This window comes from Adiantum capillus-veneris, chromosome 27, assembly GCF_014529385.1.
Source record: "Adiantum capillus-veneris isolate H3 chromosome 27, ASM1452938v2, whole genome shotgun sequence".
Lineage (NCBI taxonomy): Eukaryota > Viridiplantae > Streptophyta > Polypodiopsida > Polypodiales > Pteridaceae > Adiantum > Adiantum capillus-veneris.
In genome coordinates, this window is record NC_140957.1 from 13,676,915 (window position 1) to 13,821,093 (window position 144,179).

Below are 144,179 nucleotides of genomic sequence, written 5' to 3' on the forward strand. Positions count from 1 at the left end.
CTAGAGTAGAGACTTTTCGAAGGCAGAACCAGTGTTTGGGAACATTCATTTTTCCAAACATACAAAATTCCTTTGATTGCATTTTTCAAGGGAAATTTTTATAAAATTAAGCCTATTTTTGGGTTTTTACATTATTTTTCTCTATTTTGGGGTGGAATTTCTCCTTTTCCCCTTGCCCTCAACTTTTGAAATTGAAAACAAAATGATACTAGGTTGAGACACAATTTTTTTGAACATTCGGCAAAACCAGTCAGGTGTGGAGCTCCCTTTGATCGAGAATATTGTACCTTGGAATTCATTAATTGTGGCATATGCCCAAGAGGGAAGTTGTGGGTTGTTCTTAGTGAATCTGGAGCAAGCAGATGCAGTCACCTCCCCTTGCAAGCATGTGGAATTACGGAAGATACTAAAAGAATTTCGGAAGATCCTAAAAGACATGCTTGGGAATGACTTGGTCGACATGTAAGAAGTAAGTGGTGTACTTAGGAGCCTTACATCCAGAATGTCCTCTCCTAAATTGCGTTGATTGCAGCATAAGCACAAGAGGGGAAAGACGAGGAGGCTTTGGATTGTCTTTAGCATATACAAAGTGAGGGCATCCCTCCAGATGCAATCACCTTAACCTATGCTTGAGAACTCCCTATCCGGAGCATTGCCCCTTGGAACGCATTGATTGTGGCATTTTCCAAGAGGGTAGGGTGAGGAAGCTATGAGTTGTTTCTAGAGATGTGGAGTGAGGGCATCCCTCGATATGCAATTACCTTGGAACGCATTGATTGTGGCATATGTCCAAGAGGGTCTTGGTTGACATGTAAGCAAAATTGTTGTACTTAGGAGGAGCCTTCAGTATGGAACCTTCAAGATACTCCTAAAATTTTCTCCTCTTCTATGAGAGAGAGAGAGAGAGAGAGAGAGAGAGGATATGAGAGAGACAAAGCATTCTATGCAAATGGTGATGGAGAGAGAGAGTATGGAGAAGAGAGAGGCAGGGAGGGAGGGAGATAGGGACAAAGTGAGAGAATTAGAGAGATAGGGCTAGATTGGAGAAGAAAGAAAGAAAGAAAGACTATATTAATATTAGCCTGTGAAAGGCCAAAATCGGTCTATGGGACAAATCTGTGCATAAATGAGTAGTGAACTTGAAAAAGCAAGAAAACTTTTAACTACTAGCTAAGGGAGCTAGAAGCTGACTGTGAGAGGTGGTACAATCCATGATTTACAATGGTACAACTATAACAAAGGGATGGTGGGGAAATGAGGCAGGATGGAGCCTGATCACTAGAAGTAATGCATCAGTACATGCATCGGGTATGTACAAGAAAGATATGCAACTATCTTCATTGTGTATCAATGGGGGTTAAAGTGAAGTTGGGGTGAAGAATTCCCTAAAGACTCTATCAAGGTCCACTCAAAGTTGGGTGATCCTTGCCTCCATCTCTCGGTGGTATCGATGTCTGATCTCTACCACTTCTCTATGGTGGAGTTTGGCTCTTGAAAACCAGTGTAATTTCTTTCTCTGGCTATCTCTTAGGCTCTTGGCTCTTTCCACTGTGACCTGTGTTGTGTTGTATTAAGTGGCGGGGTGAAGATCTAAAAGAAATCCATTATCTATCTTAGTTGTAATCTCCTCTGTGTGGTCAAGTCCTATAGTGCCCTCTCTCTATGTCTCTCGATCTACAAACAAAACACTCCCAGCCCATGATATTATGACGGAGTAGAGAGAAAAAGAGAGAGAGGGAGAGAGAGAAAGAGAGAGACTATAGGCTTTTTTTATGATAAGAACCCTGCCATCAGAGAGAGTGTAGGTCACAAGCTCCTCTATGCACTAGAGCCCTACATTTCATTGCGTAGTTTCTTAGAATAACTAAGGTCACACATGGTTGCGAATTTGTGATGGCCTCTCTCTCTCTCTCTCTCTCTCTCTCTCTCTCTCTCTCACACACACACACACACACACACACACACACACATTTTGTGTGCACTCTTGAGAGACACCTTCATGCTTCAAATAACGTCTACTAGATGCTAGAAGTTGGCGATTCGCACTTAAATTGTAGGTACCACAAAACATACGATCTATGTCTCTCGATCTACAAACAAAACACTCCCAGCCCATGATATTATGACGGAGTAGAGAGAAAAAGAGAGAGAGGGAGAGAGAGAAAGAGAGAGACTATAGGCTTTTTTTATGATAAGAACCCTGCCATCAGAGAGAGTGTAGGTCACAAGCTCCTCTATGCACTAGAGCCCTACATTTCATTGCGTAGTTTCTTAGAATAACTAAGGTCACACATGGTTGCGAATTTGTGATGGCCTCTCTCTCTCTCTCTCTCTCTCTCTCTCTCTCTCTCACACACACACACACACACACACACACACACACACACACATTTTGTGTGCACTCTTGAGAGACACCTTCATGCTTCAAATAACGTCTACTAGATGCTAGAAGTTGGCGATTCGCACTTAAATTGTAGGTACCACAAAACATACGATGTGACGTAAATAGTTGTAGGCTTCTTGCAACTGAGGGGCTAATTGAGGAACAATGCACGCACGCACGTGCGCGCGCGCGCGCGCGCGCACACACACACACACACACACACACACACACACACACACACACACACACACACACACACACACACACACACACACACACACACACACACACACACACACACACACACACAGATTTGAGGGTAAGAGGGGCCATGTCGTCGTCGCTGGAGACAACGCCGTTTTACTAGTGTCAATAAAGTGGCACCAAGTGATTTTTCCTTCAAGGGTGAAGGTAAGCCTAGCTTTAGTCCAAAGGTACAAAAGTCCTTTTTTTTCCTTTTAACTTCAAAAGGTTCAAAACTCTAAAAGCTCAAAGCTTCCAATGCATGACAAGTGGAGCCCCTCTCCTTGTCAAAAAATTTAAGCTGCATTATATATAGTATAAAAGTAAAGAATTCTCTCTCTTTCTCTCTTTCTCTCTCTCTCTCTTACACACACACAAACATGGCGTATGCGTGACGCTTCTCTCTCTCTCTCTCTCTCTCTCTCTCTCTCTCTCTCTCATGTGCACTCGCCGGCCTCAGAAGAATTCGCCAACCTCAAGAGTTGAAACCTGTGCGATTTTGCACATTGCATTCAAAAATTTTCTCCCTTTAAGGACAAGTCAACGATATTGAGGTACATATTTGATGTGCATTAACTTTTTTTGACTTCAAATGTTGAAGATTGGAGAGAAAAGATGGTTGATGTCAATGATGTGGCAATTTGCATTCAAGTGATATTTGGCCTGCTAAAGGCCTTAGTATAACGAAGGTCGCGTGTCCTCTCAAATGCTATTTTCCGAAGCTCCCTCCATTTGTTTGGAAATTGGTGTGCTGAAAAAGAAAAAAATTTAGTAGACAAAAGATTAAAGAGTGTATTTATAGGAGTTTGATTCATGATGTGAAGTATTGATTCCATAAATTTTACTAATGTTTTGATTTGTAAAGGGTCTTCTCATTTAAGGACTTTAAAAAAGATTCATTTCATTAAAAAAAAATTATTTTTAAAATATTATTATTATTTTTTAAACGAAAGCATTAACTTTAAATATACCTTTTTTGGACTACATAAGTAGTCCTTAGTAAAGGGTAGATTTTTGGGTGCAAATTTGGACCATTGAAGAAAGCTTAGCGAGTAATGCACATGGTAAGTTAATGATAATAAAATTTATTTTAAATTATTTCTTTTAAGCACTTGTGAGAGAGTGTTGATATTTGTGTACCTCTTTAAAGAAAGGCATTGAGTTTTGTGTCAACATTATTTTTTATGCTTTTGTAATTGTAAACTAAATAGTTGACTGTTGTCACACTTTTTTTGGCTTTCTAAAAGAAACCCTTAGTGTTGGACTGGGTTAGGGAGACTTCATAGTTTTGAGTGCATGATGGAGACTTACCTTTCATTTCACATCCTGTCTTTACTTTTCTTGCATTCTATTGTTTTAGAATGCTAGAGTGAAGTTTTACTTCACATAATTTTAATAAATTTTACACACACACACAACATATATGTTTTTTGGCCTGCTAAAGAAAGGCCCTAGTATTGGGTCAGCTTAGGCGTCCTCCAAGCGATGCCGTCCACGTAGACGGGTATTTTTTTGTTTAAGTCTTTCGCTGCAGGTGAACTCGCGAGCTCAGTTTTGTTCGTACAGTACTGCATTCAACAGACAAGACTGGTGCGAAGCTTCGCCCACCATTCCACCTTACCTCCAGCATACCTCCAACAGAGCGCCCAACCATGCGCTGTTTCTCTCGCCTCCCAGGTCGTACATGACGTTGTCGAGCAAGGTGATCCAGTTGGCCAAGCTCTAGCGATTCTGCCACCGATGCGATTTGAACCCATGGATAGCTGAAAAAAACTGGTAGCATTGCTCAAGCTTAGATCAGGGGACGTAGCTTGAAAACTCGAAAGTTGATTTTCGTCCAGGTTTAGTATCTGTAGGTTCTTTAAGTTCATGATCTTAGTTGGAAGAGAACCGCTCAACTGATTGTAGGCGAGGCCAAGTGTGATAAGCTCTGTGCAATTGCCAAAGGATTCGGGGATGATTCCATGAAGGTGGTTTTGCCAAAGTCTCAAACACTGAAGATGAGCCAACTGGCCTAGCTTTCTAGGGATGGAACCTGAGAGCTCATTTGATTCAAGTTCAATTTCTGCAATGCTTTTGCAATTGCCCACACTAGCTGGAATAGCTCCAACTAGCGTGTTTTCTCCAAGGAATAGCTTTGAAGCTTTCTCAAGAACCTGATCTTATTTGGGATGTGGCCTGCGAGCTGGTTTGTGTTGATCAACAAGGCTGGTGCTGATGCAGCAATAGAGTTGTAAGGCTGTTTAAATTTCCCAGCTCTTTCGGGATTGCACCTGTTAGCTGGTCTGCATACAAGCCTAGCTGTATGAGGTTCTTGCACATGCCCAAACTAGTTGGAATAGCTCCTACAAGCATGTTTTCGTCTAGCAATAGGTTGTGAAGCTTTCCCAAAAAGCCGATCACAACGGGGACGTGGCCTGAGAGCTGGTTTGTGTCGAGGTCCAGATCAACAAGGCTCGTACAATTACCCAAGCTGCGAGGGATGATGCCTGTGACGTTGTTCTCCCACAAAAGCAGTTTTTGTAGTCTAGGAAGATGATGCCCAGCTTGAGATGAGTTGAGAAGAGAGGGACATGAGCTAGCTAAGTGCATCACTTTCAGTAAGGTGAGTGTGCGGGCTATGAGAGTAGCGGAAAACAAATTTTGTGAGGAAAGAGGGAAAGCTTTGGACGCTCTCAAAGCAATTGACGTCCTTTATAGAGCTCTATATCAATTACAGAAGCATTTGATAAATTGATCGTCAAGGGGATTTCTAGAAATGTATCTTCTTTTCATTACTGGGTGTCTGAGTGGAGCGTGGGAAAAGTGTTGCTCACAAGCTGTTTAGGCTAATTGAACTGGTCAGCATTAGCTGGGTGTGACAATTGCATGTGCCAGATTGACAAAAATTGGTGCATGGGTATCTTGTGAGCAGGCGGATCAACATCAAAAGCTGCATGGCACGTCTGCATCTTTGTGGAAGTAGAGAAGATTTGCAGCAACGTAATGGACCCCTCGGTGCCCCATTAGGTGTTGTGCATTGACGCATTGTTATGGTAAGTCGACTCTGCTCGAAAACAGACACAACTTCTATTCTTTAATCTAGCTTTCAGTCACATAATGTAGATGTAGCTCTCTTTCTGCTGCAGGTGGATGAGTGCCTTCCAGATTGCTGTCTTTTGGCAGTTTGTCCTGCTTAATGTACTTGATATATGTGCTCCACAACATGCGCTAGCCATTGTCCCCTTCATCTTACCCATCGTCTATGCTCCAACAAGCAAACTTCAACTTGCATGCAAGTATGTTGTGGTGAGCACATCATCCCCTCGATTATTGAATTGAGGTTGTATCTCCTTGTCACTTGTTTTGTCACGTGGGTTACTGGTGTGTATACTTTTCCTAAAATTGAATCTAAACAGAGTAAGTGTCCCATTGTTATCGAGTGATGTGATAGGTACCTCATGTGTTGGAGTCATTGTGATTCCCTTGCAGGAAATTCTGTTGTTGCAAGGACGTCCATCGATTTAATGCGAGCTAACTTGAGTACCGAAGGTTATGCTCCCATTGTTTCTATGTGGTTAAAGGAGGTATATGACATTTTTTTACTCATTTCTCACATGCATAGAATATCATTGGTTTTTATTTCTTTACATTGTATGCATGTGAGCTTGAATATGCAGAGGTGGCTTCGATGCGATCTGATGTTGCGTATTGGCATTGTGTTTATGCAAGTTGTTACATCAATTTCATTGTCAACTTATGATTTTTTAGCCAAATTATGAGATTATACAAGTGTTCGGCTAAAGTTGTGTGATCGGCAAGCGACATTCAGAGCTTGTGAAATTGTGGACTTGCATGCATTTCTCTTCATTTATCATTATAATTTTGAGTTTGTGTTTACCTTCATTGAGATTCTTTTGGTGTTTGGAGAATAGAAATGAATTTCTTTTATGGACAATTGATAGAGATGAATTTCTCTTATTGACAATCAATTTGACATCTTGTAAACAAGATATATGGTTATTGTCAAGCTCTAAGCGATTTTCTGTTTGCATTTGTCATGTAAGTATAATATCATTCTTATGATTCTTATGGTGATTTTAGAGATTGTATCCAATAGAACTAATTTTTATAATTTTGTTTCAAGATTACATGACGTCAAGTTTTTGCAGTCATGTGCGAGTTTCTTTGAGGCTCAACCATTTCCTTTTTTGCCCAAACATGTGACTTCTACATAGACAAACATTAACTAAATGGTTTTGTCTTCACATCTTAATTTGGATACACATGTTGCTATGTGTGGCCATGTTCCTATGGACTAATGAACATCTTCTAAAGCATCAAATTGCTTTTCTAAGAACGAATATCTTGGATGGAGTAGACTATATGTATGTGGGGATTGTGGTCTTCTCCAATAATTGTATAAAACATCTACCTCAGCTTACATTGGGTGTTTTTCTTTAGTGTAGTGTTTGTTGGTCATTGTGCAATCGATATTAGCACGTAAGATTTGAAGCTTGATGGGACATACGGTTTTGTTGGTATGTAGCTTAGGAATGAGGTGAGAAGTTGCGTTTGTTGTGCGACAATGTACTTGCTCTTTTTTTAGTTCGATTGTGTTAGATGGAGTGTGAAAGTGACTCATGTGCATTAGTTTTCCTTTAAGCTATTTGCAATCATATGAATATTTGTGAGGCCTATTTTGTTATAGGCTTCCCTTGCAATGATATTCATCACTTATAATGAATACATCATGCCTTGTTGTCAATGCAAGGACTCTTAAGATAGACATGAAGTTACTCTCTCCCTTTTTGGGAGAAAGGCTATTGTCCTTGTCATAACTTCAATGAGTTTTGTATTTTCTTGCTAGGATTGCACCAAAAATTGAGTCTTTGCCATCTTCACCAAGAGCATGAATGGGGAATATGTGATTTTTATACCCTTGAATTTGCAAGCCTTATAATTAAAATGGTGTGGATTTGGACACTATATCCCATTTCATTTTATCTAGCAAAATACCTAAATTTTGTAGCAACATGTTGCATAATGTTCTATATATTTAGGCTGGTGGCGCACATGTTGTTGGCCATGGGTGAATTGGGATGACCTAGGTAAGTGGCCTTGTGGAAAAATTGTTGCACATTCACAACTGCAAAGGTTACGTCACACGCAAGCAGTGTCTAAGCTACTCTTTGCAAAGCAAAAAGCAGATAGCATTTCGCAAGAGAGTAATTAGTGAGCAGTGGTTACCTATGGACGAGGAGTGGGCAGCATGGGAGGGTTGTCTATTTGCAAGGCAAGCTCATGACATGGCTTCCACATTATATTTTGCTTGTAATGTCCTCCATTCATGTGACATGTTGAGAAGAAAAGTGTTGTTTTCTAATGGTTCAGCCACTCAAAAGTACTTTTGATTGCTTGTGTGTGACATGGCCATAGTGTCTTGGAATGTAAAATATGATCTTGTATGCTATAATTGTTTGCAACGTCGATCAAAAGACCCACTAGCTCATTTTCCAACTCTTGAGCTTTCTTTATTTTGGCCTTGATCTCCATAGACTCTTGGTATTTGGATCATCGTGTTTTGATGGTTCAAGTGCTTGCACCTTGGCAGCAGCTCCTTGCACATGGCATTTTCTCTTCATGTGTTCTATAACCATCTTGTTTATGTAGACGCCTGCCCTTGCTATAGTATCTGCGAAGTCACTTGCAGCTATCTACAGGCTTGTGGCATATGCGTGCTCAATATCTCTGTTGACTAAGGGGGAGGACATCTGGGCTTTTGATTTTGTACTAGTCCAGATCCTTGATTATCTCTTGATTGGGGTGTAGCACTTCTAGGCTTTTGACTTGGTACTAGTCTAGATCCTTGATTATCTCTTAACAAGGCCGTCAGGTGAAGACGGAGGCACTGCCTGTAATTTTGTTTTGAAAGAAAGCTCAAGTGTAAAATTGATTGTCAGTATTAATTGTCAAAGTCCATTCTTGGTAGCACCGGTTCCTTTTGCAGAATATTGTGATAGCTTGATTGTTACGAGCATCCATGGTTGTGCTGCCTTCATGATTGTTAGTTGTAGTTGAGTCCTAATAATATGAACTATTAGTTTTTGAATGAAACTATTAATGTTTATTGATATTTCTAACATATGTGAACATTGTACATGTCAACACAACAGACACACAAACACACAAAATGTCTTATATAGATCATTTTTTATGTGTAAATGGAATTATATGAATATGTGTGTTGAGATGAGAGAGAGAGAGAGAGGAGGGAGAGGGGGGGGGGAGGGGAAGTGTATCACATAACAAATCTTGAAATTGTATGCGTGTGCGTTGGGAGGAAGGGGGGGGGGGTATCACAAAACAAATAGGGAGGGACAAAGGGAGGGGTATCAAATACATGATTTTCATGTATATGTATGTGCATGTATTTACAAATCGTGTGAATGCATGTGTTTCCATGTGTGGTGACATATTTTTCAAGTATATATGTATGTGTATGTATTTATGAATCGTGTGCATGCATGTCTTTCCATGTGTGTATATGCATATTTCTCAATTGTATATGTACTCATGTACATTGAATGAATTCGACTACCACTGCTTTCTCCTACATACCCATCTGGCATAACTTTAAAGAAAACCCAATATTTTTCAAGATTCCCTCATGAGATTCTCTCTTCCCCACCCCCCTTGCGTCGACTATGCAACTGCCACCTTTGCCCTCAACCGTCTGCTGCTCATCAGAATAGCAACCTTGCCTGGCAACCTCATTTTACAGCATCGTCCTCATAGCAGGCACCCGCTAACTCGTAGCCTTCACGCCCTTTAAACTCTATCAGGCCTTGCCACACACGACTGAGCTCCCTGAGATGAGACTCATGGGGGGGGAGAGAGAGAGAGAGAGAGAGAGAGAGAGAGAGAGAGAGAGACCCGTCGTCTGCACCCTTTAGTTCCTTCGTGTCCCCCTCCACCGTTGCTTGCATCCTTCTCTTGGTGCGTGTCCCTACAGGAGCTTGAGCAAGATAACAGATGAGCACAAGTATATAGAAAGGGAGAGATCGGCAAGCGGCCGCCCACCGCCTTCACACAACTTGAGAGAGAGAGAGAGAGAGAGAGAGAGAGAGAGAGAGAGAAAGAGAGCAAGCCACATGCCCAAAACCTCTACCTCTTCGCTTCGCCGCCACCTACCACCCCCTATGACCTCCTGAGTACGACCACCTTCAATCACCTTTGGATTTTTCCGAAGCATCGCTTACTCATTCTGTCATTTTATTAATATATTCAATTTCTTTATTATTCTCTATACTCATTAAATCTATCTTTTCAAGTGAAAACATTTTTTATTATATATGTATCATGGATAATATAATTTTATATTAACACACAATAAAAATTTCATGTGATTGTAGGCACTCATTTAAATTTACTTTCGATAAATCTCATTCCTCCCTTAAGATAGTAGGCCTTCGTGCATCTTCACCTTGTTTTGCATTCTATTGTTTTAAAATGCTAAAGTGAAGCTTCACCTTGCATAATTCTAATAAATTCCAGACACACACATATATTAATTAGTTCTTTTTATTTCATCTTACATTTCACAACTTCACATGGCTTTATATTTTTTGCACTTTATAGCTTGATTCCAATTAGTGTTAACATTTAAGAAAGTCTCTTTTATTTTGCGGTTCTGATAGAGTTTTCTCCTCACAAAGAAAAACACTGGAAATACTAGCAAAAATTTTGAGATTTGTAAAATGTTTGAACGACTTTTTCACATATTTCATCCGTTTTTTCGTTTACCATGGTTTGCAGCTAGCTAGTCTCGATTTTCAATCGGTTCAAGACTAAGCTAATGCAATCCTTTCCCAAACACTGATACTAGTTTAAACAATTTTATCACTTTCTTATTGTTTTTGAAAGCCATCGTAACCCTTTCACTTGTTTCAAAAGAATATAATCTTTTATTGTGATACGACATGTTTTCATATACTCGTGTCACTTTCTATTATTTTCTCTCACAAAGAAAACTTTATTATGAAACTCTTCTCACTAGCCTTATGTAGGTCATAGTGAATTTTCACCTTTTTTTTTGTGCAAAAGTCACAATTGTGAGTGGATTATATTAACATAACCACAAATATTTATGTCATGCTTGTGACGAGCCATGGCAACTACAGAGGGTATAAATACAACAATTGTCAAGAGAGACACTCCTAAAATAGGGAAGATCCCACACTTTTATCCAAGCAAGTCCACCATTTCGACGCCCAAGGCCTTGTTCCACTCAACATAGTTCATCTGTTTCTCAACGGCTATGATTGCCGCCTTGCTTTCTTGCTTTCTTTTGTTTTTGTTTTTTTATATTTATTTTATTTATTTTGATTTGTTTTGTTTTCAAATAATAGTGTAATGTGTACCTTTCACTTTATTATTTAAGTGAAACCTTTTATAATATATAGAAACCATTTGTGATTATGTATGTATAATGAATAATATGATTTATGTTTTTATTTTATTTTGATTTCAAATGATAATGTGTAATGTGTACTTTTCACGGTATCATTTAAGTAGAACCTTTCTTAATATATAAACCATTTATGATTATGTATAATATATACTATAATATTATATAAAAACACATTAAAGATTCCAAGTGATTGTAGGCACTAAATTAAACTTACTTCCATAAATAACCCATATGTGATTATGTATGTATAATTAGATAATATAGTTTTATATTAAAACATAATACGAATCACATTGATTCTCTCCCCTCTTGTTTTCCATTGGATGTAAGGGCCATAAGTGGTCTTTGTACAGTCTAAATTGCCCCTAAGGGACATGATGTAGTGCCAAACACGATGCAAGTTGACGTGCAATCTCAACCGTCCCTGAGATACAAAGGAGTTTGAGGTTGTTTGTGTGTGTGCGTACATCCCCCCCCCCCCCCCCCCCCTCTTCTTCCCTTTCTCTCTCTCTCTCTCTCTCTCTCACACACACACACACACACACACACACAATTTCGAATCTTGATGATCGATCTTTTTAGGAGTCTTGAGTCTCCCTAGAGCCTCACTAGAGGTAACCTACATACGAGAAATAGTTGACATAAATTAACTAAATTTGAATGTTTTTACAATAAATTACCCTACATTTCTCTATTTTTGTAGGTTTTCTCACCAACAAATTTAAAATTTAGAAAATTTTAAAATTACACTAACGTAGGTTTTTGTTTGGAGTCTAGTCCTTTTAAAGGTCCTTTTCAGACTCGAATCTCGATGCGTGAGTGTGTGAGAGAGAGAAGTTGGGTGTTGGTGGGTTGACTGGCTCGCCCACGACTCCATGCACATTGCACACACAGTCAGTCTCTCTCTCTCTCTCTCTCTCTCTCAGTCTGAGTAAGAGCTAAAATGGAGACGAAGATCTCAAGAGAGGAAACAGCGATGGTGGAAGGGGAGGCAAGAGAGGCATCGCCGTCTCCCTCGCTTGCTCGCTTGCTTCGAGTTGTCTATCGCGTCAAGAACTTGGATCAGTCTGTTCGGTGAGAATATATCTCTCTCTCTCTCTCTCTCTCTCTCTCTCTCTCACACACACACACACACACATATGCACAGTACACTCACATGGTACAGATCGGTCATCAAACGGCCGGAGGTTCCTGCACACGTGTTCCAGCCAGCTGATATTGTCGCTCATGGGGTACTCCATGCTGCTTGGCTGGCAGGTCTGCAGGCCCGTAAAGCTGCGTTGCAGATGCAAAAAGCAGCAAGAAACAGACTCCAAATTAAAACACTTGTTCATTGGCGCCATGGCGATCGACTCATTTTGAACGCGAGGGGGGGTGGGGGGGCCTGGCCTATATCTCACACGGGCATGGGAAGAGATGGGATCTACGGTGGGATGATTGAGGATCGTAGATCTCAGGCTTCCGTGGACAATGTAAACTCGAGAAAAATGTAAATTTGGGTACAATGTAAACTCGGGTACCCGAGTTTACTTCGTCCCTCCCCCCGACCCCCCGGTTGAACCCATAACCTAGGGTTTGAGGGCCATGTGGCCTATCCACCACACCTCCGCACGTCACTGTGGAATGTACACGTTTCCATGGATTTTTGACGTGCAAAAGTATCGGGGCGAGCAAAAGTATTTTTGTAAACTCGGGTACCCATATCCGAGTTTACAAAAATATTTTTGTGACAAGATCTACGGTGCGCGCCTAATGTCGGGGCCCAAAAGTGATGGGAGCCTTTGATCCCATCTCCCATGTCCGTGTTAGATATAGCTGAGGGTCGGGGAGGGGGGCTTTCGGGGGAAGGCAATCGAGACTCTCTCTCTCTCTCTCTCTCTCTCTCTCTCTCTCTCTCTCTCTCTGTGACACACACACACAGACACGCATCGTGACGCACACACAGACGTCTAATTTTCATTAAAACCTCCGCTACATTTGGCCTTAACATCTAGTAACCAACGGCCTTTTCCTGTAAATATGTGTGAATTTCCATTGTCATTGCTTGCTTCACACTGTATAGTTTTGTGTGAAAGCACTTCTTCCATGTGGGCTTCCTTTCGTTTTGCAGTAATTAAAGATCTCCCATGACACCATCTAACACGACCCTAAGGTGGTGGGATCGATGGCTCCACTTTTTTGGTGCAATTTTGAGGAGGACAAACGGTTGAAAAAAAGTCAGCATGTTGATCCCTCGTCAAAGACTTTCAAACCCATGATCTCACGCTTGGCAGCCCGACGCTCTAACCACGTGCTTGCGCGGGATTGCTTGTCCCCAAAGCCATTCCACTTCATGATAAAGTGAACTCAGACAAAGGGAAAAGTAAATACGCACAAAGAACGTAAACACGAACAAAAAAGTAAACACAAACAAATCAGACGGCCTTCAAGGTTTTGCAGAAAACACGCTTCACTCTAACATCGTCGATTCCACCGCCTGCACTTCATTTAAGATCCCGTGTCAAATAGTACTGAGGATAATCTCCCTCTAGTATGCCATCCTCGATGTTATACACCATGCTTAGTAGACCTTGTACACAATATACAAGGTCTTAATTGTCTTCTCTCATTTTCTTCTAGATTTTATGGTGCATGATAAAAAAGGGTAATCTAGAGGGAGGGTTCACGATGCTGAGGGCTCACACGACTGAGGTGTAGTTGTTGAAGTCATTGAAGCTGGGCTAACGTAGTCTCAGTTGTTTGCGAAGAAGAAATCGGGTGTGTGGGGAGCCGGAGGTTTAGAGGCTTAAAGGGGAGCCACGATCTGCATTTGTTGGTCCCACAAAGCATTAGGGGGCATATTCCCTCCTTGTGCAAGGTTGGGAGTGGAAAGTCAGTGTGTTAGAAGAACTCAAGTCTGCAGCTTGCTTTGTTACTTTTTGCACTTATTATCTCATAGTTATCGTGCTTAGTATCGCCCTCGAATAACACGCTTCTTTTCTTCTTAATAAGCACGATTTTCTCCCTTCAACTCACATTCATCATCCTTAGCACTCTTATTTTCTATTTCAAGTATCTTATTAATCACGCTTACTTACTGTAACACTCCTTAGTGTTGGCCTTAGAGGATATTCCCACCGGGCTTTACCACCAGGGGTCTTTGGGCCTTGAAGCTCTCTGCTTGGGGTTCGTTGGGCCAATGGAGAACTCTCCCAAACTCTCCTAATCTAAGGCGGTGATGGGGAGTCAAGCGCCGATAGAGGACCAACATGCCGGTCTAAGTGGAGTAGGTTTGGATGTAGGTGGAGAATAAGCAAGCAATACTGTTGGAAAAGGATGTGGGCAAAATGTCTTGGTCGGGTTAAGCAAAGACAAACTAAAAAGACATAAAGAGTAGATTGAAAAGGAACTTGTGAAGATCTTAGCTGCTCTTTGACTGAACAAAAGATTGTTGGAGGATGTAGAAAAGCCTGCCGGTCTCCAAGATGTTGTCAAGGGGGACATGTTCTTTGAAGCCCTCAGGAAAACACTCCTACAAAGAGTAGAGATTGAAGATGCGGTCACTGTTGGAGTCCCACCAATCCTGATGAAGAGATAGCTTGCAAAGCTAGCAAACACGACACTGGTGTTTGGCTTTATGGACAGGACTCCTGCCAAAGCCGAATTGATCAACTAGCTGTATAGCACCAATGCCTCAATCATGGTGGATCGGTGATGATGGTGCCATACCTGGCCAAAGGATTCTTCTCGGTGCATTTCAATGATGAGGCTTTAGTATCCAAAATCCTAGCCAGGAGCTCACTCTTCTTTAACAGGGCGTCAATGTGTGTGCTTCCATGGGATCCCACGTTTGAATCCGTTGATGCTTTCGATGACATGTGCTCGGTGTGGGTTGAGTTTGTAAACCTCATGTTGTGGTTGAAGAACAATTTGAGAGATCTAGCAGCATCCCTTGGTACCCCTCTTCTTGTGCCAGCTGCAAGAGTCAGTGGGAAGACTGCAAGTAAGGTATGCATTTGGTGGGATCTTAAAAAGGCCCAACCCAAGAACTTAGTGGTGAATGTGGGGGATGAAAGTTATTCCTTCGAACTTTGACACTTTTTTTTGGTGTGTGCTTCAAGTGCAACAATTTTGGACACTTTGTGAGGGCTTGTCCCTTGGCCTTGACAGTGACTGCAGATCCGAAAGAAGGGGAAAAAGGAGTAATATCAGACTTGCAAGAAGTGGTTGTCATAGATTCTCCACCACAGATGGATGTTGAAGCTATAGGGAAAGAGCAACAAGCTAAGGAGATCCCAGCTACCAAGGAGAACATTGTGAAGCCCTCCCAAGTCAAGAATAGAAACAGAAAGGCCACTCAAAGGTACCGTCTCTTGTCCACAGCCAAGCCAAAATCATCAACTCTTGTGGTACAAAAGATTGTATTAGCATCCTCATTGAGTAAGAAAGAAGGTGGTTGGCAACAGGTATCCACCAACATATCCGGTTTGAATCTCAAGTCAGAGTGTCAACAAGACAATTTCTCAAGCTGAATCCAACCTCCTTGAGAAGGCCTTTTTAGAAGATGAGTGCTCGCTTGCGTTGCAAGCTCTAGGCAAGGAGAAGTCTTTTGATTGGGAGGGACTGACTACAGAGTCCTTTAGAGAATTATGGGATGATCTCAAGGTTCCTATCACAAGTATGGCTAACCAAGCCTTGCTAGAAGGGTCTTTGGATTCCAATGTTAAGAGAGGGCTCATAAAACCTATCATGAAGATTTTATGCTGCTCTCAATTGAAGCACTACCGCCCCATCTCTATGATGCCTGTGGAATATAAGATCATTGCCAAAGTTGTCGCCCTTGGATCTCCCCACTACTTAATGAAGCCATCTCCCCGGATCATCATGGATTTATAAAAGGCAAGTCTATCTATGATAATATTTTGATAGCAATGGTTGGAATTGAGTATCCTTCCTTCACTAAGCAAGAGTGTGATTTACTACAGTTGGGCTTGGACAAGGCCTATGATGGAATTATGTGGTCATTCATAGAAGATGTCATGAAATCTTTGGGTTTTGTTCTCGACTATGTCGACTACTCCATACTCTAGGAGATCGTAGTCACTCTGAGCTTCTATTTGATGATAGGATTGTGGACACTTTTGAAGTCAAAAGATCTATCAAACAGGGGTGCCCTCTTGCCCCCTTGTTATTCGCCATCGACTCACACCCGCTAATCACTATGCTAGAAGATTGTGCTGCAAGGGGGGAGATACAAGGGTTGGCCCTACCCAGCAACAACTAGCTCCGGGAAAATTTATTTGTAGATGATTCACTCGTCTTTTTAAAAGACTGCCCCTAGGTAATCTAAAAGGCTCTTGAGATTGTGCATACATTTTTTGTTGCCTCAGGGCAGCAATATCTAAAAGTCAAGGTTGATCTCTCTTTCACAGGACGACTCATTCAGCCCATCTTTTTGGACAGAAGAGATTGTCTCAAAAGGTAAGTTTTTTTGGCATCTAGGAACCCCCTTGGGGGTGGGCTTAATGCATAGAAAAAGGTTCTAGTGGGTCTTAGAAATGGTCAGGAGCAAGATGAGAAGGTGGAAGTATGTGCTTAAGGTGATCAACTCCTTCATGATCCCTTACATTGCTTTTACTAGCTTGCTCCTAAAAATAGCCAAATGTGATTGGAAAGAGTTTTTGAAACCGATTAAAAGGTTTTTATGGAAAAATCACACCAAAGCCTTGACACCTTGGAAGTAGGCAAAAGGGGACGTAGTCACGAGACTAGTGGAGCAAGGTGTTGTTGGGATCCTCAATCCTTCCGTTCATGCGAAGTCCCTTTGTGCCAAGTTTGTGGTTTTGATAGCAAAACAAGACCAGGCATGGACTATTATGACTTACCATATGATAGACTAGGCGAAGCTCTACTCTGAAGGGGGGTGGTGGAAAGGGATCGAGGTTCATGACAAATTGCTTGCTCCTCAATGGGCCAGATTGAGAATGAGTAGCATAATGGGTGAGTTGGTGTGAAAGTGCAACAGAGCTACGAAGGCTTTGGAGTGGGGGGAGTTTACCAAATACTTCGAGAACTCTATAACAGTCTGGTCCCTATGGCTAGCCAGAGCTGTTGGTATACTTTCGGATCCATATTGGAGAGATATTGATAGAATGGTGAATAACAAGGGACTCCAACGTCTGACCAACTTGTGGGATGAAATCGCCCTGAATTGGAAAGAGGCTGACTTTGTGGCCTCCCAATTTCACCTTAAAGGTATAGAGAGGGTGTTGATTAATAGAGCTTTTGAAAGTCTAGGCAACCTCTTAATGCCCTTTAGTATACTCAACTTTGAGTGGAAAGCCTGGAGATGGCCATAAAGTAGCCACTTCCTCAAACCACAAACCAAGGCCATATAACTAGCTCTTATACACAAGGCGGATTGGTTCGCCCCCCTGAACAAATGGTGGGGCAAGCAATGACTAGAGACTCGGTGGTTGGCATCTACAAAGAACATATGGGATCCTCAATTACCCTTGTCAATGAAGAGTTTTCTAAGGAATGTGTTATGGGAGGCCTTGCCAACAGGTGACAAGATCTTAGCTTGAGGAATAGGCTTTGATACAACAGGTGACAAGATCTTAGCTTGAGGAATAGGCTTTGATACAACAGGTGACAAGATCTTAGCTTGAGGAATAGGCTTCGATAAGTGTTCGGGCTACAGAACTGCTAGGGAGGATTTGTCCCATTTATATCTAGAGTGCACGGGGGTAAGAGGCCTGGCGGATAAGGTGTGCAAATGGATCCAAAGGACTTGGAAGATTGGGTTTTCCAAGAATGATCTACTCCTTGGACGGAAAGGGATGATAAGTCAACCGTTTTTGTTATGTACCCAAGGCGTTAGATTTTGCTTCTTTCGTCAAGTTTGGAAGGCCAAGAATGGTCAAGCATTCGTCTAGGAGCTTTCGATAGCCAACTATATAGAGATTATCCACGATAGCAAGGAGACTATTATTGGGATTGGAAAAAACAAGACTTACCACCAAGTCTATGTCAATGTGATGTTTGCGAGGATGGAGCTCCTTTCTGAATGTAAGTGGCCATGGATCGAATTGAGCATGGTGCTGATGAAATGGTTTTCTCCTATTAATATAACCTCACATATTGTGAAATTTGCAATAAAACAAGACGAAAAAAGTGATAAAATCACGAGGCCTGAAATAAATATTGAAATTGCACACCATCTCATTTGTCATAGAAATCTATATACAAGCCCTGATTGTGTAAGTGGCTTAGAACCCTTCATCTGAATTGTATCAACAGCTTTACTCCAGTGTAGAGAAGACAAAGTGGACCTTTTCTCCCCACCAAGATGCCATGCATCACCTCCCATAGCCCTGAACTGAGAATATTGATGCCATTAAGGCCACTATTTTTGGACCTTTCGAAGTCGGCATAATAGAAAATACAGTTTGAATGCTAGCTTTGAGTAGCTTGACAAACTTTACAAATATCATAAGTCATGATGTAGCTGCACACCAATGGCAGACCATAATGCAGAACCTTATAATCTTGATACATTTAGTAAACAGACACAGACATGCGAACACATTCTGCTTCCTTGAGCTCCTGATGACTACAAAACTCATGAATTATCATGATTCAACATATTTATCAAAAAGACTCCAGATCAGCTCAAAATGAGGTTTGTGCTAGCTATCCTTGTTGTATATTGTTGCAAGCGTTGTTGCTGCTGCTGCAGAGCATGGACTCCTAGCAGAGGTTTGGCTTGACACCTCTGGCCACTATGCGGCCCAGCTCCACATCAGCACTCCCCCTCAGCCCAAGCTGCTCTTGCTTGACATAGCCCAGAATTCCATATGGGTCCAATGCAATGAAGCCCCCAACTCTGACGCCGCTCGGCCCTTCGTTCCCCCAATCTCAACCACTTTTCACGCCGTCATTTGAGGCGGATCTCCGGTCTTTGTCGACTTTCCTATCGCCAAACAAATGCAGCTGGTGGCAGATAGCTTCACCCTCAATGCCACTGATGGCATAAACCCAGGACAACATGATGTGGAAGTGAAGGGCATGAAATTCTTCTGTGCATCGCCATCACCACAACAACCAACCGGCATCGCAGGCTTGGGGCGAGGTAAGCTTACTCTACCCTCCGCATTGGCGATCCATCAAAAGCTTCCACACCGATTCACCTACTGCTTGTCAGGATCTGCTCAGACTCGGACTCCCCTATTTCTAGCCTCAAGCAATTACACCTTCTTGCCAGGGCTGCAGTTGAGCAACTTGCAGCACACCCTCTTTTGAAGCCCACAAAGAAGAGGACTGGCTACAGGGCAGGCTTGCTTTCAATGAAAGTGGAGGACACAACTCTTTCCATACATCCAAAGGTATTTAGGGGAGGGTTAGAGGTAAGCACAACATAGCCTTACACAGAGGCCAGCATATGTGGCGTTGGTGGATGCATTCCGGCGAGCGGGATAAGGCGAGGGTGCCCTTTGAGACATGCTACAACGAAAGGGGTGGGGCTGACGAGGGTGGGGCCGCCTGTGAATGTGATAAGCTTTGTGTTTGGAGATGAGAAGGGCACAGCAGCTGAGTGGCCCATGTATGGGGCTAGCTCCACGGTGTTTGTGAGTGAGGATGTCATGTGCTTGGGCTTCTTTGATGCAGGGCCTCTGCCGGCGGCTCACTCTGTTCTGGATACGTTACCAAAAACAACAGCAGCTGCCCATTTTGTGTTACCCCCTCAAAACTTTAGTTACCTCCAAGGAAATTTCTCTTTCACATTTGCACGTTAAAATGAAGGAAAGGAAGACACGGCAAGTGAGATAGAGTGAAAGAAAAATGCTCTCAAAAGATGTGCATACTAAGCTTTGACTAGTAAAAGAAGATTTTTCATACAAGAAAGATCTTGATTCCTAACTCCCATTTTATTCTTTCAAGGCCAATTCTGGAATCCCAAAGCACATGATTATTTGTTACCCTCTTCCTTGAGGCTAAATGCACATGCCTGAGGTGCAATTGCTCTACCTCTGTCAGAGTCACTTGTGAGTGTGAAGAGAGGGGGTAAAACTTCTTTGAATAATAGCTTACCCCCCTCCATGTGGGGGTCAGCTTAGTGGCCTACTTATTACATAGGTGTGGGGGGCACCTTAGTGACCTACTTAATCCATAGCTCTAAAAGCCTCTATGAACATCCTTGTAATTAATGCTTGTATCATACTGTTATATTTTTTTTTTTCTCATATTAACTCTTAAAATACTCATCTCTTATGTTCATGATGTTATGCACAGGTTCTACACTGAATGTTTTGACATGAAAATAAAAGGAACTTTTGAGTGTCCTTTGAAGCAATATGCGGCCGCTCTCATGGGTTACGGGTCTTCAAGCACACATTTCATTTTGGAGCTTAGATTTTGTAAGTTTTCAACATCCTACAATCTTTCATACGTTGCCAATGAATTTGAAGCTACAATGAACATGCTCAAAACCTAGTTGAAAGCATATAAACACTCAGAGGATTATTGACATTTGTGAACACCATCTCGATGTGAATGCTACTTTCTCTGCCTTGAAACCAAAAAATGTGACTCTTTGCATTTTAAATAGTACTTATGAATGAAACATCTTATGTGATTCCTCTTTTTCTTATGTTATTGATTTTACCACTTTCATTGAGTGGAACATTTACCATGATCCGTCCTATCTTTCATTGAGTGGAACATTTACCGTGATCCGTCCTATCTTTCCAATGATGTCGATATTATCAAAGTGCAATGAAAGGTGTGGTAACATGAAGGACGAGAGAGAGAGAGAGAGAGAGAGAGAGAGAGAGGAGGAGGAGGAGGCGGAGGAGGAGGAGGAGGAGAAGAGAGATGGACAAGAAGAGGACAGAGAAAGAGTGCTTAAGTTTTGTAGTCCAAAGATAGTACAAGGTACTCACAATTTTCCAATGTGGGGATGATCTATTGTAACCTACAATAGATGCATCGCTGTTTTCGAAGCGTAAACACTTGCTAGCTGTACCCTTCAAGTATCTGAAGATTTTATTCATTGCTTCCCAATGCTTCTTGCCACGGTTTTTCATGTATATACTAACCACTCCCACTGCATGTGTAATGTCTGGTCTTGTGGCTACCATAGTGTACATCAAACTTCCAACTGCTAAAGAATATGACACTTTTGCCATTTTCTCTTTCTAAGCAATTGTCTTGGGAGAATCGTCCTTGCTAAGTTTGGAGTATGCATGCATTGGGGTACTCAATGACTTCCCCCCTTGCATACTAAAACGTTGCAAGACTTTGTGGATGTACTTTTCTTTAGATAATTCAAGAATTCCACATTGCCTGTCTCTCTTGATTCGCATACCAAGAAAGTGATTGGCATTTCTCAAATATTTCATGGAAAACTGAGTGCTTAGCATCTTTTTCAACTGATTGATCTCATCAATTGATTTACCTGCAATAAGCATATTATCTACATACAAGATCAAGGTGATTAAAGAACCATCATTCAATCTCTTTGTGTATAAGCAGTGATTCTCTTGACTTCTTATGTAACCTTGAGATTGCATCAATTTGTCAAATTTTTGATATCACTGCCTTGAACCTTTCTTGAGGCCATAGAGTGCCTTTTTTTATACCATTGCCTTGAACCTTGCTTGAGGCCATAGATTGTCTTTTTAAGTCTACAAACCAATTCTACCATGGTTGGCTTTTGGATTTCACATTCGAAGCCCTCTGGTTGTTTCATGTGGACATCTTCATCTAGATCCTTGTGAAGAAATGATGTGCATGTCCTGGATAGAAACCAAGCCAAGCACAATGCCAAGTGTAGTCATCTTGACTACTGGAGAGAATATCTCATCGAAATCCACACCTTTTTGTTGCTTGAAACCCTTCGCAACCAGACAAGCCTCGTACCTAGGCTTGGGATCTTCCGCTGTATACTTCTTCTTGTATACCCACTTGCAAGGTAAAGCATTTTTTTCGTTTGGTAATTCAACCAAATCCCATGTCTCAATATCCACAATCGAATTGTATTTTGATTGCATAGCTTGCTCCCACTTTACACTCGTCTATTTGTATAGCTTCTTTGTAGCAAGTTGGCTCTCCACTATCATTGACCAAAATGTGGTGTACAAACTGCTCGGATGCGTGTGATACTCTTACAGAGCGTCTCAGTGCTTGACTGCTAGACTTTTCTCTCTCCATAGCAATAGTAGTATCTTGCACTTGAGGATTATGTGCGACATTACTAAATTGAGTTGGTTCAGAGGGTACATCCTCAAAATGAACACGCCTGTACTCAACTTCTTTGATGGGCTTCTTATGCATTTTTTATTCATTGAAAATCACGTTTGAGCTACAAATGACTTTGTTGGATTCTGGGTTCCAGAGACGATAGCCCATCTCTCCATTTGCATCATAGTCTGTAAAAATGCATTTGTGTGACCTGTGATCTAACTTGCAACAAAGTTCTTTGGACACATGTGCATATGCCTCACATCCAAATACACATAAATGCTCAAAGCTTGGTGTTTTCCCAGTCCATAGTTCCTTTGGAATTCTGAAATTCAAAGGAGAACTAGGTGCCCTGTTGGTGATGTGCACTGCTGTCAGAACATTGAAAAGACCTCTTCCTTATGCTTAAGGAGGTACACCCACACCTTTCTGGTAGAATTATCTATGAACGTGAGAAAATAGTTTGCCCCCCTAGAGTTATATGTGGCATTGGACCACACAAATCATTGTGCACTAAGTCTAGGGGTTTGCCTAGTTTCTTGTTCAATGGTGAAGATGTCAACCTAGGCTATTTGCCATATAGACAATGCTCACACAATGGACAATCCCGGTAGACTAACACAGGTAAGTAGCCAAAATGTTGAAGTGTTTTCATTCCATTTTGGCTAATATGTCCTAGCCGTCTATGCCACAATACAGTAGACGACAGCTCGGCAACATAGATAGAGTGTTCATCAACACTCAAAACAAACATAGAGTACAGGGATTCGTTCTTACAACCTTTTGTCATGACAAGGTTGTTCTTGCAGATCAGCCAACAACAATTACCAAAAACTGTAGTGTAGCCAAGATGATCCAATTGCCCTATAGAAAGCAAGCTCTTTGTAAGATTGGGCACATGTTTGACATTTTGCAACACAAAAGTAGTGCCACTATGCATCTGAATGCCAATAATGGCTCATAAGAATCACCAAGCTTGACTATGCCATGCATGGATGCATAAGAGGAAAACCACTCTCTATGCGGTGTGACATGAAAACTTGCACCAGAATCAATAATCCAATTCTGTGCATGCCCTCATCCTGTGCAACCAAAGAATCTGGAGTGAGATCTGAAGTGAAAATGAGAACATCTGAGGGATCTATTGTCACCTCTGCATGAATCTTTGTGGGCATAATGATCATCACTGGAGGAGGAGCATCCTCTACTGCAGTGGTAGGTATGGGAGACTCAACCACATTGAGCTCCTCTATCTTTACCGTACTTTTGCCTTTGCCAGAATTATCCTTTTGCATGTTTTTATGATCTCTTAAAAAACTGTGATAATCCTTTTTGTAATGGCTCTTCTTGTGGCAATAGTTACACGACATTTCTAGCACTACGGTCTCTACTTGAGTTCCTATGTCTGCTAGGACTACGAGGATTTTGCTCTCTACTTTTGCTTTTGTATTTGTTCCTATCAGGGCCTCTTGCCTTCGTTGAATTCCCAACCATATATGCATCTCCATGAGTAGCACCGTCGAGAGATTTCGTCGAATCTCTTCAGTGAGCAATGCATCTGTGACAACATTGAATAGTAACTTGCCATTCGGAGCCGAATTGCTAATGGCTGTGCAATAAATTTCCCATGAACTAGGTAGAGAGCATAACAAGAATATAGACTCGAGTTCTTTGTCAAACTCCTTAAAGCCTTGAGATGTCAACTGACTGAACAAGGAGTTGAACTCATTTAAGTGACCAGAAATTGTGCTACCTTCTTCCATGTTGAGCTTCATAAACTTTTTCATGGGAAAAACTATGTTGGATGCACTTTTTCTCTCCCATGCTGAACATAAGCTATCCCAAAGTTCCTTGGTTGTTGTCTTCCCTATGATAGTGAAGAACACTGACTCCGCTAGATGTAGACGTATCGTAGCCATGGCTCTTGCATCCAAAATCTCCCACTGAGCTTGTGTATAGTCATCATCCTCTGCACGCTCTTTCAACGATTTTGATAGACCTTTGTTTGTCAAAACATCTTTCATGCGCTCTTTCCACATGGTGAAGTTGTGGCCATCGAACTTGCGTATGAAATACTCCTCCTTTGCTGAAAAATAAGCCATTACTGACAAGAGGGTTTGAGAGGTGCCAAACTATGGCAAGAAGCTGAAAATTTTTGGGCAGAGTCTCCTTTGTATGAGGAGTCAAAATTCAACTCAAAATACGTATAAATGTGCCAACTGCACTAACTGGACATTACTGCACAAAACCACTGCTGTGTGACCGCCTACTCGACATAAAAAGCACAAAAAACCGTCCAAATACATATCCTATGGACATTACTGCACAAAACCACTGCTGTGTGACCGCCTACTCGACATAAAAAGCACAAAAAACCGTCCAAATACATATCCTATGGCGAGGGTACCAAAAATGGGAACTCCAACTACCTTTATAACCGAAGTGTCTCAACATTCGAGCACACCCGAGCTCAAAGAAAACCTCACGCTATTGACCCTCCAAAAGCTAATGCAGACACAAATGGACTAGCGACAATCTCAAAAAGGGCTCTTTCGGTCCAAATCTCAGAAACGGTTGGGAAAAACTGTCAAAATAGCCAAAAAATGGCTCCACGCGTAGTACAGTGGGCAAAGTCTGCAACGCAAATATGTACATGAGTGAATTGCGCTCAAATAGGCGCCAAGGACTGCTGCATGCAGTAAAAGTGATCCCTACGGGGATATCTGCTCTCAAAAGAGCTCAGTAGCACTAGGTGTGCTCACAGCAAAATGAATATTTCAACGCATCTATCCGCAAAGAATCTATTGTTGAAATCTGCCAAATCACCTGTGAAAGCGCTATGTTTGGTAATCTGGATAATCTGTGTGTGAACAGACTGAAAACCCCTCTATAACCTGTAACCTGAGTGTTAGTGTCACTATGTGCTGATTTTTGCCACCGGGCAGAAATGCACTAGTCGAATAGCTGCCAAAGGTATCGTAGTCAAAAACCGTGCCGTACAGCGTGGTCGGTGCGCTCGGTGCTGATGCCAGGTGTCACTCCTCTATGGTAGAGGCACCTCACCGTGCGTATGGCAAGTACAGTTGTCGATCATGGGAAAATGTTGTCCGCGTGAAATCGGTGTCAGGTCGGATATCGAGAAATCCGTCGCAATATGTAAAGATGCCGAGCCAGTGCGCTAGAAATGGTGTCGAAAAATAATGTGCCGATGCGGAGCAGTGAATCGCTGAGGTCGGTGTCGTCTCCCGCCGTCGGACGGGAGTGGCTAGTCAAGTAGCCACAAACGTCTATGCTCAAAATCGGTGTCAAGGAAATTTTTTGAGGTCAAGGTCAATATCAATGCCGAAAAAAATGCGCACACAGTGTGTGTGTGTCAACGTAGACGGGAAATTGAGGTCGATTTTGGAGCCAGATATTCACTGTTTTACTCTCTCTCTCTGTCTCCCTCTCTCTCTCAAAGGCGGTCTCTCTCTCTCTCTACTCAAAATCGGGACTCGGAGTCGGTGTCGAGAGAGCAGAGGTCGAAAGTCCAAAGATAGGAGGGGGTGTGTGTGAATGTACCCTTGCACACACAATGAGTTTTAAGGCAAAAAAAATTCAAATTTTTCCTCCACTGTCGAGTTTGATGACTTCCGACTTTTGACGAAGACTACGGAGCTTGAGTGTGTGTGTGTGTGTGTGTCGATGACCTGCTACTGCCAGGCTTGAGAAGTTGAGAGTGTGTGCATGTTATGCATTTGCCAGCGCTGTCTACCTTGCTTGCTTGATGCACTACAGTTCACTCCTGCTGCTCGCTTTGCTTTGAAACTTCAAAGCCTTCGATCGATGCTCAATACTCGTGCTTAATTGGAAGCCATGCCCTGGTGCACGCTGCTTACAGAAGGTGTGTGTGTGTGGATGCCTTGCTGAAATGCTCGCTACCTGTCGAGCTGTTGCCCAATTTTACCCAAGCTCTGCTCGTTGCTCGATTCTGTCAAGATGCTCGCTACCTGCCTGATTCTTGCTCTTGGTTTAGCTTGCTTCCCCTTCAATTGCTCAAGGCCTTGCTTCTGATTGAGCGCTGCTCGTGGCTCTGTTTTGAATGTGTGTATGGATGTATTACACGCATCATCAAAAAGCTTGAAATTGGCTGCTCATGCTCCCACAATATGCCCCGCTGCTATTGTGCTCGGAGCTTACACCCCCCATTTTTCATTTTGTGTGAACACGCACATGCACGCTACTGTAGCACAACTGCCCACGAGCCACGGCTATGGATTCTCGTGCTCAGATGTGGCTGGGGTTCATATGCTCTCCTTCACGATCTCAAATCCAAGCTCCTTCATTCTAAGCTCAAGCTCCGGTTTTGGCTGCAAGTTTCGACTGATCTCCTCCCTCGATCTCCACTGCAAGAGCCACCCGTGCTCTGATACCAATTGATAAGTGTTGTTGCGGAGTGTGCAAGAGAGGGATGCATGCAAGAGAAGGGGGAAGAGAATTGGGGAAGGGGATGAAGGAGAAGTTGCACAGGGAGTTGGGTTAGGGGAGAGGAAAGTGAGAGATTACATCAACTCTCTCACTTTGTTTGCTTATATTGATTAGTGGAAAAAGTAAATAAGGGTGGTTTTTCACACCCACCTGGCCTACACCTCCACAATGTGGAGGAGATGTAACTAATCCTATGAGACTTATACTACTCCATATATATATTTGATACATTTATGTCGAGGCTATGTTAGAAGCGTACACCAATCATTATGGGATCGCTTTAAAGGAAATTTTGATCTTTTTGAAGTATTTCTCGCTTAAAGATTATGATCCAGATTTGAAAAGCTAAATGCTTTGTTTAGAGAATGGTTGGTAGTTTAATGTAATCACTTTGGGCAAAGAGAAAGTTCCTTAATCAATGAGCAAGAATGTAAAGGAGAACGCATGTATTTTATAACGAGAATGCAAAATTGCTTTAAAGGAAAAGATATGCATGCAACTAGGTTGGATACCAAGAATCATGATGAGTGGGAGCATTCTTTTCCTTGGACCATAAAGCTTTGGAGAGTCTTGCTAGTGCTACTTCTCTCAATTGTAGCATGTGAGAGAGGCTTTTCAAAGATGAACAAGATCAAGAGAAAGTTTCACAATCAATTGTCTCTTGAGAGTTTAAATTTATTGATTTTTTTGGCTATGAACACTACAAAGATTGGAAATCCAAAAATGTACGTTGGGATGAGTGTTTGGAAGCATGGAAGGCCATGAAGAACAGAAGAAGTGAATCCATAACAACAACATGATGTGGAGTGAGCTTAACAAGGATGTAGTTGACATATGACTTTTCTTTATCTTATTGGTTTTTCAATTTGCTATCGCATTCAAATTTATGGATATGCATCATGGATTCATGACATTGTTTAACCTATTTAGAGGAGCCTATTGAAGTGCAAGATGCAATTTAACTAATGTTGAATTAGAGTGCTCTATTATATTGTATCTTTTCCATTGTTATTTGGTGGTGAATTCATGTGCATGCTCACTTGCTCCATAAAATTCTCTATCTGTTTTAATGTATACATATCTTCCCATGTGATTTTTCAAAAAATTGCATGTTTTAGAAATTAGGTTGGATTTTATTTACTACCCATAGACATGTATGTTTTTTCCATGGCTCTTATTTTGTAAGATTCAAATCTTGATTCTGGTTGGATATCAAAACTTGTTGGAATGGCTATGAATATTGAAAATTATATTTGGAATGGCAGTGTTAAAAATTTTCATTCCATGGGGATTGGCAATTCTTGAAAGTGAGTGTCCATTGAAATTCTAGGGTGCATGTCAAATCCTAACATTAATTTTTTGTCCTCGCCATTCCCGCTGACATCCACAACACTTTCCTGCTTTTCATGTGACATTTTTGACGCCCCTTGATTGGTGGATGGCCGTCAAATCCTATTGTCGGCATGTTCTTTAGAAACCCCACAAAGATTGAGTCGAAGGTCTAGTTGTGTTGAAAACCCTTCCACATCCTAGGACCTACTCTTTGAAGGAAGTGTTGACAAATTTGGAGAAGTCTAATTTATCCTCTTTCCTCTCTATAGGAGGCTGCTCCCACGAACTTCAAGTGCAACATTTGGCTACGAAATGTGAGCACCTAGCTCTGATAGAATGTTGGATAACACCATGGTTGAGAAGGTGAAGAAGAAGAGTGACAGAGAGAAGAGAGAGGAGAAGACCTTGTACACACAAGAACTCAACCCAAAATAAGAGTTTAATTAAACAAATAGATACATATATAAAGGATCCTAATGTCCATGGCAAGTGAACTTAAATTGATTTACTTGACAATTAGAATTTGCATGCCCCAATGGCTTCAGTCCATGGATACCACTTGATCTCCCTAACAACCCCATGATCCCTAGGAGTTGGTAGTACCTCACACGGTTGAGCATAACCACAAAGAATCCATCACTAAGTAGATCTAGACGGGGAACCAAGAGATGATGTCCTCCAATAATGAAGAAGGCATCTCACAAGTCGACTCCACCACTACATCAAGCACACCACTCTCTAGAGAAAATTGCAGGGCACAAGGATAAACAATCATGTCCACCAATTTCAAACAAAAGTGTGCAACCGCAATCAATGTCTGTAAAGGTCCTATGAAGCTGTGTTAGTTGTATATGCTAACTCCTCTTATATATTAATGTATTAGAAAAAGGATAAAATATATTAGTCATGGAGTTGAAGCAAAAAAAAAAGAGATATAAGACCAAGTTTAAGAATGAATATCATTGCATTACTAATAACCCTTGTAGCTTAGGCAACAACTAGCTAAAGGATTAACAACTAAACAATCAAACCACAAAATGATAGCTAAGCCATACAACAAAGCTATAATGGGTGCTCCTTTTGTAGTCTCTAGCTCCATCACCATGTGTCAATGCCCTTTGATTGAGTTATGTGACTATGTGTTGCTATCTATCATCAATCATCTAGTACTTGCCATCAAAAATCTTCTAGGATATTTTGATCTTCTCCAAAGTCTTTGTTGCTACTCGGCCAATTTCTCCCTCGTTAAGATGCAAATGGGAAGTGCTAATGGACTTCTACAACATTTCAAGATTTTTGAGCTATTTCCTTGTAGTTTGTACTATTTTTCATTCCTCTTACCTTCATTTAAAATGGGATTATCTTAATTCTTAATTGGCTCTAGGCTAAGCTGATTAGGCAATCCTTCCTACACATTGCACACCACCAATGTTACTTCTTTTATGGATTGTCCCACTAGCAGAGATTTCATAGCATACAGCAATGTGTTTTGATTGTATATGAGTATGCATTGCTAGACAATGCCCAATGTTAGTTGCCATCAACAAATCTTCTAAGTGATCGTTCCCATAGTCTCCGAAGTCTTTGTTTCTAGAATCTAGTTGGCAAAATTTTCCCCTTGTTAAGATGAAAAATAGAAGCTCTTGGACTTTTAGAAACTTGAAAGATTGGTTGAACTATTCACTCCTATGTTTAATTGGTTTTTGTTCCTCTTACTTTTAATTGAGGGGGCTAATCTCAATTTTCAATTTGGTCCAGACTACGCTGATGCAAACCTTTAATATCCCACACAATGGAGACCACCAATTTTACTTCTTTTATGAATTGTCTCGTTGCTAGGCATCTGCCTCAATTTGTGCTATAAAACTCTATGTCGCTTTAAAACATCAAATGTAAGCGACCGAGTTATGAAGGCCTCTACAACTTTTTTGCAAAACTCACAATTTGTGAGTGAATTGTATTAAGCACAACATACAATCACAAAACAACCTCAAGCTCAGAGCCTTGAGGTGTTGAAGATTACAACCTGGATCTCTAATGCCTCTCATCGAGGCTTATTATCATCGGCTTAACAAAGTAGGTGAACCATATCTCTAGGCTTTACTTATCTCATAGGATAATAACACGGCATGAGTAGCCCTAGAGCAGTCATCCGAGTCTTGCTTGTGTCAGAGCGTAAAGATCACCACTCTGCTTTCTTGTCTATTCTTTGAGAAGCTTTCCACGTCAAGATCTCCTTCAAACACACGACAACTCCTTGCCTGCCATATATGATGAAAGAAGAAGTACCTGACAGTTTGAATGAAGATGAGAAGAGCAAGAGTTCTCAACTTCTTGCCATCAAGGAACATGTCAGTTCTTTAAGAATCTGATATGCCATGTCCTTTGGACCCACTTGCAAATTTTCTCTGCCAGGCCTCTAATCGCGTGACATTCCATGAATAGGTGGGCTAGATCCTCACTAGCTATCCTGCACCCCAATTTTGATATGACCCAATGAAGGCCTCTAGAGCTTTCAAGATTCTCTATTTCTTTTACCAAGAGCTCTGATACCTTGTGGCCTTTATATGTAACACCCATTGAGGATTATCGACCTTTACATGTAGCACCCATAAATGATTATCAACTCATGCCCATGAATATGTACTATGGGAATGGATACAATTTATACATATATGCATATATAGACATGATTGTATGCAATACTTTAGTGGGTGCATATGCATGTATGTCAATAGATGCAACATACCTAGGGGCACATTTATGTACATACTTACACATGCATTTGTGTATTTTGGGGGAAGGCGGTGGAGGGAGAGAGAGAGAGAGAGAGAGAGGCCTTCCAAGTTCTCTTTGTTTTGTGGCTTATATAGCTTATAATCATGATCCTTAGCCACATTAAAAGACACCATCCTCAAATATACTATGATTAATTCAATAGCTTTTATAAGGGCACTCATCTGTAAAGTTTCCTTATTATATTAATTTTAGAGAAAGCTAAAAAGGATTTATACGTGCTTGCAGACTTTGAGATATGTGAGTTTAATGTGGGTAGCGGATTTGGGCACATCGGGATCAATGTTGGCAATGTAAGTTAGGTGATTACATTTGATAAATCGTTTTATTATCAGATTAATCGAGTGCGTAAATTTGCTATATAAAAAAAAAGAAATCCCTTCAAAACACACATGTTGCAAGCATAAAAGAAAACAAAGTTGATGCAAATTTAGAATTCAAACTTTTTAAAACATAGATTTACATTCCTTTTCCATTAATAAAAAAATTTATCATGAAACCACCAATCTATGTGTTTCTGGTTGAAATTGGGTAATGATTGATTTACAGGTACAAAAATCATTAGAATCTATAAAGAGTAAGGGAGGCAAAGTGACTAAAGAGGCAAGGCAAGTGAAGGGAGCTAGCACTATTTGCGCTTTTGTAGAGGATCCAAATGGTTACGAGATAGAACTTCTACAAAGAGTCTCCTATGGAGGGGATCCATTGTGCCAAGTCATGCTTAGAGTTGTAGACTTGCAAAGTGCCATTACTTTCTATGAAAAGGTACAAACCACATTTCTCTATCTTTGGTTAATTATTAACTTTAAAACGGTCTCAACTCTTACCTCGTAGACATTGCTTTTTTTGTTCTTTGTGCTATCATTTACACATAATTATAGAGTATTTTAAGAAAACCTGCTCTTGCCATGTGGATGTGTGCACGCCCACACAAGTACCTCCTCTCTCCTTGCCCCTTTCTTAATAGAGAGTTTCCATCGATGCAAAAACCACTATTAATTTTTTTAGATGGACAAAACAATTAACCAAAAAGAAGGATGATAGGAAGAGGTTCTAAAACGATACTTCTTTCGTTTTGTTGGTTGGGAGTCTAAACTTCCAAGCAATGCAAGAAGGGAGAACACTAGATGAGGAAAGGAGATTGCATAGACTAGTGAAATTCAAACAAAAACATAGACATATTCAATAGCAAGCAAAAGAAGAACACTAATCTATCTGAGGTTTAAGGCGCACAGGCAGAGAGAGAGAGAGAGAGAGAGAGAGAGAGAGAGAGAGAGAACTCCAACTAGGATTTCTAGTGGGGTTATGAGGCTAGAGATTTTCTAATAGGAGAGCCTAGAGTAGTGAAAATGGTTGCAAAAACACAACTTTTGCAACCATCTCAGGTAACTAAGTGTGTCACCAAAAATTATAATAGGTCAAGAGATCCATATGCTCATGTCTCACTCTTCAAACAAGTTTTGAGAGCTAAACAGGTTGCAAATTTCCACACTCAGTACTAAGGATTTGGGCTAACATTGGAGGGAACAACCTTGACATAGTTTCAACCTTTGAACAAAAGATATTCTTCAAATATAGAGTAACTTCTACATGAATTTGTTGAAGAGTTCTCTAAAATGGGAGTTAAACATAACACCGTGTCCCAAATCTAGGCGTTCAAGCAAAGTGAGAACGGGAAAGTGAAAGAAGCTCTCCTTTGCTTCAAATAGTATAGAGAGTTGTGCTATGGGAGAGTTACCACTAGATGAGAGGCTATCAGTTCCTTTTATGAAGGGCTCAAGGAATGAAACTCTCAAGAAGGACCTACATGTGAAAGCATGCACAACATTTGAGCACCTCAATAAAATCTTTATATCTAGTAAATAATTATAAGGCATGCGTAGAGATGATAGAAGATGCAGACAATGCGAGTAGCAGTATCTCTTCTACAACAAGTGAATCCACAATGAAGCAAAAAGTTTAAACTCCTACCATGCCAAACATTGATCAAATGGTTGAATAAGTGATTAGGAGAATGAACCCGGGCTATAGACAGAACGTGAATGTACGGTAACGACCAACAAGGAGATATGACACTTGTGGGGGGATCATCCCACCCCATGGTGTAACAGTCATCCGAGACCAGCAACAATAAATACACAATAAATTTTGAAGTGGTGTACTATTGGGCAGAAATGGACTAACCATGAAACAAATGAGTGTTTTTATAACAAGAATTACGTGAAGAAAAGTCATATGGACATCCAAGGATGCAACCATTGCCACCACTATCGAGATACCTAATAGACGTGAATAGTGTAGCCCAAGGGGGAGACAAGCCTCAACCAGTGTTGGGCCAACAACCTCCTTCATCTCAAGAGAATCGACGGAGGATGAGAATGGAGGGAGCTTTGGAGGGAGATTTTTCTAGATTTTACTCAACTAACTAAAGGCTTGCTTCGCTCCAAAATTAGTTTTTGGAGCAAGCTTTTTGGAGAGATATATTTTTTTAAAATCACTCTCTCTCTCTGTCTTTGTCTTATGTCCCCCCCCTCTCTCTCTCTACATACACACACATATAAATGTGTGTGTGTGTGTGTGTGTGTGTGTGCATGTGTGTAGAGGGACACCATCATCGCTCAACAAAGGCTAGTCTCGGTGATGCTAAAGACTAGAGTCCCCTACTGAGCAACAATTCGTTCTCCTGAGATCGGATCAAAGTGCACTCACATCCTTGATGGGAAGGTAAATTAGTAAGTCATGCCAATCGGGTGGAATGGCCTCTTCAATCTCTCTAAGGGTGCATTTGTGAAGATGAATCTGATGGTCGGGTGCAAGACACCGGCAACATCTAGAGATTCAAAATGAGGACGGGAATGTGACAAAGCATGATGCAAAAACTATTGCCAAGGCTCTACCCCTAGAAATGATTAGTGTATTATGAGCATCACAAGCAATGCCTTGTTGTGCATCTCTAGATCAATAATCCACAATCCTCCCTCCTCTCTCGACAAAATGACTATGGCCCAATGGACTCATGGTCCAATGTCAGTAGAGCCATCCATGCCACCCCACAAAAAGTTGCGTAAAAAATGCCCAAGTGAAGAGTCTCTCTCTCTCTCTCTCTCTCTCTCTCTCTCTCTCTCTCTCTCTCTCTCTCTCTCTCTCTCTCTCTCTCTCTCTCGTTTTCAAGAAAAGTGTGCCTCAAGTTAGCCTTGAGCTATAGCCTTGAGCTGGTTGGAGAACCAAATATTTTGGTGGAAGGGTGATTCTTTGGATTTAGGGGCAGAAATTCCCCCTCTCTCTCTCTCTCTCTCTCTCTCTCTCTCTCTCTCTCTCACACACACACACACACACACACACACACACACACACACACACACACACACACACAATGAAACAAGATGAAAATTTGCCACTCACTCATATCTTACAATTTATGTGATTCCTTCAATACAAATTGGTTCTGATAAGTATATTTAACAATACCATAAAATACAAGAATTAGAAAAACAAGGATAAAGACCATCACTATTGATGACATGCATGAGCAATTACTACTTGCTTTCTTGCTTAAGTATGCTAGCCTCCTGTGAACAACCTTCAATTGATTGTTTGTGATATCCACATCTTTATCTAGCTCCTCCAAAAGCCTTGCATGAAAATCCAACTCATCATTCACAGCCAAAGCAATATGCTTTGTGCTTAATGTTGTTTCTTCAAGACTTAGAAGGTCATCATCTTGATCCCTCATATTCTGTCGTTAAAATGTAATAATGCCAAAATTGGTCAGCCTAGTTGTACGGTTGTTTCCTCTAAGTTCTGCTTGCATGATATCTTGCCCAAGAAGACTGCTCCTATCAATATCTTGAAGCAAGGTGAGGCCCACTCATCTCATTCATCCGAGCATAAAGATTCTTTACTAGTTCTTGTCTCTTGAGAAGATCTCTGTCATTGTGGGACTTATTAAGGGAAGAGTTATTGAGAAGGGAGGAAAGACTATCAAGCTTTGTGACAAGCATAGTGAGCTTGCAGCGAATGAGAGAGATGAGGCAAGTAGCTTCATTTGGCCTCAAGATGGTGATGCCAGATTCTCAATCTGCCAAGCGTCTTGCAATATCATTAGACAACCACACTACATCCTCACATTCTCATAGCCATGAATCTTTTTGTGCCATCGCAAGATTCTCTCTCTCTCTCTCTCTCTCTCTCTCTCTCTCTCTCTCTCTCTCTCTCAAGCACAAGGAGTTCTCTCAAGAACAAGGAGTTTCCATAGACATGTAGCTAGCCATGTTTTCTTCCTGCTCTCTCTCTCTCTCTCTCTCTCTCTCTCTAGCAAATGTGTGGTATAATTTCATTAACATCTAAAAACTACAAAGATATAAGTTACATATCATTGCAAATGCAGCTGAGCTATGTTCTTCTCCTTCCATGATGTACATTGCATGGGCTTTTTAAGCACACATAAGAAGAGAAAACATTGAATTAACCTTTGTGATGCATCAGAGAAGGGTCCAAACGGAAGAGGCCAAGTTTTGCTTGCTTGCTTGCTTGCTTGCTTGTGAGAGAGAGAGAGAGAGAGAGAGAGAGAGAGAGAGAGAGAGAGAGAGAGAGAGAGAGAGAGAGAGAGAGAGAGAGAGAGAGAGAGAGAGAGAGAGAGAAGCGGACATGGCTAGGTGCATGTGGATGTATGGAAACTCCTTCCACATCCTTATCTTTGCCATTACAAGCAGGTTGCCTCTTCTCTTCTGAGAGCCCTCACCATCTTTGCATTTTTTGAAGATGAGCCGGCCTCTGGAAGACTTTCACCTCAAAGGAAGAAAGTGATGAAGATGGTAAGAAACAAGAAGGTGCCCAAAGTAAAGAGTTTCTCGCTTGATATGTTGGAAATACTTGGTGACGTCGATATCATTATCAGTCATGTCCTTTAGCCTTTGTTATTTATTTGATAAGCTTGGGCGTTGATGTTGCATGGCTACTATAGAAGATTGCCATTAAAAAAAATGAGGCTAGTGAGAAGGTGGGTATGCTTGCATTAGTGTATGCTACACACAAGGCAACCTTGCCTATTCGTTTTCCGCCTATAATTGCGAGTTGGCTAGGGAAGAACATAATCGATGACAAATAGATTGCCTGCATAATCATGCGGATTTCACCTTTTGTAAAAGAATGTTTTCATGTAATCTTTTATCGTTGAGCAGAGATAAGTAGTTTCTCTACTTTGATTAAATTCATTAAGAAAAGTACAAGATCCCCCCCCCCCCCCCCCCCCCCCCGCCCCGCACTCTTGCATAGCACTTCTTTGCACATGATGAACTCTTAGTGTTGCCATGTTTGACAAAGCTACTACACCACCTTCTCTAGCATGTGGCGTCTCCGTCTTCTTCATTGGTGGGAGTTAGGGTTTGCACAGGAAGGAGAGAATGATGCAAAATGCGGATGGCTCTAATGCGATGCATCTATGGGGGATCCTATTGGTTCCCTTATACAATCTTTCTTTCGGCCCCCTACTTTGGTCTCTGTGAGATTTTTTCTCAAGTTGTGGTGGCCCTCGTGGACATAAGCGTCTATCTCTCCCAAGCTCAACAGTTCTGTCAGTCAACATACCTCTATCAGTCTAGCTCTCCCAAGATCAATGGATCTATCAGTCAATATACCTCTAGCATAGGTGGACTCTAAAGTTTGTTGTGAAGCTTGTTCATCTAACTATCAATTCTCTGTCAGTGATCTCCCTTTGTGAATGTCTCCCACTGTCTAATCTCCTCAAGAGACTCTCCCTGTGTCTACACAACTCTAGCAAAAACAACCCGAGGCATCTCTGATCTTGATATCTCATGACTCTAGCAAGTGGTCCAAATCCCTATCTGAATAGACAATGAAAATGGTCTCATATCTCATAGTATAATGGAAAATGACATATGTGATGTAGCTCTGTCTTTGGCTTACTATGACACATCTTGAAAGTCTTAGCCTCTGTTGGTATTCTCCTAGATCTACCAGTCTCAATATCTAGTTGATGCGATGATGAATCTTGGTTTGTGTGATGGACAAGGAGGGTGCATCTAGAGAGAGAGAGAGAGAGAGAGAGAGAGAGAGAGAGAGAGAGAGAGAGAGAGAGAGAAGGGGGAGAGGAATATATATATGTATGTATGTATGTGTGTATGTGTGTGTGTATGTATGTGTGTGTGTATGTGTGTGTGTGTGCATCTAGAGAGAGAGAGAGAGAGAGAGAGAGAAGGGGGAGAGGAATATATATATGTATGTATGTATGTGTGTATGTGTATGTGTATGGGTGCATCTAGAGAGAGAGAGAGAGAGAGAGAGAGAAGGGGGAGAGGAATATATATATGTATGTATGTATGTGTGTGTGTATATATAATTATATATATATATATATATATATATATATATATATATATATATATAGAGAGAGAGAGAGAGAGAGAGAGAGAGAAGTTGAGCAAAATTTTGGAAAAAGCTCCCTCGAAACCTCAACTCGAACCAACCAAATGTTAGATAAGTACAATTAGTAGAAACAATTGCAAGTCAGAGAATTCTACCATCAACTATATACTATGAAGAGCCGATTGAATCCTTTGAGAGAGAGTCCGAGAATACTACTTATGTTGACAAAGGTCTTCCTTCTTGGATTGGTACAAATGATGTTTCCGCAACCATTGTATGTTACACAACCAACAAAAAGTCACCATACAATGGACAAGAACATGCTCATGTTCATAGAAAACCAAAATTATAAACCTAGAGCTTATCCTCCTAGGTCAAGACAGATAATGGAGGCTCAACAAGCATCCCAATAGACAATTCAATGCTATGAATGTGGAGGTGATGACTAGATAAGGAGTTTTCCACACAAGTGTGAATAAGTAAAGATTTTTCCATATTGTGATGAATGTGTATGCAATCATGCTCTTCAAGAATGTCCAAAATATTATGATAACAAAGGGAAAGTGACGATGAATATCATTGAATTTTTTCGTGCTCAAGTGGATTTGAAATTCAGCCTATAGTTTTAGTAAATGTGATGAAAAGAGCTCAAGCTTAAGAAGCTGCCAAAAGTAAGCCAATTGAAGGTGAACACAAACTGCCGATTCAGACGAAATTTGAGAGCATAACAAAGAGGACTCAAAGAAAATCTTGGAAAGCTAAACGAGAAAAGTTTAAAGGAAAAAGGCTAAAGGAGAAAACTACCTTAGAAACTAAGCTACAACAAACCAAAGAGAAACTAAAACAAGAAAAGGAAAGCACGGAGAAAACCAAAAGAGCGTGTCATCCAAGAGATCATTGGGAGGTTCAATCTTGGTGAGGATAAATTATAGAACCCTTAGAGGCTCTACTACAAGCTTATGAGGCTAGACTGAAAACTAATTAGTCACTAGAGTAGAGATGGTTGACATATTCACATCAAGAGATTGAGAGACAAAGAATCAAACAGTAGAAAAAGCTCAAAGAGACAGCTCAAGCTCTAAAGGATCTAGAAATACAAAAGATCCCTAGAAGAGAGTTATTGATCCACAAAAGAGACAGGGAAATTGAGGGCAAAGGAAACTAAGCAAATGATCACATGAGACCAAAGACAAAAACACCATTGAGAAATAGGTACTGTCTAATACCACAGATGACTCAAAGTCACAAGTGATGATGCCAATTCCTAAAGTGGATGAGCCATGGTCACAAGTCTTATGGGAAATGATAAGAAATAAGAAGGGTGGTAGTTTGACCTTTAGGTATGCACCTATCATTGAGATCAACATGGATCACGAGTGTTACCAAGGAGACATACAATCTCTATACGATGATGCAAGAATGGAGCATTTGTGGAGAGAAAACCTTAAACATTGAAGATTTTTCTACCTTTTATAGGAGAACACAACACAAAATTGGAGGTTAAGGTAGTGCCTTCATAATGGAAGTCAACTCCAAGGGTGATGGACACTAAAAGCCTACATGAACTAATTTCAACTCCTATACAATGCATGATAACTCTCCTAAGTTGTTACAGATTAAACCACATCTATAGGTAGAAGTGGGAAAACATTTGGAGAAGATAGGATTGAAAATTCATTTTCAAGACCTTCTCTCAGATGATCAAATGGGTAAAATGACACAAAATAAACCAAAGGCAAAACAAGTACCTATAAACAAGGTGGATGACTACTGTGAAGGAGAAGAAGGGAATACCACCCTACCAATGGAACACATAAAGGAGAAAAAACAATTGCTATACTTGATAGAGAGACTTGAGTGGTTATTGCCACCAGTGAGATATGGGTGAAATGGGGAAGGCTAGCTCTCAGGAAAACAAGAATGAAATTTCACCTTATGGATGGTTATACTGAGAGACTTGTAGGTATGTTGGAAGTAATCATAGTGACCTCTTGTGGGATAGAATATGAACATATCTTAGCAATAGTGGATTTTGGCAAGCGCACTGACATGATGCCATTTTAAGGAGACCATTTATTTGTCAACTTAAAATGGTATAAGACTGGGGCTATGGCCACATCTAATTAAGGCACAAAGAGATTATGACGAGGATCAATGTAAAAGACCATAGCCACAAAGATGTTAGGCAAAATCTTGGAGAGAAATTTGGCTCAAAAACAGTCAATGAGCAAGAGATACATGTGTGGCTATCGACCAAAGCCCATCTTTGGATGTGTGGAGCTTCTGAGCATGAGATGGCAAGAGAAGATTGTATCCTAGAGAGACCTGTAGAGAATAAGGACTAAATTTCATGAGCAATTGTTCGAACCTTTTGGTTAGATTGCAGTTTACATTGAAAAGAAACAATGTTTTCTCAAATGCCTCCACTAAACCCAACGTGGTCCTCCTATTGCCGTTGCCCCTTGGGTCCCATACAACTTTTCACATGTCGGTCCTCTCGCTTGGATTTTCTCTTTGCTGCACACCTCCCCCCCCACCCCCGGCTTCTCGCTTCTTTGCCATTGTGTCCCCCTTCTTTTCCATTCGCTTGAGCTTTCATCTACAAACTTGGATTTAGAATCTTGTTAGGTCCCCTTTAAACAATTGAATCCAAGATCGTGCCACCCGCTCAATCTCTTTGGAGTAGGCTTTAGAACTATAGGATTTCTCTACAATGATCTTCTTGCGATAGATGATTTCGCTTTGTCATTTTGTGGTTTATGCAACTCAGTTTCAAGCACCATCTCTATTAATATGCACACAAAAAGTCATTTGACTTTCCACCTCCATGGTCTTTCCATTTCTCAAACTCACCCTTCACTTATGCACTCGAGATGTTTTGGAAGGATTTTTAGTTCTCCGCGACTGGCCAAGACCTAATCTTATTAAAATCTCAATTTGAGGGACTTTTTAGCAATTAGCCTCTAGTATCAAAAAGATTTAAGAATATTTCAAGAGATTGAAGCAAAATAATGTTGCTCCAAAGAATTTTGTTGGCAAATTTGCAACATCTTTTCTGATTCTTTTCCATCTTTTTTGTCCCCATCTTTTCCAAAGTGACACTTTATTTTCATTCTTATTAGCCCAACTCGATTGCGCTAAAATCACACAGTCTAGTTGGTTGAATACATGAAAAGTAAAAAAAAATTACCCAATCTTTCCTAAAGCGACACTTTATTGTCACTCCTTTTATTTATACTCTAAATGTCTTTTATTTTGTTTGTGAGAAATATGATATGAGAAACAATAAATAAGACCACTTATCAAGTACAATTCGAGAACACTAGTTTAAACAAGAATCCATGAAGATGCTCATAGCGAAAGTAAAGGGAAATTAAAAGATGAAGGAAATGGAGGCGGTGCATGCCAGATGGCAGATGCTACGGGCGAAGATTAACACAACTCTAGAATTGATTGGAAGTTTACTATGATCATTAATGAGATTTTAGATCAAGATTACTATAAATTCTTTCGTGTCACACTAGTGCATTGAGCATTTTTTAGCTTATCTAACTAGAATTGTGTTATATCCTTTTGTTTCAGAGAAGACCTTCAAATTGTTGTATCAAGTATACATATCGGTTCCTATTTCATGTACAATTGTATACATTTAAATCTTTGTTGTGTGCCTACTCGATTGCAGTCATTTGGGATGAAAATGCTCAGAAAGTTTCAGCTTGAAGTGTCCAAAACAAAGGTCAGTAACTTGTCTTCTCATCCCCCCCCCCCCCCCCCCCCCCCCCCCCTCCCTCTCTCTCTCTCTCTCTCTCTCTCTCTCTCTCTCTCTCTCTCTCTCTCTCACACACACACACACACACACACACACACACACACACACACACACACACAATTTATCCAATAAAATGTTTCTTTTTGTATAGAGATAGGTACATACATCCATACTTTCTCACAAACACTATACTTTGGTAATATGAGTAAGATGAAAGATATGTGTCCTAGGGATACACAGGAAGTTTTGGACAAATTCTCACAATATTTCCCACATAGTGACTTACCTCAACATCATGAGCTTCTGTGAGGGAGGCGCCACATACCTAGCTAGGTATGATTGGGGGCAGGGGACCGCCGGCCCCCCCACTGGGCCGGCGGTCTCCTGCCCCCAATCGTACCTAGCTAGGTATGCGGTGCCTCTCGAACAGAAGCTCATGATGTTATGCATTATATGAAAAACACTGAAAAAGACTCCGTTTTTTTACACGAGAAAATTTCTAAATCTTCTTGTGATATTGGCTTGCATCTATTTGAGATACATGCTTTCAATCTGTTTGACATATGGCCAAGATACTAATGTTGAATGTTGGGTTTTCACCATAGTTTGAACTTGCATTTATGGGCTTTGGACCAGAAGATCGGACAACTGTTTTAGAGCTCAATTCCATCTACAATGTGGCTCATTATGATAAAGGAAACGCGTATCTAGAGGTATTCTAGTTTTCATCTAGGTGTAGTCAATTTCCAAAATTTATTAGAAAAATTAACTGGTTGAGTTTTTCGTATGCTAGAATAGACAAGCATATATTTATTTGCAAAAGAATGATAAAATTTTGTTTTCTTTGAGATTAACAACCTTTAAATTTTTTGTTATCTTTTAATCTAAGCCAATTACACCGTTAATACTAGTGTGTTTTTTTCTAAATCCATAGTTGTGCCTTTACGGAACTTTTGTAAAAAGAACTTGCAATAATTCTCAAATGATCTAAGCCTAAAGTCCTTTTATAGCAATACACCCAATACATAGTATGAGTTGGTAGAAAATAGTAAGAAAGTTTCAAAATATGAAGATATTCTTGTGGAAGGTGGTGGGGTGCTCTCCCAACTGTTGGGGTTCGACAACACATGAAGAAAAACAAGCTAAACATTCCTCATAAGGCTTAATACAAGAATCAGACTCAGCAGAATAACACAGAGACAAGATTAGACAGAGCAAGGAGGAGAGATTAGGGTAAACTCAGAACTCGTATTCTTCTTCAAGAAAGGCTTACAGCTCGAGAGATCATCTCTCCAAGTCGTCCTCTAAGCCCATGAATTATCCAACACGAAACAGTTGTAACTGCCCAAAAGAAGTTCTTGGCCAAATATCTGACTAAGCAGAAATCCGACTCAGAAGAAATATGACTTAGTATAAATCCGACTTCAGATAATATCAGACTCAACAATATCTGATTCAGTAGTAATCCAGAATCCGACGCAGCAACATCTGACTGACCAGAATCCGACTGACTAGCAAAACAGATCTGACTGACCACTAAATTGTCATACTGATGTGCCTGTCAACACATGGCACGTCCCGGTGGCGGATTTCTCAGAAATCCGACTCAGATCCACACATCCCTTGATCAGAGTCAAATGCCTTATCTCAAAATATCAGTGCTAATAGCCCTATATGATGCAAAGTGTAGTGCCTGGAACTTAATCCAAGATACACAACATACACCATACAAAACAATTAGACACCGCCCAATAATTCCCAAAAAACTTACATTGATATCCTAAAGTATTGCGCAGTACCTCACTAGATCAAGTGAATTACTTGTGCACCAATATATAGCAACATGCCAATACTCCGACATCATCATATACAAACACATCCAATCCTCCTCATACAAGATAAACTTGTAAAACCAATAATCAACAATCATACTGAATCTTCTTGAAAATAAATTCAGCTTCAAGAACATCTTCATCTCTACAAATTCTGATATCTGCATCAAAAATTCAGAATTCTAATATTGCATCCAAAATATTGTATCCATTTGAAAATCTGCAATATCTGCTTCATAAAAACTTTGCAAATAGACAAGACTCTTCCAACATTGAGTTAGAATTGCCTCCAAATCTGAAATAAAGTCCTTCTCGTCAAAATCAAGCATTTTAGGTAAATCAGAGATAGAACAACTCCTTCCATAGGAATCAATCATTCCGTTCAGCAGACTCTGTAATTTTGTCATGAAAAACATCCAAAATATCATATCCCTTTGATTTCCATGTGACTTTTGCAAAATCAAGGAATTTTTTTTTTCTGCCTGATCATCAATCTGCAAATTCTGTTTTAAACAATATGAAATATGGATCATTGAGTCATCAACCTCAACATTGTGCATCTGCAAAATATGATTTGCAACTTCTGCATTGAGAACATCAGTAACATGTACTTCAAACATAGAAATCTGATCTTAAAAAACTCCACAAGTTTGAATATCTGCAACTTTTGACTTTGAGAACAAGCTCAAATAGCTGAGATACATCTCCATAATCAACTTTAGCCACCAATTTGCAGCAAATAACACTTCCAAAAAAACCAAATTTCACTTCATGATGATGTAGAATTGGTTCAAAATGAAAAAATCTCTTTGCAACCATCAAGCAATGCGTCGTCAACATCTGCAACATCTTAGAACACTGATACTTTGCTTCAAAATCTGAGTTAGGCTCCAAAAACCAACTTTCTTGAATTTGCAAATTCAGAAAACAACCAATCTGATCTTCTTTTGCTTTAATCTGAATTGATTCAGAGCAATAAAACAGAGTAGTAGCATCATCCTCACACAAATTTGGCAAACCTACAATAGGTTCCTCCCCAAAAACATCATAAAAATCTGAGTTTGTCTTTGAAATCAAACAAATCTGTTTTTGCATTCCAAGAAATCTTGGAGTTTGCTGCATCACATTAGAATTCGAATCAAGTACTTGCGACATTGTTTTTAGATCATAAAATTCCACTCCACCTATCAAAAAATCTCTATGTTGGTCCATAGGATCACTTCCATAGTACGTCTCAGGCTTCAAAATTGGATCAAAAACTTGCTCAGAATCAACAACAAACATATCAGCATCAATGCCATCTCCCTTACTTAAAACATGAAGTCTTCCACATTCAGGGTGATTGCCCTGATCTGATTTTGGACACTCAGATTGACTCCCCTGATCTGATGTTTGGTGATGTTTAGTCCTATCTTGGTGATTGGAAGCATGCATTGATGTTGTGTTTCCATCTTGCTCCAATAGGTCAAGAAAACTTGCAAAAATAATGGTTTTTGCAACATCAGAGTATTCTCTAGGAGGACTTGGAACGGAAATCTGATATGGTTTACAAGCTGAATTTTCAAATATGAGACTATCTGATGCAAAAACATTGCTTCTACACATGTTTTTAACATCATGGTTGTTATTTGGATGTATGTGGTGAAGAATTTTCCCATTTGGTGGAATTTTTTATGTCGGATTAGGGGTATCTATGGGTCCTTGGTGGCTCCTTTGGCTCACTCCTCCCACTTGTACTCCCTTTCCCTGACATGTTGACACGCCCATTGGGTATTCCCACTCATCATCCTCATCCTCGCTCAACTCAAACACCTCCTCAAAAACATCCCTCAATTTCTGACATGCTTCTCGCAAACAACTCACTTTCTTCCTACTTGCACATGACTTACGTCTTTCCCCTTTATGATCAGCAAGCCACTCATATGCACTCTCCAACTCATACTCTAGGTCATCTAGCTTGTCTAATGCCCTCTCCATCTCTTCAAAGCATGATGCTTTATGCAAAATTTTTACAACTTTGCGAAGCTTTCTACACAATCTGACCATGCACCATTTTTTGCAATTCTCTCCCTTTGAGCACTCATCAACCACATACGGACAAGCATCCACCTCATGCGGCCTACTCATGCAAACCTCACATTTCTTCTTCTTCTTTTTACCCATTTCCAGAAATCAGAAATCAGATAACAAGTTAGCCCTCATATTCAGTGCACCACACTGAACTGAGACTACATGTCATTTGAAAGTGGAGAGCATAGGATACAATACCTAGATCCACTCCCATCTTGACATATAGGTGCTTCATCATGCTATACAACTTCTAAAATCAGAAATCTTGTGCAAAATTTGAAATAACTCTTACTTGAAACACTCCAAACTTCTCAAGGATTCTTGCACTGTTCAAGTTGTCTGAAATAAATCCCAGCTACAGTTCTGATTCAGCAGCACAAATAGAGTTGAATTCAGCAACTTCACATTTTGATTCAACAGTGTCAGGTTGAATCTGCAGGTTCAGATTCAGCAAATTGGATCCTCTATCTTGCAGCCCTTCATGAGACAACCCCTATTGCCTCTCTCACTTGGTACTTTGCTTCATCTATTTGCGCTTCCAAGAAACCACATTGTCCACCATCTGCTCTACAATCGCAATCGCTCATGCTGCTCATGGCCCAAAATGTCAACACGCCACAGCAGTATACCCACTCTCAAGCCTCCATTAGAGTGAATGGTACAATTTAGGGACAGTCCCCCGATTCTCTGAATTGCTGAAAATCTAAATCTACAGATGAATGTTGGGGATGGATGATGCCCCCCAAGGCAACATCAAATGGTCTCTCTGACATGCAACATCTCCCAATGGAACACACAACCCAACTCACGCAATGCCAGCACAGTAATACATCAGACACAGCAGCAAAACAAGCTCAGCAAAGAAATAGGCTCAGTAGAGAAACAGGCTCAGCAGAGAAACAGACGCAGTAGAGAGACAGACTCAGCAGGATCGCCAAATGTGTTGGGGTTCGACAACACATGAAGAAAAACAAGCTAAACAGTCCTCATAAGGCTTAATACAAGAATCAGACTCAGTAGAATAACACAGAGACAAGATCAGACAGAGCAAGGAGGAGAGATTAGGGTAAACTCAGAACTCGTATTCTTCTTCAAGAAAGGCTTACAGCTTGAGAGATCATCTCTCCAAGTCGTCCTCTAAGCCCATGAATTATCCAACACGAACAGTTGTAACTGCCCAAAAGAAGTTCTTGGCCAAATACTTGACTAAGCAGAAATCCGACTCAGAAGAAATATGACTTAGTATAAATCCGACTTCAGATAATATCAGACTCAACAATATCTGATTCAGCAGTAATCTAGAATCCGACGCAGCAACATCTGACTGACCAAAATCCGACTGACCAACATCTGACTGACCAGAATCCGACTGAATAGCAAAACAGATCTGACTGACCACTAAATTGTCATACTGATGTGCCTGTCAACACCAACATGCGTAAAGATCTAGGAAAGAGGAATTGAATCCGATCGATGCTCAGGTTGCAAGATGGCTAGAAAAGACTTGGCCCACCTGTTCATGGAATGCCAGACAATCAGGGGCCTGTTAGGAAAGATTTGTAAGTGGGTCCAAAAGACATGATAGGTCAGGTTCTTCAAGACTGATTTGTTCCTTGTTGGCAAAAATATGAGTAGTTGTGCTCTTCTTATCTGCACTCAAGATACTTCTTTTCCCACCATATATGGCATGCGAGGATCCGTTGGGTGTTTGAAAGAGACCTTGTTGTGGAAAACTTCTCAGAGATCATCTAAGAAAGCAGAGTGATGATCTGTTTGCTCGAAAAAAACAAGACTCGGACTATGCCATTGTGGATAACTACAATAAGTAAAAGCTTGTTATTATAGTACACCTACTACTGTGTTCTTGGTAGCCTTGGGGAGAGGAAATCCAATGTGTAATCTTTAGTACCTCAAGGCTTGGTTTGAGCTTGAGGTCGGTTTGTAATTTCTTTTAGATTTAAATACATTCATTCACTATTGTGAGTTTGGCAAAAAAAAAAAAAAAGTAAAAGGTAAGAAAATTCAAAACCAATCAAGAGCTTGTTTGAAGGATGTCCTCTCCCCCATAGGTACTCCCAAGTGTCTGAAAATGTTGCCCCTCTTAACAATCTCTCCGGTCCATCCAACATAGTCAAAATTTACATCCTCAAAGAGGGAGATCAATTTCAAATTCTCAATACTACATTGGGAACCAGATGCTATTGCAAAAATCTAAACCAATTCCAATGCCTTTCTGGCATTGTTCTGTTTAACTTGCAAGAATAGTAATGAGTCATTTGTAAATTTTAGTTAGTAGCTCATTGCAATTTTGGATTTTTAATCCTTGAATCCGTCCCATTGCTATTGCCTGCTCCAACAAAGCTATTAGAGGATGGGTGCATGTAGCTAGCCAAAGAGCAGCCAATGGTCTTCTCTTCATCTAGTGTGGCCTTTTCTGTCTTGGTGAGTTGTACATAACGCCTCTCAAATTTGCTAAGTAGCTATGTTATTGACAGTCCTTGCTTTGGCTTGACTACCCATTCTAAGAATGTCCTTTTGGTCTCTCTCTCAGAGTCCTCCATGAAATATTCCTCCTTTAAAGCTACTTCGAGTTCTTCCCAATTTCTCCCATGCCCATCTTTAATTGCCCTTACATGTTCCCTAATTTTTGGAGCAACAACTAACTCAAGAATTTGAATCATCTCACCTTCAGACACACAATGCAACTCCATCTCTTTCACATACTCGTGCAAGTATTTGGTTACATCTTTGCCATTGAATTGATCCATTCTATTGAAAACTTCCTGTATGGCTTTGGTTGCTGAAATCTCCCTTCTTTCAGTGGCATGTTGTTGTAGCATGAACATTGCAAATGCTTGAAATATTTGCATTGTTGCTGGGGCAAAATGCATACCAATGTTGCTCCCCATGATCACCCATGGTTACCCACAAACTCTCACCCTGGAAGATTCACGCCGGGCTCACCAAAAACATATCAAGAAGTTTGCGGTCTTGCTAGGAAATTACCGGGCTTCTTGCTGCGAGAATTTGTGAGGTCACTCTAAAACTATATGAAAGAGTTTTGCCATAGATGCCATGAAGTGTAGAGTTTGGTAGGGAGTGTTATCAAAGAAGCCCCATTCTCTCTCTCTTGCACTCACACACACAAAGAAACGACACAAAGATGAAAACATCAAAACTTTGGTCATATCTTATCACAGGTAGGATAAAAGGGTTAATAGATGAGTTAATGGAATTTAACCACAAGCCGATATTTGAGTCAATCTAAGAGAAAGGATTGTGAATAGATAAACATTATGTCATGCAATGAAACGTCATAGATCCAAATTACAAAGTATATAGTGCACGTCATGCAAAAGTTCCATACAAAATTATGGTGGAGGGTTGGCACTGTGGTCTCTCCAAAAATTATAAGAAACGAAAGCCATGCCCTGTCCCATAATGTTTATTTGTTGCGCCAAGCAAATGCATAGTCATGGGGAGTTGGATACAGATAACGAACCTTGCAGTGTTGTTGAGCTCTGCTTGCTAGATGTATATCTCTCCCCTCAGTATTCTTATTTCCTACGGGCAAGAATAGGGCTTGGAAGGGAAAATTCTTTTCATTTCACCTCTCTCATATCTACATTTTGCACATACTAGGATTATCCTAGATGAATAATCCACATGATATGAATTTCTATCGCTTCCACTCTGTGCAATTCATTACAATTAACGTAGGGATTATCCATAAAATACACTTCCAACAACGTATAGTGTTTCTCTTTTGGCCCCAAAAGGCTCAATTAAGTACTTCTTTCACCGGATCCCATCATACTACCCATTCTAGACTATAACTTTTATTTTGAAAAAAGTGTAGTTATTTTGCTATGAACCAAAAGGATTTGTACACATAATTAATCCCAATCACTAGACAAATCATATATATCATAGTAAGCACGAAACTACAGTTCCAAAGAACAATTTGTAGCTTGTTGGGTGCAAATTTATAAGGGTTACTCTAAAGTTGTTGCTTTGCATACACAACTTTTAAAAGGAGGGGTGAAAGGACCAAAAACTTTGGGTCCTCGTCGTAATTGTAATTCCCCAATTTTCTGGAATGTGTGTCTCGATGAGAGCTTTCAGACACTAAAGCACTTGGTGACTACTGTGCCATTATTGCATATTGTGGACCCTAGCAAGCCATTTGTAGTTGAAATGGATGCTAGTGATTATGCGATTGGTGCAATGCTGTATCCGGATGTACATCCTGCTGCGTTTGAAAGTGAGAAACTCTCTGACGCTGAGATGTGTCACCCAATGTATGAAAGAGAGCTTTACGTCGTAGTCCACGCCTTGAGGAAATGGCGACATTATTTATATGACTCTACCTTTGTTTTATCACTCCTTGTGCTATGTCTGTGAGCAGGATGATATGAGAGGCCAAAAGGCTAGATGGGTCGAGCTTATGCAAGAGTTTGACTTTGAGATCTGTTACACAAAAGGATCCAGCAATTGAGTTGCTGATGCACTTAGCTGGATTCCTAAAGGTAATACCTTGTCCAAGGTTGAAATCTAGATGGATTTCTATCTCTCTGTCCGAGAGCTATGTCATTCTGATAGCTATTTCGAGAGCTGGCATGTTGGATAATGGTAATACCACTTTCTAGCTGTCTCCTTCAAAATTCCAGGAACATACTCTCCCCATTCATCCTTATCTATGTCCTTTAGCACAACGGATGGATCCTTTTTGAAGATTGGGAAAGAAATCTTTTGATCAATAAAACGTTCATCTGAGTGGATTTGAGTTTTTAAATTGGTTTCTTGCCTCTGGATCATCTTTTACTATAATGGTATATGTCAGCTTCCCAATTGTCGTTATCATCAATCTCAGTCACTGTATCTACTTCATGCTTCTTTGTTGGCTTTTATCTTGTGGATTTGTGGAGTGCCCTCACTATCATTAGTATGTTTTTTTCTCTTGTGATATCCACTAGATTGAGTCCATTAGTATGCTCTTTCTGCACGTCTTCTTCTAGAATGAGTCGAGTGTTCAGAATCCCTTAATTCCTTAGCTATCCTTGGACTTGGAGGTAAATATGTCTCGTTGATAAAATCTCTTTGAGTATCAAATCCTCGCTCGATTGTGCTGACCCAATCTGGATCATCCATGAATCTCGTTGCTAGAATTTTGCCTCTTGGAACTTTCGTGGGAGGCATGGTGAATGTCAAGTAGCTCTAACACCAAGTGGGAGATAGTTTGTCTGTCAAGAGGAACTTAGCTCAAGCCACTATGATCGCCAAAATGGAATGACTTGATCACTTATGACAGCTATTCCATGTTGGTCAATTCAAGGTAGTTTAGATTAGACAAGCAGAATCAGATAAAGACTTCAAATATCAGACCAGACAAAGACTGAAATGAAATACAAAGACTGGAATTGAAATGGAGCTAAAATGAGATGAACTAAAAGGTATATTTAGATCAGTACATTTGGAAAACAAGAGTATGAGCCAAAGTGTGCTATGGGCTTAATGGTAAGAGATTACAAGAGCGCATGAGCTCCAAGGCACTAGACTTTGTGATAGTGTGAAGAGTGTAACCCACAAAATGGGTAGTGGTCCCTATTTATAGCTAGTGGAGAGGATCTTTGATTGGCTGTTACGCGCACAATTACTGTAGTAGCTGGCCTTGGTAATTACCAGCTCAGCCGCCAGTCTAGACTTTCCGTCTAAAGATTGTTCCCACCGTCTACAATCACCCTAGTTGCCACCAAGAATGATGGGAGGCATTACATATTAAAGGAAAATGAGTTCCTATTCAGTAGAGCAGAGGGAGGGAAGGCAACTCCCATGCCCCAAAAAGGGCCATGGAGGCCATCGATCACAAGGCAAACCACCCCCCCCCCCCCAAAAGGCACTGGCAGTCCAAAGGAGCAACACCTCACCTCATGAATGCTATTGATAGCCTCCTTTTATCAACCTTCACTCCTCCATTCACATTTAGAGTATAGATGTAACTACTTTATATAAGAACATAAGAATCCAAGACCGCTATTTTGCTACACTAACGAGATGAGCCAAACATAACACCTCTTTCTCTGGAAAATTTAAGTAAACAACCATCATTGCAGGTGCTCTTGGGTAGGCCCAATTCATTTTAGCAAGACAATCAAAAGGTAAGTTTCTAGTTGCATGTATGAGACGCGACTACAATAATGTGAATGCTGAATGCCTAGGATTTTTGGTCTTTTCTTAGAGCCAAGATTTGAAGATTCTTCTATAAGAACTGCTTTTATTTACTCATTAATTCTCCAAAGAAAAGTCTTCTCTCTCTCTCTCTCTCTCTCTCTCTCTCTCTCTCTCTCTCCCCTTCTCCCCTTTATAAGATGATAATATATACATGCATCAATAAGTTGCATACTTTTAAGTTGTTTGAAATAACTCTCACACATGTGGTTCATGTTTCCTTGTTTTATTTTCTTTGCGATACTCACAATTGTGAGTTGAGAGAATTTATATTAACTATGGTTCGTGTTTCTAGTTGGTGATCGGGGTTGATGACATCGAAAGCACATATGAATGTATTGAACATGCTGGTGGATTGGCAACAAAAGTTGCTGAAGACAATCATGCAAAAGCTTTGAGAGTATTTGATCTTGACAGGTGGAAAATGGTATGTGGTCAAAACTTTTCCTTATAGTAAGTTCAAATTCTAGGTACCAACTTGTACATGATATCATTCAAGAAAATAGTATAACGTATTCCTCATGGCTTCAAAAACAAAAATTTCGCTACCTAGTGTATATAAGTATTCGCTATGATTTTGGAGTGGGCTTTAATAAGGGGGAATCTTCAAAGATCCCTCTTTTCATCAAATTGCAAAACGACACTGAACGCCAGATGGTAGGGCAGGGAGGAGGTGGCAAGGCAGACGGACATCTCTCTCTCTCTCTCTCTCTCTCTCTCTCTCTCTCTCTCTCTTTCTCTTTTTCTCTCTCTCTCAATGAGGATATATTTTTCTCTCTTAAATGGTGGAGGCGGCAAGCTGTTGGCGATCATCACGCTCAGCACAAGCTCCAACTAGTTGCACAGTCTGCTACGTAGACTATCTAGGTGTGGTTGTGGAGCGCCCATGTAGCCTTTGGCGGCTATGGCGCAGCTCAAAACTCATCTCAATGTGTGAAACACAATGTGTGTGTTGTAGGTGTGATCTACTGGCATTTGTGGGTGGAGTGAGAGCACAACTGAAGGCAATGTTGCTAGAGCTTGGATGCAAGGGTGGCTCCCTTGCAAGCAGGCATGGTATAGAGAGGCAACAAATTGGCAGAGGGGGTTGCAAGACGTAACAAGAGACGCAGGCAAGGATGAAGGGGCACAATTCCCCCTTTTTTTTTGTGGGGGGGGGGGGGGGGTTTGTGTGTTTTGCAAAGGGAAATCCGGAGAGAGGGGGAAGGGAAAATCTAGAGAAGATAAGTGAATAGAGCAATATCTACAATAGTGCAAGGACACTTCAAAGAGAAAATAAAGGAGAAGATTAACACAAATGCACCAATGTGAAGTGGATATCTCTTTATATGGACACAAAAAATCTTTTTGCAAAAAATAAAAAAGTTTTAAAAGAAATTTAATTTTTTTGCGATTGGGAAGATTTAAGCATTTAATAATAAATTGTATTTTTTAGACGGACCCTTTTGTTTATTTCTTAAAAATAGTAATCCCCAACATTAACACTAGTAGTCTTAGGTGAATTTTTTAGGTCCCCATGTCTTTCTTCCTCAAATTACATCCAATTGAGTTAGTATGTTGGTGGTGATGTTTGGATTCGTGCGTGTTGGTCTGGTATGGCTTGTTATCCTTCTTCCTATCTATCTTGGCTATATGGAGGGTTTTTTCAAGACATGGAGATGGTCGATGCCAATGCAGGCTCCTTGATGGCATCCCATGCACTCTCTGCAGGTGATGGGGAATTGGGCCCCACCCTCAATGTGGCTATAGCTTTGTGGCTAAATGCAATTGGGAGACCTCCTCGAGTGGGCAAAGATTTGGTGAACGTCTAATCTTTGATGGCACCCCTATGGATTTCATGGATCTCATGTTCGAGTAGTCTCATCTTTTGGTTTCAAGGTGGCTGTTTTGGTGCCCTGACTCGAGTTTTGTGAGCAAGGCCTATCATGTCATTTTTTGGGTTGCTTTATATATCTGGACTCACTATGGTGAGTTCATTTTAAAACAAAGCAAGAGGTTGTATCTTGGCTATTAGAAAATGGTGAAGACGGTGGGGAGCAGGGCTAGAAAAATACATTTTTCCTAGCCGATCAAAATAAGGGAAAACTTGAAATTCTTCCGGTTTTTAGGTCAAAATTTGAAGCTTTTTCCGGTAATTACACTAAAACTTGTGTAAATTTGTCGGTTTTCTTAAAGGCAAGCTCAAGCTCAAAATCTAACCGGGATTTTATAATTTCAGCCGGTTAAAATACACTAGGCCCCGGTTTTTTTCTAACACTGGGTGGGGAGACCACGAGGGATTCACTATGGTTTGATGTTTGGTACCACATGAGCGAAAGGGAGGGGCATCATAAAAGGGTTACAAGGTGTGTTTTACAAAGCACAGACCCGTCTATAATTGTAACTTAGTGGTGCTTGGTGGTCAGCTATATCACGTAATTCAAAGGGCTTTGTGAAAGGGTGTTTTATTACCTTATAGCATGTAAATATAGGAATATTTTTAATAGTACGTTATTGATGTAATCATCTTCCCTTCGAGGCTTGGCATGAGCTTGAGGCCGATTAGTATTTTTCTTGGTGACATTCTAATACAATCACTCACAATTGTGAGTTTTGCAAAAAAAATAATAAAACAACCCTATCTAAAACCCAATGGAATTTTTGCTTGTGCATTATGTCAACTCTGAGGGGGCCCCAAGTGCAAGAAGATGAGAGTATGGGATGCTTCCCTTTCCAAGCATTCATGCTCCCATATATAGCCTTCACTGACCCGCTCCTCAAGATAGCCAAATGCAACTAGAGAGAATTCTTGAAACTAGTAAAAGATTTTGTGGAAAAAGAACACCAAAGACTCAATGCCTTGGCAATGGTCCAAATGGGAGTTGGTCAATAGGCCAATGAGAAAGGAGGTATCTGGACACTTAACCCTGTTATGCAGAAGCCTAGTGTGGAAAACTTGTGGTATCAATCGCAAAGCAAGACCAATTGTTCTCCCAAGGGGATAGTGGAAAGAGATAGAAGTTCATGACAAACTATCGGCACCTAGGTGGTCCAGTTTGAGACTAGTTGGTACATGATGTGAGTTGGTGCACAAGTGTACCAAAGCAATGGAGGGAGGCACTAGAGTGGAGAGAGTTAAACATATATTTTTGAAACTCCATCACACACTAGTCTTCTTGGCTCTCCAAAGTAGGAGATGTACAATTGAACTCATTTTGGAGAGAAATAGCTAGAAAGGTGAATAAAAATGGTCTCGAATTGAATTGGCCCATTTTTGGGATAACATCAAGAGATGGAAAGAAGCTGACCAACTGGTTGTCCCGGTTCACCTCAGTGGCACTCAAAGACTATTGGTAAATAAGACTATTGAAGGGTTCGGCAAGTGCTTGATTCTTATCTGTGAGTCAAATTTTGAGTGGAAAGCATGAGGATGGCCCAAGCAAAGGAATTTCTATTATCCACAAACCAAGAGCATATACCACACGCTAATGTTCAAGATGGATTGGTTCTCCTCCCAACAAACAGTATGGTTTGCAATGGTCGGAAGCGAGATGGGTGATGGTAGCAAATAACATCTAGAAACCTCAGTGCCTGCTATCAATGAAGATCTTCTTATAAAAGGTGTTGTGGGGGGCTCCACCGACATGTGTGAAGATTCTTACTAGAGGTATTGGCTTAGATAGGTGTTCAGGGTGCAAAATGGCAAGCGAGGAACTCTCTCACTTATTCAAGTAGTTCTAAAAAATTAGTGGCCTAGCAAGAGAGCTATGCAAATGGATTCAAAGGACCTAGAAGATAGGACTTTTCAAGAACGACTTGTTCTTTGGAGGGATGGTGATAAAAAGCCAAGCGATGTTAATCTTCACACAAACTATTAGGTTTTGCTACCTTCGACATGTTTCAAAGGCAAGAAACCATTGGGTGTATAAGAATGACTGTTGAATAGCTAGCTTAATGGAGATTATCCAAGGAAGCAGCGAAATGATCTTTGCCATTGAAAAAAGGAAAAACTCGGACGAGTGAAATCGGGCAATTCTCTCCGCCTTGGTGGGTGAGTGATCATGGACATTAGCTAGCCTAAGAGGGTGGCATTTTGTAGCATGTAAGAGATACCTCAAAGATTGACATGAGCTTGATGCTACTGTGTATATTTCTTCAAGATTTTAATGCATACACTCACTCACAATTGTGAGTTCGGCCAAAAAAAAGAGATAATAAAACAACCCTTTTTTCTTAAAGAACTTACGATTTTGCTTAAAGAAAAATAAAATTAAACCCTTTTTGTAAATGTAATTCTATCAATTTTACATAATTAAAAACCTTTATCTTGAACTCATGTGCTATATTAACATACCTAAAGAAGGTCACTATATCACATGCATTCAAAGGGTATCTTAAAAAATTCTATACTTACATGCTATACGGTAATAAAACAACTCCTTTTGCTTAAGAACTTACGTTTTTTTTTTCAAAATCAAATAAAGACCCCCTTCTGTACTGGTAAATTCTGTCAATTTTGTATAATTAAAAACCTCTTATATTGAACTCACGTGCTAATTTAACATAGCTAAAGATGAAAACACCCAAACACCCCCCCCCCCCCCCAAATCGAGAGTGTAAAGGGGCTCCACAAGAAGTGAGAAGACATAACTACATAATGTACAAACACCTTAAACTAACTGCATTAGCATTTCTAAAGGTTGCTTCATCCTTTTGCCACCCATAAAGCCCCGAGACGCACCTTACAACCAACATCATAATCTTAGAATGGCATTCTAAAGAGAAATTAAATTTGGTGATGCAACACTTGTGTACACACAATGTGAGTAGAGCGAACATGGCTAGAGTGAACGAAAGGAAACATGTTTTGCTATATGTACACATAGTCTTACTCAAAATAATATCAAGAAATGGATTTCTAATCATGTTTTTAAAACAAGAGGAAAAAAAGGTGATAAAATCACGAGGCTGCCACAAGAACTAAGGGCAACAACAAGTAGTGAGTAATTAACTTACATTAAAACGGAGAAGACTTATACAGAACTAGTTAAGTATTATAGAAAAGTTATTTGATCTTGTATTGCATAAAACCCCCAAGGAAAAGTCGTTTGACCTTGCAAAAGTTGCCCTCAATTTCAAGCTTGAGCCCAAGTCGTCCAATGGCCTCACGGGCCTAATGCAGTGTTCGGGAAAAATGTGTCTCAGCTTAATATCATGCCGTTTTTTATTTCAAAAATGCTGGTTGAAGGCAAGGGGAAAAAGAGAAATTTTGCCCCAAAATAGAGAAAATTAGTGTTCTAAGATTTCCTCTTGGAAAATTCAATAAAGGGAATTTTGTATGTTTGGAGAAATGATTTTTCCCGAACACTGGCCTAATGCCTACAGAGCTCATTGTTACCGATGCACTATCACCACCAAAGACTGTTGAAGGGAGCTCTTTCTCCGTGCATCTAGAACCGTTTGGTGATGGTATTGTTGGCCATTGATTTCTAAACTCACAAGTCTTCGCTACCCTCCACACCAAAAAAATTGGCCCACCATTTCTCGCCAGCCACCTGCCCTGCTCTAGCACTTCACGCTCCCTTACCTTTTCTAGTTTTTCTCGACACTTCTCTGAGAGCTTCTGCAAGATTCTCTTTAAAGAGACTGACCTACTTGGAGGCTTGGAGCTTCATTTTCTCGTTCTATTTTTCTTGCATAGCAACCATTGTGCCACATAGAAAGAATCGACCGATGTGAAGAGCGAGGAGGCTGCTATTTTTGCGCAGCCTTCCTTGGTATGTGACCAACCGAACAACCAACGTCCATTGCTTGCTTATTAAGGAGTGTATCAGATCAGTCGATTGCAAGCGTTTCTCAGCTCGTCCAGTTGCAGGAACCCGTGATTTGAGAGAGAGGCACCATCCCTGTGGCACTAAGCACGTGTGCAGATGAGGGAGAGGACTGAGAGCAAAGGTAAGAGCAACCCGACAGTAGTCACCATTCACACGATTAAAGCGATTTGCTAACCTACTATAGCCAGCTTGTAAAATCCCCATTCCCTGTCCTTTTTTAACCCTGCCTTCCTAGCCAGCAACCCTCTTTCCTCCTGGCTAGAGCTGGGCGCTCTCTCTCTCTCTCTCTCTCTCTCTCTCTCTCTCTCTCTCTCTCTCTCTCTCTCTCTCTCTCTCTCTCTCTCTCTCTCTCTCTCTCTGCGGGGCGTCATGCACTACCTTATTAGCTCTCATTCATAGCTATCCTCACTTTTATTATAGACACAATTTACTCTCTTCTGCTCTCTCTCTCTCTCTCTCTCTCTCTCTCTCTCTCTCTCTCTCTCTCTCTCTGTGAAACCACTACCAGTATTTCCCATTGCTTCAATAGACACGCGCACTGAACACTGTCTTGAAATGGAGCGATCAGGTATTTGTGCAACGCATTAAAATCTCTCGTCTTCTCTTCGAAGTTCGCTCTCTCTCGTGGCTATGCAGAAGAGGGTCAGTGGTGATGCAATTAAAGACACCTGGGCTGCTACAACGCAAGGCAGTAGAGCAATGGCCAGTGGCAGTATGCATACAGGCTGCAGCTGCATAATACATCTCTTGAGAGCAAAAAATGTGGAGGAATCCTGACAGCGCTATAACACAGGTGTAAGCTTCAGAAAACAAGAGGCCTTTTCTAATATTTATTTCAAAAGAATAATGTGCATTGATATTGCCTTACTACAGTACTAAGATCAGTGAGCTTGTAGACTGGAAAGAGGTGAATAGCAGAGCGGCAGAGTTTACTCACCATGCATATGTGAGCTTTCCCTGTTGAGCTCAAGAACCCTCACCAATATTACATCGTCCTGGTACTACAGTTGCCCTTCCCCATCGTTGCAACAGGTTGATAGCCGTGGCCTCGCCCCTATGGAGACTATGATTGACACACCCACCTAAATCTATCCGAAGTCCCTTGTTCAACAACCTACAGGAGTTCATACTCTCACCCAGCTTCTTGCACCGCATCTTTTACGAGTAGTCATATTGTCATGCACCAGCTACGGTTGCACGTTGCCTCCTTAGTTCTTCCTATGCCAATGATCTCAAATCAAACCCTTGTGCAGCCATGGACAACCCTCTCTCTTTGTGTGAATGTGTGTGCACATATGTTGCTGGCTATTTCGAGTGTGGTTGTCTGCTCCAGCATTGTTTTCCACTCGAAACATCTCTGCAACAAAAGCGCACAGGCAAGCTTGAGTGAGATCTCCTCAAATGGTTGCAAGGCAACTTTAGCCATTTTGCTTGTTCCCAAAATTAGCTTTATATTGCTGTACAGTTATCTGCCAAAACTAATAGTCCTGATTAGTAGGTCCTTGGAATGATACGCTCTCAACAACCAAAGTCAACTGTTAATTTGTTAATTACAGATGCCTAATGCCCTTGATTTGCTTACAAAGGATCCACAATCAAAGGCTTAAGGTGTGGATTGCCTGCTATGCTGGAAGGAAGTTACCAGCTTGTGTGAGGGCTCAAATTGCAGTGCATTTGATGCGCTCAAGCGAGCACGACAAGAGATCTGCAAATCCTCATACCTTTGTAGATACTCACCATGTAGAGAACAGTGAAAGCACGTTGCTTGGACTCTAATTATGAGAAATCAAGCAACAAAAGTGGATAATAATTGAACAGCCAACAGTTCTAATGACGCTCAAATCAGTAGAAAAGCAAGCAATGCCAAACACACATATGAAAAGCTCTCTCTCTCTCTCCCCTCTCTCTCCACACACTCACAAACACCCACAGGAGCCAGCCCTTCCTCTCTGTTTCAACCCATACCTCGCCGCGTATAAATTAGCCACTATGGAGAACGTAGAAAGAGGTGGCATTACCGTAGCCACAACAACACTCAAGAATGGATGCGGATGGCTTTCAAGCAAGAGCACCTTGTGATGTCGAACACTCATCAGAGGGACTGTGAAGCTGCTACTCCCTCTCTCTCTCTCTCTCTCTCTCTGTCGCACAAGCTTGTGAGCTTCCATGGAGCGTGATAATGTGACCTCCTTGCTCCTCACTTTCTCTCTCTCTCTCTCTCTCTCTCTCTCTCTCTCTCTCTCTCTCTCTCTCTAGCGGCTTCTCGGAGTGTGTTAATGTGACCTCTGTGTGTGTGTGTGTGTGTGTGTGTGCGCACGCGCGCGCATTGAAGTCGGGACGGCACGAGTGAAGTTTGGGTAGGCTTTCCATGATTCAATGCAGATGTGAATATATTGGTTGTCCTCGTAATGAATATCTTGTATCTCTTCTAGCCAATCAAAAAATTGTACATTCTTTTAAAAATTAACCTCCTTTTTTGTTACCAAAAAGGGAAAGCATCACTAAGGCCTTATCTCTTGGGGCAAGCCAAAAAATGGAATCCAATGCACCTATCCTCTCAAGAGCCACTCAAAACAATGTATGTTATTTTTTATTTTTCACATTTATTTATAAAACACATGTGACATTTTTCCCTTAGAAAAAATTGCAAACCACCACTATGGCCTTAGCCCTTTGGGTAGGGCAAAAAAAAGAAGTGAATAAGTCTCAAATTTTCTAAGTTCATGGATGTACCCTTAAAGATCTTTCTAATGATACGTAGCATTCTATAAGATTGCTAATGTTCAAGAAGATTTGATTTCTTGATGTGACACCCTTTTGTAGATCGTGGACTACTTTCTAATATCTTTTGAAAGAAACATTTTGGGCACCTAAATGGGTCTCACTGGCTCCACTTCCAGTTTCCATTACATAGAATCTCCCAAGATGCTTTAACATCTTCATTCAACTCACAATTTAAAACCAATCTTAATGGCTAGGATTTGACCTCAGCACGTAAAGAGTATAAAGTTGACACTTAACCACTAGGCTATTCGCCTAGTGGTTAAGGGGTTCCTTTAAGCAATAAAAAAAAAAATAAACACAAACACCCCCCCCCCCCCCCAAACACACACACAAAAAAACAACTAATTAATGGTGTCACTCAAAAAAATCATTTTGGGCACCTAATTTGATTGCATTTTGATGGTCTTTATGAACTTCACCGATTTCCCACTACGGACAACAAAGAGAAAGTGAAAACATTCTTATAGACCCCTTTGAAAGTCTAAAATTTCCCTCATTCTCTTTCATAGACTGCCATTCCCTTAGCTATGCAAATGTGGTGTTACCATCACTATGGATAATGTAGTATATCTTGTTGCTCACAAATATGATAAGATCGAGGGATTGGTACTCAACTAGGCTATGACATGCAATTTTTATTGTGCAGAATCTCCACAAGATGCTTCAAAATATCCAATTCTCTCTCCATTTGAAACCATGTCTCATTTTAACTTTCAGTAGTGTGATTTGAACTCATCACCTTGAAAGAACAAGACGCAAGCTAAACCACTAGGCTACAAGTCTATGGTGGCCTATGTGATAACTTTAAAGATTAAAAAAACAAATATACGTGTAGAGCTCCCACAAAACGCATTGGAGGGCCTCTCTTTTTCTTGCTCTATTGTCGACATATGAGTCGCCTAGCGAGGACGCTCGCTCTTTCCCTCCTTCCCTCCCCTCGAATACTGCGGAGCAGTCCAAGGACGACAAGCACAGTGGAGTCAAAGCGTTCCTTTGCCTTCACTTGTATGAGCTCCATCTGTAGCCCAAGCATGATCTGACGATCACAACATGTCTCTCTTCCCTCGTCACATGATGCAGCAACCACTCAATAATATTACACACCTTGCTTTGTCGCATTGTCGGTGTAGGCAAAAAAAAAAATCCGCATTTCTCTGCTTTCGACACCTCTTTCTCATTCTCCTCCATGTGCCACAATCGCCCATTTTCACATGGAACTATGGAAGGGATAAAAGCATCTCAAGCATCTTGTGAGATGCCGCTCAATGCAATGAAGCACCTCAAACCCACAGTTGCTGCTTCTATCTTGTAACCGAAGAAAGCAAGGGCAAACTTGAAATCTCCTGGTTTTTGGGTGAAAATTTGAAGCTTTTGTGAGACAAGCTCAAAAACTGGGATTTCAAGATTTTTCGACGATTAAAATACACTAGGTCTCGGGTTTTTTTCTAGCACTGACTTCATCTCCATTTGTCCTCGTGCCAAGACCTTGTGATGGTCTCTATCTCAAGAAAAATTTGTGTCTTTTGCTTTGCCTTGGTGTTCAAACACAGAGAAAATCTCTCTCTTTCCCTTCTCTCTTTACTCCACGTGCCATGCTACAACACACTAGCCCCCCCCCCCCCCCCCCCCCCCCCCCCCCCCCCCCTCTTTTTCTTTAGTTTCTTCATCTGACTCTTGCACAAGCATCTTTGGTGATTCCTTTAAAAAGAAATGGAAGATACACTTCAAAAAGACTAAGCATCACAATATAGTGCAACTATAACTTTATTTGCAACTTGAGCCAAAAAGCGTTGAACAGACATAGTAGCACACACGCAAAATAAAAAAACTTAAAACCTCACGTCTTAAAACTTCTAAGAAGACATAAGATCTTAGTTGTGATAAATCGAGAATAAAAACAATACATACCAATACCGAGGGCATGACTCCTCTCATACCATTTGTTATTTCAAAATTCACAAAATTCACAAGAGCAAATGGACTCTTCTGGACGAGGGCTTCAAATTAGCTACAATGTAAAGGGCTAAGGTCGCCCCAAATCCTAGGAAGAGAGGCACAAGATTGTACATGTAAAGGGCTAAGGTTGGCCCAACTCCTAGGAAGAGAGGCACAAATACTCTTAGCTCATGTTGGATACAACTTTTAAAGGCCCATAGTGCTTATTTACATAGGGTTATGTTCAGGCTGCTCAACTCAAGTGGCGTCACTAGTACCTCATTTATAGGGCTAATATTTACAAGTCTATAGAAAATTAGCATGCTCACTAGCCATTTATCTATTATTCATTTTCCAAATAAATTGGTTTTATATGTATGTCTTGGCTAGGATGGCCGCAAATATCCTTATTATAGCCTTCAATGTTTAGGTAAGAACAGTGAATTATGCTTGCCTTATCTCTTATGCGTGTGGTTTTTCTACCAATAAGAGTTTGATCCATCTTACTTGGTTGATGTAAAAACCCTGGTGGTGCCTATGTAGGGACTTGTGCATAATTGTAGAGGTTAGGGTTAGGGTGGATGAGTATTAGTAGCATTCATGGATGCTAAGCATGATGCTGTATTCACAAGTTAATCGAAGGATGGACTCAAATGTGTAGAAAATAAAGTAAAAATTCATTAGATGGAAAAGAGCTTGATACATAGAAATTATGTAGCAAAAGAGGAAAGCCTATCTACCGAGCGCATCAATAATGGAAGGCTACAACTTGCATGGGGCACTTGGAGGAGATATGTGTCATTAAATATCTAATATCTAACCAACCCAAATGATTTTCTCATATTAAACTGATCATTTAACAAGGGATAATAAACGGGAACAAGGGTTAGAATATAGACACGTGCTTACGGATCTATCTCAACACGGGCCAATGGTAAAGGGGCCCAAATAAGAGATGGTCTCTCAAAGAGCAAAGTTAACTAATGAAGCTTAAAAGACCTTAGGGTTAGCTTCATTAAAGACCTCCAATGGTTAGTGTTAAAAGTCCTTTGACCTTAAGCAAGCTAGGGTTGAGCTTGTGGTGGGAACCCGACCTAAACTTAAGCAAGCTAGGGCTGTGCTTGAGGTGGGAACTCCACCTAAGGTGCTTGTCATGCTTGATGACTAAGGCACTTGTCACATTTAATGAGGAAGTTGCTTGAGAATCTTCCTATGCATGGGGAGTAAGGTGCTTGAGTCAAAAAGAGACTTACACACTTAATGGTCAAATGAGCTTCTACTTCCATCTAACAAAGATCTAGATATTTTCAAGCTCTCTCTCTTTAAGGGGTAAGGAGGACACTTGTCAAAAGACTACCCATGTACTTGACTGCATGCTGCATGTGATTGGCTAGGGGGAGAGGGGTCCAATGAGCTTGCAACATGCAGCAAGGTCACCACTCGCCCAAAGCAAGGAGGGGGGGGTGCGAGGGGGATATACTCCACACAACACTCATTTGCAAAGCCATTCTCACTTGGTGAAAGTTGAGGAACACCACCTCCTTCTCCAAGCTTGTGAGAGTGAAAGCCTACACCAACACTCTTGGCTATGGAATGCAAATCCAACCATGAGTCATGCTTCAATGCTTAAACTTGCCATCTTCTCCATCTTTTCATTACTATGCTATTATCTATGCTAGCAAGATGAGTCATGATAAGTGAGGAACTATTTCTTTCTCCTATGGAATGTTTCTTCTTCCTCTTCCCTATCCTCATTCCCCGCTAGCTCTCTCCACCTTCGAAGGTGTTTGAGGCCTTGGGATTGAGGCTTGGGATAGTTAATGCTTTCTTCAAGTTTATTTTATGCTTGTGGTGCATGAAGCTTTCCATCTTCATTGCATCACCTAGGTTACAAGGAAAACAAAGATTGTATTGTACCAAGTCTCTCTTGATGGGAGAAACTATAATACAAATTCCTATTGGAGGCGGGACCGGCTCCATATGAATCCGGTCCTCAACTATTGTCATGTTCTCTAAACTCTCTCTCTTACAAAAGTATTGTTCATTCCAAGTTAATAAAGTTCAGTCGCTATGATCACAAAGAATCTCTCAAAAGTTCTTCACCTAATTTCCTAATTCCGCTACTCTCAAAGTTCATAGGCATTTTCCATTACATTGGTATCAGAGTAGTTTTTTTCTCTTTTCTTGCTTACGAAGAGAGGTCCTTAAGTAGCCTATTAATGGTTGTTTTTGTTAATTATATTAGGGTAAGTGGGTCTGGGATCTATTATCGGTTTTGTTGAGCCCACTATGTGGGATATGGTGCACACCTCGAGAGCTTTGGTCTTAATAATGGAGTCTTTTTAGACTTGCCTATGGCTTTACCATTATTGAGTCATAAGAAGTCCGAAAGGAGCGATCCCTCGACAACTTCGGTATGTTAGACTTACTCCACTACTCTCTATAATTGACCAATTCGAGCCGTGGGTGTAGATACTTAAGTGCCTATTTTCAAAGGCTAAGAGGAGTAGCAACTAAGGTTTTGAATTGCCAAAGCACACACTAAGTAAACACATAAGTTTAATTAGCATGGCTGACAATAACCAAGAGAGGAGAATCAACATTGATAACTTTGATTTTGCACATGAAGGTGCCAATGATGATGCCCCCATGTTTGTTAATTATCTTGTCACTAGGTTGCAACAAGCTATGGGCAACCCCACTTTGTAAGCCGAAGTTACTCAACAACTTCGTGCTTATGGGATTTTCTTTCCTCTCCTAGAGAAGAATGAGCTTATGAGGCATCTTGAAGAGACCCCCAAAACAAGACTCCCTCCCATAGGAGAGGAGGAATCCAAAGATAAAGAAAGCAATGAATCCCTAAATTCCTCCAAAGATGTGGCTCCACAAAGAAGGAGGACTAAACGATCACCAACTCCTCCCAAGAGGAAACGGTTAATCCATAGTCCTTCTCCTCGTCACTCCAAAAGGGAAGAGAGGAAACCAAGGAAGAAAAGAGCAAGAAAGAGGTCACCCTCTTCTCCTTCTTCTTCACCTTCCTCAATCGGTCCAAGGAGAAAGGAGTTTACAAAGGTAAAAACAAATTCTCTCTTGAAGAGCTTGAAACTTTTCGCAAGGATCACAAAGTTTTTAAGTGTGGGGAGCGAGACTCCTAAAGCTTCCACTATCGAAGCTCCAAAAGAGGATACTCAAACATGATGCCTTCATCTTGTTTGACCCTGGTTCTACTCCCAACTTCATATCAATGGAGTTGGCCACCAAGTTGGGCATTCAAGCTTTTGAGATGGGACATGCTATAACTACCGATGCCGCTTTTAAGAGAAGCAAGCCTCCGTTACTCCCTTGATTTGGAAGTTGAGGCTTCATGTACAAAGCTATGTCGACAAAGAAGACTTCTTTATCTCTCCTCTCCAACATGAGGATGCTATCCTAGGGGTACCATGGTTCAACCGCATGGCTGCCAACATGAAGTTCCCTAAAAGGAGAATCTACTTCCATATGTATATAGATGCTAATGAGTCTGATCGTACTATACCACTTGTAAATCCTCTCGCCCTTGATAAATCAATGAAAAGCTCACTTTTTGCGTACATGATTTTTGTCAAAGAATCCCTAAAAGGTCCTATTGTTTCATCAAGGTGAATGATAGGAATCAAGAAGAGTTAGACTTGTCTAGATTTCTAAAAGGATTCTAAGATGTGTTTATTGATGATATCCCTATGAACTCGCCTCCAAAACAAGGGGATGATGACCATCGAATTGAACTCCTATCAGGAAGCTCACCGCCTAACAAACCTCCTATCGAGTTTCACAAGCTCAACAAGAGGAGATCATGAGGCAAGTACAAGAATTGGTAGACAAAGGAATGGTGAGGCCTAGCTCCTCTCCCTTTTGCTCTCGAGTCCCTTTAGTACAAAAGAAAGATGGTACATACCGCATGTGTGTGGACTATCGTGCACTAAACCATATCACTATCAAAAACAGATTTCCCGTACCTCGGGTAGAAGATATGTTTGATAAGCTACAAGGATCTACCTCTTTAGTAGGATTGACCTTAAAAGTGGCTACCATCAAATAAGGATAGTGAACTAAGATATCTTAAAGACCACGTTTCGTACAACGTTTGGCCTTTATGAATATCTAGTCATGCCTTTTGGCTTGACTAATGCACCAGCTACATTCAATCGATTAATGGAGAAAAAATTTAGACCCTATCCCAAATTCACTAGAGTGTTCTTTGATGATATCATCATCTACTCCAATTCCTTGGAGGAAACAAGCAATCTCCAAGTGATTTTTCAAGCATTAAGAGAGAATAAACTTTTTCTCAATCAAAAGAAAAGCAAATTTTTCCTTCAAGAAATTCAATACTTAAGGTCATATTATGTCTCGAGATGGTATCCGTAAGGATCCATCAAAGTTGGAGGTAATAAAAGCATGGCCTAATCCAAGGAATCTACATGAGCTAAGAAGCTTTATTGGTTTGTGTGCATACTATAGATGCTTCATAGCAAAATTCTCTCAAATAGCAGGACCATTACATGACTTAACAAATAAAAATGTTAAGTATTCATGGACGGCTAAGGAGCAAAGTGCTTTTGACAAGCTCAAAGAGAAGCTTACCTCCCAACCAGTTCTTATGCTTCCAGATCTCTCAAAGCCATTTGAGGTCCAATGTGATGCTTGTGGTGATTGCCTTGGAGCAATCTTGCTTCAAGAAGAGCATGCCATAGCATATGAGAGCCGAAGGCTCAACACGGATGAACGGGTCTTAGGAATTTATGAGAAAGATCCGTTAGCTGTTCTACATGCGCTAGACACATGGAAGCACTATCTATTGGGGAATCCATTCATTTTACGAACAGACCATCAAAGTCTCAAGTACTTCATGACGCAAACAAAGCTTTCCAACAAACAAATGAGGTGGGAAAATTTTCTTTCATATTTTAATTTCCACATTGCTCACATTGCTCGTAAGCACAATCAAGTGGCTGATGCACTTTCACGACGACAAAAGTTAATGTTGTGTCAATAGCAACTCACAATGATCTATCTTCTATGATAGATGAGTATGCTAGTGACCCTGACTTTAAAGACATAATGTCAGCCCTTGCTTTGGGAAGTAAAGAGGAACCATTCACCTTGCAGGATGGTTATCTTCTCCATGGCAATAGACTATGTGTTACCCACTCCCTTCGTGAGAAAGTCATGTATGAATCCCATGCTCCTCCCTAGGCGGGGCATAGAGGCATTCAACCTACTGTTTGAGGAGTAGAGACGTACTTTTATTGTGGAGCCTACCCTGAAAGTGGACATACAAGAGTATGTTTCAAAATGTGTAGTATGCCAAAAGACCAAGTATTATAGAGGGAAGCTACCTGGATTACTCCAGCCATTGCCAATTCCTAATTCACCATGGGAGAGTATATCCATGGATTTTATCTTTGGATTACCAAAATCTATCCATGGGAATATGGGAATATGGACAATAGTCGACAGGTTTAGCAAGCAAGCACGCTTTATCCCTGACAAGAAGACTATTAAGGCACACCAAATGGCAACTCTCTTCATATCACAGATTTTCAAACACCATGGATTGCCAACATCCATCATGTCAGATAGAGATCCTAGAATGACCAGTAATTTCTGGAAAGGTCTCTTTGAAAATATAGGTACAAGATTGAATTTCTCTTCAGCCTATCACCCACAAACAGATGGCCAAAGTGAGATAGCCAATATTACGATTCTTGATCTACTAAAGACCTATGTTACAGAAGTAGATCAACGCTCACAATGGGAAAGTACTTACCTCTTGTAGAGTATGCGTATAATAATACTATCCATACTTCTACGAGAAAAGAACCTTTTGAAATCATAGAGGGAAGACCTAAAAGTCCCTTGCTACTTAAAGTACATGGGAAGATCCTCGCTGTCGATGAGTATAGCCGTGACCTGCAAACCTATTTTCAAAAGATTAAGGAGGCTATATCCATCTCCAAACTAAGGCAAAAAGATGCTGCTGACAAGCACAGAAGGGCCTTAACATTCAAACAAAATGATTGGGTATTACTTAAGTTTCCTAAGGCTCGATTGAGGCAAATGACGAGCAAAAATCCTACGGGCCATCAAAAGTATTATGCTAAACTAGCAAAAAGATACTATGGTCCTTTTCAAATTTTAAAGCCAATCGATGAGATGGCTTATCAACTCAAGTTACCTAACCATTGGCTCTTACACAATGCTTTTCATGTGAGACTACTCAAGCCCTACAAAGGAGAGCCTCCAAATGAACCAAGTATTGAAGACCCTCCCGAAATCGAATATCAAGAAGAGGTACTACAACCCAAAGCTATCCTTCGGCATGAAGACAAGGTACTACGACATGGTAAGATTATTCGACGATATTTTATTAAGTTCAAAAATTATCCTTTTGAAGATGCTAGATGGATGCAAGGAATCCTGCTTAAGGATAGTATGAACCTTGTCAACGCTTACAATGCTACATTAGAGTAACCAAATGTACATGTTTATTTTAAATGATCAATTTTTTTCTCTTATAAGACTAATTCTCTCTTTATTGTGCACAAATTTAAGTAGTATGCATACTAAAAATCATGTTTGGGATGACGACGTCTTTCAAACACCATGTAGAATTTGTCACTCTACTTGGGAGGATGAAATGGACTAAAGAGCAGACATGCTTGCGACAGCTATGTCTCTCAAGCACCAAATGGATTAGTCATCCATCTTGGAATGATGTCGTAGGGTAAAAAGGGATCCTCTACCCGCTAAGACAAATTGACTAATGACTATGACTTTCTCTCTTTTACCTCATAGTCGAGGACGACTATGATTTCAAGAGAGAGGTAGTGTGATTAAATATCTAATATCTAACCAACCCAAATGATTTTCTCATAGTAAACTGATCATTTAATATGGGATAATAAACGGGAACAAGGGTTAGAATATAGACATGTGCTTATGGATCTATCTCAACACGGGGCCAATGGTAAAGGGGCCCAAATGAGAGATGGCTTGTCAAAGAGCAAAGTTAACTAATGAAGCTTAAAATACCTTAGGGTTAGCTTCATTAAATACCTCCAATGGTTAGTGTTAAAATTCCTTTGACCTTAAGCAAGCTAAGACTGAGCTTGAGGTGGGAACCCGACCTAAACTTAAGCAAGCTAGGGCTGTGCTTGAGGTGGGAACCTGACCTAAACTTAAGCAAGCTAGGGTTGTGCTTGAGGTGGGAACTCCACCTAAGGTGCTTGTCATGCTTGATGACTAAGGTACTTGAGGTACTTGTCACATTTAATGAGGAATTTGCTTGAGAAGCTTCTTATGCATGGGGGGTAAGATGCTTGAGTCAAAAAGAGAACCTACACACTTAATGAGGAAGTTTCTTGAGAAACTTCCTATGCATAAACATCTCAAAGTTAGGGGAATTCTAAAAGAGCACATGGGACACATGTCAGACTCTCACTAAGCTTAACCACATGGTGTGCTTGAATGCTATTGGTGGAGGGGGTGCTAGGGGGATATACTCCACACAACACTCATTTGCAAAGCCATTCTCACTTGGTGAAAGTTGAGGAACACCACCTCCTTCTCCAAGCTTGTGAGAGTGAAAGCCTACATCAACACTCTTGGCTATGGAATGCAAATCCAACCAAGAGTCATGCTTCAATGCTTAAACTTGCCATCTTCTCCATCTTTTCATTACTATGTTATTATCTATGCTAGCAAGAAGAGTCATGATAAGTGAGGAACTATTTCTTTCTCCTATGGAATGTTTCTTCTTCCTCTTCCATATCCTCATTCCCCGCTAGCTCTCTCCACCTTCGAAGGTGTTTGAGGCCTTGGGATTGAGGCTTGGGATAGTTAATGCTTTCTTCAAGTTTATTTTATGCTTGTGATGCGTGAAGATTTCCATCTTCATTGCATCACCTAGGTTACAAGGAAAACAAAGATTGTATTGTACCAAGTCTCTCTTCATGGGAGAAACTATAATACAAATGCCTATTGGAGGGGGACCGGCTCCATATGAATCCGGTCCTCAACTATTGTCATGTTCTTTAAACTTTCTCTCTTGCAAAAGTATTATTCATGCCAGTTAACTCAGTTCCTTGTTTATGTTGCTACCATCAGTTAAGTTCAACCGCTATGCTCACAAAGAATGTCTCAAAAGTGCTTCACCTAATTTCCTAATTCTGCTACTCTCAAAGTTCATAGGCAATTTCCATTACATATGAGTGTGTGTGTGTCTTGTGAGAGGTGACTCCAAGTGGAGATAAAGGTCAAGGGACCATTTAATGCGGTCTCATATTACATAGATATGTGTTCTAGAAGGCACATATACCTCATGGGAGAAGGTACTAGGGAAACCTTATGGCTAACCTAGTCATGGAAGATACTCTAAAATATTCACTAATACATCATGGCTAGTTCTCTTTGGATCCATTAGATCATGGTACACAAGGTAATCATTGGTTTCTTCCATAGAATGAAAACTAGAGTACATCATTATGATCAAGATAGTTCTCATTGTAATGACATGATCCTAAAGTGGTAGTAGTAGAAGGTTCATTGGCGTGTTAGTCATGGTCGTTGTTTTCTTGTTGGGCAAGATGAACTCGTTCTTTTGCCTTTGTTCTCTTGGACTATTGTTTAAGGTTCTATCCCTTGATATTTTATCTCCTTCTTGATCTTTTCAAAAGCATCTAAACGATGGGTATTCAGTCTTCTTGCAAATACTGCATGGGTTGGTCATGTACCAATCCTGTGTAGCATGGTTGGTTCTCCCACACTTCTTGCACTTGCTCGAAGAAACCAAAAACGCTCCTCTAGGGTCCTTCTTTGGGTCTTCCTTCTTCTCATGGTCTTGAAGTGAATTGATAATTTCCTCCAAGCTAGGTACTGAAGGAGTACGAGCGGAAGTGTGACGCGAGAGAGAGTGCGAGAAGAAGAGCACGACGATATGGTGAGTTGAAGGAGTACGAGCGGAAGTGCGACGCGAGAGAGAGTGCGAGAAGAAGAGCACGACGATATGGTGAAATCGCTCTACTGTAATGTGTGGAGCATAGTGAGTTCTTATTAGGTTTTTACAAAAGAATATGTGTACATACCTGGCGGCCCGCCCACTTACCTGGGCGACCACATTGGGATTTATACCCCAACAACCTCCCACTTAAAGTCCAATGTGGTACTTTAAGTGTGACAGAAGCTACTATACAAGCTAATATACAAGAGATGTAGAGAAGTGATGTACTACCCTACACCTAACTGCTTGCGAAAATGCGCAAAGCTCTCTAAGGGAAGTCCTTTTGTAAGTAGATCAGCAGGATTTTCTGTGGTGTGAACTTTGACAAGCTGAAGTTGCTTATCCTCGAGCATTTCCCTGATGAAATGATACTTCACATCCACATGCTTTGTCTTTGAGTGATAAACTGGATTGCAAGCCAATTGTATAGCACTTTGACTATCACAATATAACACAGCATCTCTTCTTTGATTCCCAAATCTGTTACTAGTCGATTAAGCCAAATTGATTCTTTGCATGCCTCTGATGCTGCAACATATTCAGCCTCTGTAGTAGATTGAGTAACACAATCTTGTAATCTAGAACGCCATGATACTGCTCCACCAGCCAATGTAAAGACATACCCTGACGTAGACCTTCGGTTGTCTAAGTCACCTGCATAATCTGAGTCTGTAAAACCCTTTACACTTAGCTCCTGACTCCCATAGCATATACGCATACTCTTTGTAGCTTTCAGGTATCTCAATATTCCTTTCACTGCCTCCCAATGTTTCTTTCCTGGGTTTGACATGTATCGACTTACTACTCCCACTGCAAATGCAATGTCTGGGCGAGTAGCAATCATTGCATACATCAAACTACCCACTGCAGACGCATATGGAATCTTATCCATTTCAGCCTGTTCTTCCTCAGACACAGGACAATCTTGTTTGCTAAGTTTCACATATGGTGGCAATGGAACACTCAATGCCTTTCCCTTCTCCATATTGAAGCGTTGCAAAACCTTGTCAATATACTCTGTTTGAGATAACCAAATCAACTTCTTTGATCTGTCTCTCTCAATGCGCATACCAAGTATATGACCTGCCTCACCCATGTCTTTCATGTCAAACGATTTTTCCATCTTTGACTTCAAAGCTGAAATTTCTTCCAAGTGCTTGCCAGCAATCAACATGTAATCCACATACAAAATAAGGATCAGCCAACTACCATCCTTAGCCTTCTTTGTATATAGACAGTGATCGAACTCACTACGTTTGTAGCCTTGAGAAAGCATAAACTTGTGGAATTTATGGTACCATTCCCTCGGTGATTGTTTTAAGCCATAAAGACTCTTTAACAACTGGCATACCCAATCTTCCTTGCCTTTCTCAACAAACCCTTCTGGCTGCTGCATGTAAATTTCCACATCTAAATCACCATGCAAGAACGTTGTCTTGAAATCCATTTGGTGCAACACCAAATCTAATATGGCAACCAATGCAAGAAAGCATCTCAATGTAGTCATCTTGACCATCTCTCCGCCATAAAGACTCTTTAACAACTGGCATACCCAATCTTCCTTGCCTTTCTCAACAAACCCTTCTGGCTGCTGCATGTAAATTTCCACATCTAAATCACCATGCAAGAACGTTGTCTTGACATCCATTTGGTGCAACACCAAATCTAATATGGCAACCAATGCAAGAAATCATCTCAATGTAGTCATCTTGACCATCGGAGAGAAGACTTCATCAAAGTCAATGCCTTGTTCTTGATTAAAGCCCTTGGCAACAAGCCTTGCTTTCTACTTTGGCTGACTATCATGAGCGGCGATCTTATACCTGTAAACCCATTTACAAGGTAGAGCCTTTTTGCCCTGTGGTAATTTAACTAGCTTCCATGTCTTGTTTTTATGCAGAGCTGTCATCTCTGACTGCATGGCCAATTGCCAATTCCTGGAGTCCTTCATTTGCACTGCTTCCTTGTAACATGAAGGCTCATTGCAATAAGTCAACATGACATAGTTCATAGATGGAACAAACCTATCAGGAGGTCACATGACACGTCCAGATCTACGCACAATAGGTGGCTCAGGCTCAGCCACAACCTGTGGTTCCACTCTATCCTATCCTTTCTCCTCTTGAGCCCTGACATTTTGTCTTGCAGGTCCATCTTCTTGGAAGACAACTCTTCTAATCTCCTCAACCCTCTCTGGTTTAGAGTGATATTTAGATTCATTAAAGTGAACATCATTGATACGGACAACCTTTCTGGATTCGGGATCCCAAAGTATGTACCCCATCTCGCTAGAATTACCATAGCCTAGAAAGATGCACTTTCTACTCTTTGGCTCAAGTTTGTTCCTAAATTCCTTTGGAACGTGAGTATATGCCTCACAGCCAAAGACTCTGAGATGCTTGTATGAGGGCATTTTGCCTGACCATACCATCTCTGGCACTGAATCCTTCTGCAAAACCTTGCTAGGAGATCTATTTATAAGATGAACAGTTGTTGATACAGCTTCAGCCCAAAACCCATTTGGCAGCTGTGCATTAGACAACATACTTCTGACCTTCTCTTGTATGGTCCTATTCATCCTCTCAGCAACACCATTTTGAGGAGGATTGTAAGGAGCAGTAAGTTCACGTTTTATACCTTTTGACTCACAAAAGTCCTGAAAGGCCTTTGAAACATACTCTCCACCATTGTCAGTGTGTAAGCATTTAAGCTTCTTGCCACTCTGATTCTCCACAAGCGTCACAAACATTTTGAAAACACTAAACGCTTCATCCTTGTGCTTGAGAAAGTAAACCCATACTTTCCTCGAGTAATCATCTATAAATGTCATAAAGTAAGAAGCTCCCCCTAGAGATAGGTTAGGCATAGGTCCACACAAATCACTATGAACAAGTGCCAACTGTGTATCTCTTCTACTGCTTCTATGCTTATGTGGCTGCTGTGTTTGCTTACCATACAGACAATGTTCACAGAATTCAAAATCATTAAATGAAAGACAGGCAAATAACCAGAACGAGACAAGATTTCCATTCCCCTCTTGGACATATGTCCTAACCGGCTATGCCACAAAGAAACGTTCGGCTGCTCGGTTACATTGATTACATTTTTAGAGACATTTGATACATAAATCATGTAAAGTCCTACAGACTTTACTCCATGTGCTACTGTCATGGAACCCTTGGATATCTTCCACATGTTCTGTCCAAAAGTGGTGACGTAGCCAACATCATCAAGTAAACCTATGCTGATCAAGCTCTTTGTAATTGCGGGAACATGTCTCACATTCTTCAGCATGAAAGAAGAGCCATTCTGAAACTTCAATTGAACATCTCCAACACCTAAGATCTCACATGTCTGCCCATTGCCTAGCGGAACATGATCTTTAGTGGTCACATAAGAGGTAAACCACTCCTTGTTTGGAGACACATGAAGTGATGCCCCTGAGTCTATAATCCAGTCACTCAGTGCATTTCCATCAGATGCTGTAAGAAGAGCTGAGTCCATTGTATTCTTCAAGAAGTAGATGTCTCCTGACACTAGACTGTCATCCTCTGCAACAGTTTTTGTCACATTTATTTCTTGAATCTTCACTGAGGACTTGTTCTTCTCACCATGGTCTTCAGCTTTCTCTTTGCCTTTTTCTGCTTTCCATTCTCTGCAGTCTCTTTTCATGTGACCCTTCTTGCCACAATGGTAGCATTCTATGTCACTCTTGCCTTTAGCACTGCGGGACTTGCTACGAGACTGATTCCTCTTTCCACCTTTGTACTTTTCTTTGGTCCTTCCCCTGACAACTAAGGCTGTTCCTTTGCCTTTGTCCATTGTCTTTCTATTGGTTTCTTCAGTAAGCAGACTTCCTTCTACACCTGCTATGTTCAAACCATCTGGAGGTGCAGAATTACTCAAAGCTGTGCAAAAAGTGTCCCAACTTTCCTGCAATGTGATCAACAGGAACATAGCTCTAACAGGTTCATCAAACTTGACACCTTGAGCTGACAACTGACTGTAGATTGTGTTGAATTCATTCAGATGATTGGACATAGGTGTCCCTTCTTTCATCTTCAAGTCAACAAGCTTCTTAAGCCAGTATACCTGTGAAGCTGCACTCTGCTTCTCATAAAGATCACTCAACTTTAACCATGCTTGATAAGCCGACATCTCGTCTGCTACATTGAAGTAAACGCTTTCTGCCAAAGTCAGCATAATGGTAGAAAGTGCCAATTCATCCATTTCGCTCCATTCATCTTCGTCCATATCTTCTGGTTTTATCCCCTTGAGCTTTATAGGTTTTATCTGCTTCTTTTGTACCAACACGTGCCAAATCTGCTTCTTCCACAATGGGAAATTGGTTCCATCCAGCTTCTTGATATTGTAAAGAGCAGTGTCCTGTGATCCAGCCATAGCTACGCTTCACAGTAGTTTACTTTCCTGGGAAAAATTCGACAGAGTTTCCTCTGTAAACTGACCTCTGAACCAATATCAACCTGTCAAATGAACCAAGAAAGCTTCAAATTCTGCAGAAATTTTGGCAGAGTCTCCTTTGTAAAATGGCTCTGGTGTACTAAAAAACAGACCAAAAAACAGCTCAAAAAACCACTGTCTCTCTAACATTGTAAGCTTTGGGTAAACCTGTCCTGCACCTGTACTGTCTCTGACTGTCCTGTCACTGTCCTGTAAGCATAGATTGCGACAATGCCTCAACGGCAGTAAAGCAAAGATGCAATCCCAACTGTCTAACTCACAGTCAATACATCCTAGCTGCCTATCTAAGGGTGCTCGAGGGATCGCTCCAAGACCTGTATCACCGAAAGGACCTCAACATTCAAGAATCCCCCAACTCAATAAAATCTCACTCGACCCTCAACAAAGGTTGCAGTAAATCTGACAGTACATAGACTTCCCACAAAGTCATACATCCACAAATTTCCCACTATATGCTGTAACCGCTGCGGCGGTTGTTTGCTGCGTGACTCACAGCCAACAAACCCTCAACAAACATACATCATCTCTGACAATACATCCCATGTGGAAGTACCTGCAATGTCAGGATGAAATCTGGAATATCAAGCAGCAAACACAAGCTACCTGATGAACTAGTGGATGTCGCCTACAGTCTGTGTGTAGATGCGCCCGTGTCGTATGTAACACGCCTCCAAGAATTGTGAGTCGTCCTTCGATGTGTTGACAACCACAAATCAACACTCTGGGAGTGTCGATATCCTCAGCACCTGCAGTCGTAGGCCGAAAATCCCAAATTTGCAGAGTCGGATCTGCACCCGCCGAGACCACGTAGTCGAAAATGGCCTGCGCAGGCCTTTGTCGAAGCCGAACGGTGGCCGAGATGACCTCAGAATGAAATTCTGACAACATCGAGCAGAGAGTGCGAGAAGAAGAGCACGACGATATGGTGAACTCGCTCTACTGTAATGTGTGGAGCATAGTGAGTTCTTATTAGGTTTTTACAAAAGAATATGTGTACATACCTGGCGGCCCGCCCACTTACCTGGGCGACCACATTGGGCTTTATACCCCAACAGGTACAAGATCCTTATCCATAAGGACCATCACTATTTACTCAAAGGTACTATCAGGCATAACCTTGAGAAGTTTGGCTAATTTATTTTCATTGTCAATAGGGAATTGTATTTAGCTAAGTTGAGTGCAAATAATTTCAATCATATTGACTAAGGAAGATACATCTTCTCTTGTCTCCAAATAGGAGAACCAAATTTTGGAATGGGGTCAATAAAGGAGAATCTTGAAAGATCCTTTGGAGATTAAAGAGGGGGAAAAAAGGGGCTTGCGATGTGGAGGAGAGAAGGCATACAATAGGCATATATTTCTCTCTCCTTCTCAAAATGCAATGATAAGACTAGCTGACGCTATAGCAAGTGGGGTTCATCTGCAAGGTGAGGCGCAATTTTGTATCGATTATGGATGATGTTTCTCAGAGGGAGACATATACCTCGTGCGACATATACCTCGTGCGAGCAAAGATAGAGAGAGGGAGAGATTTTTTTCATCCTTTTTCTGATCCACGGCTCTTGTATCATGAGGCATTGAGTGGAATGTAGCTCACATCAAAGCTTACACCAACGTCGTTTGTGACCACCTCCCAGTCAGAGTTATTTTGAATTTTTCTTGAGATTGCAGCTTCGTGGTTGAGGAGCAAGGATGTATGTGACTTCTGAGGGCGAATGTCTCCAGGCACAACAATGGGGAACACGTAGCTATGGCCGCACATTTTTTTTTTGGGGGGAGGGGGGGGGGGGGGGGGGGGGGGGGGGGGGGGGGGGGGCGGGGGTGCAAGATGATGATTGTCTCTAAAGAGAAAAAGCAGGGCATGCCACGATGCGAAAAGAGAGAGCCAGAGAGGGAGACATGTCGTCATGTGTCAGACTAACATGGCAGAGAGATGAACATATTTTTTGTTGGGCAGTGCAGTGGAAAGGGGAAAAAACATGCAAATTACGTCGTTTGTTGCAAGGGGGAGAGAGGAGGAGCGTAGGGCATCTCCGACGCGATGGGGAGAGCAGGGGCTCCCATTCTATGGGTGGCGATGTAGATGAAGGAAGGCATCTGCGTCATGCTGCAGACCAATGTAGGAGAGGTGATGCAAGAGACGGAGCGATGTCGGGACGAGAGGGCTTGATGGGGACAAGTCCCATTCTTTTGCTTTCAAATTCATAGATTCTACCCGAATCTTGGACACAAAGTAATTGGATTTCTAAGGTAAAGTAGAAAAGTGGAGTAGACTGAGTAGGGGCCCAAAACTTTTCTTTTATTTCTTTTTAAAGGAATCACCAAAGACGCTTGTGTAAGAGTTGGATGAAAGCTACACTAAGTGAAAGGGATGGAAGGCGGGGTGTCGCATGGGCACTGAGCATGGCACGTGGAGTAGATAGAGAAAGGGAAACAAAGAGATTTTATTTGTGTTTGAACACCAAGGCAAAGCAAAAGACACAATTATTTCTTGAGATAGAGACCATCACGAGGTCTTGGCATGGGGACAAATGGAGACAGAGGTAGTGCTAGAAAAAAAATCCAAGGCCCAATGTATTTTAACTGAAAAAAATTCTGAAATCCCAGTTATATTTTGAGCTTGTCTCACAAAAGCTTCAAAATTTCACCCAAAAACAGGGATAATTTCAAGTTTGCCCTTGCTTTCTTCGGTTACGAGATAGGAGCAGCAACTGTTGGTTTGAGGTGCTTCATTGAGAGGCCTCTCACAAGATCGTTGAAATGCTTTTATCCCTTCCATAGCTCCATGTGAAAATGGGAGATTGTGGCATGTGGAGTAGAATGACAAACAAGTGTCGAAAGCAAAGAAATACGGAGATATTTTTTTGCCTGCATCGACAGTGCGACAGAGGAGGGCGTGCACAATCATCGAGTGTTTGTGGCATCGTGTGACGGGGGAAGAGAGACGTGTTGTGATCGTCGGATCATGCTTGGGATGGAGATGGAGCTCATATGAGTGAAGGCAAGGCGTCCCTTTGCCTTTGTTGTGCTTGTCGCCCTTGGACTGCTCCGCAGTATTCAAGGGGAGGGAAGGAGGGAAAGGACGAGCGCCCAAATGTCGGCAATAGAGCGAGAAAAAGAGAGGCCTCCAATGCGTTTTGTGGGAGCTCTACACGTGCAATTGTTTTTTTAAATCCTTAAGGTCATCACATAGGCCACCATAAGCTTGTAGCCTAGTAAATCACTGTGGAATAGGCCTTGCTCACCTTGCAGGGTTTTCAACCTTCTTTTGATCTGTTTGTTGACAAACTTTGGACAAACACCAATATGTGGGTCAGAAAGAGTGGTAACAAGCATCAATATGTGGGTAAGAAAGAGCTGTAGTCCTTTGCCTTGCTGCTTAGGAGAAGTACATAGATGCACACCCACAAATTTTGCCATCTATATAAAACAGAAACACACAAACACACACATAGACAATGAGACAGATAAATGAAAATTTTTGTATTATCTTTTTCCTAGTTTAGATTATCTTTATATATTCTAGACTAAGCATGAACTTGATCACTAAGACGTTAAATGAAAGCCATAATAGAAACATGATGAGGTTTTGAGGATTGCACGTGTAATGATTAATATATTTATCTTGGCTAACTGAGATTAATTTGGTTTCTTTGCAGATTGTGGTTGATGAAAAATCCAAAGAAATAGTTGGCATTGTTGGAATATGATATTGTTGATGTACTATCTCTTGAAATAATTCAAGGTGCACATATCTTGAAGTCTTGAAGTCTCCAAAGTGACATTAACAATCAATCCAAATGGTATCAATGCTCATATATGTACCATGAGAGGAGATTTCTGTAGAAAGTGACAAGTGTCATCACCAAATGGTGTCCTTAAAGGTTGCATATTATCATTGTAAGCCATATTGACCCTACATCTTCATTTTTAGTCCATTATGGTCCATAATTATTGTCCTAGCCTATTTTCATTCATTTGACCCATTTTTTTGGTCCAAATGCTTCATTTTTAGATCAGGCTCCACATATTATAGCTTTTATACCACTTGTTATTATTTTGATGATGTGATCATGTGCCCTTGTTAACAAAGCTCTAGGACACTTTATGTCAGTATCTAAGTGACCTTTGCTCCCTCATATACCACTTGTTATTATTTTGATGATGTGATCATGTGCCCTTGTTAACAAAGCTCTTGGACACTTATCTAAGTGACCTTTGCTCCCTCATATACCACTTGTTATTATTTTGATGATGTGATCATGTGCCCTTGTTAACAAAGCTCTTGGACACTTATCTAAGTGACCTTTGCTCCCTCATATACCACTTGTTATTATTTTGACGATGTGATCATGTGCCCTTGTTAACAAAGCTCTAGGACACTTATGTCAATATCTAAGTGACCTTTGCTCCCTCATTCTCTTCATTTAGTTTGGTGAGCATGGCTGTGTGTGTGTGTGTGAGAGAGAGAGAGAGAGAGAGAGAGAGAGAGAGAGAGAGATTGATTAAAGCTCATCTCTTCATTCTTTCATGGTATCATGGCAACAGGGTGAAGCATGTGAAGGAATGGATCATAGGCGTACGTGTGTGTAGCAGAGATGGAGAGAGTGCGAGAGAGAGGGAGACAGAGAGAGCACGACATAGGGATGTGGGGTGGAGCTCTCAAATCTCACTGTATGAGCACAATGTAAGAATGAGTGAGAGCTCTTTATTCTTTGTATGTATAAAGAATAAGGAGATAAATGTGGGTGGTCGGACACTGATCGATATACACGGACAAAGCACGGTGAGGTACACCGCCTTTACCTAACATTCTCTCACTAAAGGCTGTGTGCCGATAAGTGGCGAGAAGACTAGCTTACAATTAGTATATACAAGAGGTGAGAGAAGACTGCTCTCAACCTATGCCCACTGGCTCACTCCAAATACGTGAGTGCATCTGTAACCGCTCTAGTGTAAATGCAACATGCATACCATTAGGGCTAGAGCCATGATGACACTCCTGATGCACGGTATCGAGTGACGACCTGCATGTCTCCATGATGCACAATGCGAGTGTCAATCATCACACAACTGGCAACTTCTACTACAAATGCACCAACCGCATAAGCAAGATCAAGTCTCGAAACCAAAAGGTTAGACATGAGAGACCCAAAAGCCAACAAAACATGAACTATGTGTGCCAACCTATCCCTCTGAGCAACCTCAGTGCCATATGCATCCTCATCACGAATCACGTGACTATGCATCACCATGTCAGCATCGTCTAGCAAAGGCATATCTGCTCATAATGATTGTAAAAATGAAAAATCAGCACCATTGCAATCACACACAATTGTCTGAAGGACACTATCGGCCTCAAACTTATCAGACGCATCATAGAACAATGCATCAGTCTTTGGCTCAATTGATGTCACATCAACTGATGACTGGCCAAGCTGTATATCCCCAGAGATACCACTGTCTACGTGAATGTCACCACAAGACAATTCCACAACCTGCTCTCCATGCAGCACATCCGTAAAAGAGACACACCTCGTCTCTTGCTCCAAACATGGCTGCAAATACACAGAGACTACACCGCCGTGTGTGTCAAGAATATGCAAAGGGTATACCAAACCACTCCTAGCACCTCTGGCTATCACCAGTGATCCCTAACACATATGAAATGACGGCGCTTTAAGCAGTACACAATGTCCACTACTCTGTAATTGACGCATTGAAAAGAGACTTTGGCTGAGTCTTGGTACATAGCGTACATCTCGTAGCATAAGCAATGCACCGCTAGGTAAAGACATGCATGCATCTCCAGCACCCTCTATGTCATATGTTGAACCATTAGCAAACTGCACACAACCAAGTCTCCCAGTAGAGAAAGAGCAAAACAAATCACGACATGGCATCACATGAAAAACTACATACTCTTCTAGTAGAAAATGTGTAGACAATGTGCTATCCCAAGACACAAAGTAGTATGAAGGCAACAAGCTAGACTCAAAAGTGACATGCCCGTCACATGCATAGTCTCTAGCATCTGTCCTCATAGTAGCACCATGCTTCTGCCTCTTCCACTGCCTCATACGCTTGAAGCAACGGTGCCTAATATCCCCTTCGTGGCCGCAGTGCCAACATGTCAGTCGTGATCGTGAGCGAGAACCACCTCTAACCACTATCTTAAGAAAAGAAGGTGAGCAAATGGTCAAGCTCACTAGCCTCTGCAATAGGCATACATATCTGGCAAAATTTTGACAGAGTCTCCCCTGTAAGTGGAGTAAAAAAACTCAATTGTAAATTGCAATGGAGACAACAACAAATGCCCAAATGGCCAATTCCAGAATGTACTCGTCCGGAATCACCTTACAAAGTCATACACAGAGCCAAACCGCTCTAGCCGGAGTATCCCTCAACGGCGCCACAAATGGCATACATATGTGAGTGAAAAAGTGCTGGTAAAATGTGTCAATGAATGAACAATGTGCTAGAAAACCGTAGCATACACACCTGTGTAAAAGTGGGAGTCAAAGCTGATCCAATATAAAGAGTAACAAGAATTGTACTTGTAGAGTAACACAAGTTCATGTATGGCTGAAAAATATGGCTACAAATCAGTCCTAAATTCAGCTCTCAAATAATTGAAAAAATAGGTCACAAATATGCTGCAAATTAGCTTACAATTGAGCCATACATAGGCATTTGCAAAGCGGGAACGATGGTTGAAAGATTTAGCTCACAACCCTCAAACCTACTTATAAACCTGTCAATGAGAGCTAAGCTCGATCACAAACTATGGCGAGTAAACTCCAGCCATTATCCCACAAAAGCATACACAAAGCAAAAGCTGAAGAAACCTGTTGTGTCGAAACTGGTATGCAAGCCAAAACATTGTAAAAGATGTCCTCAACTACAAATGGCAACACTTGTGGGAGTACTACACTCAACCTGTAATTGGGAGTCAAAACTGGAAGCTCCAAATGATCAAGCACTTAAAGCTCAAGACCAAAAATTTAGAGCAAAACACGCTTGCAATGCACCACTCAAAAGGGAAAACACTGCACGCAAATCCTGAGTGCTACAAGCAATCACGATCTCGATTGCACCAACGATGCACATTAAATTGCTGGAAAAATGTTCCCAGAGTTTTGTCAGCAAAATGGCTACAAAACCAATAACCAAAGTGACTGCATGCTCAAAACCATGAGCACCCAAAGCGCACCAAACCGCACTCCAAATGCATGCACCAATATCCACACTTTGCATACATCATTGCAAACACCTGCAAATCTATTACACAAATACTTGCTCTACTTGTGACTGCCAAAAAACATGCTCGAGGCATACATTACCGAGCTCAAACTGCAATCACATGAGTATCCCTGAGCATCAAACCATGTGTAAGGCGTACATCCGTCTGCAAGTACATAATGGTCAACCGTACCCGCACTCGAATACCTATATCCAGCAAAAAGAAGATATCCCTCCTACAAAGACAACCTTTATCTACAAGCTCCTGCTACTTGTGTAAGTGCCTGCTAGAACAAATCTGCAATCTCAACCTCAAAGGGCTGCCTTGTAGTCCAAGATACACACACAAGAAGAGGGAAAAATGGTCAAAAATCGATGAAAAACAAAATACATAGGTGGCTACAAAACATTTTGTGTTCGGAATTAGGTCAAACAGACTCCACCATTGCGTTCCACAACGTGCCAAAACCCCATAATAGAGTTCTGGGATATTCAAATTTGAATCCGTATGAGCAAATTATAACAAAAAACGTGAGTTTTGGGTCCAAAAAATGATCCTACGAAAATCAATTTTTGCAAACCTATTGCAATGTGGGTTGATTTGTAGGCACTAGGAAGCCTTTATAAGATCTCTATATGACTGCTCACCTGTCCAAGCTCTCCAAGAGCTACTGCGACCACAGCGCTGCGGATCCGCGCCTGTGCCGCCTCCCCGACAAAGATCTAATACCAATTGTGAAGGAATGGATCGTAGGTGTGTGTGTGTGTAGTGGAGATGGAAAGAGTGCGAGAGAGAGAGAGAGAGAGAGAGAGAGAGAGAGAGAGAGAGAGAGCACGACATAGGGATGTGGGATGGAGCTCCCAAATCTTATTGTATGAGCACAATGTAAGAATGAGTGAGAGATCCTTATTCTTTGTATGTATAAAGAATAAGGAGATAAATGTGGGTGGCCCCGGACACTAGCCGGCGGACACGGACAAAGCACGGTGAGACACACCGCCTTTACCTAACAAAGCATTTACTCACTATAAATAGAAATCTAGTGGTGGCCCTCCACGTGGTTGCATGCCTATAGCCATGGCCCTTCCCTTCTTTGTTTTTCCCTCCCTTTAGCCATCGTGTGGTAGCCAACAACCCACGTGGCACAACCAAGCCCTCCCTTTGGCCATCAGGGTGCATGCCAGCAAGCACGCATTGTGGCAATGCTTGAGATGCAAGTAGACTTGGGGTGTAGGTTGAGAAACCATATTAACCATGGTTGCACACCCCTCACCTAAAGTCCTCCACACCAACCACCTCCACATACACAACACCCTCCACCACAACAAGCTTTCCCGCAAGTTGAGACAACTGTCCGCACATCTAGTGCAAAGATGGGTACTTCCTTGGTCAGCAAAAGTTGTGGCGGCATGCATGGCTAGATTAGTTACACTTCTTATTTTGCAGGCACCATACTGCTTTCCCACATCCTCTTCTCAAGCTGTAAGATTTCGGGTTGGGGGGGGGGAGAGAGAGAGAGAGAGAGGGGGTGGCTTATGCTTTTAAGCTTCTTTTCATTTTTGTAGGAAGTCCCTTAATCACTCACCACCATTAAACACCAACAAGGGGCTTCCTATGAAAATGAAAAGAAGCTTAAAAGCATTAAACACCCTTGTGCTTCCTACAAAAATGAAAAGAAGCTTAAAAGCATTAAACACCAACAAGGGGCTTCCTGCAAAAATGAAAAGAAGCTTAAAAGCATAAGCCTCTCTCTCTCTCTCTCTCTCACACACACACACACACACACACAGGGAGAATTAAGGGGCTTCCTACAAAAATGAAAAGAAGATTAAAAGCATAAGCCTCTCTCTCTCTCTCTCTCTCACTCACACACACACACACACACACACACACACACACACACACACACACACACACGGAGAATTAAGGGGCTTCCTACAAAAATGAAAAGAAGCTTAAAAGCATAAGCCTCTCTCTCTCTCTCTCTCTCTCTCTCTCTCTCTCACACACACACACACACACACACACACACACACGAAGAATCGCTCACCACCATTAAACACCAACAAGGGGCTTCCTACAAAAATGAAAAGAAGCTTAAAAGCATTAAACACCAACAAGGGGCTTCCTGCAAAAATGAAAAGAAACTTAAAAGAATAAGCCCCTCTCTCTCTCTCTCTCTCTCTCTCTCCACCATTAAACACCAACAAAGGGGCTTCCTACAAAAATGAAAAGAAGCTTAAAAGCATAAGCCCCTCTCTCTCTCTCTCTCTCATCATTTGAGTTCCCCATACAAAGGATACGGTAAAGCTCTCTCTATCTTCATGTACTTTGCATTGTAGATGGCCCCTTGATTATATCAAAATCTTTCTCTAAAGCAGGCCTTAAAGTTGACTCCCTCCCTTAGATTTTGGTTAAATATATATGACTCTTAGTCTACATTTATCGAGCTTCAAATTACACTCAGCTTATAAAAGTTGGGCGTCCATAGATTTTTGAGTTGTACAGTTCAAATGACGTTTAACATTGTACGATACTATGTCACTACAATATAACAAGTGACACTCTACACATGCATGCATTCATAATAAACATTTGAAACATAGTATTTTGAAGTATCTAACCTTGAGATAATAAGAATACACAAGTCACAACACATTATATATATATAAGAATATATATATATATATATATATATATATGACACCCTACTCCTTACACTTGGGAGTCTAATGACACCTTGCCCCTAGCAAGAAAGTTTCACAGTGAAGCCTTTGTGGACCATTATAGCCTTCATTTGATGCCCAAAATGCCAATGACACCCAAAATGGCTTCCAAATTTAAGGCCTGCTCTAAAGGCAACTATTTGTTGCCGGCACAAGTGAAGGAAGTTTGACCTATAAATAAAGGAATCATTTGACCTTGGCCATTTTGGAGCTTATGTACATCATCTCTCTCTCTCTCTCTCTCTCTCTCTCACACACACACACACACACACACACACACACACACACACACACACACACACACACACGCACACGTAGTTCAAGCATACAATCGTATGCACGTGAGATTTCAAGTTCAGCCATTTGTCTCCCTTGCTTAGCTATATACTTTTGGTTGTAGGTGTTTTGTGTTCGTCTGTAGGTTGGGTTAGTGTCAAGGTAGGGTGGTTGAAGCTATATGCTTAATAAAGAAAATCTCTAACTGATGCGAATATGTAAGGTGACAAGCGATGACAAGATAAAGTTAATCAAACAGCAATGGATGGTATTCAGTTCCATGCATATAAAACTGCAATTAAAAACCCGGATGCCCGCACAACTAAGAATAGGTGACTTGCTTAAATCTAAAGAACCCAAGAAGGTTCTACAAAAAAAAACTATCTAAAAATGTTAAAAAATAATGTTAATAAGATTAATAGGTTCTTGTTACGTGAAGGTCTAGCATTATGATTTGTGACGTAGGACACGAAAGCAAAGGGTAAATGGATTTGACTAACTCATGGCATAGCATATATCTCTTTACGACTTCATTGTCTTGCTTGCTAACAAAGACCAACACGACATCCGAATAACGATGCACTGGGTTGTCCATAGCTCTAATTGGGTTTTGTAGCTGCATGCATGCAAGGAATTTCTTTCTCTTTGCCTTTGCATGTGTTAGTAACTAGGTGTATGCTTGCTACATCAAGCATACCAATCTTCAAAATCAATGTCCATGGATGAAGAATATGTCAAGCTCCCTATGAATCTTGGTAAAAACCGCTTGGACAATAAGTGTATACCCCAAACTTCTTGCAATAAGTGTATAGCCTTCTATTTTTATTGGTCAGATTCTAGGATATTGTTGCTTTGTTGTCACATAAAGTTTATCTACTTTTGCTAAAAAGTTCTGGCTGTGTGTGTGTGTGTGGTCAACATTGTCACTCATTAGTGTAGTATATGTGCACTAAGTGAGGTCTCTCTTTTTTGTTGTTTCCATTATGTTATGTGTACAAGAAAGGGTTTGAAAACATCAAGAAAAACAATGCCATCTTGGACTGAGTTGTTGCATGTATACTGTTTTCTTTTTGCTTTCTCTTTATCCTACAACGTTACTCTTTGTTTCTACTTTGTTGATGAAGAACAACCTCTTTGTGAAGACCCTTTCTTACCTATGCAAGGTATTCTCTTAGGGCCATTTTAAATATCCAAGAAGCTGGGATGTTTAAGCGATACTCTTTTTAAGGGATCCAAGGGTTGGTTTATTCAAATGGTCCATATGTAGGCCTTTGACATGAAAATGTATGGGGTTTCCTCTTTTAATAGAAGGAATCCATGCTATCAAATGCTTTTGCCTACGGTGTCCAAAGAAGTAGAGACAATATGTAATTATAAAAAACTTTTGCTTGCATATTGAAGGCATCTAACAGTATGCAAGAGGTTAGCGCAAATTTAGATATACACAAAACAATTTTGATTAGGTTCGTGTTCACCATGCGGTCTCATAGAGTAAATTGATTGAGTGATATGCCTACAAGGGCATAGCTGTAACAAAAGTTATGTATATGTACGCACAACACAAAGTTAAGGTTTCATCAAGATGGGCTTCTACTCCAATATGTCATCACATGGATTGGCATCGTGTATTTATGAAAGTACAAGGAAGTCATATTTTTCTCCAAAAAACCATGAATTCAGGGAAATATATCAGAAAATATAAAAAATAACATCCATGCACCTACAAAGTGTGTGAGAATATATACATTTGCCACAATTGCCAACTTGTGACAGTTTTGTAGGGGGGAATTCAACATGGGTGATCACAACTATAAGCTTTGCATAAATAGCAGACTTGTAGGCATTCCATTCACAGACAACACCATCATAATACATCAATTGGGCAGACTCTCACCCATTTCAGCATACACCTCGCCAAGAAGCCTTTGATGATCTTTCTAATCATCTTACATTAAATTTTCCTTTTGCAGACAATACTGCCATTAAAGGAGGTTGTAGTCCCACTCGTGTTCTCCTCAAATCTATTTTTGCTCTCAGATAACATTTTCAACTTAAAAGGAATCTTTTACGAAATTTGTTGGAGATTATAATTTTAGATTATACTAGCAAAGAGCTATCCAACAATACATAATGTGAATATTTCGCCATATAGAAAATACAATTTCATGCTTTCATAGTAGGTGTCCATGGACACTAGCTATTTACACACCATCACATGCCTCTACCCAAGAAGGCCCATAATTTCTTGGAGACCGTATAACAAGTTGTTGTTAGGTTCACTTCTTGAGGTTGACACCCTCAAAGAGTCTATGTGCCCCATCTGAGTCACTTTCTTTTGTATTGAGATGAGTATGTTAGTGCCAGATAGCTATACTATAGATGTACGTTGCAACAACCCGCTAACATTGGTGCCATTGTCAAGGAATGATCCTTAGGTGGTGAGTGACCTAGAGTGTTTTTAGAATTTTGGTTATCGAGAGACTCATCATCCACTCCATTTACATTAGCAGCAAAGCAACTAGACGTGGGCTTAGAGTTGAGGGACTGGCTAGATCTATCCTTGAAGGGTAAAGATAGTTTTGACTGAGATAGCACAAGCATTTCATTCTTCAAAAATTTTATATGCTTTGAGAGTGTTGTTCCATTTTCCATATGATTTTTATTTGCATTTTTTTCTTCCTTTTTGTTTCTAGGTTCTTTCAAGCACATAAAAGAAGGGTAAGTCTAAGCCATCACCTCATCAAATTGGGCTAAAAAGATCAAGACAAAAAGGGTTAAAAACCATCTTTTGAGGCAAGAAGACCATAACTCTGAAGTTTTGAAAACTTGATGGTAGAGGCTTAAAAGATGATGTAAAACCAAAAAGAGGGTGCTAAAGGACCTCAAAAAACTCATCAGAAGCAAACTGAGAAGTTTCAACAGAATCGCTGGTGGAACATGGATCATGATCTATGTTCCCTACCTGATATTTTTGGCAAAAACCTAGGCAGTCTATAGCAAAGACCTATAGTTCCCCAAAAAATATGCAAAAAGAATCCAAAAGGACCAAAAATAGTTTAATATGGTGGAAAATCACAAAGTCAGACCTAGGGTTTGACTTTCAGCTAACCTAAACTAGTTTAAATCACATCAAAAAGGCATATAGCTAGCATCCAGGTACCAAGAGCAAGCTGTGAGAAAAGTTTCATTATATTTTTCCACAGAGATACATAGATCGGGATCCATATTCCCCTATCACAGATTGAAACCAGAGTGATAACATAGCTAGACATAGTCATCAGAAGTTTAGAAGTCGTTTCAAAACTCAATTTGGACATCATTAGAGGATTTTGCAAGCTAAGATAGGTTTTGTACAAAAAGTGCAATTGTTTTGTCAATTCAAGAATTGTTAATTAACAGAGTGAATTTACGTAAGCATAGCCATCGAATGTTTATTGCTCAGATTGCAAGGGCTAGATAACTGCAAGTTGGGGTGATTCTGAGTTGGAGATCTTGAAGCGATAAAAGAGACAATAGGTTAGGATTGTGCAAGAGTGACTATTTCTTAATGTATTTGAGATCAGGTAGAATCTACTCAATTAGAAACCCTGCCCATAGGAGACCAATTCAGCAATATTTTGACTAAAGAGAGTGTGAATCAGGGACCATTGGATCCCTTAGAGCCAATCATAGAGGAAAGTCAGCCTGAAACATCATGAGAGAGATATTACACCTACATGGCCGTGGGATTTAATGAGTTTTAAGGAGGGACTAAACATCGGAGCGGGACCATCCCATCCAACATCCAAAGACAAATTATTGTACTTGAAGTATCAATGCAAAAACGATCAGAGTGAAAAGATCTACAAGGATGGTATAGATCACTACTGTGTGAAAATAGAAGAGAAGACTAGTGAGCTCAAAGACCTAGTAGTTGACTATAGTGGTGATCGATACGTCAAGGATGAGAGAATAATGTATCTAGTCATGCAAAATCCCTATATTTTGGATAAATGGGGAATGAAGGCACAAAATATAAAGTTGATGTAGAGCCAAAAGATAAGCCACCTAAGTTGGACAACCCAAATTCCAAACTAAGGCAAGTGGGTGAGGCAAAACAAGTCAACACGGACAACACCCATGTAGGACTGTACAAATATGATAATGGTGACTAAATGCCCTTTTTACAAGTGCGATGAAACCTATACTAGGAGATTTTTCAAAGCACAAACGGCTGTATGTTTTTACATACATTGAGGGGAGAGACACCCACAAAATCATGCTTGACAACTATGGACAAACGTACTTGACAGTAGATCGGAGAGAACTTGAGGTGTATACATATTTTGGGGGCTCACTCCATCAATATTATATCACTCCTAGTACCACAAGTTTTGTTTCATTAGAGATCAAACAAGAGACAAGAAGATTGAGTCTAGATAGGTTGAGAATTGTTGATTCAATGAGTCAACCATAGTGCACAATGCTTAGACCGATGAGATCCTTGGGTTCAAGGGTTCCAATGACTACATATAGGGGCAATGAATCTCCTAGCATGATGCATACTAAAAGGGATCCAATTACCTTGACATAACCAAGAGATGTGTGTCCTAAAGAGTTCTCTAAAAGGGGAATCAAACATAATACCGTGTCCCAAATATATGGTTTCCAGCAAAGAGAGAACGAAAAAGTAAAAGAAGCTTTGGTTTGCTTCAAACACTAGAGATACTTTTCCTAAGAGAGAGCTACCACAAGATGAGAGTCTATCAGTTCTCTTTATAGAGGGCTTGAGGAACAACAATTGAAAGTATGCACAATGTTTGAGCAAGTCAATAGAGAAGCTTTAAATTGAGTTGATAATTGTAAGGCATATGCAGAGGTGATAGAAATGTGAGTAGTGTTGTCTCTTCTATGACAAGTGAATCCACAACAAAGTGGAGTGTTCAAATTACTACCATGCTAATTGGTTGGAGAAGTGACTAGGAGAACAAACCAAGGCTATAGATAGAATCCGAGTGTACGATATCAACCAACAAGGAAATGTGACACGTGTGGAGGGGATTATCCCACCCCATGGTGTAACAGTCAGCCCCAAGATCAACATTACTAAATACATAATATATTTTGAAGTGGTGTAGTATTGAGTAGAAATGGGCCAACCATAGTGTTTTTATAGCAAGAATTATGTGAGGGAAAATCCATATGGACCTACGGGGATGCAACCATTGCCACCACCACCGAGATACTAGATAGGCATCAATAATGCAGCACAAGGGGGAGACAAGCCTCAACCAGTGTTGGGCCAGTAACCTCCTTTATCTCAAGAGAACTGACCAATCATTAGATACACATAGCTAGTAGAAACACTTGAAAGTGAGAGAATGTTTCCACCAACTTTATACTATGAAGAGCCAATCAAATCCTTCAAAAGAGGATCCGAGAACAGTGCTTATGTTGACAAAGTTCATCATTCTTGGATTGGTATAGATGATGCTTCACAACCATTATATGTTATACAACCAACAAAAAGACACTATATATTGGACGAGAACATGCTCATGTTCATAGCAAACCAGAATTATAAACCTAGAGGTTATCATCCTAGGTTAGGACAACCAATGGGGGATCCACAAGCAGGCCAATAGGCAGTTCAATGCTATGAATGTCTCACAAAGAGATGGAAAAAAATGGTTTTGAAAGAAAATGCTTCTATTAGGAATGAGATTCTATCTAATTTTGGTTACTCACCTTGATTTTTTAGCATTGATTGATATGATGATGGCTCTATTTTTAAAAGTGAAGTGCTGCTCAATTTGGATTGATAGATAAACTTTTTGTTAACATTCTATAAAATTAGCTCACTTTAGAATGTGAGTAAGTAGATTGTAATGGACAAATATAAGCTTTGTACATTGTGTATGGAAACTTGATAATGGATGCTCCTGGTATAGTTAGAATATTGTCCAATTTTGTATGGATTTTTTTAATGTTCTCGTTAAAACATTTACGAGAGGGCCCAACTCTTTGTATTCACCACACTTTTTTTAAAGGAAGTATGAACTTCACCCCTTATTAAAAAGGGTTCACACACCTATAGAAGGCCAGAAAAACCCCCATTTTTTTCCACCCTTGCAAATCCCAAGCACTCTCCTAAGCCTCCCCTGTGGGATGCATGTCTAACCTCACCATCCTATCTTATTGCAGTATTAGCAAGAACCACGATTAAATTATCAATCCATGGGATGAAGCTGACTCGACTAGTGCATAGAGGCTACAAGAGGTTGTCAATCTCTCAGAAAACAACTAACAACTTGCATCTAACTCAAGCTACACATAAGTGACTAAAATCACCAAAAGCCAATCGCTCATCGGCAAACAAATCACATCCGTTACAGCATCAAATGACATCCAAACATAACGAAACTTCTAGGACATGTTTATAAGACCTAAGCACACATGCTTATGGTCTTAAACCCCACTTTAGATCAAGTTCCAAAATCGTGATTATTAATAGCATTGGATTTTTGACCTAGTCGTTTTTGACCCAGAATGCATCTAAATGCTTAGCAATGATGCCCCAATACCCCGCCTATGCTTAGTTTTTTATTAGAAAGTGTAAATTCCTAGTTATGATGAAATTAGGCCACGGGTGGGCAATGCCAAAAGCTACAAAATATTGTGATGTGTTTATGTCAATGCGTAGAGCTCTTACCTGCGGTTGCAATGCAACAAACGCGATTGCAATGTGACAACCGGGGAGGGAGTAGGAAGTGCGAGAAGGAGAGCAGTGAGCGCCATTAGCTCATACTGTGTATTTCATTATCCAAAACTTAAGAATAGCTTACAAAAATTGACTTTTATACCTTAGCCAAGGTTTTTGGTGGTCAAAACTAATAATCTGGGAGTTCTACCAAAGATGGGTAATGACTAATTGATACAATCTGGAAGCTTATAGCCCCGGCTCATTAATTACAGAGTTTATCCGAGAAAATAGGAATTACAATATTCATGATTTATGAAAATAATAAGTGTTTTACTATGAGAATTCCGAAAAATGATATCCGTGTTAGCTTGCTGCTAACATTCCCCCCCTCCTCGCCCGTGTTGTCCCTTGACACAGCTTTATGGAATGAAGTAGTCTTCGGGTTGGCGGCTGGCGAGGTGGTCTTTAAGCGCACTTAGTGCCTTTTGGTATCTGATTTCTCTTTCTTTATCGGGCAATTGCAAGAACTGCATAGTGACTCTGTTCTTTAGCTCCACTATTGAGTAGTGTACAAACCTTGAGGCCAGATTGTTGATCATTGTGCAAATATCTTCGTTCGGCGATCACCATCTCTAACTCTTTGGCCCTTGTGCTATGACCAAGTGCTGCTGAGTGAAGTCTTTCAGTCATCTCCTGCGTTTGCTTAACATATTCGTTAACTTGCAGGATGACTTCGTCATTCGATTTCCAGTCTTCCTTTAGAGCTAGTTGCCTTGATGTTTCTGCAGGTTCTTGTGTAGCCTTTGGTTGCGTTGTGGTTGGTTGTTCTTGTGCCTGGGGTTGTGGTTGGGCTTCTTCTCCTTTGTCATCCTGAGGCTTTGTGGATGCCTCGGTCTTTTATTGTTGTGTTGAGGTAGAAGGAGTTGACTCGGATGTTGTGTCCTCTTGTGCAGTACTTGTTTCACTTTCTGGCTCGCGTTCTTTCTCTTTTTGTTGCTCTTGTGTAGCAGTAGCCTCTTGTGTAGATTCTTCTACTTATTTTGAGTCAAATTCTGTCTCTTTGGTGGGCTAAGATTCTGTGGCTTTCTTTGCTGGTGATGGTGGTGGGCTTGGGATAGGGTTATCCTGCTGTTCCATAAGTGGTGAAGTGGGTCGGGGAGGCTTGTGACATTGGTCGTGCTGTGCTTCTTCCCTTGTCGTTTCCTCGGCTTGTCTCTGGTCCTCCGCCTTTTTTGCTTTCCTTGCCTCTTCTTGGGCTTCTTTCAGCTTTAGGGTTTCTGCTTCTTGATACATTTTTTTCAAGGATTCTGTTGGATCTTCAAATTGCTTCTTGGTATGATGCTTTATTCTAGGCCCTTTAAGCTCAGTAGTCACCCATTTTTTTGGGTCCTTCCCTTGTGCTTGTTGATTGTGTTGGTATGCATGTTTCTCTCTTTCAAACCGGGCTTGCTTTTGCACGGGCTCTTCTTGGTGTGCTGCCACGGCTCTCTTTATTTCCTCTCTTCGTGCTCTCTTTTCTTCATTATCTGAGCTTTCACTACTGTGCCTTTCCGGCGAGCTTTCATCCGACTCTTCATCAGATTTGTAGGATCTCTTGGCCGATCTTGTAGCTCAAGGAGATGGTTGAGCTACCAGTATCCAAGTGTTTTGGTTTGGGGCAGGTGGTAAGTTGTCGGCCATGCCGATGGCATGGTATGCAATCCTTGTCAATACCTCTGGTGCACCCAGGTAAGTAATCTTTTTTTCTTTCTTTGTGCCTTTCAGAGTGGTCAATACATATTGTGCGTGGTCCACTGATTGCCTGGTTGTTGACTTGAGGACTTGCGTGAAAGTGGTGGCAACCGCATGATTTGGCGTGGTATACCTTGGTGGCCTTTTAGCCAGGAAGTGGAAGTGTTGGTAGTATAACCTGGCTGGCCCTTCCACCTGCTTGTGAATTAGGTCTGCAAAGGTGGCTGCGGCGGTTTCTTTGGTGAAGGTACCTGCAATTTTCATGTCCCTTGCTCTCATTGTTATTCCTTCTGTGGGCAGTCTGAGTGCTTCTGCCACTATTTCCTTGGTTATTACCACTTCAAATTTATTCCCTTAAGGGTCAAAAATCTGGGTAGTTCCATCTTCTTTGATCGTGGATAAAAGCTCGTAAGCTTTTTGGAAATCCACACCGCACGGCTCATGTTCATAGAAATCTCTGAGTCCTAGCCTGCGGTTCGCTTCTTTGGTCTCAGGCTTCGTGGCGACATCATACACTTCTTTTGGTAGAAGTTGCAACTCTACCTGATGTCCCTCCTCACTCTTAAATCTGTCGGTGAACACTGTGGTGTGATGCTCTTCTAGCTGTTCTTTTGAAAGATAAGCTGCCTTGGCGGCTTTGTGGATCCAGTTGGTATGCGGGTAGCTCCTGCAACTTTTCTTTCTGGTTGAGCTTCTTCTTGGCCCTCTCTGCTTCTTGCATGGATCCTGTACAATGAATGGACTGTCAAAGTTAGCAAATTTGACAGATTTTTCTCTGAAATGTCCTTTAGTCTGAAATGCTGACAATTTTGGTCCAATTTGCTTCAAATCAATTTTTGAACAAGCATAGATGCACAAAAACATGCAAGGAACAAAATTGTAAAGTCCAAACAAAATGTTGCAACCAAAGTAAATTATTGCGATCATTTACAACTGAGTATTTTTTTCAACATTTTGCAAATGTGGCATCACAGGCTTGAAGTATATACGAAATGCATACTCTGAGTGAAATATGGGCTCATTTGGATGCATAGGGTGAAAATGCTACTAGATTTTGGCTTTAGGTCTCTGAAACAGTAGAGATAATGAAAATTTGAGATTTTGAGCTCCAAATTAGTTCAAACTTGGCTATTGGTCTTAACACATCAAGTACTTTGGATTTATGATGGCAAAATATCAAAATTCCCCCATTTTGCTTAGAAAGTAAATAATCACGATTATTAACATTTCTACCAAAATCAACATTTTTTGGTACAAATTGGTTATACGCATTGTATAGACCCTGTGTATGTGATATGAGGCGATTTGGATCAAGAAATTTAGTCCATAATCCAAAAATTGGCTTGCAAAGACTTCTTTGCGTTTTCTGGCAATTTTCCAAGTTATAGGTGCTCATTTTGGCTCATACTTGATTTTTGGCATGTAATTGGTGTGTACACATGATAGGTGAGGTGATGATACAATTTCCAAGCAAAAATAGTGCAAAAGTAAATAATCCCGATTATTTATAGCAGTCACAATTTTTTTGCAAAACTTACAAATTTTGACCTAAACACATTCTATACACCTAAAACAAGTCCTAAATTGAATTTGGTCAAGTTTGGTCTTGCCGGCATCACTTTGTGCTTTGTTGACTCTGAAAACTCTGATTTTTGTGCCTATACTGCCTATTGAGTTGGTCAGTCAATTTTGAGGCTTTGGACTTGTCCGCAACATAGTCATGAAGCAACTCATCCAATTCGGCTCATTTGGAGTCAGTTTGACCCCGTATGTCGAATTTGACACTTTGTAGCCTTCGAGCCATTTTTTGCTTTTTGAGGGCTTTGCTTGATTGATTTCACGAAACCAATCATATACATTGTATATGAACCTCGTAGGCAAGCTGTCTGTGGCATCAAATCCAAATTCTGGCATCTGCCAAAAACCTAGCTTTCCTACAGGGGACCCCTTCGACCCCTGCCGAATGGTCAACTGATGATATAGAAAGGTTCTATTATGTTAGGGCATGCTACAGTCTAGATCCCATCTGATTTGGTCGAGCTGACAGGCCGCTATGGACAGTTTTTAGGGTTTTTAGGGTTTTTTCTAGGGATTTAGACTAGCTATCGACCGTACAAAATGGATCATTGACGAGTAAAGAACTTACCCCTCATGTCTCGTGTGAGACGGCGCTAAAAACGGGCAACAGTAGACTCCGGAAAAGACTCGCGAAAGAGGTCGAAAACTTCTCTCTGCAAAGGCCACAAGTGAAAATGAGGTGATTTTAGCCTACCTTGGATATCTATACCCGGACTTCGTGAACCAATTTTCCCCAAATTCCCTCATTAGTCCTACTAGGCCGTGAAATCTATGTTAGACTCAAAAATTTCCTTGATCGGATTCCTGTAGCTCATTCTGCAAGAATTTTGCAAAAGTAGGTATGGCCGCCTAATTTAGGCTTCCCACTTCCATCTCCTAATTTCATTGAAAATTTTTGTGCTTGTCCGCCTTGTCTTTCTGATCACCATCGTGTCTTCCATTTTTCCATCTGAGCTTCTTTCCTATTTATTATTATTTTTGACCTTTTTTTTTAAAATCAAAGAAAATAAAAAAATGCTTTAAATAAGTGAAAATCCAATAATTAAGAAAATCCATTGAAAAACACATCTTTATTTTTTGTTGGATTTTTCTATTTTTAAGTCTCATTATCAATAAAAATGATGAAAAATAACCAAAAAGGACTATTTTTTGATAGTATATACACTATTTACACTCCACAGGAAGATATTATTAGTGAATTTTCTCTTGATGATAAATTATAAGAGAATTATTAGGTAATTTTGCAAAAAATTACACATTAACATCAAACTTTTTTCTCCCTCTTCAAACATTGCCCTTAATTACTTATTACTTAGTGCCCTTCCACCCCTCCTAGATGACGTACTCCGGGACGACTGTGTGCATGGGTTGAACAATCGTGTCTATACATAGCCGTGGTTGGCTCTACCATGCGTTGAAGATCAATGCAATCCAAACCACTATGTTGTGCAAGAGATGGGTCTTGAGTAAAAGGTTTGTGGAGAAGATAGGTGCTCCTTTTTCTTCCAAATCCATTTCAAGTTAAGTTCCTTGCTTGGAGATGCTCGTCTCTATATTTTTACCCTTGGAACCTTCTTTTGTTTTGTCGGTGAAGTTTTGGATACCCAGATTTGAGTCGGCTTATCCTTAAGCTGTGCTTTTGGTACCCAAGTTTGCCTGACTCCTTGCATGCTACTTGTAGCATTTGCTTCTTGAGGGGATGGAGAAAATTACTTTGTGGTTTGGTCTACTGATTGCTTCCTTTCCATTCCTCCTTGCTTAGTGCAATTGAAACAATGAGTTGCCCGCCTTTAGGTGATAGCTTGAGCTGATTTGTATCCCAATCTGGTACTGCTTTGTATGTCCGCATCCAGGGAATTCCAAGAATCATCGTCTCATTCATGTGTTCATCTGGTTAGCATATAAATTGATGAGGACATGAATATCCATGTACTATCACGTTTAAGTTGACTACTCCCAATGTTGGGGCTGGGTTCTTGTTACATCCCTTGATTGTCGCTATTCCTGCTGTCAATGCTTGAATTGTTTCCTTCTTGTGCATGGAATAACTGACTGCATTTACTTTAGCTCCTGTGTCAACCAAAGCATTGGTGCTATGATTGTTGAGCTGTACTTTGATGCGCAGGTCCATTCCGTCTAACCAGTCATCATCTGTTGAAACTACATCTTTAGGTAATTCCCATTATCAATCATCTATTTCCAGAGTGTCGATGGAAATCGGTATCTGTTGAATCCTGAGAGCAGCTTTCCATTTGAGTACCCGAATCCCAGCTTCCTCTTGGGCTTCATCAATAACCTACTGTTGTTTAATCCTCCTTTGCGTGGCTGCATGCATTCTTTCTAGCAATTCATTGGTTAGTGGCAAATTATATTTCTTTAAACGACATCCATTAATCCAATTAGCCATTGGTTCACCATCTAGGGTGGACAGTTTTACGGTTCCACTTGGAGATACATCTTCAATGATAAACGGTCCGTTTCCCTTTTTCTTAAACTTATAATGTGTTGCTTAAAGGAATAGACTAAAACTAAATCCCCTTTCTTGAAGATTTTTGTGATTAAGTAGGAATCAAAAACCTGTTTTGTTTTCACTTTTGTGCATAGATGTGAGCTACAGCAGTTAGCCTTTGCTCATCTAGCTTTTCCAAATCTTCAAGTCTTTTTGACAATTCATGTCCAATCCACTCAAGATTCCGTGCTACCCTTAATGTTGGCAATAGAAATTCTATTGGAAGTATGGCATCAAGAGCATAAACAAGGTTAAAGGGTGTAGCATTTAAAGCTGTTTCGAATGAAACTCGATAAGCCCATAGAGCAGTATGGAGATTCATTTCCCAGTCTGTCCTTCCTGAACTAACCACTTTAGTCAGCATCAAGCTAAGAATTTTGTTTGTATGCTCAACTTGTATGTTTGTTTGTGGGTGATAGGAAGCTGATTTGTTATGGATGACCATAAACTCATTAAGCAAATACACAATTACCTCATTGAGGAAACGAGTTCCCCGATCACTGACAATTTTTGTTGGCAGTCCATATCTCGTGAATACGTACTCATATGAGAATGCAACAGTGGTTTTGGCATCATTATTTTAAGTTGCTTTAGCTTCGGTCCACTTGGTCAAATAGTCGTAGCTACAATAAAAAATTGAGCTTGGGTTCTATAAGCAGGTGGTTGTATTGGCCCAAAAAAATCTATATCCCATTTTGTGAAAGCTCTAGCCCCCATCAATGATCTTAAGGGCATGCTATCTACACGTGTTGGAATTTTTTCTCGTTGATAAGCATCACACCTTCAAACATATTCTTTGGCATCTGCAAAAAGTGTTGGCCACCATATGCTTGCCATCAAGATTGCTCTTGCGATGGTCTCACTAGAAAAGTGACCTCCAGCTAATCCAGCATGTGCTTGTTCTATATAATCGAAATATACTCATCTTCATTTGCACAAAGACACAAATGTTGATCTTTACCTCTCCGATTATAATTGGTTCCCAATAAAAGCATAGTCTCTTGCTTCATTTTCAATTGCTCTTTGATGGCGTTTACTCATATCCTCAAGAAATGTTCGCCTTGATAAGTAAGTAAACAGATAGTTACTCCACTTAGGAACATGTGACATTTGAACAATGTTACATAAGGTATGGGTGTTTGTTTTTGACATTGAGGACAATCCTTTACAAAAAATTGAACATCACTCCTCATAGTCGGCCAAAATACTCCAAATCTCAAAATTCGTTGCATAATTTGGTCTTCCGCAAAGTGAAGTCCTACTATGGTAACATGTGCTTGACTTAGGTACTGTTTTTTTTCTTCAGGATTAATGCATAAGAGAAATATTCTAGCTTGATTTCTTTTGTATATCCTACCAGCTAGTAATTGATACATAGCCGATTGCTCAATTAAACCGATCGTAATAGGAAGTGGTATTTGTGAATCCACTTGAACTATTGTCATCAATGACACCATGTTTTTCGACCATCGAGATATCATTTCCACGGAGAACAAATAGGCATCTGGTAGATCATCGTCTACCCCTTTAGGTGATTCTCCTGAAACAATCCTTGACAAATGATTTTCTCGTTGATGTGTAGTGCCCTTTTTTACAACCACAGTGAAATCAAATTCCATAAGAATGATGAACCATCTCACTATTCTTCCTGTGCTGCATGGCTTGTTGACCAAGTACAATAAAGCTTGGTGGTCCACAAAGAACACAAACTTGTTGGCTAATAGGTAATGTCTATACTTTTTAACGGCATAGATAATTTCTAATCCTTCCCTTTCGGTGGTGGTGTAATTCTTTTCCACCATGTTCAATTGTTGGCTAGCATAAGACAATATACAACCCATAGCAAAATTGGAAGCATCTACATGTATGTGGAATATCTTATTCCAATCTGGTGCTTTCAATATTAGAGCTGAGGTGAGAGCCTGCTTAAGCTTCATGAAGGATTCTTCACATGCCTCGATCCACTCAAAGTGTGTAATCAAGCTATACATGGGTTTTGCAATTATAGCGTACATGTAGATGAATCGTTGGTAATAGTATCCACAATGCCCCATGAAGGCTTGTACCCCCTTGACTATTGTTGGTCTAGACAAATCAGTAATGACAAGAATTTTTTCAATATCAGTAGCTATGCCATTTTTAAACACTATATTCCAAGAATTTTTCCTTGTCTACCCATGAATGTGCACTTTTAAAGATTTAAGCGAATCCTATAAAGTCTATGTTTTTCCAATACCTTTTTGAGGTGTTGAAAATGATCAGCTCGGATTGATGAATGTACACATAGATCATCCATTTATACTTCTAAGAATTTCCTAAGGAATTCTTTAAAAGCATGGCTTATCAACCTTTGAAATGTGGCTGGAGCATTAGTTAACCCAAACGGCATAACCCGATAGGCAAAAATACCCCATTCTGTTGCAAAAGTAGTTTTATGATGATCTTTTGGGTCAACCAAAAGTTGATTGTATCCCTAAAAGCCATCTAAGAAGCTGTAAGCTTCTTTTCCTGCAACTCGTTCTAAAACATGCTCAGTGATTGGAAGAGGAAAGTTGTCTCTAATGATAGCTGCATTCACCTTTTTGAGATTAACACACACTCGTAATTTTCCATTCTTCTTGGGTACTACCACAATTGGAGACACCCAATCTGTGTGTTCAATTTCGTAAATGAAGTCAGCTTCCTTTAGTTTTTCAATCTCTTCTTTATCTTACTAGAAAATGTTTCATTATACGTGTATGGCCTTTGTCTACTTGGTTTCGTATCATCTCTCATGGGTATGGTATGTTGACAAATTTTTGGATCAACACCCTTGAGATCCTTGTAAGACCAAGCGAAGATATCTCGGTATTCCTTTAGCAAGCTTAGAAAAAGCTCTTCTTCTTCTTCTTCTGTTAGGTCATTCGCAATGTAAGCAGGTCTAGGCTCTTCTTCTGGTTCATCCAGGTCTATCTTTTTAGCGTTTTCAGGTCCTTCGTATGACTCGCCCTGTTTTCGTAGTTCCCTAACATGTTATTCGACTATGATTTTTTGATCTTGGAGAGTATACTTTTTGTAATGGGATGGAACACTCATTACATCCTTACCATCCTCTTCCGTGGTTTCCATTTTGCCCGTATATATATCCTTTAGAGCTTTTTTCAACTCTTGATATTTCTTTTTCCGCTCAACTCGTGTCATGATTGGCTTCTTATCCTGTTGGTTTGCTTGAGTATCCTTCCTTGTTTTTCTCAATGTTTTAAACATTTTTGGATCTTTGTTTAAAGGATATCTACCAGTGATTTTGTCCTTAACACAATCATTTGCATCTATCTGCATCAGGAATTGTGTTCTACTGGAGACTGATGGCAAAGGTTGTGTTTTCACGTTTCTGGTGTCTCTTTTTCATCTATACCATTTTTGTCTTTTTTATTTCTGGTTAGGGAAGTCAAAAAACTTTTCCTCCCCTCCTTTCAAGAGTAAGTTATCTTTCATATGTTCTTTTTCTGACCTCGAATCTTCTGAGGTAGTCGAGTGTTCATCTAACTCATCTATTGCATCATAGTAGAGGTCTGAAAAGACTTGTTGAGATTTCATCAAGTCCTTGGGTTCCTCATCTTCGTCTTCAATGTTGAGGGTTGAAATCATTTGGATGGGAATTATGTCGTAGCCATCCTCATTGCAAAATTGAGTAGGCATAGACGTATTCACACATACATCCATTTTTGCTAAAATACTCTGGAAAGGGTTCACGTACATAGGCTTTATTTGTGCAATTCTTTTCTAGAATACATTCTTCTCGTTTTAAGCTTTCGTTTTTTGAAGCTCTGCACATCCAAATAGGAGTGTCTTTGTTTAACCAGGATGGAAGCTTAGTTTCAGCCAAAGAGACTGAATCAAACTCTTGTATGGGTGTTTTCAAGACATCTCTATAAGTGTGATCTTTTAGATTTACTCTTGTTATAGATCCCACTTGCTTCAAGTACAGATAATTGTTTTCCCAATCTTATATAAGCTATACCTGTCGCATGAAAGGTCTTCCCAATATGATTTCATAATTGAGTTTTTTTCCCAAAGTCTACTATGGAAAAAGTGTGTTGATATTCAATTCCACAGGAATTGATTAGCACCTTTTCAAGCAGCCCTGATGGTCTCTCAATGTTTCCGTCAGCCAATTGCAATTTCATTTGAGTTTGTCCAATGGCCGGTTGTCCCAGGATTCCCATACTGCTTTTGTGGCTATGGCTATGGCTATGTCTGCTCCACTATCCAGTATTGCCATGCTTTCAATGTCATTATATTTCACTGGAGGGGTGGTGTTTCCTTCTTCCCCTCCGTAAGATTCTCCGACTTTGTTCATTGTAATAGATCAAATCTCTTTGTTGTCCATTTTGTTTTACTTTTTCCAATTTTTTTGAGATTAGCCTCGTTATCTCCACCTTCTCTAGGGCTTCCTGTAGATCATTCCATAAGTATGGTCTGAGTTTTAACAGTTCTCCCAAGGTAAGAGTGCATTGATGGGTGTAGACTTGATTGAATGAATGTTGTCTACTTCTAGGGTCTATTTAGCTCTTTTTACTTGAGTGGTCTTACATACTATGGATTCATCTTATCTATCTCCTAAGTAAGAGGGTAATGTTTTCAAGGTCAATGGTTTCGATATTCCCAAAGCTTCAGATCCGCAATCTCGATACAGGGATTGTACATCCATATTCATATCAGAAGGTAGGTTATCCAACCAAACTTCCTCTATAGGAGCTAACTTTAGAGTTAGGCTCCCATTATTGATCTCTCTAACTTTTTCCCATAAGTGTCCTGGCCAGTCTTCCTCTACGAATGGAATTCCGTCTAAGGTATCTTCACTATCCGGCACTATAAGTTCTGGTCCTTTTGTTTCAAGGTGGGGTTCTGCCACCACATCAGGTTTTTCTTCAATGTCTCTTACCACAAGCTCTTTAGGTTTTGCGATACTTTTAAGCTTGGGTTTTTGTTTTTCTAGCATTTCTTGCGTGATTCTTACCAAATTTTGATAAGCTTCCAGCTTAGCTACTTCCATGTCTAGAGAAGAATAGTTTTTTCATTTGTTTTCCATGTTTTGGCCTGCTTTAAGTCCTGCTTGGTAAGCTTCCAAGGCGGCATTAATAGGCTCAAAAATTTTATCAACTAGAATGGATCCTCCAGTTTTCACGGTTGTTTCCTTGATTTCACTTCCAATTTCTTTCACCTTTTCCTGGAATAGCTTTTTTGCTTTCTCCTCGATTACAATCCGTTGTTTTTGTTTTCTCATCTCATATCTTTTGCTTCTGCTTCTGTTGATCCTTTGAGAGGAAAATTTTGTATTTTTCGAATCATCAGAGGAGTTGTGTTTCTTTTTCCTGTCCTGGGCTGTAGTGATTACCTTGATTGGAACAATTGGTTCACTCTCTGATGAGCTACTAGGTATCACTTGGATTACGTTTACTATTGTTTTACCCTTGCTTAAAGGATTTTTAGGACAATCTTCTAGAAAGTGTCCTCCCTTTTTGCAACATTGTATGAAATAGACTTCAACTGTCTTGAGGTTTTTGTCAGGCTTTGGACATTCATTTTTCCAATGATCATTTGCACCACAGTTGTGACAGTTTCCCGTTCTTGGCTTAATCATGGGTCTTACCATGATTAAGCCAAGAACGGGAAACTGTCACAACTGTGGTGCAAATGTCAGGCTTTGGACATTCATTTTTCCAATGATCATTTGCACCACAGTTGTGACAGTTTCCCGTTCTTGGCTTAATCATGGGTCTTACCATGGGAGGTCTGACACCTTGATTAGCAACATAATACATTGGTGCGAGCTCTGGTGGAGCATAAGTCACGGTTTCTTCCATTGGTGGTGGATCTGAATTATACCATTCTCCTTCTACCATTACTGTAGATGGACTAGGCTCCGCATAGGATGTAATAGGCACTAATGCCTGTTCATCTATGACTCCTTTGGAGTGCATGCACTTTACATGCACTACATTATGTCCTGGGTACGGAGGTTGTTAACCCAACACAGGTTGAGGTCTTTCCATACCCATTGGTGGTCTATGAGCTTGGGCCATAGTAGGTTGATATATGTACATGGGTTGTCCTTGTGGTCTCATAGGCACGTACTGAACATTCCCATCATACTTTAGTCTAAAGTAGTACGCGTGGGTCTCATGGTTGGTCCATTTACCCTCAATTGCACACCATTTTTGTGGCCTACTTGGTTGTCCCTGTTGAGGTATCCCTTGTCCTGGTCCCCTCATAGGTGCTTCTTGCATGTCGTTCATCCTTTTGAGCATATCTTCTATAGCTGAAAGTGATATTGCAGCAGCTGTTCCCACTTGTGCTAGTTTAGTGGATGTTGTTTTCTTGCTTTGGTTATCCTTAAGGACATATTATTTGTTAAAAATATCACAATTGTCTCCTAAGTCAATAGCATCTGACACACACTCTTCTAGGGTTGTATGCTTTTTACTATAGAGTATAGCATGAAGCTCTTTCTTTAGCAGTCCCTCTAGAAACAACGATACGAGTCATTCTTCTGCAAGTATCTCTAGCCCTGGGCATCTGGCAATGTATTGTTTCATTCGAGTTGCACAATCCCTAACATACTCACCATGTCTCTGTTTAAAGCTTTAGATTTGAGCTACCGTATTATGTTCGATCCCCGTTTTGGAACAAGAAGCTGTACAAATCCTTGAGCTAATGTGTTCAAGTCCATGATTGACCTTGGTGGAATATGTTGGAACCATGTCAATGCTTTTCCTTCTAATGTCATTCCAAACCCCTCGAATTGAGTATGGAAATTGAATATACATTCTGCTCTTAGGACTTGCTCAAAGCTTGCTAAGAGGTCCTATGGATCCCCTGATCCACTGTATTTTCTGACCCATTTTTGAAAATCAGCTGGTCTGACGCGTGTGTTTGGTTCAACTCCCCGTCTCCTAGCAGTTGGTCCTGTTCCGAGTCCTTCAAACCAGTCTGTTGGAAATAGTGACTCATGTAGCCTTGGACTGGCCTTAGTGTCACCCGATTTTCTACATGATGAGGTTGCTTTTGGTTTCTTAATATTACTCTCAGATGATCTCTCATGGTGTTCATCTCTTGGAATTGTTTCTGGTCCTTGTCCCAATATCCAATCCCTTATGGAATACCCTTAGTATTTGGTTTGTTCTACCTCCTCAGGAGTCATCTAACAAAGTTGTTGTTATAAAAATCCCTAAACAGGTAGGTTGGTAGGTCTACTGATCCCTTATCTTTGATCTTAAAGATATAGATGATCTTCATGGCTGTTAGTTGTCTTGATTTGGCATACGAAGTCCACAGAAGATATTTTACGTTTCTATCCTCCCAACAATAGACTCCGATCCTAGGATTATCCGTACCAAGCCGTTTCAAAGGCTTCAAATCTACTTGATTGTATCCCTCCAATTCTAAAGTCGGTGGTCCTTCTTTTGCTGACATATCTAGGATTATGGTGTTTACTTCTAACTCCCATTTGTCTCTCACATCTGGGTTTTCGACTTGTACATACTGAGTTCCGTTTCTGTCCATGTACTTTTTTTTTTTTTTGTTTGCCCTAATCTCTTCTTTGAACTCAATACCCTGGTCATCAATGCGAATAGCATACTCCTCGTTAGGGTCCTGGTAAACCTGAGCTCCATAGCGGTTAGTCTTATAAAAAGAAAGTATATGCTTATAGCACATTGTCGTTCCAGTTTCCAAGTGAGTCAAGTAAGAAGACATTTCAGATGTTGAATATGAAAAAGTGTCTGAGACTTCTTCAAGAATTGTGTGCAAGGAATTGCCTTGATTCACGCTTTCTTTGGTGGAATCTCTACTGGAGGTTTCTCTGAGTATGCATTGATTTTCTAGTACACGACCAGATCTAAGGTTCATAAAGATTTATGAAGCCCTAGATAGAGTACTTACCTTTGGATTGACTTGCCGTCAATTTCCACTTGATTCGATTGAAACTTTCTGTCAAGCTATTGATTCCTCGTCTGCAACCTGATTCCTGTACAAATTTGATCAAGTTAGCTATTCTTCTATAAAGACAATAGAGTTTTTTGCCAACTCTCGTGATTGGTCTATGTGTATCACTTCAAATCGAGCTATGGGAGTCAGCAATTGACTTTCAGATTAGACTTTAGAAAAAAATCAAAGGATTAATCTGGAACCTAGAAACTGAGTGAACATGTATCAAATTTTATTTTTTTTAAAGAAAAATATCCTTCTTTTAGTTAATGAAACTACCCATAGGGCTACAACATCCTCTACAAGAGAGGACTACAACAATCATGATGGGGAGACTCTCCCAATGAAAAACCAACAGATGTACAATGAGGCTAGATCAGGAGATGGGAGGAGGGAAGAGCCACATAGGTGGACGGTAGTGCCATCTGAGCACACCCTGATCCATGATGAAAAATGACCCCAGGATGCTAAAGTCGAAGGAAAGCCTCTCTACGCTCTCGCATGCGGTCGAAACTGCCCTGGAGTCTCTTGAACTGTCGTCTGAGAGTATGAACCAACTCAAGCCAAAGATCCCGAACAGTCTCTGCTGGTGGTCCAGGCCGCGCCTCGAATGCAGAAGCAACGGGCCCGCTAGATGAACCAAAGTGTCAAGCCACTGGTGAGCTCCCAACACACCTCTCTCTCACTGCACCACTCTTGTGGAGTAAGCTCTATGGTAGGCTGGATTGAAGGTCACCCCCTGCATCACTATCATTTTGCTGGTGGATGAAAGCTCAAACTGAAGTGTCGGGCCCGTGATAGTGGACCAAGCAGTTGCCCCCCAAGTGTACTACCAAGCCGTGGAAAGAGCAAGCATCAGCCAAAGAACACGAAGCCACACCTGTTGTGCCAAGGGACAACCCCAAAGACAGTGACGCTGACTCTCCACAAGGTGGTCACAAGCTGTGCATCCGGACGAGAGGCCACTATGCACAAGCTAGCTCCCAACTGCTGTAGCTCTGTGTGCAACCAGCCACTGAAACAAAGTGACTCCCTGGGTAGCCTGGAGTCCCACAACCTCTCCCAAAAAGCTACCAAGAACTCAGTTGTGAGACCCTCCTCATGCCTCCTCCTGCCAATGAGGTGTTGCAACAGGGCGAGCCTCTTTGTGCTGCCAATACATGACGTCCCATTCTAACAGTGTACTAAAATAAAGGGACACCTGGGTGGTCTGTAGAAGAGAAAGGGTCCCTCTAGAGCCACTCTCCAGGGTCCCATTGTACTCGTGTCAGTGGACAATACTCCCAGGCCCACAGCCTCCAATGTCCAGTCTCAAGAGCTAATGGGTCAGGATCGATGACACAAGTCCTGCCACAGATGCTCACCACTCAAGTCCTTTGAAAATAGCACTCTGCCACCTGTGGGGCCTCTACTGCAACTCGTTGTAAGTGTCCCTCACCCTGTAGCTCGAAAAACAGGGAGGGAACAGTCTCTAAGCAAGCCCAAACAGAGATGAGAACCTCGAGTCGCGTGAAGGCTCCCATCCATCTAGGCGTTGCTGACTCGAGAGGCATGAACCACTCAGCTGGTATTGCGTCTAAGATGTCCTGACACATGCTCTGCACCCCTCTCATGCCTTGTAGTAGCTGAAAGCCCTGTAGCTCCTCTGGAAAGCCTGAAAATTGTAACCGGTCACCTAAAGAGCGTGCTAGACCCGCTGCCATGGAACCCCACGAAACATGAGTCCGACTACCAACCAAGTGCCCTCTTTGAGTGCTAACCATGGGGTTCGAGACAAGTGGTTGTCTCAGGTGCTCCTCCGTGCAAGCAGGCTAGTGATGCTCCAGGCCTCACCGCAAGTGCTCCCAAGATCGAAGCAACCCCATAGCGAAGCGATCCTCTAGTCTCCTGCTCAAACCAACTCTACGCATCTCTGTGAAGATCCATGTGGTCGAAGGTTTCCAGCGGCCTCATGCCTGAGGCACCCTAGCATGAAGCCATTGTAACAAGAACTCCTTCTAGGGATCCTTGCCTGGAAGAAGACCTCGGACGATGAAATTCCCAAGGAGGGCTCTGCTCTGCTGTGCTGGGTCAATGATCCCCAACCCTCTCTGTGAATAAGGAAGAATGATGACCTGCCAAGCCACTTTGGCTCGGGCAGTCAGAGTGTCTCGCCCTGACCAAAGGAAATTCCTGATCAAGCGCTCTACCTGGTTGATACAAGAACTCAAGAAGATCCCAACAAGAAGTGATGTACCACATAGTAGCGAACAACACCTGATTGGCCACTACAACTCTTCTAGCCAAAGAAAGTCGTGCGGAGCTCCAATGTAACAGCTTCCTCCTGATGGACAAGAGGAGGGGAGCAATCTGCTGCTCCGGAGACAAGTCCAAACCAACCTGACAGCCCAAGTACCGAACTGTAGTCCCTAGGGGAATCTACCTGAAACCCTCACCTGGCGTCCAGTTGGGCACAAGAGCACTACCAACCAAGAAAGCCACAGTCTTTCTCCAGTTGATCAGTGCACCAGATGCACAAAAAAGGTCTCAAGAGCCTGCTCACACCTGTGAAGGTTGGCCTCCTAGCCATCTAAGTACAAGGCTGAGTCGTCAACAAACACAGCGTCCAGTAGCTCATCTCCCCGAATAGGGAGTGCTAAGCCCCATAGACCAACTTGCTGTGACACCAAAAACCTGCTCATCACCTCATCATAGAACAGAAAGAGGAAGGGGTCAAGAGGACATCCCTGTCTGACCAAATGTGTGAGCATGAAACGATCACCTCTACCTCCTGCCAAAAGAACCTGACCGTGTGTCTGTACAAAGCTGACACCCCTCTGATCCAAGCATCTGAGAAGCCCATCCTGCGTAGAGTGCCCTCTAGAAACTCCCAATCGACTCTGTCGTATTCCTTCTCAAAATCGAGAAGAAGAATCACCAGGTCCTCACCACGGAGCCGCGCTAGGGCAGAAGCCTCCCAAAAAGTAAAGATGTTGTCAAGGATACTATGCTCCTTGACAAAACCTGTCTGAGTCCCATGTATAAGGCTCTATAGAAGTGGTTGGATCCTCAAACTCAGAGCCTTGGCAAGAATTTTGTAGGTTGAGTTGAGGATGGTGATGGGGCGCCACTGTCGAATCTCATCCAAGGAGCCATCCTCCTTGGAAATGAGGTAAATCAAACCCTCACTCATGCTGTCAGGCATCACTCCTGTGTGCAACATGTACTGAAAAGAAATACAGATATTTGGGCCAAACAAGTCCTAGTACTCCAAGAAAAAACTAGGAGTCAATCCAACCTCACCTGGACAGCTACCATGGGGGAGTGCACTAAGAGCCGTATGCAGCTCCTCAAGCTGAAGTGGCAGCTCAAACCTTTGACGCATCTCCTCAGTCACAAGGCAAGGCATTTATGCCCACACCTGCTCCCTGCATGCATCCTGACACTTTGACTGAGGCTCTACACACAGTAACTCACGGTAAAACTCAGTAGCAACTGCACACATTTCCTCTGGCTCAGAAGCAACTAACCCGTCGGGCTTCCTCAGTTGACTGACCTTGGCATGTGAATGCCACGGTCCTATTGTGATGCCTGTCGATGGAAAGAAAACTCATGTCGCCGCTCCTCTGTGCTAACAAGCTCCTGGCAAGCCTGTTGTAGCTGCTCCTCCAACCAAGGATTGTCTGCATGTTCCTCCTGCATCCTCTACAACGAAGCAATGCCCCGTCTAAGATGTTGCTCCTCCTCTCTCACTGTAGCCAGGCAAGCCAAAGACTCCTATAGAAAGAAACAAATAATCTGAGCTAGTCCTGAGGCCACTCTGTCAGCAGGAGAATCCTGCATGTCCAAGCTCTCTGTCTAGAGAGCCTCAACTATCTCTGTGAGTGCAAAGTCCAGCAAGACCCTCTCTGGGATTCGAAGCATCGTGCTCCCCCTCCTCTGTCTGTCTGCTACTGTGAGGATCACTAGTGCATGGTCCGAGAAGGAAGTCCTTGCCAGAATGCCAACTGTCCCACCCAAGTCACTAAAATGGTCACTAGTGTAGAAGTGATTAATCCACGATAGATTCACTACTCCCACTCTGCGGTCCAAATGAGAGAAGGCTAGGCTGTTTGGGGGCCTCACAAAACTAGAGTGTTGCCACACATCCGAGACCCTCAGAGTCATACAAAACCTCCCCCAAGCTGCCAGCTCAACTCCATGCACAGTAGCATGGCTACCACCAATCCTGTCAAAAGGGTCCTCCAACATGTTGAAGGCCCCCCCATGCACCAGTGTTCTTCCTGTTGGCAGAGACTCAACTATCTATGACCAAAACTCTGCTCGTGCACTCGCCACATTGGGTGCATAGATGTTCAAGAAGCCCACAAGGAAACCCTAAACCTGCATAGTGATCCACTGAACCCTGCTTGGCACAATGATCCCTCTGCCCACAATGGCCTGCTGCAAAGAATCCGCAATAGTCATACATAGCCCACCCTGGATGCCTCCAGGTCCAAAAGCAGCTGACCAAAAAAGTATCATATCGTCCATGCAAGAGCTGACCACAATGTCTAATGCGGCTCTCACACAGATGGTGCTCTTGTAGCATAAGGAGATCAATCTCTCCTCCCACAAGTCAGCGCTGAAGCTCCTGACGCAGCCAGCCCCACTGATGCTGAAACTGGGGCCCACCAAGCCCATACACGTTTCATGAGATGATCCTCATGGGGAGCGAGAGAGAATAGATGCTGCTGCAACAACTAAACGTGCTATCTTTGAGGCTGGCTTGGATGGGGAGTAATCCACATCCGACAGTCCTCTAGATAGGCGTGACTACAACGAGTGCCTGGCCCAAGCCCAAGTAGAGCAAGCCGTACGTAAAGCAACCTCCTCTGTCCAGGATTCCTCATGAATGTGTACATAGCATGGCAAGCACTGTGTATCGGCAAAGAAGTAAACCACAATGTGTCTATATCCTCCTGTATTTGGAGGAGTCACCGTAAACTTGGCCAATGTCCACAAAGTCTGCAGCATGTCTGTAACTCCTAGTTCTCCAATGTGGTGAGAGAAATCTAGGACCTGTGTGTGCAACCACCCCAACACTGAGTCGAGAGTCCACTCAGTCTAGTCCCTGTCACAAAGGGGAAAAGAGAATCTAACCGCTCAGTCCAAGGCCTCTGTCCCCCTAGCTGCAAGGAACATAACATGGACCCTGAAGCAGGCTGCCTCATAGTCTGTTGAGGGGTCGCCGAGAGAACGAGTAAAGTCATAGTCGAAGAAGTCCCATCGGTGCCGAATTTAGATGCTCGTCAAATCATGAGGGATAGCTGCAAAGGGAGACGTCTATACCTATAGAGGGGGTCGCAAGAAAGGCTGTCCCTCTCTCGCCAAGCGACTCATGGCAAAGGTGCTGCCAAGAGATCTCCTAGCAACCGGAGATGGCCCTGTCCCTTGGTTCGACTATGGAACTGGAGCAGGAGGGGGGGAGTGGGAGTAGGGGAAAGAGGTGGAGAAGAGGGGCGGGGGGAAGAGGCGGCGGGAGTAGGATACGGGGGGGAGGATGATGAGGAGGGCGGGAACTCAGGGGGGGGAGAGGCTATCGAGGGTGAAGCTGAGGTGGGGGCTGGAGTAGGGACCTCATCCTGCTCAAGAGAACCAAAACGGTTCAAAGTGGGAACCCACTGCTATTGGGCAGGCGCCTGAGGACCACTCTGAGTGCCAGGCTGTCACTGTGGCCTCTACCATTGTCGACTACGGACCTGCTGCCATCCCTCCTCCGCTGGATCCCTAGGCTCAGAGGGTGGATCTGCATGTGTGCGTTGTATCTCTACCTGTGGCTGATGGACAGCCCTTGCAGACTGGGGTTGAGTCTGGGGTACATGTAGGTCGAGGCCTCCTCCGTGGACAGGCCTTCGCAAGATGGCCCATCTGTTGACAAATGAAGCACTAGTTCGGGAGCCTCGAATACTCCACGCTCTGTCTAAACCAACCCCTACTCACCCCAGACAGAAGAACGACCTTCGGGAGCGTGTGAGTGTCCCTAACCAGAATGCAAACTGAGGGAACGCCAGCCGCCTTGGCAGCAACTGAGGCTGCCGTGCGAGGTGTCTCCAGGAAAGTCCCAACCGCTGGGCCTATCCTGGACAAAAGTGGTAAGTACTCCCTCCGCAAACCAAGAAAGTAGACGGATATGGGGATGTATGCCTCCTCTACTAGAACATCCAAAGCATGGTCAAAACCATGTCTCCACTGTCGAAAGTGGGCTCGAGCTGCTCAGATGGTCAATGGACTCATGGCGATGACCTTGGACGCCATCTCAGAGATCTCAAACTCGATCCGATAGTAGCCTCGTCTGAGTATCTGTACGTCCAAGATCTTGCCCACCTCTGCGAGAAGGCGGGCCTGGAGAAGGTCACATAGCTCTCCTCTGCTAGGTCGGGTGTCGAGAATCTTGCAGATGACAGAAGTTGCCTGCAACCTCTCTACCTCTGCGGCTAGGCTCGCTTGCTCTATCGGTGAAAGAGCAAGTCAAATGGTGGGCTCAACGGGGTCGGGCGAGGGGGCTTCGGAAGAGTCCCTTTGTGGTAGAGTTGGAGCCTCCATCTGTGTCTACTGCTGTGGCGGAGAAGCGGATAGAGTAATTTCTCTGCAACAAACCATGACGAGCACTATCCAAAAAAACCATGACGAGCACTATCCAAAAAAATCATCACTGCCAAAGCCAGTTGAAAGAAACCTTCGGGAAAAAAGGGCAAAGAGCGAAGAGACTGGCGGGGGGGGGGATTTCAACGAGTGAAGACAGGTGCGGGCGGGGGAGGGGGGCTGGAAATGGGAGCAGGTGAGGGCAGCAGGTGGGGATGTCAGCGAGTGGCAAGCGGTTGGCTGGGAAGGAGGCAACATGCGTGGCTAGGGAGCATGGGGGGCAGCGACGAGCAGGTAGCGTGGGGCAGCAGGGCAACGAGAGGCAAAGCGCGCAGGGGGGGAGCGGGCAAGGTGGGCTGCGCGAGGAGGGGGTTACGCAAGGGAGGGGGAGGGGGGCAGGAAACGATGGCGTGAGGAGATGCAGGCAGCAGTAGCGAGCTCTGTTCAGTCAACATGTACCAATTTTAATCCGATTGAATCCAAAATTGCCCGGTGGCTTTGTATTATGCTGATCTAACACGTTACAAGTTCAAAAGTCAAAACAGATGTCCCTCGGTAGCAGTAGTGAATAATAGCGATTATTTACTTTTGCTAGTTTTTTGCACTTTTTGGATTGGTTTGGCAAGTATACAACCTGTTAAAGTCCCTGGACAAGTTTCAACAAGTTTGGACAAAATCTGATCAAATTTATCAACTGTTTTGTGTCTGCAGACTCTGATTTCAAGAATCTGGCTTAAGTCTCACTTTTGTGATCCAAATTCATTTGTGGGGTCTACTTGATATGCTTGACCTTGTGGTATACTCAAATTTGCAAAATTTACAAGTTTTGAAGCAAATGTAAATAATTGCGATTATTTACTCCAGCTAAATTTTTACAAATTTTTGTCCCAACTTTGACGCAGATCTGTTAAGCACCTCAAGTTAAGGTCACTAGCCAAGTTTCATCAAGTTTGGACATTTTTTGGTCAAATGGTCATCAATTTTCAGTTCGCAAACTAACTTTGCAAATTTGGTTACAATTTTCAATCCAGTGATCCAAATCTTACGAAATTTGGTTTGTGGGCTTATTACAACATGGTAAAACTAGTGGTGTGCTGACTTGGTCAAAAAAGTTGAAAAATGGGGCAGATGTAAATAATCGCGATTATTTACTACTGACAACTTTTTGCATCTTTTTGGTCAACTGAGCATGTACACATGTTTATCACATCAATATAAGCCTATGAATCAATTTCAACAAGTTTGGATAATTTTTTCTCAAATTTACACTCAAGATTCAAAAAGTCAGTACAAACTTTAGTTTTTACCCAGTTTTTTGCCAGTTTGGTGATCCAAATCTTTTGGGCCTTTACAAAAGTTGTTTGTACACATGCAATGAGTCAATGATATGAACCTTGGTCAAATCTGAGCTAAAAGTTAATAATTGCGATTATTAACTTCAGGCTTGAAATGAACACTTTTTTGCAATTTTTTCAAAGACAGTCTTTACATGAGCTATTTTAAGCCTATAAATCAAGTCAAAAGTTAATTTGGCTTAAAATGTCAAGAAAAAGTAAATAATCTAAGTTTTGGCCAACTCTTGAAATTTTTACCCCGAAGTGTCCTTGAGCTTACCAACTGGTTCAAACAACTTTTAAGCTTACTCTCCAGTCGGATTGAGTGGTTTTGAGTCTTTTTGTGATATTTCTAGCCGTAGACTTGAAATTCTTCAACTTCCAATAACAACTCACAATGATTCTTTCAGAGAGAGCAATGTTCTGAAATCCACCTCGGATCCTACTTACCCTACTCCTAGATTCTCATGCAATGGACTTGTCGAAAGTGTCCACAAACACTCATTTTCTTGTCTTTTATGGTTTTTTGAGCATTGATCTTGAGACTTGTCTCGTCTACCAATCATCCTCAAAATCCTAATCTATTTCTACAATCCTACAGGCACTCAGCAAGTACAATTACTTCCAAGCTACCTTTACACAGCAGAAGACGACAATCTTAGGCTATGCGGTTTCTAAAAGAAAGTTTTGAACTCTGGGCGATCCTAGAGGAAGTTAATAGACAACTACACAAGACGCTCGTGTTTTTCCCTAGTTTAAGTCTCTTCGATCCCCGACAGTGGCGCCGAATGTGGGACGCATGTCTAACCTCACCATCTTATCTTATTGTAGTATTAGCGAGAACCACAATTAAATTGTCAATCCATGGGATGAAGCTGATTTGACTAGCACATAGAGGCTACAAGAGGTTGTCAATCTCTCGAAAAAAAACTAACAACTCGCATCTAACTCAAGATACACTCAAGTGACTGAAATCATCAAAAGCCAATCGCTCATCGGCAAACAAATCACATCCGTTACAGCATCAAATGACATCCAAACGTAATGAAACTTCTAGGACATGTTTATAAGACCTAAGCACACATGCTTATAGTCTCAAACCCCACTTTAGGTCAAGTTTCAAAATCGCGATTATTAACAGCAGTGGATTTTTGACCTAGTTGTTTTTGACCCAGGATGCATCTAAATGCTTAGCAATGATGTCCCAATACCCCGCCTATGCTTAGTTTTTGATTTGAAAGTGTAAATTCCTAGTTATGATGAAATTAGGCCCCGGGTGAGCGACGCCAAAAGCTACGAAATACTGTGATGTCCTTACGTCAATGCGTAGAGCTCTTACCTACGGTTGCAATGCAATAAACGCGACTGCAATGTGATAACTGGGGTGGGAGTAGGAAGCGCGAGAAGGAGAGGAGTGAGCGCCGTTAGCTCACACTGTGTATTTCATTATCCAAAACTTAAGAATAACTTACAAAAATTGGCTTTTATACCTTAGCCAAGGTTTTTGGTGGTCAAAACTAATAATCTGGGAGTTCTTCCAAAGATGGGTAATGACAGGTTGATACAATATGGAAGCTTGTAGCCCTGGCTCATTAATTACAGAGTTTATCCAAAAAAATAAGAGTTACAAAATATTCCCACTTTATCAAAATAATAAGTGTTTTACAATGAGAACTCCAAAAAATGGTATCCGTGTTAGCTTACTGCTAACATCCCCACTCCTCCTTTGAGGCTCTTCACTCCTATCTCTGCTTGCTTCTTTTGAACATTCTGTTTCATTGCACAAACAAACAAGGACGTGACATTCTGTACTCATTGTGTGTCCTCTCTTGTGCGTATGCTTCCCATATTTCTCTTCCTCTCACCTTTTGCTACATACTCCCATCCATTCTCTAGGCACCATGGTGTCACACGACGCTTTTCCGCACAAGAATGGTGCCACTAGCACACAAGCTTATGAGGCTAGACTAAAAACCAATTAGACGCTAGAGCAAAGCTGGTTGACATGTCCACATCCAAATATCGAGAGATAAACACTCAAAACATACAAAAGGCTCATAGAGACAGCTCAAGCTCTAATGGAGCCAGAAAAACAAAACATCCCTAGAAGAGAAGTATTGATCCATGAAAGGGACGGGGAAATTGAGCACGAAGGAAACTAAACAAAGGATCATATGAGACTAGAGACAAAAACTCCATTGGAAAATAGGGTAGTGGCTAATATCACAGATGACTCAAAGTCACAAGTGATGATGCCAATTCTTGAAGTGGATGAGCCATGGCTACAAGTATTATGAGAAATGATAAGGAAAAATAAGGATGGTAGTGCAACTTTTAGGTCTATACCTATCACTGAGATCAACATGGATCACCTAGGAGACATACAATCTCTATATAGTGATGAAAGAATGAAAGCATCTGTGGAGAGAAAACTTAAAACATTGAAGACTTTCTTGCCTTTCATGGGAGAACACAAAAAAAATAGGAGGTTGAGGTAGTGCCTTCATAATGGAATCCAATTCCAAGGGTGATGGACACTAAAAGCCTACATGAACTAATGTCAAGTCCTAAACAATGCATGATAACTCTCTCTAAGTTGTTACATATTAGACCATATCTATGGGTAGAAGTGGGTAAAAATTTAGAGTATATGGAATTAAAAATTCCTTTCCAAGACCTTTCCTAAGATGATCAAATGGGTAGAATGACACAAAATAAACCAAAGGCAAAACCACTACCTATAAACAAGGTGGATGACTACTGTGAAGAGAAGAAGGAAATACCACCCTACCAATGGAACATAAAGGGGTAAAAACAATTTCTATACTTGATAGCAAGGCCATATTGGTTATTGCCACCAGATGGATATGGGTGAAATGGGGAAGGCTAGCTCTTAGGAAAACAAGAATGAAATTGCAAGTTGTATATGGTTATATTGAGATACTTATAGGTATGTTGGAACTAATCATAGTGACCTCTTCTGGGATAGAATATGAACATACCTTAGCAATAGTGGACTTTGGCAAGAGCAACAACATTGATGTCATTTTAGGGAGACCTTTTATGCATCAACTTAAAATGGTATAAGACCAGCGCCATGACCACATTTAGTTAACACACAAAGAGATTACGATGCAAATCAATGTAAAAGACCATATCTACAAATATGTTAGTCAAACTCTTGAAGAGAACTTGGACTCAAAAATAGTCTATGAGCAAGAGATACATGCATGGTTATAGAACACAAGACATCTTTAGATGTGTGGAGCTTCTAAGCGTGAGAGCTTGGCAAGAGAAGATTGTATTCTAGACAGATCAGTAGAGGATAAGGACTATATTCCGGAACCATTACCTAAGGAATTGTTCATACCTTTTGATTAGATTCAAATTGCAGTTTACATTGAAAGATAACAATATTTTCTCCTTTGCCCCCTCCAAACCCCACTTGGCCCTCCTGTTGTCGTTGCCCCTTGGGCGTGGCACAACTTTCCACATGTTTGTCCTCTTGTATGGCTCTTCTCTTTGCTGCACACCTCATCACCTAGCCAAACCCCCTGCCCCCCCTCCCCCCCCCCCCCCCCCCCCCCCCCCCCCCGCTTCTTTGCTATTTGCCTAAATTTTCATCTACAAAGTTGACTTTTTCTTGCTATTTGTACTTTTGCCACATTATGTGTTGTCTTTGGTGCTCTATATCATCTGTTATATTTGAAGTGAATGCTAATTTGAATTTATTTATGGATGATGGACATTTTTGTTAGAGAGAGAGAGAGAGTCCATCAGCCTTCATGAGAGAGAAAAATATATTTTTTTAAATTTTGCATTTGACCTAATTGAGAGAGAGCATCAAAGGGAACTATCCCAAAAGACCTCAAAGATAGATAGATAGATAGAGAGAGAGAGAGAGAGAGAGAGAGAGAGAGACAGAGAGAGAGAGAGAGAGAGGAGGAGGAGGAGGAGGATATGGGCACATGTAGCTCTCCAATTGGAAGTTCATTGCTAGAACGGTCTCAACAATCAAAGAAATGGGCACACATGCGAGCCTCTTCAGCAATCATGTTTCTTACCTTAATAGGAATAACAAAGACCATCATGCACTACACATGCCATGGGGCACGAGGCGGTCATCATATACAAACAATTATACATAACCAAAACAAAACAAGACCAAAAGAAAGGAAGGAGGCCACCTTGCATGCAAAGCCCTACCACCACTCCCATGCAAGTCCATTCCCATTCCGACTAGCCTAGGTCTAGAGGTAAGTAGGCCGACACCCTGCCGAGCCAAGATGGCAAACAATGTAAGAGTGAAATGCGTAGGCATTGTAAATGAGGTCAAAGTAAAAGCATTCAATACAGAAGTGGAGGTAGACATATTTGTCATGCCACACAAAGGGGAGGGCTACCCCATCATTCTTGGGAGGCCTTGGCTTATGGCTATGGAAGCTAAACAAGATTGGAGCACCGGGATGATCCAGATGAAGGATGCTAAAGGGAAGTCAATATTCTACGACATGAGGACTAGAAAGCAGTGCAAAATGATCTTGGAGGCTTCATAAGATGAGTCCACCATCGACTACTCGTCTACCTTAGGAGAAGAGGCGATCACCACCGACGGAAGTGACAGTAGCATCGAAGTAATGGGAGTCATTCTTAAAGACCCAAATAGATTAACACAATTTGAAACAACCTCGACAAACCAAGAGGTATCATCAGGTATGCAGTCCTTGGAGGATGCAGGTAAGCTACAAAAAATGCTCTCAAATGAGTTAACCAACGAAGAAAGGAAGGAGTACGTCTCCATGTTAGGTAACTTCACCACTTTGTTCATTGATGGCTATGATAAGATCACAGGAATTACAGTAGTAGAACACCACATAAAGCTCAAGGAAGGCAGTAAACCTGTAGTACAAAAGCTCAGAAGACTTGGAGTAATCAAACAAGAGGCATTGCTTAAAGAAGTGAGAAGTTTGCTACAAGTAGGTTTCATCTATCCTGTCGAAGACTCAGAATGGGTCTCCCCAGTAGTAGTCACACCAAAAAAAAATGGTGAGTGGAGAGTCTGTGTGGATTATAAACCTCTCAATGCAGCCACGAAGAGGGACCACTTTCCCCTCCCATTCCAGGATGAAATACTCAATGAAGTGGCAGGTCACGAACGATACACAGTATGCGATGGCTACTCAGGATACTTCCAGATTAGCATTGCGGAGGAGGATCAGAAGAAGACAGCCTTCATCACACCTTGGGGATGTTTTGCCTACAGAGTGATGCTATTTGGCCTCACTACTAACGCCCCGGCCACTTTTCAACGCTATGTGACTTTTGTTTTCCAACCCTACTTTGGAACATCAATACGGGTTTTCATAGATGATTTTTGCATTTATAGCTCACGAGCTCTTCATTTAAGCAAAGTCTATGATGGCTTAACCAGGCTACAAACCTTGGGTGGCCAACTCAACGTGGACAAGTGTCATATTGGTGAGAGCAAAGTCACTCTCCTTGGTCATGTAATTTCAGCAAAAGGAATCGAGGCTGACCCGAGCAAGATTCAGGCTCTGGTATCTTTATCATCACCCACCACAGCCAAGCAGCTGGTTTCTTTCCTTCATAAGGTAAGATACTTAAGCAGGTTCATTCACCTGCTATCTCAAGTGATCCTTCCCCTACAACAACTCACCCAGAGGGATGTCTTCTCATGGAGTGAAGAGAACGAGCAGCAGTTTACTGAGGTGAAGCAAATCCTAGCTAGCTTCCCACTATTTCACCTCCTAAGTAGGACGAGCCATTTTATGTGAACCCTAGTGTGGGAAGTGATACACTCGGGGCAGTGCTAATGCAAAAAGACCCCAAAACTTCTTTCATGCGCCCTATTTACTTCTCTAGTCGGATCATGACCCCATCAAAAAAAGATTTACCGAAGTAGAACACATGGTTCTTGCACTAATGTTTGCTACTACAAAGTTCCGCTCCTATCTCCTGCCTAGACCCTTTGTAATCCTGACAATGGAGAAGGTCTTCCCATATGTAATGCGACACATGGATGTCTCATCTAGGATCTTAAAGTGGTTAATTAGACTACAAGAGTTTGACTACACCATGCAAGTAGAAAACTCCACCAAGGCCAGTTTAGCGGGAATTCTCACTCATCGCCATTATGAGAAGAAGCTGAAGGTCAACACGGAAGCAAAGGGAGGAACACCAACGATAGAAATTCCTAGGCTAGAGAGAGCTCACTCTCTTTTCTTTGATGGAGCATACAAGAGAACAATGGATCAGTCTGCAACAGGCATGGTCATTTTCAATGAACAGCAAGAAAGAGTATTCTCCATGGGGCAATTATTACACTCCCACTCCAACAATGAAGCAGAATATGCAGCCCTAATTATTGGGTTGGAACAATGTATTTCACAAAGAATTCAGCGTCTAAATGTGTTCGGCGACGCTTTGCTTTTGATAAGGCAAATAAATGGCACCTGGGATTGCAAAAATCAGGTTTTACTTGGTCAACTTTGCCAAGTTAAGGACCTTCTAAAGAGGTTTGAAGCAGTGAAACTATTCCATGTCCCCAGAGCAAAAAATCAAGAGGCAGATGCGCTACCTAAAGAAAGAATACAAGACGTTCCCGTAGGTGTGATTAAATTAAAACTACCCCTCTTCCAAGGTAGTGATGCTATGCCTGATATCATCAGTTTTCTAGATACAGGAGAATGTCCAGTAGGACACACCAAAGGCCAAAAACAGTGGCTGGTAAGGAAGGCTACTAGGTACCGCCTTATAGACGACCACTTGTATTGTAAGGGCAAAGATAAAATTCTCAGGCGGGTGCCAACCTCTAGTGAAATCACAGAGGTAATTTCAAGTTGCCATGATGGCGTCTTCGGTGGTCATTTTGCTCTAGATATCACCAGTAGGAAGATTCTACAGGCAGGATACTTTTGGCCTAATTTGAACAGGGATATACACCATTGGTGTAAGACATGTAAGGCTTGTCAAGTGGCCAGTGATTGCACGTTAACCTACGAGCCACAAACCCCTATCATTTCATATGGTCCTTTTGAGAAATGGGGAATAGACGCAATCGGTCCTTTACCAAGGGACCAATTAGGTAAACTGTACATCATAGTGGGTGTAGACTACATGACTCGATGGGCAGAAGCAACGGCCACCACCCGCATTACAGCCCAAGAGGTGGCAAAGTTCATTTTTGAGCATATCGTTTGCCGTTTTGACACTCCTCTTGAGATAATATCAGATAGAGGACCAGGATTCAGAGGTGATTTGGTGGGAGAACTGATGAAGAAGTTAGACATCACACGTCGGCATTCCACACCATACCATCCCCAATGCAATGGTATGGTAGAGAAGGTAAATGGAATGATTTGCAAAATCATCACAAAACAGGTGAACAACCACACAGGGGACTGGGATAAACATCTCATGACAGCTCTTTGGGCCTACACAACAACCTTCCGAACATTGCTAGGTTTCACTCATTTCCATCTATTTTATGGGAAGGAGGCAATTCTACCCATTGAGGTACAAATAGCTAGCTTACGAGTCTTGGCTAGCCAGACACATCGTCCAATTGTAAACCTCCAAAACCACATCTCGGATCTAAAGAGACTCCAACTGGATAGGGAAGAAGCAATAAATCACTATGCAGCACAGGTAGAACGACGTCGGCTCACTTTCAATCAAGGGCTTAAAGAAAAGGGACTGGAAAAAGGCATGTCAGTACTGCGATACGACAATAGATTTGACACTAGGAAGGATAAGGAATTTCAACCCAGATGGAAAGGGCCATTCATCATTAAGAAACGCTATGACAACGGCAACTATAAGATGATGGAAGCAGATGGGAGAATTCACAAGACTAGGGTCAATGGATGGAGACTGAAAATGTATTTTCTTAGGTTTGACCTAGAATTCGTGCTAGATATTCCAGAAGAGGGAGAACCCTCTAACTCTACAGCTGAATAAGCAGAAGAAGGGCTAGAAGCATGAATGCCTCTAGCCAAAGGGGGAGGGCTAATGATAGCCGACTTTTGAAAATCAAAGAAAAAAAAAAAACTTATTCCCCCCCCCCCCCCCCCCCCCCCCCCCACTCTCATTCATTGCCCCCCCGGCCCCCCCCAGGCGAAAACTTTGAGCACTCACCCCCCCGACCCCTCTTTCGTGCCCCCTCTGTGTGAGCCGCATGGAAACCCCCCCCCCCCCCTCCCCACCCCCCCCCCCCCCCCCCCCCCCCCCCCCCCCCCCCCCTGGCCCGCTAATATTCTTTCCCTGACCCCTCCCCCCTCCTCCCCACCCGCTCGCCTCACCCTCCTCTCGGCCTCATTCCCTCCCCCTTGGCCCACTGATATATTCCCTCATGCTTCCCTCCTCTCGTCCTCAAGCTCCCATGCAAGACAATAGAACCTCCCCCCCCTCTCTCTCACCCACACATCTTCCCTACCCCACCCCCCCCACCCCCCCCTTCCTTCACTCTCTTGTCCGGCGGCCCACAAGGCGTGGCCCTCCTCCCTTGATTCCCTCTCTCTCTCTCTCTCTCTCTCTCTCTCTCTCTCTCTCTCTCTCTCTCTCTCTCTCTCTCTCTCTCTCTCTCTCTCTCTCTCTGTGTGTGTTATCCACACACCTCACCCCTCCCTCTCCCTCACAATCTCTTTTCCCTCTCAGCCCAGCGCGGACCACCCTCTCTCTCCAACTTGGGCGATCAGGCCGCGCAAAAAATCTCTCTCTCTCTCTCTCTCTCTCTCTCTCTCTCCTTCTCACAGACAGCGGCAGTAGAACCTCTCTCTCTCTCTCTCTCTCTCTCTCTCTCTCTCTCTCTCTCTCTCTCTCCTTCTCACAGACAGCGGCAGTAGAACCTCTCTCTCTCTCTCTCTCTCTCTCTCTCTCTCTCTCTCTCTCTCTCTCTCTCTCTCCATACACACACACACACACACACCATCACTCTCCCCCCCCCCTTTGGCACTATGAACGAGCCCACGACATCACTGCTCTCTCTCTCCCACCCGGGCGCTCACGCACTGCAGCAGACCATACACACACACACACCATTCCTACACACACACACACACACACACACACACCGCACACACACTCACGCTCTGTCTCTACCCAATCTTCCCCCCCCATCCGCCTCGCGCAGTAGAAGGCAGGCAGCTGGCTGTCCGCTATCAACGAAAAAAAACAAACAAACAAATATATATATATATATATATATTGTATATATATAAAGCCCCTCCCCACGCACGCTTTCGCGCACCCACATACATATACATACACACACACCTGCCCTCATGCACGAATACATACACACACACACACACACACACACACACACACACGCACAACACCACAAATACAAAGGAAAAAATGACTACGACATCGACGAATAAAGAAGAAGGATCCAAAGCACGCGCTGCCAACAACAAAAAGAGAAAATGCGCCGAAGGCATGCCCCGGCCGACTCCGAAAAGAAGTACTCTTGACATCGATGCACCGGCAACACACCATTCGCCGGAAACACGCAACCACGACGCCATCCCAGTAATTTATAGGTTATTTTCATCATTATCTTCAGTTTTCACCGAAGCCATTGTAAATTTCCACTTTTTTGTAAATATCCTCTCTCTAGGTGATGGTCACAAAGGCCCACTTAGAGATTTCCATCTTTTAATAACCTCCCAAAACAAAGCAAGGGTCAACCACACCGGGCCCACTACTTGCTTTGTCTCCCCGATTAAGCTTATCCTAACCACACTGGGATTACCATAATCCAAGCAACCAACACCTATAAATTGGCACTAAGAGGTCACTGTCGGGGGGGGGGGGCAATTCATGAGGAGCCAAGCATTTGGTAGAGTGTAGTGCGAAGGTTGACACTATCACCATCACGGGGAGGGGGCTTGTGTGTTGGGTTTGCCTTGGGAATTGCACCATGTGAAGGGAACCACATCCATCTCTGGACTTCAATGGTCGATGCACACACGTATGCACGCTCTTGGAAGTAAGTATTCACAATCATTGAGTCGTCTTAGAGAAAACACCAAGTAGGTTGCACCACCTCCTCTCCCCCACCTCTCTACCACCACGGCATGCCATTTTGTAAATATTGCAGAAATAATTCACCCTCACACCCCCGAGGGTTTTTATCATTTGCAAATTTCTCTCTCTCTCTCTCTCTCTCTCTCTCTCTCTCTCTCTCTCTCTCTCTCTCTCTCTCTCTCTCTCTCTCTCTCTCTCGGTGTGTAAGTTCGCGGTGTTCATATCATTGTGGTTTGCGTCCTAGCCGCTCAAAGCTAGGTGGTGCCCCCTGTTCACTTTATTGTGGCAGGCTCGAGGCGCGCCATTCGGCCCCCGTCGTTTTAGAGGCTGTCGGGGTTCGGGGTCTGCTTTGCGTCCGTCACCATATACAATGAGGTAGCAAGGACACCAATGCAAGAGGTCAGTTTGGAGTGGGGATTTAATATTTGCGAGTTTTTCATTTCAAGTTTTTTTGACAATTTTAGCAATCTTTAGAGTTTTTTTAACCAAATATGTGTCATAGCATAAAGTATCTATTTAATGTAATTTTCAATCGTCATAAGACTCCATATATGTGTGGTTGACGGAGAGAGAAAGTATAAATTCTAGAGAGATAGTATTTATGCGAGTTACCATTGGAAGAAGAGATCATAAATCCTTGAGAGAGAGAGAGAGAGTGACTTCTCTTCTAGAGAGAGAAAGTAAAATCATAGAGTTGTATATCACTACGCAGAGAAAGAGAGAGAGAGAGAGAGAGAGAGAGAGAGAGAGAGAGACCGAGAGGGCATAACGACGGAAAAAATGTAAACAAATAAAATCACCATTTCACAACTCATGCCATTAGAGTCAAATATGCTCGCAACGCATGTGATCAGAGTCAAATAATCCACAGCATGTAAACATGCGATAAAGTAAAAAATCATGCAGAATAGAGACAACACTAATTTTAGAGTTAAATATAATCCACAGCATATATAAATGTGATGAAGTAAAAAATAATGCCAGATAGAGACAATACTATTTTTCCCAAGCAATTGCTTTTTGAAACAACATAAGTTTGAGGATGTTAGTACATTCGCAAAACTACCACAGGATAAGATCAAAATTAGAGTACAAAAAAGGATAGTCGCCATAAATGTAATGGTCACTCTAAAAGGCAAGTAATTTGCTCCCAAATAGTTTGCAAGATGCTTCATATCTTTTGCTTGAAATTTGAAATCCTTAGGTTCAAGTCCGAGCACTTTTGTGTACACATAGTACATATGTTTGCATGCCAAAAAGGATTTGTTGGTATTCTCTCGCTTCTGAAAATCTAGACACGTGCATGCTGGACTCTGTTTTATATGAATCTCATAACTATTTTCAGTGAGAACTCGGAAAATTACATGCTCTTGAGACCTTTTCACTTCATCCAAAAATATAATTGTCATACTATTACATGCTTCCAATTTCTTCATGGCCTCTTTAGAGATTCCATGCCTCCACTTTTTCTTCCTCGAGCTGCCACCACCTTCTTTGCAGTTGCCAGCAAGAGGTTGTGGATTTACCATTGAATTCTCTGTCCGAAATCCACTCTGATGCAGCGCGGCAAGTTCTTGTGTGGAGATATCTGTCCCTCTTGCTACTGGCCAAACATTTGGAGCAGGAGGTAAATCTTTGACTTGTCTTTTGATTGATTGGGTATGCAAAATATCATGATTACAAAACCATAACCATTGCTCGATTGTTTTACCCTTGAACATTCTTTCGGACCATATACATGGAGCAATAAGACCAATTGAGCGACTATGCAAGATATTGTCACAATTTTTTTCCCCTACTGTTCCAAAACATTTTCTTTGACTTTGAATGGGCATTCTCTTGAGGGCCCACTGAGTGCGTGGCACATCACTCTCAAACACATTGTTTGTTTTAGATGACAAAGGTGTGGTTGTTTCTTTTTGAGATCCAATATCATCATCATTGTCACTAATTTGCAGCGGAATGTTAGAAATACCTGGTCCTTGGGGTATCAAACTTGATTTTTTTTGGTCGACCGCGATGGTTTCGTTGCTTAGATTCCATGACATATTCCGGCCAATGGGAGCTACTTGTTCCTGTTCTGCCCCTCTTTTTGCGTTGTACTGTTTCTTTGTCTCCATGCAAAATTGGCTGCGCATACATGGGAGTCCCTGCAACAGCCTCGTGTAATAGATGGGCCACGTTGGTTGGAGTTGGAGTTTGCTGAGATTCAACTCAAGAAAGCAAGGTCTCCATTGTGGGACCCATTCCTATATAACGCCCAGTAGTATATCCCAAACGCTTTGCACATTGAATATATGAGTTTATAACATCTGTTACACATGCATCATACAAGGATATTTTTCCCTTTCCACCTTCACCTGCTAACCAACTGGTATGTACACTTTCTGATAAATTAACATTGGGAATTTGTGCCCGCTCCCACGGACTTAGACCACCCTATGAAATGCAAAAAAACATGAATTAAAATTTATAAATTTCATGTATGAAAAGAAATTTTTCTAAAAATATAGATTGTCATAAAGGTACTTACATCTGTTCCAATTCCTCCCCGTTGTGAAATTCGTTGCTCCCACCATTTAAACCATCTGCTCACTCTTGTGATGCTCTCTGTAGATAGATGTTGTCTCCACCACTTTTGAATTGAAAGCGCCTTTTGAGATGCAAGCACAATGGTCTTACAAGCTCTCCAGTCCTCACACATATCAATGTGTTGATTTGTTAGATGTTGAGGTATCCACTTTTTAGCATATTTGTGGAGACTCTGCTCCCAATGAAATAGGCATGATCGTTCACGTCCCTCCATGATATTATCTGGCCCGCCATTGAAGACTGTTCGAATAGCATTCCAATTTACACCAGCTTCATCAGACATAAAACCTGCAAAGTCAGCTGCACCATGTCCGTACTTTTCCATTGTTGAATTAAGGCTCTCCCAAAAAATAACTTGAGTCTTTGCATTCTCCTCTTTAGTTTCACATATAGCAATTATTTGTAGTGATCGTATGCTGCAAGATATTCAACATAAACATTTTCACACATCTTCTTTTATTTAATGATAAAAAAATACGAGATATTTAAATACTTAAAGATTACCTTGGATCATAAACTGAGCATGACATTGTTGCCCATCCATCTATTCTATGGGTAAAATCAAAATGTACCCACGCATTTCTCAAGTCACCAGCTTCAGTTCTTTTCATCCGATTTACTAGATCAATCCTAGAACCTGGTCCTTTAGTGGACATTTTAAATAGGAAGCACTTGTCATCCTCTTCACCCTGTCCAGGAAATCTACTCCCATGAAAAAAAGGAAACATGCACTTTTTTTGAAGCAATAAAATATTATCATATCCATCCCCAATAACAACACCTTGACTCTTTCTCTCCTTTGAAACAATTGAAGAAAACCTACACGATGCATCACAAGAAGGCTAAATTTATAATAGTTAAAAAATTAACAAATTCAAGGAACCAAATTGAGTTTTCTTACCCTTTGGTTTGAACCAGTGGCATCATTTCTTCCAAAAAATCATTGAATTGTACATCGGATGTAGCTTCAACTTCCTCACCAATCAAGGAGTGAAGAACAAGTTGTTGAGCCACCAACATTTGAATTTTTCTTGGGCCACCCTTTTCTATTTTTAGTACTGCACCTACCAGTTTCCGCACTCTTGAAATAGCAGCCCTAGAGGTTCCTGCCTTAACATTATGACAATGTTTACCAACATGTATTGCCAGTCGCGACATTGTACCATCTCTAGGCAAAACATAATAGATTTTGCAGGGACAAGCAGCAACACAAGTAACAACCTTCTGACAATAATGACAAGTTATTATTGTATTCTCTTCCATAGCAAGGTAGTCCTTTTTCACCTGTCTGTCCAAATATCCATTAAAATCTCTACTATTGAATTCTTGTTCCTTAATATAATGAGGACACGTTGAATAATTACACTGCATGAATCCCAAACAATGGCTTAGACGAATTGTGCATGCTATTGCCATGGTTGTCACAGATGGGCGAGTCCACAAGTGACCATCAAAGCGTTGTTCCATCCCTGTCATTCGTTTTGTTTTATCCTGAGTCGTAGGTAACTCAAAACACAAATTTCCATCATAATGTTGTGGAAGTTCAACAACTTGCAAAGGAGCTCCACATAATGTTAACAGATCATTTAACTTTTTTGCCCCTGGATTTTGTTGAATCCAAATGACGATTGACTGAGTTTTGAGCTGTCCTATATCGTCACCACTACTTTCAAGATGCACAATGCTTAAAACATCTTCAGATATCTCTTTGTCATTTCCTTTCTCATTGTCAGATACCTGTATAAATGTGTCTGAATGAAGCATCTCAAACAAGCTCGAAAAAGAACCATCTATTAAGAAATGCTGACGACCTTCTATATCCCACTGTGGTTGCAGCAAGACTTTTGTTAGGCCACAATCACTTTCAATAAGAGCAGATAGTGATTGAAAATGGCAGGATGGAGGCAGCAAACTTTGCAAATAGTAAGCACTAAGCAATAATGAGTTTCCCTTCAACTGAATGTCGCGGTTGACTATCTGACCACCAACCTTCCAAGTTATTGTTACTTTCATGTTGGACATATTCTCTCAAGCAACAGATTACAGGGTGGAGATGCGAGAAAACTGCGGTGGAATAAGTGAAGGTTAATGAAAGTTAAAGATAAAGTGAAGGTTAATGAAACTGGTGAAAGTTAATGAAAGATGTGAAGGTTAATGAAAGTGAAAGATTGGTAGGTAGACGAAAAGACAGTTGCATAAGATCTTGTGACGGCTCAAAGAATAATGAAAATCATAATTGAAGAAGTGCATTTAATATATGACGGTTCTGAATGTATGTGCGGTGGAATATGTCATCAAATTTGAGGGGCCATTTAATTTCTAAAATGTGCATCATCTTTTCACTCATGACGCATATTTGCGCGCCACCATCTATGTAGACATTTGAAATCCGTTGCCCCTTGATGTGAGCGTCCATGGTTGGCAAGATGTCGTCGAGATCCCTCCAAAAGATAGCCCCAGCTATCGTGGGTCTTGATTTCCTGGTACTTACCATTTTCGTCCATTGCCTCCTCATTCTGGGTGCCAGGTGGATTAATTGGGGCCAAGTTATCTTCGGGCCCTGCATTAACACATCCTGAACTAAGTCATAGGGTTTGCATACTCACCTAGTGAGAAGTCCACGATGTCTATCTTCCGCCGCGGTTTAGCTGCTTGCTTGCTAGACTCGGCCTTCCCTTTCATTTTCTCTTCTCTTTGAGATGCCTCCTCGTGCCTTGCACGTTTCACTCCCATAGCATCCACTTCTTCTACCTTCGCTTTTCCTTTGTGCTTCTCTCAAGCTGATTCTTCTACCTTCACCTTCCCTTTAGCCTCTAAGCTAATAACACTCACCGCTTGGTTCACAGCAGGTGGTGGGGGTAGTGGCAGGATGAGAGGTTGGGGTGATGGTTTTTGTTGTACAGGTGGTCGAAGGATTTGGACCGGTGGGATTGGTCCTGGCTGCCTAGGTGGTGGTGGTCTTGCTCTTGGCGGAGAGATCTGATTCTGTCTCCCCCCTCTATTGAAATTCTGCCTCCTCGGGTGTGGGCAGTAGTACATTCCATGGCCATCTTCCCCGCAGTTGTAACAGTGATACTCTAGGTTCTGCCTTCTTTTTCCCCTTCCTTGTTCTAGGTTTCTGCCAGATGCATGCCCTTGCTGCACCAGATGCACAGATAAACTCTCTAGTTGGGTGGTGATGCAACTCAGCAGGTCTTGCTGTTCTTATGATGCCTCCTGTGGTTGGACTCTATGATTGGCTATTGCAGCCACTGGGGTTGGTTGGGCCGAGCTTGTTTCCTCTGACTCGTTTACTCTTGCTTGCATGTGCAGCTTCTTGTCTTTAAGGTGGGCTACTTCGACTGCCAACTCATATGTTGCAGGAAACCTTCCCTTCACCTTCTCTCTAAGCAGCGACCATAGACCATAGTGACCATAGACCAGTAATGAAACGGTCCTTCTTTAGGAAATTAGGCGCTCCTTCACCTTCCTCCAGTGTGGCAACCCATCTCTCCCATAAGTCCACAAATTTTGACTCGTAGGTGGCATACTCCAGCAGGCCTCCCTGCTTTAATTCTGTCAGTAGCTGCCATAGCTTCTCCGAGGTTGTGTCTCCACCAAACCTCTTTACAAAAGCAGCTCTTAACACATCCCATGCATTCTTGGTATCCTGAAGCAATGCATTATACCAGGACTTGGCCTCTACTTTCATCAGTAGAGGAAAAATTCTAAGTCGTGAAACGTCATCATCTTTGTTGGAGACGACACAAGCAATGTCGAAATCATCCAAAAAGTTGGTGGTGAGATCCTCTCCCTTCTTTCCACTGAACGTGGGGAAAGAAACGCTTGCCATGGTGGTGACTCAGGAAATTACAAACCTTTTTTTCCTTTTTTTTTTTCTTTTACATCAACAGTAGCGGCTTTTTACAGGGGTGGATGGATAGGTTAAAACAGGATAAAAATAGAGAAATTAAAGGAATGATGGTAATCTAATATGGGGAGAATGATAGGGTTCAGGGAATTGAGGATTTCTCCTAGTACTGCCGCACCGAATAGGTATACGATCTTTTGTTGGTAGAAGACTTTCTTATCTACATAGATATTCACATGCATATGTTGCAGGAATCTAAACGGGAATGCCGTCGGCCCGTTTTCCATCATGCACAAGGGGTGGAATACTTACTTATACTCTTACCGTGCCAGTGTTGATGAGTCGGCACATCCACAAGAGGTCGTCGCCTTTCATGGGCTCTACCTTTCCTTCGTTGCTCAGCACGTACGGGGTGATGGCGACGCGTCTGACTACTCCCAGCCTCTTGGCTAACAACAATTGCAGGTAATTTCCGTAATCGGCGTGTTGCATGAATTCTACTCCATTCAGTTGCAACTCGTCTCCAGCCCACTGGGTTTCTCCCGTGGTAGAGAGCTTCTTTAGGATAAGTTGTACAGGGAGAAGAGGAAGGTTCTCCACTCGCTTCCCAAAACAGCGAGAGCAATAGCCGAACCACTCTTCTCTAGGACATGGGAATCTTCTTACCACTTCTTCTTCTGGATTGTCGAAATGGATTGGCAGCACTCGCATGCGTCGTGCAAATCGGTAGGCGACCTTCCGCCGCTTAGCTTTGGATGACTTCTTCTTTGAAAAAGTGGGTACAACCCGGCTTTCTGAGCTTGAAGCACTTGCTTGGCCAGATGCTTCTCCCTTCGGGGTCATGTGTTTCCAGACTGGCTTATCTTCTCCTTGCCTTTGGCTCGAGCAGCCCCTTTCGATTTATATCTTTGACTGCAGTTTCTTTAGGGAAAAGAGGTCTCACCGTTTGCTTCCCTTCCTTGACGTGAATGATTTCTTCGCAATGAATGTCGATGTAGATGACTTCAGCCCTTTCGCTGCCTTCGTTGTTGGCACTCATTGACAGTGTACCTTGGTTGACAACAGTGATGGCACTTCACCAATCTCCCACCTGATGCTTTCGATTTATAGTTAGAACGAGCGACACGAGATGGAGAATTTACCTCTTGAATGCTGACGACACTGCAACCGTGCAATAGCACCTAAATGAAGGCGGCTAGTGCCTCCTTCGTCTCCTCTTCTTCCGTCCTCCAGTTAGAAAATTCCTTCATCCATTCGTCCATGATTGATAGTGGGCGTCACTTTCCGCATTGTAAACTAAAGGGTCTTAGAAAATCCCTCCTCAGTGGGGGCACCAAATGACGGACGCAAAGCGGACCCCGAACCCCGATGGCCTCTAAAACAGCAGGGGCCGAATGGCGCGCCTCGAGCCTGCCACGGTAAAGTGAACAGGGGGCACCACCTAGCTTTGAGCGGCTAGGACGCAAACCACGATGATATGAACACCGCAAACTTACACACACACACACACACACACACACACACACACACACACACACACACACACACAGAGAGAGAGAGAGAGAGAGAGAGAGAGAAATTTACAAATGATGAAAACCCTCGGGGGTGTGAGGGTGAATTATTTCTGCAATATTAACAAAATGGCATGCCGTGGTGGTAGAGAGGTAGGGGAGAGGAGGTGGTGCAACCTACTTGGTGCGTTCTCTAAGACGACTCAATGATTGTGAATACTTACTACCAAGAGCATGCATACGTGTGTGCATTGACCATTGAAGTCGAGAGATGGATGTGGTTCCCTTCGCATGGTGCAATTCCCAAGGCAAACCCAACACACAAGACCCCTCCCCGTGATGGTGATAGTGTCAATCCTTCCCACTACACTCTACCAAATGCTTGGCTCCTCGTGAATTGCCCCCCCCCCCCCCCCCCGATAGTGACCTCTCAGTGCCAATTTATAGGTGTTGGCTTGGATTATGGTAATCCCAGTGTGGTTAGGGTAAGCTTAATCGGGGAGACAAAGCAAGTGGTGGGCCCGGTGTGGTTGACCCTTGCTTTGTTTTGAAAGGTTATTAAAAGATGGGAATCTCTAAGTGGGCCTTTGTGACCATCACCTAGAGAGAGGATATTTACAAAAAAGTGGAAATTTACAATGGCTTGGGTGAAAACTGAAGATAATGATGAAAATAACCTATAAATTACTGGGATGGCGTCCTGGTTGCGTGTTGCCGACGAATGGTGTGCTGCCGGTGCGTCGATTTCGAGCGTACTTCTTTTTGGAGTCAGTCGGGGCATGCCGTCGACGCATTTTCTCTTTTTGTTGTTGGTGGCGCGTGCTTTGGATCCTTCTTCTTTATTCGTCGATGTCGTAGTCGTTTTTTCCTTTGTATTTGTGGTGCTCTACGTATATGCATGCGTGTGTATGTATTCGTGCATGAGGGAGGGTGTGTGTGTATGTATATGTATGTGGGTGCCCGAAAACATGCGTGGGAAGGGGCTTTATATATATACAATATATATTTTTTTAAAATTATTTTTTTCGTTGATGGCGGACGGCCGTCTGCCTGCCTTCTACTGCGCGAGGCGGATGGGGGGGGGAAGATGGGGTAGAGAGAGAGCGTGAGTGTGTGTGCGGTGTGAGTGTGTGTGTAGGAATGGTGTGTGTGTGTATTGTGTGTGTGTGTGTGTGTGTGTGTGTGTGTATGGTCTGCTGCGGTGCGTGAGCGCCCGGGTGGGAGAGAGAGAGAGCGGTGCTGTCGTGGGCTCGTGCACAGCGCCAAAGGGGGGGAGAGAGTGATGGTGTGTGTGTGTGTGTGTGTGTGTGTGTGTGTGTGTGTGTGTGTTTGTATGGAGAGAGAGAGAGAGAGAGAGAGAGAGAGAGAGAGATTTTCTGCACGGCCTGAGCGCCCGAGTTGGAGAGAGGGTGGTCGGCGCTGGGCTGAGAGAGAGAGAGATTGTGAGGGAGAGGGAGGGGTGAGGTGTGTGGATAAGAGAGAGAGAGAGAGAGAGAGAGAGAGAGAGAGAGAGAGAGAGAGAGAGAGAGAGAGAGAGAGAGTGAGGGAATCGAGGGAGGAGGGCCGCGCCTTGTGGGCCGCCGGACAAGAGAGTGAAGGAAGGGGGGGGGGGGGTTGGTAGTGGAGTGGGGTAGGGAAGATGTGTGGGTGAGAGAGAGGGGGGGGAGGTTCTACTGTCTTGCATGGGAACTTGGGGACGAGAGGAGGGAAGCAAGTCAATGGGTGGGAGTGAGGGAATATATCAGCGGGCCAAGGGGGAGGGAATGAGGTTGAGGGGAGGGTGAGCCGAGCGGGTGGGGAAGAGGGGGGAGGGGTTGGGGAAAGAATACTAGTGGGCCGGGGGGGGGGGGGGGGGGGGGGGGAGGTGTAAAGGGTGAGTGTAAGAATATGGGAGAGCGGAGGGGGGGAGGGGGTTTCCATGCGGCTCACACAGAGGGGGCACGAAAGAGGGGTCGGGGGGGGTGAGTGGCTGGGGGGGGGGGGGGGGGGGAATGAGAGTGGGGGGGGGGGGAATAAGTTTTTTTCTTTTTTTTTATTTGATTTTCGAAAGTCGGCTATCAATGGCATAGTATAGATTTATCTTTGTCCCATTGCAAACACCTAGAAATATCAGTCCTCATAGATCTCTCAACCTTATTGTGCCATTAGAAAACATCCAATCTACCTCATAAGGTCCTAACCATGCAATTTCTAGATTATGCTTCTTAGGCCCTAATTTTGACTGAGAAAGCTTTAAACTTCGTGATTTTGAGCATCTTGTTATGTCAGTGCTTCCTACGTTGCTGAACCACTTCCTATTTTAGAATGGCCCACTGCTTGATCTCATCAGACACAATGATTCATCTAATCATTACTTCAAATTCTTGTTGAAATCCATGCCATTCTCCACTGCTGCTAATCTTAGGCTTGAGATTGCAAACTCCATCGGTACTATTTCCACTGTACCATAGACAATTCTGAAAGGTGTCATGCTAGTAGTGACCTTGTAAGCAGTTATGTAAGCCCATAGTGTTGTCTCAAGCTTTGCATCCCATTGATGTGGCTCTCTCTGCACTATCTTTGTGAAGATCCTCTTTATTCTTTTGTTACTACTCTCTACCTGTCCATTGCACCTAGGATAGTATGGTGTGGATTTCCAATCTTAATTGAAAATATATCAATTAGTATCTGAACAGTTACATTCATGAAGTGTGTGCCTTGAACTCAGACTATCTCAATGGGACATTCACATCTACAATGATGCTTTCATACAAAAAAATGGTTGTCAAATTTGCAGTGTTATTAGTCAATGCCTTGGTTCCACCTACTTAGTCACATAGCAAGTTTCATTATGATGTACATATTCTTCCTAGGAGTAATCCTTTTAAATGGTCCCATGAAGTCTAATTTCCACTTCTTGAACACTCCCAGTGGTTGTACTAGAGTTAGAAGTGTCATGGCAGCTACTACCAGTCTTTCCATCCACTGGCAAATATCACAAGTTTTGCAAAAATGCTCTAGCATTTTCCATCATGGTTTTCCACCAGAAGCATGCTTGTAGGATTTTCTTGTAAGTAGTGTCAATGGAGAAGTGCCCACATCCATCTCCACTATGAGCCTCTGTGATAATCTGTATGCACACATCTGTGAAGTACCCCTTCAATACCCAGTTTGTATAGAGCTCCACCAATTATGGTAAACTCTAGACTCTTTATTATCAATGCCTTTTTTTTCCTAGAACCAATCCTTTGGTGAATTGAAGGAAGTTGTACACGTTCTTCCATTCTAAATCTTGCTCTTGTATTACTGCATTTTGAAATAGCTTGGCATCTACTAGTTCATCCCTAAGTGATGTATCTGAGATGCCCTTGTAATTTTGAAAAGAAAATTTGCACACAATGTGTCTTTCTTGGCTTATGGAAGATTCTAAACTCAAATTTCATCAGAAACATCATCCATCTTATCATCCTACCTTAAATTATTATTTCATTGATAAAAAAGAGAAGTGTTTGATGATCCACATAGAAGTGAAAAAGCCTGCCCAACAAGTAGTGTCAAAAATTTGTGGCACCAAAAACCATTTCCAGTGCTTCTCTCTTTGTAGTGGAATACCCTTGTTCAATTGAATTGAGCTACTGACTGGCAAAGTGGTAGTCCATCTTCCCATCAAGGCCTTAGGTTGGGCCAGTATAGTCCCCCATCACCATTTCAAATGCATCTACATGCACATGGAAAATTACATCTCAGTCTGATTGACAAAGGACTGGCTTCTTGTTGATCGCCCCTTTTAAGCATTGGAAACCCTCTTCACATTTGTGGGTCCAAATGAACTTCTTCCCCTTCTGGGTTAGTTCATACAAGGCAAGTGCCTTAGCTGCAAACATATGAATAAATTTACAATAGAAATCAACATATCCCAAAAAGGAACTTAGTTCAAATACATTTGTGAGCACCTCGGCTTGCTGAACACACTTAATCTTATCATTAGCCATCTCAAAACCATTCCTAGAAACAATATGTTCCACGAGCTGATATTTTCATACCATGAAAACTGATTTAAAAGGGTTTAAGAAAATCCACTTTTCCTTGCATCTCTAAAAATAATCTCCTAGAAGAGTAGATGCATTTCCTCACTAGAGAAGATAGTGAGATCATCCATAAATATTGCCATAAGCTTGTGCAAAAATTCAATGAATATTTCCATCATACACATTTAAAAAGTGGCTAGAGCATTACAAAGTCCAAATGGCATGACTAAGTACATGAATGCTCCCCATTCAATGATGAACGTCATTTTGACTATATCCTCTAGTACAATTTCTAGTTGATTGTAGCCACTAACCATCCATAAATCTATACATCTTGTGGAAAGCACTCTTATTGAGTAGCATATTTGTAAATGAGAGTGTAAAGGGGTCTTTGATAGTATGAGCATTAAGGTTCATGTAATCTACACATACCCTTAACTTCCCATTTGTCTTAGGAACCAGTACACTTGGGAATAACCAAGTCACTACTTGCAAGCTCAGTAATGAACCCTATCTTCAAGAGATTCTCAATCTCCTCCTTGACCTTCTTAGCATAGCTAGGCTTTATTATGTATCTTTGTAGTCTCACTGGTTTGGCATCAGGTTTTAATGGTATCTTGTGCTAACATACTTCCTTTCAAGTCAGTGTGCTCCCTTGAAAATACATCATTGTATTTTCAAATAGCGCACTGGACTTTTTCTTAATCGCTGGCTTCAAATGCTTATTGATCTTGACCATACTATGGTTCTCATCTTATTGATCTTGACCATACTAGGGTTCTCATCTATGCCAATATTCCATTATTCCGCCTCTTAAATGGGAGTAACCAATTTAGACCCCGTGCTTATTTTTCTAGTGATTCTACCATTAAAGTAATTATGTTGTTGTCTCAATTGAATTTTCAACATATTTTGGGGGAGTTTAGACATTCCTAAAGTTATTGTAATGCAATGCTTATGTAAGGTACAAAATAAAATCCATCCTTCCTCATGAATTTCCTCTTGGATGCCTCGTGAGATGGCCGGATTTTCCTCTCTCATCGGTGCTTTACTGTTGTTCGCCATGTTGCCAGTTCCCACCTCGCAATCGTTAGCACCACCAAACCGAGTTCTTTTAGGGGCCATTTCTCACTACTAGGATTAGTTCTTTCGGAAAAACGAAGAGACCATGCGTAATTTCCCGCAACAACCAATGAGAAAACTTGACAAGGAATAACCTTATTCTTACACATAATCCTAGACTAAATGACAAAGCCTTCACAACTGTAAGTATAACTCAAGAATACAACGAGATGATTATGCTCTAATTACTCATAAAATCACCCTAAGATTATCATAACTAAGACTTCCCCATATGCAATATGAGATCAAGATTAATGCACTAACTAGATGCTTCTATATAACACACAATGATTGACTATGACCATGCAAATACCAAATGTAATAGATAATTAGTTTCCGCATAATCATACATAGATTATGCATAGTTTGCTAGTGCAGAACAAGACCCTAACTATGCATCTTTTAGTATAGAAGAAGTCTCATAATTATGCCCTAATTTCATGGACAAATCAAAGGTTTAATCAACCTAATTAAACTTCAATTTGGGTACATAACAAAGAGAAAAATATTCACCATATCTTAGAGAATCATAGGTGAAAGATCTTTACAACATAATTATGCACAACATACTTAATTAGCAATGATAATTATGTGCATAAACTTATGCTCAATTAAGAAATACTAAATGTACTTAAGAAGCAAGGTGCTTCTTAATCCAATAATAGAACTACAATCAACGGATGGAAACCATTGACAATACTTCGCATGGATTATAATAGAGAATAGATTGTTTAATGTTGTAGCCAGCTAGCATAATTAAGCTCAGCATAGGAATACTCTAGAGAAAAGAGGTTATGGAGCGATCGAATTAGCATAGACATAATTTAATTACCCTTGGTTAAGATCTCCTTTGTGTGCTATATGATGTAGAAAAGCTTCACAAAAATTCACTCTAGCAGCAACACTTCCTTGCACTATCTTGGGGATTGTGTCTCCACTAGAGAGGGGTGAGCTACACTTATATAAGAATCACCCTCAAGGAGGATCGATTTTCCTTGATATAATTGGAATTAGAAGGTTTACACACACACACACACCTCCAAATGTTGTGCCAAGTGTGGGATTCCCTAGTGAGGTGTCCTCACTTGCCCATCCTACTTTCCTATGCTCCTTCTCTCTCACACACACACACAAATCGATTCCTACAAGAGGAGGTAGTGCTAGTTTTCTTCTAATTTGAGGGGGTGTGGTGTCCTAAGCCATGCTCCATTGCCCATACTAGGCCACACCTCACTCTTTGACCCATGCTCTACCTTATCTAGGCCACACTTAGTTCCCATGCACACTCTCCATGCCTAACCTAACACTTGTCACAAGACTAGCTATCCACATGACCCATGGCCATACATGATGGGGACACGTGCCCATGCATACCCATGGCTATGCATGCACATCCATGCCCATGCATACCCATGCATGCACATCCACATTCATGCCATACATACCTTAGAAAATGCTAACCTTAAGCTAAATAAACTTATACTAACCCAAATTCAATTCTAAAACTTGCTAACTCGAGACAGACCTCCAAGTAACAGATAAGACTACCTGCCATTAATAGCAGCCTCTGACGTTCGGACTCTATTTTTAAGGAAACCTGGGTTGGTGCATAGTTTGACGAGCCGGTCGATCCTAGTCCATACCGGTGGTCAAAAACTTTCTATTTATGGAAAAATTTCACAAAACAAGACTTTGACCAAAATTAAAAGTTCTACAAGAATTTTAATACGAAAACGATATTTGATCACTAGAAACTGCTAAAATAGCAACTTTTGCCATTCAAAAACTTTGATCCAAAACTTTACATAGGGATTCCTTTTGGAAGAAAGATGGAAAGCTTTTATTCTACCCAACGTGAAAGAATTGAGATGCCCTCTTCTCAAGGGTAATAAGTCTCAGTAATCCCTCTGAAGCGCTAGTTGATCTTTCCACGTTGCGTCTTCTTTTGGAAAATCCTTCCACTTGACTAGATGTCCAATGATGTTCCTATACCGTGTTTTCTTTTCGCGTCTCAAGGATGTAATCAAGTTATAGCTTGAGAACGCCTTGAGTAGGAATAACAACTTGTTCTGCATCTATAAGATGATCGGGATTGGGAATATAGGGTTTAAGCAAACTCACGTAAAAAAATTCGTAAATTTTAAGGTTTGAGGGTAACTACAACTTGTAAGCTTGGTCACTTACAACCTTTACAATCTCATAAGGTCCACAGCATCTTGGACTAAGCTTCTTGATTTTTTCCAAGGATAGATTACTTCGCCTGAGTTTAACCCTGAGAAATACCTTATCCCCTAACTTAAAAGTTCTTTCAGATCTCTTCTTGTCTGCATAATGCTTCCATCTGTCCTGAGCTGCTTGAATATCCTTGCGAATTGCTTTAGTTTGCGCTTCCATGTCTTCTAGCATTTTCTTTGAGGCCTCCACTTTAATAGTTGGATCAGAAAAGTTCATTGGAGCTATACACTCTTGTCCATAGAGTGCCTTGAATGGTGACATTCCTATGCTTCTATCATCGAAAGAATTATAAGCATATTCTACTAAAGGAAGATGTTGAATCCATTTCCTTGGCTCTTGTGAACAGTAAGCTCTAAGAATATCTTCAATTACTTGGTTTACCCTTTCAGTCTGCCCGTCGATATGAGCATGATATGTTGTACTCAAGCATAGCTAAGTTCAATTTTCTTGAAAAAGAGAAGTCCAAAATTTTGAAGTAAACTTTGCATCTTTATCATTGACGATTCTTCTCGGTAACCCGTGAAGTCTAAATATTTCCTTGATGGAAACCCTACTGATGTCAGAAGCACTGTAGGTTGTCTTGACAGGTATCAAGTGAGCCACATGAAAGGAGGGGAGGAAAAGTTTTTTGACTTTCCAAACCAGAAACTGAGAAGACAGAAATGGTATAGACAAAAAAGAGACAAGAGAAACGTGAAGCTAGACCTATGCCATCGGTCTCCAGTAGAACACAATTCCTAATGCAGATAGATGCACATGATTGTGTCAAGGACAAAATCACTGGTAGATATCCTTTAAACAAAGAATGTGCAATGACAAAAACATTGAGAAAAATGAGAAAGGAAACTCAAGAAAAACCTAGAAACCAGTACAAGGATTCGACCATGACACAAGTTGAACGAAAAAGAAATATCAAGTGTTGAAAAAAGCTCTAAACGAAATATATACGACGGAAATGGAAACCACTGAAGGGGATGGTAAAGATGTACTGAGTGCTCCATCCCATTACAAGAAATATATTCTCCAAGATCGGGAAATCATAGTCGAACAACCTGTCAGAGAACTACGAAAACAAGGCAAGTCCTACGAGGGGCCTGAGAATGCAAAAAAGATAGATCTGGCGGAACTAGGAGAAGAGCCTAGATAAACCTACATTGCAAATGACCTTACAGAAGAAGAAGAAAATCTTTTATTAAGCTTATTGAAGGAATACCGAGATATCTTTTCTTGGTCTTATAAGGATCTCAAGGGTGTTGATCCAAAAATCTATCAAAATACCATATCCATGAGAGATGATGCTAAACCTAGACAAAGGCCATACACATATAATGAAACATTTTCCAGAAAGATCAAAGAAGAGATTGAAAAACTAAAGGGAGCCAAATTCATTTTATGAAATTGAACACACAGATTGGGTGTCTCCAATTGTGGTAGTACGCAAGAAAAATGGAAAATTACGAGTGTGTGTCAACCTCAAGAAAGTGAATGCAGCTACCATCAGAGACAACTTTCCTCTTCCAATCACTGAGCATGTTTTAGAACGAGTAGCAGGAACAGAAGCTTATAGCTTTTTGGATGGCATTTTGGGATACAATCAACTTTTGGGTGACCCAAAAGATCAGCATAAAACTGCCTTTGCAACGAAATGGGGTATTTTTGCCTATCGGGTTATGTCTTTTGGGTTAACTAATGCTACTGCCACCTTCCAAAGATTGATGAGCCATGCTTTCAAAGAATATCTTAGGAATTTCTTGGAAGTCTATATGGATGATATATGCGTACATTCATCAATCCGGGCTGATCATTTTGAACACCTCAAAAAGGTATTCAAAAAATGTAGACTTTATAGGATTTTCTTAAATCCTAAAAAGTGCACATTCATGGGTAGACAAGGAAAAATTCTTGGACATATAGTGTCTAAAAATGGCATAGCTACTGATGTGGATAAAATTCATGCTATTGTTGATTTGCCTAGACCGTCAACAGTCAAGGGGGTTCAAGCCTTCATAGGACGTTGTGGATATTACAAACGGTTCATTTACATGTACGCTATAATTGCAAAACCCATGTATAGCTTTATTACACACTTTGAATGGACTGATGAGTGTGAAGAATCCTTCATGAAGCGTAATCAAGCTCTCACCTTAGCTCCAATATTGAAAGCACCATATTGGAATAAGATATTCCACATACATGTAGATGCTTCCAAATTTGTCATCGGGTGTATACTAGCTCAACCAAGAGATGGGAAAATTGATTTTCCTATTTCTTATGCTAGCCGACAGTTGAACATGGAGGAAAAGAATTATACCACCACCAAAAAGGAAGGATTAGGAATTATCTATGCCATAAAGAAGTATAGACATTACCTATTAGCAAACAAATGTGTATTCTTTATGGACCACCTAGCCATATTGTACTTGGTCAACAAGCCATGCAACAAAGGAAGAATAGTGAGATGGTTCATCATTCTTCTGGAATTTGATTTCACTGTAGTTGTAAAAAAGGGCACTACTCATCAAAGAGCATATCATTTGTCAAGGATTGTTTAGGAGAACTACCGAAGGGAGTGGACAATGATCTACCATATGCATATCTGTTCTCCATTGAAATGATACCTCGATGGTTGGAAAAAATGGTATCATTGATTACCATAGCTCAAGTGGGTTCGCAAATACCACTTCCTATTACAATCGGACTAATTGAGCAATTGGCTATGTATCAATTACTAGATGGGAGATACAAAAGAAATCGAGATGGATATTTTTGTTGTACATTAATCCTGAGGAGAAAACCCAATACATAAGTCAAGCACATATGACCATAGTAGGACTTCACTTTGCGGAAGACCAAACTATGCAAAGGATCTTGAGACTTGGAGTATTTTGGCCAACTATGAGGAGGGATATGCATTCTTTTGTGAAAGATTTTCCTCAATGTAAAAAACAAACACCCATACCTCATGTAACATTTTTCCAAATGTCACCTATTCTTAAGTGGAGTAACTATCTAGTTACTTAATTGTCGAGCCGAACATTTACTGAGGATGTGAGTAAATGCCGTCAAAAAGAAATTGAAACGGAAGCAAGAGACTATGCTCTTATTGGAAACCAATTGTATCGAAGAGGTAAGGATCACCATCTGCGTCTTTGTGAAAATGAAGACAAATATATTCCCATTATAAAACAAGCACATGCTGGATTAGCTAGAGGTCACTTTTCTAGTGAGACCACCGCAAGAGAAATCTTAATGGCAGGCATATGGTGGCCAACACTCTTTGTAGATGCCAAGGAATATGTGCGAAGGTGTGATGCATGTCAACGAGCAAAAATGCAAACCCGTGCAGATAGCATTCCCTTAAGACCAATGATGGGGGCTAGAGCTTTTGCAAAATGGGGTATAGATTTTGTTGGGCCAATACAACCACCTGCTTATAGAACCCAAGCTTAATATATCATTGTAGCTACAAAATATTTGACCAAGTGGGCCGAGGCTAAAGCAACTCAAAAGAATGATGCCAGAACAACTGCCGCATTCTTATATGAGTATGTGTTCATATGAACTACCAATAGAAATTTTCTGTGATAGGGGAACTCATTTCCTCAATGAGGTAATTGAGTATCTGCTTAATGAATTTATGGTCATCCATAACAAATCAGCTCCCTATCACCCACAAGCAAATGGACAAGCTGAGCATAAGAATAAAATTCTTAGCTTGGTATTGACTAAAGTGGGTAGTTCAGGAAGGACAGACTGGGAAATGAATCTCCATGCAACTCTATGGGCTTATTGAGTTTCATTCAAAACAGCTTTAAATGCTACACCCTTTAACCTTGTTTATGGTTTTGATGCCATACTGCCAATAGAATTTCTATTGCCAACACTAAGGGTAGCTAAGGATCTTGAGTGGACTGGAAAAGAATTTTCAGAGAGACTTGAAGATTTAGAAAACCTAGATGAGCAAAGGCTAACTGTTGTAGCTACATCTATGCACAAAAGTCCAAACAAAAACAGATATTTGATTCCCATATAATTACAAAAATCTTCCAAAAAAGGGGACTTCGTTATAGTCTATTCCCTTAAACAACACATTCCCAAGTTTAAGAAAAAGGGAAACGGACCATTTATCATTGAAGATGTATCTCCACGTAGAGCAGTTAAGTTGTCCACCCTAGATGGTGAACCAATAGCCAATTGGATTAGTGGATGTCGTTTAAAGAAGTACAATTTGCCACTAACCAATAAATTGCTAGAAAAGATGCATGCAGCTAAGCAAAAAAAGATAAAACGATAGCAGGTTATTGATGAAGCCCAAGAGGAATCTCAGCTAAGAGTACTCAAAAGGAAAGCTGCTCTCAAAAATCAACAAATGCCTATTTCCATCAACACTCTGGAAATAGACGATCGACAATGGGAATTGTTGAAAGATGCAGTGTCAACATATGATGAATGGCTAGATGGAATGGACCTTCGCAATCATAGCATAAATGCATTGGTCGACATAAGAGCTTGAGTAAATGCAGTCATTTATTCCACCTACAAGAAAGCCACGAGTCAAGTTTTAACAACAAGAATAGCGACTATCAAAGGATGCAACAAGAACCCAATACCAACATTGGGAGTAGTCAACTTGAATGTGAGAGTTCATGGATGTTCATGCCCTCAACAATTTGTATGCTTACCAGATGAACACATGAATGCGATAATGATTCTTGGAATCCCATGGATATGGATTTACAAAGCTATACCAGATTGGGATACCAATCAGCTCAAGCTATCACCTAAAGGTGGACAACTCATCGTTCCAATTACACCAAGCAAAGAGGAATGAAAAGAAGGTTACCAGCAGAGCAAACCACAAAGCAATCAATCTTCTCCATCCTATCAATAAGAAAATGCTACAATTAGCATGGAAGGAGTCAGGAAAAT

General features: G+C 41.5%; 1 protein-coding gene and 2 pseudogenes across 2 annotated transcripts; 2 read left to right on the forward strand and 1 right to left on the reverse strand.

Annotated features, from left to right (window-relative positions):
• Window positions 1-11,908: 11,908 nt before the first annotated feature.
• Window positions 11,909-79,208, forward strand: LOC147421527 (putative lactoylglutathione lyase, chloroplastic). 2 transcript variants are annotated; one of them, XM_086502835.1, is made up of 8 exons: window positions 11,912-12,152; window positions 20,352-20,476; window positions 31,125-31,189; window positions 31,446-31,661; window positions 40,963-41,016; window positions 41,655-41,762; window positions 51,475-51,606; window positions 78,893-79,208. In XM_086502835.1, exons 1-8 carry the CDS (start codon window positions 12,022-12,024, stop codon window positions 78,941-78,943), a joined length of 882 nt encoding a protein of 293 aa, XP_086358961.1. In that variant the 5' UTR covers window positions 11,912-12,021; the 3' UTR covers window positions 78,944-79,208. The 2 variants fall into 2 exon arrangements, with proteins under 2 accessions (XP_086358962.1, XP_086358961.1); XM_086502836.1 differs by lacking the exon at window positions 41,655-41,762 and having other exon boundaries at window positions 11,909-12,152.
• Window positions 18,234-19,870, forward strand: LOC147421528 (putative aspartic proteinase GIP2; annotated as a pseudogene).
• Window positions 34,303-35,053, reverse strand: LOC147421529 (syntaxin-52 pseudogene; annotated as a pseudogene).
• Window positions 79,209-144,179: the final 64,971 nt, after the last annotated feature.

Bases quoted from the DNA above. Each gene is read 5' to 3' on its own strand.
- LOC147421527 (XM_086502835.1), top strand. From the start codon at position 12,022: ATGGAGACGAAGATCTCAAGAGAGGAAACAGCGATGGTGGAAGGGGAG. The intron at 12,153-20,351 runs GTGAGAATATAT...TGTTATGCACAG, and splicing joins AACTTGGATCAGTCTGTTCG to GTTCTACACTGAATGTTTTG. The intron at 31,662-40,962 runs GTACAAACCACA...ACTCGATTGCAG, and splicing joins CCATTACTTTCTATGAAAAG to TCATTTGGGATGAAAATGCT.